Source organism: Orcinus orca, chromosome 1 (genome assembly GCF_937001465.1).
Source record: "Orcinus orca chromosome 1, mOrcOrc1.1, whole genome shotgun sequence".
Taxonomy (NCBI): Eukaryota; Metazoa; Chordata; class Mammalia; order Artiodactyla; family Delphinidae; genus Orcinus; species Orcinus orca.
Window position 1 is genome coordinate 120,219,991 of NC_064559.1, and position 144,179 is coordinate 120,364,169.

Sequence of the window (144,179 nt, forward strand, 5' to 3'; positions counted from 1 at the left end):
TCTTTTCAGAATGATCCCTTGGCTTTCTCCCTTTAACTGTGTTCTGGCTTGTCTCCTTAGAACTATCATTTCCCTTGCAACTTTCCCAGTATGTGACTATTTCTTTTCTCACTATCTAAAATGTGAGTAGATTGCTTGTAACAGCTACATTTTGCTTGCAGATGTTTCTTCTTCCTAAAAACAGGAAACTTTGAATCTCATATCAGTTTACCCACTGATGTACCTACTTATTGTCATCACAGAGTTTACTTCATTCCTTTAAATTTACTGGCTCTTGGCATACTATAATTCTTTCCAACTAAATTTACCTTACATTTGACATCAATAACAATAAATATATTTCCAAACCTCTGGGGTCTTAATTTCTTCATTGTTTCCCCTTCAAATATTGCTTCCCCCACCTTACCTAGTAACTTGACCCAGTGGTCCAAATTTAGACATATCATTGCCAGTAAACATAATGTCTCCAATAATTCAACATAAGCATATATCTTTGTGGCACTTCCTTTTAGTTTTCCTTTGCAATTCTCCTAGTAACCCAGCTCCAACCATCCATTGACCCCATTGAGTCATATTAATTAATACCATCAATTTCTCCTACTCTTTCATTCAATCATTTATTTATTTATTCAACAAATATTTAGTTTGCACTTACTATAGTAGAGGAATTTTCTAGTCAGTAGAAATAAAGCAGTGTTTAAAATGATAAAAATATATGCCTACTTGTAAGCAAATTAAAAGAATAAATTAGATGTTTTTAGTTAGCAATAAATATGAAGGTAATAATAAATAAAATTTTAAGAGGGGACTAGAAATGTCAAGAAGGTAAATGGAATTTTACACATGGTGGCATAAGAAGGCCTCAATAAGGCTAAATAACTTACAGCTTTACTAATGTGTAATTGCTGTACAATAAACTAAATGTATTTAATGTATACAATTTAGTGAGTTTTGATGTTTGCAAATACCCATGATGTCACTATCACAGTCAAAATAATCAAGACATCCAATACTCCTAAATAATTGTTCATACTTCTTTGTAGTCCTTCCTTCACTCCTTTCATCCCTCATCCTTGAGCAACTACTCCTTTCTGTCTATATTAATAAGCTTTGTAATTCTAGAATTTATATAAATTGATTCCTATAATATTGATTGATTATCTGGCTTCTTTAACACAGTGTCATTATTTTGAAGTTCATCCATGTTTTATCAGCAGTTCATGTATTTTTAAGAGTGAATAGTATTCTCTTATGTAGAATAGTATGTAGTTTGTTCATCCTTTACCCTCAAACACTTTTTCTCTTCATATTGTGGCTACTAAAAATAAAGCTACTATGAAATTTCATGTACAAGTTATGCACATATGGTTTCATTTCCTTTTGCTAATTGCCCAAGATTGTAATGGTTGGGTCATATGATGGATATATATTTAACTTTTTGAAAAACTTCCAAACAATTTTCCAAAATAGTTATATCATTATATATTCCTACCAGCAGTTACTTCACATCTATGGTAGTATTTGCTATAGCATCTTTTTAAAATTTAACAATTATATTGGATAAGTAGTGATATTTCATTGTGGTTTAATTTGTATTTCCTCAAGTATTAATGATGTTGAGTATATTTTTATATGCTAATATTCTATCTGTACAACTAATAGAATATTAGTTTTGCTAATTTTCCATTCAAAACTTTGGCAAGAGAGACCTTTAAGATGGCAGATGAGTAAGAGGTGCAGACCACCTTCCTCACCACAAATACAACAGAAATACATCTACACGTAGAACAACTCCTACAGAACACCTACTGAATACTGGCAGAAGACCTCAGACTTCCCAAAAGGCAAGAAACTCCCCATGTACCTGGGTAGGGCAATAAAAAAAAGAAAAAACAGAGACAAAAGAATAGGGAAAGGACCTGCACCTCTAGGAAAGAGCTGTGAAGGAGGAAAAGTTTCCACACACTAGAAAACCCCTTCACTGGTGGAGACCGGGGGTGGTGGGAGGGAAACTTTGGAGCCGCACATGAGAGCACAGCAATAGGGGTGCAGAGGGCAAAGCAGAGAGAATCCCACAGAAAGGATCAGTGCCAACCAGCACTCACCAGCCTGAGATGCTTGTCTGCTCACCCACTGGGGCAGGTGGGGGCTGGGAGCTGAGGCTCTGGCTTCAGAGGTCAGATCCCAGGGAGAGGACTGGGGTTGGCTGCATGAACATGAACACAGCCTGAAGGAAGCTAGTGCACCACAACTGGCCAGAAGGGAGTCGGGAAAATGTCTGGACCTGCCTAAGAGGCAAGAGACCATTGTTTCAGGATGTGCAAGGAGAGGGGATTCAGAGCTCCACCTAAATGAGCTCCAGAGACAGGCACAAGCTGCAGCTATCAGTGTGGACACCAGAGACAGGCATGAGATGCTAAGGTTGCTGCTGCCGCCACCAAGAAGCCTGTGAGCAAGCACAGGTCACTATCCACACCTCCCCTCCCAGGAGCCTGTGCAGCCCACCATTGCCAGGGTCCCATGATCCAGGCACAACTTCCCTGGGAGAACACACGGCTCGCCTCAGGCTGTTGCAACGTCACACCGACCTCTGCCACGGCAGGCTTGCCCCGCATTCCATACCCCTCCCTCCGCCTGGCCTGAGTGAGCCAGAGCCCCCTAATCAGCTGCTACTTTAACCCCATCCTATCTGAGTGAAGAATAGACACCAGAGGGCGACCTACATGCAGAGGTGGGTCCAAATCCAAAACTGAAACCCAGGAGCTGTGTGAACAAAGAAGAGAAATGGAAATCTGTCCCAGCAGCCTCAAGAGCAGTGGATTAAATATCCACAATCAACTTCATGTGTCCTGCATCTCTGGAATACCTGAATAGACAACGAATCATCCCAAAATTGAGGCGGTGGACTTTGTGAGCAACTGTAGATGTGGGGTTTGCTTTCTGTATCTAATTTGTTTTTGGTTTTATGTTTATCTTAGTTTAGTAATTAGAGTTTATTATCACTGGTAGATTTGTTTATTGATTTGGTTGCTCTCTTCTTTTTTTTATATATAGATATATATATTTATTTCCTTTTTCTCTTTTTGTGAGTGGGTATGTGTATGCCTCTTTGTGTGATTTTGTCTGTACAGATTTGTTTTACCATTTGTCCTAGGGTTCTGTCTGTCCGTTTTTTTTTTTTCTTCTCTTAGTATAGTTTTAGCACTCGTTATCATTGGTGGATTTGTTTTTTGGTTTGGTTGCTCTCTTCTTTCTTTCTTTTTTTTTCTTATTTTATTATTTTAAAATTTTTAGATTTTAAAAATTAAAAATAATTTTAATAACTTTATTTTATTTTATTTTACTTTTTTATTTTATTCTTTCTTCTTTTTCTCCCTTTTCTTCTGAGCCTGACAGGATCCAGCCAGGTGTCAGGTCTGTGCCTCTGAGGTCAGAGAGCCGAGTTCAGGACACTTGTCCACCAGAGACACCCCGCTCCACATAATATCAAATGGCGGAAGCTCTCTGAAAGATCTCCATCTCAATGCTAATACCCAGCTCCACTCAATGACCAGCAAGATACAGTGCTGGACACCCCATGCCAAACAACTAGCAAGACAGGAACACAACTCCACCAATTAACCGAGAGGCAGCCTAAAATCATAAAAAGGTCACAGACACCCCAAAACACATCACCGGATGCAGTCCTGTCCACCATAAAGACAAGATCCAGCCTCATCTACCAGAACACAGGCACCAGTCCCCTCAACCAGGAAGCCTACACAACCCACTGAACCAACCGTAGCCACTGGGGGCAGACAAAAAAAAACAAAGGGAACTATGAACGTGCAGCCTGTGAAAAGGAGACCCCAAAAACAGTAAGTTAAGGAAAATGAGAAGACAGAGAAACAACAGCAGATGATGAGCAAGGTAAAAACCCCCAGACTAAACAAATGAAGAGGAAATAGGCAGTCTATCTGAAAAAGAATTCAGAGTAATGATAGTAAAGATGATCCAAAATCTTGGAAATAAAATGGAGAAAATACAAGAAACGTTTAACAAGGACCTAGAAGAACTAAAGAGCAAACAAACAATGATGAACAACACAATAACTGAAATTAGCAAAATTTTAGAAGGACTCAATAGCAGAATAACTGAGGCAGAAGACGGATAAGTGACTTGGAAGATAAAAGTGTGGAAATAACCACTGTAGAGGAGAAAAAAGAAAAAAGAATCAAAAGAATTAAAGGACAGTCTCAGAGACCTCTGGGACAACATTAAATGTGCCAACATTTGAATTATAGGGGTCCCAGAAGAAGAAGAGAAAAAGAAAGGGACGGAGGAAATATTTGAAGAGATTATAATTGAAAACTTCCCTAATATGGGAAAGGAAATAGTCAATCAAGTCTAGGAAGCACAGAGAGTCCCACACAGGATAAATCCAAGAGAAACATGCCAAGACACATATTAATCAAACCATCAAAATTAAATACAAAAAAAAAAATATTAAAAGCAGCAAGGGAAAAACAACAAAGAATATGAAAGGGAATCCCCAAAAGGTTAAGAGCTGTTCTTTCAGCAGAAATGCTGCAAGCCAGAAGGGAGTGGCAGGAAATATTTAAAGTGATGAAAGGGAAAAACCTACAACCAAGATTACTCTACCCAGCAAGGATCTCATTCAGATTTGACAGAGAAATTAAAACCTTTACAGACAAGCAAAAGCTAAGAGAATTCGGCACCAGCAAACCAGCTCTAAAACAATGTTAAAGGAACTTCTCTAGGCAGGAAACACAAGAGAAGGAAAAGACCTACAATAAAAAACCCAAACCAATTAAGAAAATGGTAATGGGAACATACATCTCAATAATTACCTTAAATGTAAATGGATTAAATACTTCAACCAAAAGACATAGACTGGCTGAATGGATACAAGAATGAGACCCATACATATGCTGTCTACAAGACACCCACTTCAGACTTAGGGATACATACAGACTGAAAGTGAGAGGATGAAAAAAGATATTCCATGCAAATGCAAATCAAAAGAAAGCTGGAGTAGCAAATCTCATATCAGACAAAAGAGACTATAAAATAAAGACTATTACAAGAGACAAAGAAGGACACTACATAATGATCAAGGGATCAATCCAAGAAGATATAACAATAGTAAATATTTATGCACCCAACATAGGAGCACCTCAACACATAAGGTAAATGCTAAGAGCCACAAAAGAGGAAATCGACAGTAACAGAATTGTAGTAGGGAACTTTAACACCCCACTTTCACCAATGGACAGATCATCCAAAATGAAAATAAGTAAGGAAACACAAGGTTTACATGATACGTTAAACAAGATGGACTTAATTGATATTTATAGGACATTCCATCAAAAAACATCAGAATACACTTTCTTCTCAAGTGCTCATGGAACATTTTCCAGGATAGGGCATATCTTGGGTCACAAGTCAAGCCTTGGTAAATTTAAGAAAATTGAAATCATATCAAGTATCTTTTCCGACCACAATGTTAGGAGACTAGGTTTCAATACAGGACAAAATCTATAAAAATTGCAAACACAGGGAGCCTAAACAATACACTACTAAATAACCAAGGGATCACTGAAGAAGTCAAAGAGGAAGTCAAAAAATACCTAGAAACAAATGAAAACAAAATGACCCAAAACCTATGGGATGCAGCAAAAGCAGTTCTAAGAAGGAAGTTTATAGCAATACAATCCTACCTCAAGAAACAAGAAAAATCTCAAATAAACAACTTAACCTTACACTTATAGCAATCAGAGCAAGAAGAACACAAAAGCCCCAGTTAGCAGAAGGAAAGAAATCATAAAGATCAGATCAGAAATAAATGAAAAAGAAATGAAGGAAACAATAGAAGAGATCAAGAAAACTAAAAGCTGGTTCTTGAGAAGATAAATAAAATTTATAAACCATTAGCTAGACTCATCAAGAAAAAAAAGGGAGAAGACTCAAATCAATATAATTAGAAATTAAAAAGGAGAAGTAACAACTGACACTGCAGAAATACAAAGTATCATGAGAGATTACTACAAGCAACTATATACCAATAAAATGGACAACATGGAAAAAATGGACATATTCTTGGAAAAGCATAACCTACCAAAAATGAACCAGGAAGAAACTGAAAATATAAACAGACCAAAAACAAGCACTGAAATTGAAACTGTGATTAAAAATCTTCCAACAAAGAAAGCCCAGGACCAGATGGCTTCACAGGTGAATTCTATCAAACATTTAGAGAAGAGCTAACACCTATCCTTCTCAAACTCTTCCAAAATATAGCAGAGGGAGGGACACTCCCAAACTCATTCTACAAAGTCACCATCACCCTGATACCAAAACCAGACAAAGATGTCACAAAGAAAGAAAACTACAGACCAATATCACTGATGAACATAGATGCAAAAATTTTCAACAAAATACTAGCAAACAGAATGCAACAGCACATTAAAAGGATCATACACCATAATCAAGTGGGGTTTATCTCAAGAATGCAAGAACTATTCAATATATGCAAATCAATCAACATGATACACCATATTAACAACTGAAGGATAAAGACCATACGATCATCTCAATAGATGCCGAAAAAGCATTTGAAAAAATTCAACACCCATGTATGATAAAAACCCTGCAGAAAGTAGGCATAGAGGGAACTTACCTCAACATAAAAAGGACATATATGACAAACCAACAGCCAACGTTTCTCAATGGTGAAAAACTGAAAACATTTCCTCTAAGATCAGGAACAAGACAAGGTTGTCCACTCTCACCAATATTATTCAGCATAGCTTTGGAAGTTTTAGCCACAGCAATCAGAGAAGAAAAAGAAATTAAAGGAATCCAAATCGGAAAAGAAGAAGTAAAACTGTCATTTTTTTGCAGGGGACATGATACTATACATAGAGAATCCTAAAGATGCTACCAGAAAACTACTAGAGCTAATCAATGAATTTGGTAAAGTAGCACGATACAAAATTAATGCACAGAAATCTCTTGCATTCCTATACACTAAAAACAAAAAATTTGAAAGAGAAATTAAGGAAACACTCCCATTTACCATTACAACAAACAGAATAAAATACTTGGGAAAAAGCCTACCTAAGGAGAAAGAAGACCCGTATGCAGAAAACTATACGACACTGATGAAAGGAATTAAAGATGATGCAAACATATGGAGAGACACACCATGTTCTTGGATTGGAAGAATCAACATTGTGAAAATGACTCTACTACCCAAAGCAATCTACAGATTCAATGCAATCCCTATCAAATTACCAGTGGCGTTTTTCACAGAAATAGAACAAAAAATTGCACCATTTGTATGGAAACACAAAAGATCCCGAATAGCCAAAGCAATCTTGAGAAAGAAAAATGGAGCTGGAGGAATCAGGCTCCTGGACTTCAGACTACACTACAAAGCTACAGTAATCAAGTCAATATGGTACAGGCACAAAAACAGAAATATAGATAATGGAACAGGACAGAATGCCCAGAGATAAACCCACGCACATATGGCCAACTAATCTCTGACAAAGTGGGCAAGGAAATACAATGGAGAAAAGACAGTCTCTTCAATAAGTGCTGTCCGGAAAACTGGACAGCTGCATGTAAAAGAATGAAATTAGAACACTCCCTAACACCATATACAAAAAAAAAAAAACTCAAAATGGATTAAAGACCTAAATGTAAGGCCAGACACTATAAAACTCTTAGAGGAAAACATACACAGAACACTCTATGACATAAATCACAGCAATATGATTGAAAAGATTCAACACCCATGTATGATAAAAACATACAAAGTGAATCAGCAAAGTGAATCAGATATGGGGATATATGTATATGTATAGCTGATTCACTTTGTTATTTGACCCTTTTTGACCCTCCTCCTAGAGAAATGGAAATAAAAACAAAAATAAACAAATGAAACCTAATGAAACTTAAAAGCTTTTGCACAGCAAAGGAAACCATAAACAAAACGAAAAGAGAACTCTCAGAATGAGAGAAAATATTTGCATACAAAGCAACGGACAAAGGATTAATCTCCAATATATACAAGTAGCTCATGCAGCTCAATATCATCAAAACAAAAAACCCAATCCAAAAATGGGCAGAAGACCTAAATAGACATTTCTACAAATAAGATATACAGATTGCCAACAAACACATAAAAGAATGCTCAATATCACTAATCATTAGAGAAATGCAAATCAAAACTACAATGCGGTATCACCTCACACCAGTCAGAATGGTCATCATCAAAAAATCTACAAACAATAAATGCTGGAGAGTGTGTGGAGAAAAAGGAACCCTCTTGCACTTTGGTGGGAGCCACTATGGAGCACAGTATAGAGGTTCCTTAAAAAACTAAAAATAGAACTACCATATGACCCAGGAATCTCACTATTGGCATATAACCTGAGAAAACCATAATTCAAAAAGTGTCATGTACCACAATGTTCAATGAAGCTCTATTTACAATAGAGGACATGGAAGCAACCTAAGTGTCCATTGACAGATGAATGGATAAAGAGGATGTGGCACATATGCACAATGGAATATTACTCAGCATAACAAGAAACGAAATTGAGTTATTTGTAATGAGGTGGATGAACCTAGAGACTGTTCTACAGAGTGAAGTAAGTCAAAAAGAGAAAAACAAATACCATATTCTAACACATGTATATGGAATCTAAAAAAAAAATGGTTATGAAGAACCTAGGGGCAGGACAGGAATAAAGATAACAGATGTAGAGAATAGACTTGAGGACATGGTGAGGGGGAAGGGTAAGCTGGGACGAAGTGAGAGGTTGTCATGGACATATATATGCTACCAAATGTAAAATAGATAGCTAGTGAGAAGCAGCTGCATAGTACAGGGAGATCAGCTAGGTGCTTTGTGACCACTTAGAGGGGTGGGCTAGGGATGGTGGGAGGGAGATGCAAGAGGGAGGAGATATGGGGATATATGTATATGTATAGCTGATTCACTCTGTTATAAAGCAGAAACTAACACACCATTGTAAAGCAATTATATTCCAATAAAGATGTTAAAAAATAATTAAATGAAAGAAAATAAAAACTAAAAAAAAACACTTTGGTAAATTAAAAAAAATTGCCTTCTTTTTATTATGAAAGTTATTTACATACTTTACAAATTATTTTGAAATATATATGTACTACATATATTTTATCTTTTTCTTTCACAACTTTTTTCCAGTGATATTAGGAGCAAGCAATTTCATTATGTTTGTTAGTTTTCAAAAAATGTTCAAAAATATCATATGCAGATTCACCCACTCCTTGCTTCTTATAAGTAGCTGATTAGGAGTATGCAATGGAAATATTTTGCATATCTCTATTTCCAGATCAGGCCATGGACTATCAGTGCTCTCTCTTCTATTGGAAATAGAGTTTTTAATATCTTTAAATCTAATCAGATTAGAGAGTCTATTCCAGAACTCCAAAACCTATTCAGAAAACTTTCCTTAAAATTCTGTTCCTCTGGAATCACTTTGGTACCAAAATCTGTATTAGTTTGAATTCTCCAGAGAAACAGAACAAGTAGAATATAGATAGATATTGATATAGATGGAAACACACACACACACATACACACACACACACACACACACATACACACACACACCTATGCCTTAGTGTGTAAAGATAGCCTTTTTGTACTATTCAGGCCTTCAACGACTGGATGGCCACCCCGTCTTCCCCCATCAGACACTGGGTAGGGCAATCTGCTTTACTCAGTTTACAAACACAAATGTTAATCTTTTCCTGAGATACCCTCATAGACATACCAGAATAATATTTAACCAAACATCTGGACAGCTGGGGCCCAGTCAAGTGGACACATAAAATTAACTATTATGGCTACCAAGGAATTATATGTATTGAATGTATGTATTGATTTCACTATATCAATGGGATATGTGACAATGATATAAAAAATCTTAAAAATTTTCTCACTATATACTGTGATTTAAAGTACTAAATGTTGAAACAACATTATGAGCAATGAAACTTTGAAACTTATGAATTATGATTAGTTTGCTTTGGTCAAGTTTAACTCAAAGAATTCCTAATTTACTGAAATGTATTAGTAGGTAATAACAAAAGTTAGGAAAGTCACTTTAGCTTGTTGCAGATACACTTCAAAGGGAAAGGGGCTGCTTTATATACTTCTCTGCTTATATATGAGCACAAGTATAAGCACAAGTACTTAAATACAAATACTTTGTATTTGAGAAGCGTGAATGCATTTGAAACTGATATTATCAAAAAATTTATTGACTAACATTTAAAACAAAGAAAAATATTATTCATTATAAATACTATTTTCATGAACAAATTCTTCTTATCCTATCATATTAAGAGATCGTTTCTCATGCAGTTCATGATTTCAGATAATTAAATACATATTTTGAAAACAAAAACATTTCCTCAAATATGAATCATTTAATATAAAACTAGTTATAGAATTGTCATTGTATTAAAGTTTGAAATAAAATTTGAAATTATCATTTTTGAATTTTTTAAGACATTGTACTGTCAAGAAAAACAATTTTTTCAATGCTCATTTTTTTCAGGTAATACATGCAATACCCTGACTGACATTCCAATAATTGGCTTCAAGTATCCAGAATATAGAGGAATTTCTACCAGAGCAGGAATTAGAGTCTCGCATTCAAAATTCCTAAATCTCCAGACAGTGGTCATAAATAATGGTAATGAATAAAAACTGTAAAAACTCCAAGTCACCATCTAATTGATATAATTTTAGAGCTAATAAGAAGCTATATCTCATTTTCCATCATTCTTCATATTTTCCTGTTGGTTGATAACTGGGGAGCACTCTTCCCTTAAAACATTTTTACCTTCCTGGCTTTCTTAATTTTCTTCTCTCTTTGTTTCTTCAATCTTAGCCTCCTCCTCTGCTTTCTCAATCTCCATCTAGTCAGTGTTTCTCAGAAATCTTTATTCTGTTTTCTTTATGTGACTGTGTATGCTCCTTATATACTGACTAGGGAAATAGTGATCACAACAAAGTTTACATAGCAGCCCAAATCATATGTCTATTGTACTATGCAAACATTAAAATCCATGAAATAGACTAGTCATATGGATATGCCACAGGCATCTCAAACTCAATATGTTTAATCTTATCATTTTGCTGTCTTCAAAAATTGTCTTCATCATTCCCCATCCCAGTTGGCTAGGTGTTGAGATCCTAATTTATTAAAATCTTTAACATCCATCTCTTTCTTTTTCTGCCCACTGCTTAAGTTAGACCTCTATCATTTTTGCAAGACTTTTGATAAGCTTCTGAATTAGACTTACAACTCCAGCTTTGTACCAGTTGGTCAGTTTGGTGTTTCCCAGTTACACATTTTTTTCTGTAAATAATTGCCAAATATTACATTTTCTTTAATACTTAAAACAAATTTTTTCCATATGGGAATAATGTTCTAAATTATAGTTATAATAATTGAAATATTATCATGCCTTACAGTATGAAAGGCAATTTAAAATGTATCATCTCTGACAGTTGTTTCATAGTAAAGATTGTTTTTAATTTAAAATATCAAAAGAAAATTTCAAAGTCTGGAAACAAAAGTATATAAGTTATTGTTGCAGCTGTGCCACAATTTAGTCATGAATTCCTGTGAAATTAACTCTCATGAACTTTGATGACCTTACTTGAGAAATGAACAAGTGTCCTAGATGGGCTCAAATATTTCTTCCAGATTTAAACTTTCGTAATTCTGCTTATGAAGAGATTGGAGTCAAATTATTTACATTACAAACAAATCTATCAAATACCCAAAGGATCCTTAAAAAAGTCATGCTTAAACTCAATAATCAAATTACATTGATTTAAATGTTCTAAAATGTTTAGTTGATTTAATGTGGATGTAGACTGAGAAAGAAATTAACTTTTTTTTCCCTCATAATTGAACCACTGCAGCTTTCATTCTAGGTACTATTTGGGTAAATGAATCTCATTTTTTCTCTGCATCTATCCAGTAGAGCTTTGCCTCAGCATTAGCAAAGTAGATTAATTCAGTACTTCACTGTGTTTACTACCTAATATTTTAAATTCAGCATGTCTCCAATGGAGTAAAACTGTGTCACATATAAAACCAATCCTATTTGAACAATTTTACACTGTCATGGTTGAAAGTGCGGGAAATAACTGGAAAATGATTGTTATAATTCCTTTTTTCTCCTGAAAGATAATTTTAACACAATCACTTATGAATATCATTTTAAAACTTCCAGATAATCCTCAAGTAACTTCTGAGTGTTGACTTCTGCTCTCTATGTGCATATTACAAAGCATTATACCATAACAGTAGGAGCCATAAACTGATAATTTGAAAATTCATATACCAGGGATCCACAGATTCTGTAAGAACTAGAATGCAGCTTTTTCAAGAGCCACTAGCATTTTAAAACAACTTGTCAGAAAAAATTAAATGGTTAATTTGTTGTTTAAAAATGGAAAAGGATAAAATGTAAGAAGTGGGGAAAGAGAGAGAGAGAGAGAGGAAAACAGATGAAAAAGGAAAGGAACAGTTCAGGTTTGGGTGGAAAAAAACAAAAACAAAACACATCTCTTTGTGTCATGTTTCAATGAATCAGAATAACTCCAGAAGAGACTGATCACCTGAGGTACCAAAAAGCAAAAAAAGAAAAGAAAGAAAAGTAAACAAATGGAAAATCAATCTGAGACAGATCATACCTAGCAGTGGTTGTTGTAAAACTGCCATGCATGGAACGTAGTTAACCTCAGTTAAATATTTCTTTGGCCTGTTTTCCAAGAGCTTATGTGTGCTTCTATGGTTCTGGCATATCTTTATTCATGTGTGTGTGTGTTTGAGAAAATAAACAACTTTTTATGTGTTACTCTCACACATATGCCAGAGATTGTCTCATCAATTAATTAATTCATTCGACTTGTTCTAGATAGATATGAGAATCACATTACCTTAACATTATAATTTGGTTTCTTACTATCTTATGGCCATATATTTAAAAATAGGCAGGTTATTTTTACTTCCAGTCCTATCCATATTAATTTATCCACACTGTCAATGCATGTAAGTAAAATGGTGGTAAATAGGATAAAATCACAGAGTGATATTAACTGAGACACGTTACTCCTAAAACTTTCCTAATGATATCTATTTCTAGATTTATTAAGACAATTTTAATGAAAAAAATCAACAGAAATAACTTCACTCTAGTTTCTTTGAAAAGTAACACTCACAAAGATGTCATATTCAAAATTTCACTCCTACTAACCTTTAATAAAATTTTCCAAATAGTGAAATATCAACATGTATCATTTTTGGGGCTAAACTAAAAATAAAAAGTGACATATGGATTTTTACAGTATAAGAAATAGTGGCAATCTATTATACTGTATTTAGATTTTTTCCTTTTTTCTCCCAATTTTAAAGAAATTTTGTAAAAGTATTTAATTTTAAAAATATAATGTTCATTATCTGGAAGTTTAAGATACGTAATGTCTAGCATCAAATTTTTTGCAATAGATCACTGGTCAAAGAAAATGTTAGGGGCCTGCCCTTTTTTCCTGATTTTTTGCCAATAGAATTTTGACATGTTTAGGCAATACCAAGCTTACGCCTTGACAGTGGATCATGATTGATCTAAGCCAACTAGGATTCTGTTCTTCCTTTCACTTTTCCTTTCATTCCTTGCTGCTAGCAGTAACCATGTGACCCAGTTCTAGCTAATGACGCATAAAGGGAAGTCTTTTAGAAAGAAGGAGGTTATCTTGGAAAATTTTGCTTTCCTAGTAAAAGAAATAGACATGCTGGCATCACTTTCGCTAAGCACCTGTTATTCCTGCCTTAAATAGCTATATGAGCTACAGAAGTCCAGGTACTTTTAACATACATCTTGCAAACACAAATAATATAACCTGAAGTCATTTGCCAAGATACTGTTGAATTGCTGAATGAATATCACCTGGCCACAGATAGACAGACTTCTTTTTTTTTTTTTCGATATGTGGGCCTCTCCCGTTGTGGAGCACAGGCTCCGGATGCGCAGGCCCCGGACGCAAAGGCCCAGCGGCCATGGCTCACGGGCCCAGCCGCTCCGCAGCATGTGGGATCCTCCCAGACGGGGGCACGAACCCGTGTCCCCTGCATCGACAGGTAGACTCTCAACCACTGCGCCACCAGGGAAGCCCTAGACAGACTTCTTGATATTTGAAAATATTAATCTTTAATTAAGCCACTATCAATTGGATTTTTGTTTTTTGTCCTTTGCTTTCCAAAGAATTTTTCTCTAAGGCAATCACTAAAATTTGGCAGAAGTTAATATTACAACACTGGCATTTGGCTACACATGTATCTAATATGTACAACCAAATACCTGTCTCAAAATGGAGATTTAGCTTCTTTTTCATCTCCTGGTATAAATCTCTCAGGTAGGTCCCTGCCAATCTCAGGCTCCAATATTCTCAAGTGATGCCCTTATATTTCACCAACATCTCAACCGTTCATATTCAATTGGTTTTCTTAAATAGCTGATATGCAACCAAACTAAAAATTTCTATTGTTTTCTGTTTTAAGAAACGTCATATTTATTTTTAAATAATATAGACATGAATAAAGGATGCCAAGTGAACACAAATTAGAACTGCTGAATCCCTCTTATTATTCTGATTCCCATTTTATGTTGTTCATTTTATGTAGCTTGAAGATAAGGCTTGCTCTGAAGAAAGGGTGGTGACCACTGGATTTTATCAGTGGATCAAACTGACACGCCATTTTGCATTGTCTAAGAAGCTTAGAGGAAGTGCCCAATTTCTGATAAAAGTTCAGTAGATTAAACTGCTACCTGAAATATCAAAATTAAATTTTAGGCAAGAGATGCTGGCTCACAGCACTTAGGCTAAAAGGTAGGGAAAAGGCATATATATACACCAGAGTTCATATGATGTACATGTATGTGTGCATATATATAGGTATTTGTAGTTGTGTATCATCTGGTTAGTGAATATTTTGGTTATTGACTATTTGCTACTATTATTTCTGAAATATGACTGTACTCCTGTTTACTTGAAATGGTCTAATATCTTGTTTAAGTACTAAATATTTATTTTGGTTCAGATTCATTTTAAAAATTTCTGTTATTTGAAATTCCTAGTCAGTTATACCAATTTTAATCTAAATATGCTCAATTTTATAATTTCAACAACTCATTCTCTATAGATAAATATATAAAATATATGTATTTTATTATTGGATCAATTCAAATAATTTCAAAAGTGTACTTTATTATTGAAAAAGAAGTCATGGAAAAATATTAATCAATATTGATCAACATCAATATTACCACTTTTAAGCCATTATCCTTTTAAGTAAAATAATAAACATTAATTAAACATGAAGAATTTGAAATTTTTAGGGTTTAATTTGGAACTTTTCTCAATTACATAAAGTCTTTGGATAATTAGAGACAAATATATTTAAAAATTTTCCAACTTTATTAAATATATGCATTAATATAACATTTAACTCAGTAAGATTATATTTCTCAAGAGAAATGAAAATCACATTTATGAAACAAACCTTGATATCTGATGGGCAAATTAAGAAAAATAAGTTTAGAAACCTTTTGTCATTGTTCTTAATCAAGGTCTGATGACTTGTTTGCTGCACTAATCTTTTAGAGTAATTATAAGAGGATAAACATATGTTGGTAATCTATATCTATCAGGGACCCCTGTTGACTCTAACTGAACAACAATGACCAAAAAAGATTCTCATTTTGTTGAACTAACCATTTGTAATTAAATCACAGGATTGAAAAAAAGATTAAATACTAATTAGGTGTGAATTATGGATTATAGGGTCTCCCTTTTACTGAATTATCATCAAATCCTACCAGTATTCAGGAAAAATATTCATTTGTTAATGATATTTATTAATTGGTGGTCATAGACAGTGCAAGGTTATTGCTTATTGCTTTACTAAAATACTATTTCAGAAACATTTAAAGCCTCATCAGTATTTGGCTATCAGTTCTGAAATTCTTTGCAAAGAGCAATTAAAAATGAAGTCCGAGATCAGATGAGATCGGACGCATTCAGGGTGGTATGGCTGTAGAAGGGGGTGGAGGCCTACTACTGGGCATATGCCCTGAGAAAACCATAATTCAAAAAGAGTCATGTACCAAAATGTTCATTGCAGCTCTATTTACAATAGCCCAGAGATGGAAGCAACCTAAGTGTCCATCATCGGATGAATGGATAAAGAAGGTGTGGCACATATATACAATGGAATATTACTCAGCCATAAAAAGAAATGAAATTGAGTTATTTGTAGTGAGGTGGATGGACCTAGAGTCTGTCATACAGAGTGAAGTCAGAAAGAGAAAAACAAATACCGTGTGTTAACACATATATATGGAATCTAAGAAAAAAAACAAAAATGTCATGAAGAACCTAGGGGTAAGACAGGAATAAAGACACAGACCTACTAGAGAATGGACTTGAGGATATGGGGAGGGGGAAGGGTAAGCTGTGACAGAGTGGCATGGACATATATACACTACCAAACATAAAATAGATAGCTAGTGGGAAGCAGCCGCATAGCACAGGGAGATCAGCTCGGTGCTTTGTGACCACCTAGAGGGGTGGGATAGGGAGAGTGGCAGGGAGGGAGATGCAAGAGGGAAGAGATATGGGAACATATGTATATGTATAACTGATTCACTTTGTTATAAAGCAGAAACTAACACACCATTGTAAAGCAATTATACTCCAATAAAGATGTAAAAAAAAAAAAAATGAAGTCCCATGTTGTCATCCAATGTAAAAAATATTTTGTTGAGAGCTATCCTGTGATGGTCTTGTGGGTTTCCAAAGGGAAAAACTGAAATTATTTTAATCTTAAATCTTCTTACTAACATATATAATCATTGAGTCCATCCAGTCTATTTCCTAAACATTTATAGAACAGAACTGCTCACCTCCATCACCATGCTCTTAAACTCAACCAAGTTCTCATCATCTTCATGAATTTCAGCAAGAACCTCCCAAAAGTTTTCACTCTCAGACTTTTTTTCTTATAATTCATTTAATCTACTGTTGCCTAACTGCTCTTTCTAAATGACAAATATGATGTTATACTCATGCTTAAATTATGTCAGCAGCTCCTTACCTTAAATAAAAGCCTTGTGCACTTTTATAAAAGGTCTTGAGTGATTTGAACTCCATCCTTATCTCGTGTTGTGATATATCATGCTTTACAGTTGGTGAACTGCTTTGTGCTTCTTGAACATATGACATTTTTTAAGAAAATGTGTTTTGAGAAGTGACACATGAGCTAATTCTTAGAAGATAAACATCATCTGGTATAATATTCATCAACTTTGCTAAAATATGTGGTCTTTCCCTAAACAACTCAAACTTCCTTATATTTTGGAACATGTTATTCCCTTGGTCTGAAACATTTTTTGTCCATATCTTTCAGCATCTGACTAATTTTTACACGTTTTTCTAGCTTGCAAGCCAGTTTTTCAAAGAAATAGTTTGTAATGTTCCCACTGTGGGTTCACTGTCCCTAAATAATTAAAGTATATTATCTAAATTTCTGTTTTTCTCTCTCCCCCCTCTTTTTCTTTCGCTCTCCCCCGAACCCCCGGTCTGAGTGTGTGTGTGTGTGTGTGTGTGTGTGTGTGTGTGTCTCTCTAAACATTTTTCTCCATCATTCTCCCTTTTCTACATTATATAACTAGACCTGAAATGAGTTGAATTAAAGATCTAATTTAGATTATTAACAGCATTAAATCTATGCCCCAATACATCACAGGTATCACAGTTAATCAGTCTGTAGTTTTATTTTTTGAAATGTCATTGATAAATTGTGAATACAGCATTGTGGTGGTCTCAAAAACTTTGGAAAGCTACCTCCTTTTTCATTCTCCAGAACAGTTTGTTCAAGATTGTCATTTCTTTCTTGTGGAAATGATTTTAAAATATATTGGATTTGTTTAATGTACATTTTTCCATTCAGATTTTCTATTTCTTTGAACTTTGGTACCATGTACTTTTCTAGAGATTTCTCAATTCCATATACGTTGTTTTTACTATTTTCTTAGTAGCCTTTATAGATTATTAAATCTGTAGCAATTCCCATTTTCCATTTCTAGTGTAGGAAACTTGTCTTCCTTTCCTTTTTCTAAATCATTACTGTTAGCATGTTAACAATTTTATTAATCTCTTCAAAGAACCAAAAATTAACTGTGTTAATTATTTGCATTTTACAATTTTTTTCTTATTTCATTGACTTTTGCTGTCATATTTATGTCTTCTATTTTGCATTCCTTGGTTTTGTCTTATTGTTATTTTCCTAACTTATCAAGATCAAAGTTAAATAATTGATTTTCACCTTTCTTCTTCTTTCCTAATGTGAATTCAAGACTATGTATTTCTCTTTATGCACTGCGTTGGCCAAACTCCCCAAATTTTAAAGTGCTGTTTATCACTATTTTTCAGCTCTAAAAACTTCTAATATAATTTTGATTTCTTTGACAAATGAATTATATAGACATGTTCTAGCTGGTTTTAGAAATGTAGCTTTTTAAGTTACCTTTTTCTTTTTAATGTATTAATTTCATTTTTTCCATATGAATTTCATTGCTGTTAAAGAATATATTCTTGATAATTTCAATATTTTGAAATCTGTTGAGGTACCCTAATTTATTTCATTATATGTTCCATGTACACTTGAAAAAAATTAAAAGCTCTTTCATTGTTTGTTGCAATGTACAATCTTATATCAGTTAGACTATGTTTATTAATTTCATTGTTCATCTATTGTCAGTAGACATTTTTCCTGCATTTTTTTAATTGGAAAATTAAAATCTCCCATACTGACTGCAGGTTTCTCTATCTTTCTGCTTGGTGCTGTCAATTTTGTTTTCATATTTTGCAGTTATGATAGATACATTTAGGCTTGTATTATCTTCCTATTGCATGACCCATTTTTAATTATGAAGTATTACTATTGATATTTATCATTTGAAGTGCTTCTTGCAATTTGCCTGATAACAGTATAGTTTCCATATACAATTTGGATAGGATTTTAATAACATATTTTTTATCATTTTAGTCAATCTTTCTGTGTCCTGTATTTAAAATGTTTCTTTTAAGCAGTATTTTAGTTCTTTTCTATTAATTCTGGTAATCTTAGCCTTTTATTTGAAATATTACTGCATTGATATTTAAATTAGTTATTAATATATTTGTGTTTATATTTATTATTTCACTATTTATTTTATCATTGGCCCATCTATTTTATATATTCCCTATTTTTCCATTTTTACCTACTTTTCAATTAACAAGTTTAATTATTCAATTTTTTATTCTATGAACATGCTCATTATAAAAATTTTACAATTTTTAATGGCTACCATGTAGATAAAAAAGCATTTTCCATACTTATGATGATTTTATTTTTTTAAAAGACCATGAATTTAGAATATGTTGTATGTATGTCTTATGCTCTGATCTCCTTTCCCCCATCATTTGTTATTTTCAGTGCTTCTCTTTGAGTATCATCTATGTTTTGTTTACAGGTAATTAATCTCTTGAACAACTGTGTTCAAACTGCTGTAATAACCATTGTTCAAAATATGAATTTCAGATATTTGGTTTGCTTTCTGGAGTGCTCATCAAATTTTTCTTTTTTTATAAATTCTAATTTTCTGGTAAAACTCTCAATCTTCTCATTTTTTTTTAATCTCTACCTCTCTTTTTTTGGTCTTATAATCAAATTATTTGAAAATTCTTTGTGCTAAATCTAATTTTGAATCAACTACAGATCTGCTTTTATTTCTATATTTTTCTCTTGATTATAAGTCATATATTCTTACTTCCATACCTTATAATATTTTATCATACACCAAATATTGTACATAAAAATAATATACATTCCAAATGGTAATGTCTTCCACTAGAGAGGTTTTCCCATTTCTTTGTTTGGGAGATAAGGTCAGAAGCTGATCATCTCAATCTAATCAAAGATTGCACTTGGCCAGTGTCCAGGTGGCACTATTAATAGAATTCACTTTAAGTCTGGTTTAAGCCTGACTCTTGGGTATAGCCTCTAGGCTATAACAAAATTCCAACACTGAGTGACTTAAACAATGGAAATATATTTTCTCACTGTTCTGGTGGCAGGAGTCCCAGATAGAGGTGCCAGTAGCATTGGTTTCTGGTGAAACCTCTCTCTTGGCTTGCAGATGGAGTCTTCTCACTGTGTTCTTGCATGGCCTTTCCTCTGTGTGGGTGTCCAGAGAGAGAGAACTTTAGTGTCTCTTCCTTTGTTTATGTTCCTATATTCCTTTTAAGCATCCACTGAAGAAAAGTGCCTTTACTATAACTTAGAACACAGTTAGGAAAGAATTTCTAACACTCCAAAAGTCAGTGGTGAAAATCTATTTGGGAATTGAATACTTTTCAATGCTCTTCAAATTGCATTCATTCAATCAGTTACTTGGCATCTACGACATATTAGGCATTGCTGTGGTCTGAATGTTTGTGTCTCCCCAGAATTCATATGCTGAAATTCTAATACCTGATATGATAGCATTAGGAGGAAGAGACTTTGGGAAGTGCTTAGGACATGAGGGTAGAGCCCTCATGAATGGGATTAGTACCCTTATAAAATAAGGCTCAGGGAGCTTGCTAGCTTTATTCCACCATGTGAGGACACAGTGAGAAGCTGGAAGTCTGCAGTCCAAAAGGCGGCTTTCTATTGACTATACTGACACCCTGATCTCAGACTTCCAGGCTCTAGAACTGTGAGAAACAAATGTTTGTTGTCAATAGGCCACCTGCTCTATAGTATTTTGTTATAGCAGACTGAGTGGTAAGCTACAAGGATATATTGTACAACACAAGGAATATAGCCAATATTTTATAATAACTATAAAGGGAGTATAACCTTAAAAATCGTGAATCACTATATTGTACACCTGTAACATATGATGTGGTACATCAACTATACTTCGATTTAAAAAAAAGACAGGCACCTTCCTAGCTGCTGATGAGGATATGAACTTAGCAGACAGGTCTCTTCCTCATACATATAGCAGTCTAGTCTGAGATAAATACAATAAATAAAAATCAATATATTAGCTGGTAGTTGTGTTATAAAGAAAAATAAAGAAAAGTAAGGAGATGGTGAGAAATGGGAAAGATACTCATTTTAGGTAGAGCAACTCTCAAAAGGAGACATTTGAGTAGATACCTGAAGAAGCAAAACAATGAGCCATACAGACATCTGGAGGATAATATGTCCTGCAGAAGAAAGAATGTGTACAAAGCTCTGTTTGGGAGCATGTGTTACATGAGGAAAAGATGTCCTATAAAACTCCTCAAATGCTTCCTCTGCTCTCTTTAGTTAATGAAGGATTGACTCCTGGGATAGAGTTGCATTTTTCATCTTAGATAAAGATATTATTCTTTTTTAATTTATATCATAGTATCATAATTCATTATTATTCAATAATGGTATAACAATTATTATTATTATATAATGAAAGTTAAGTAAAATTATAGTAGCTAATATTTATTCAACTCTTATTATATGTCTCCAGAAGGAAAGAGGGGTTAATTTTATATACAAAGTTAAATTTCCCAAAATGTAATCTCCCTTGATCATTTTGTGGAGAAAAATATGTTTAACCTCATTTTTAGACAAAGAAAAAGCTAAAAAGAGGTAAAAATTTTCCCAATTTTGTGCAAATAGAAAATTGGGGAAGTGAAAACATTGTGTGTTCAGGACTGTGTTGAGGAGGGCAGTTATACGAATAAGACTTTTGTCCTGCTCTTGAGGGATTCATGATCCATTAAGACAGACAAGTAAAGAGACAGTTAAAGTGTGAGCTAAGCAGTGCAGAAGTTGTGCATAGAGCTGATGTAGCATCATTAGGCTTCCCCTACAAATTCATAGCTCTGCTGGGTGAGTGAGGCTGATAAGCTTGGGTCCCAATCAGAGAGCCTGAAAGAAAGAAGAGGCTGCCAGAACAGAACACAGGCATGAAAGGGCTGCAGACCTTGATATATAAGAGTGAAGATATTCCGATCACGACTGTAGCAGAGGATTGTAGAGTTAAAGCAGGAGAAAGAAGTTGAAACATTTATACTGTAGATTCAAGAGCTTTGATTACATTCCTCGCGATGATAAACTATCCAAAGTGCGTGAGCAGGGAAGTGATATTCTTTGGATTTTTGTTTTAGAAAGATGAGCCCATTGATTTTGTAGAAGATAGATTGGAAAATGAATAAACTGATCTAAGGATAGGTATTGAAGTATATTTTATACCAGTAGAGCCGGGGGACAAGTCACGCAAAGCACCCATCTTATGTATGAGCAATATTTATTGAGCGTCTTTCCTTTTATGTGTAGCTTTTTCCTCATTTTATTTTTAACAGACAAAGAAACACACTATACTTTTTTCACACTAAAATAACTTAAAATGCTGTGTGTTAGCTTGTGATTGAGTTTTTAATTAGAATTTAATTTATAATATTGATTATGTTTATGGAAATTAATTCCCTTAGCCAGCAGATGTTGGCCTGAAGGAGTTTAGTTTTGTTTTCAATTAAGCAGTGAATATAGTCATAAAAATATAATGAAGAGTTAATGAGTATATGTATGTATTAGACTTATCAACAATATTGATAAATGAATAAATTTTTAAGATGGTATTTTCCTATTTTATCAGGTAATTACTTGAAAATTTAGTTAACGCATAAAGGATGTCATGGTATATTGTAGTTAATTTAGAGATACAATACATACACTTTTCTATACCAGTCTGAAAATTTCTCAGATTCATATATTTAGTCAGGATTATGTTAAATATATCTTTTTTGCCCAAACAATGCAATTATTTAATTCGGCCTTTAGCTTAGACTAGTACTCAGAATAGAACGTCAGAATGCTTAATTGACTGAATAAACAATTTTAGGCACATTTATTCATTAGAGAATTTTTTAAATGGCCCTAATTAAATAGGTATTTCAGACTTTAAAAACCAGGTAACTGTTTAGAGATAATTTTTACTGTAAGAAAATACACTGATTTCATGGTATAAACTGTGATACTATAAGAATTTAACATTAAAAAAAATATTGTTCTACAGGCTTATCTTTAGCTATTCAGTTTCTGTCTTTTCCAGTGAGATAATCTAAGGATAAATGAGGTAACCTTTTGAAGAATATTAATGATGAATTTTATCTACACAACAACTTTTCCCCCTATCATGTTAGTAGAGATAAAGGACAGCAAAATCAGGCTTTTATGGAAATACGTTCTAATTAGCTCATTGTTCAGGAATTCCTAAAACACATATTACATAATCTGCAAATAAGAAATATGTACTCTATAAAATTGTTTGATGATTAGTTATTTTAATTATAATCAATTGGCTTAGTATATTTTGCTATCAACCACACAGTGGAGGTTCTCTTTTTATATGTTAAAAATTGAAAAACCTATACACATATAATCATTTATTTCAAAATTATTAATTGAGCATTTACTATGTGTTAGGTTGTAATCTAGGCACTGGAAGGATAGCAGTGGACAAGATCCAGTCTCCACCTTCGGTGAATCAAAGCAAGGGGATCTACAGTCAACATCATTCTCAATGGTGAAAAACTTAAAGCATTTCCTCCAAGATCAGGAAAAAGACAAGGTTGTCCACTCTCACCACTATTATTCAACATAGTTTTGGAAGCTTTAGCCACAGCAGTCAGAGAAGAAAAAGAAATAAAAGGAATCAAACTTTTAAAAGAAGAAGTAAAACTGTCACTGTTTTCAGATAACAGAAAATCCTAAAGATGACACTGAAAACTCCTAGAGCTAATCAATGAATTTAGTAAAGTAGCAGGATACAAAATTAATGCATAGAAATCTCTTGCATTCCTATACACTAACAATGAAAAATCAGAAACACAAATTAAGGAAACACTCTCATTTACCATTGCAACAAAAAGAATAAAATACCTAGGAATAAACCTACCTAAGGAGGCAAGAGACCTGTCTGCAGAAAACTATAAGACACTGATGAAAGAAATCAAAGACGATACAAAGAGTTGGAGAGATCTTATACCATGTTCTTGGATTGGAAGAATCAACATTGTGAAAATGACTATACTACCCAAAGCAATTTACAGATTCAATGCAATTCCTATCAAATTTACCAATGGCATTTATCACAGAACTAGAACAAAAAATTGCACAATTTGTATGGAAGCACAAACAATCCCAAATAGCCAAAGCAATCTTGAGAAAGTAAAACAGAGCTGAAGAAATCAGGCTCCCTGACTGCACACTATACCACAAAGCTACAGTAATTAAGACAGTATGGTACTGGCACAAAAATAGAAATATAGATAAATGGAACAGGATAGAAAGCCCAGAGATAAACCCATGCACAGATGGTCACCTTATCTTTGACAAAGGAGGTAAGAATATACAATGGAGAAAAGACAGCCTCATCAATAAGTGGTGATGGGAAAACTGGACAGCTGTATGTAAAAGAATGATATTAGAACACTCCCTAACACCATACACAAAAATGAACTCAAAATAGATTAAAGACCTAAATGTAAAACCAGACACTATAAAACTCTTAGAGGAAAACATAGGCAGAACACTCTTTGACATAAATTACAGCAAGATCCTTTTGGACCTGTCTCCTAGAGTAATAGAAATAAAAATAAATAAATAAACAAACGGAACCTAATGAAACTTAAAACTTTTGCACAGCAAAGGAAGCCATAAACAAGACAAAAAGACAACCCTCAGAATGGGAGAAAATATTTGCATACAAAGCAACTGACAAAGGATTAATCTCCAAAATATAAGTGCAGCTCATGCAGCTTAATATCAAAAAAACAAAAACAACCTAGTCCAAAAATGGGTGGAAGACCTAAGTAGACATTTTTCCAAAGAAGACATACAGATTGCCAAGAAACACATGAAAAGATGCTCAACATCACTAGTCATTAGAGAAATGCAAATCAAAACCACAATGAGAGGGCTTCCCTGGTGGTGCAGTGGTTGAGTGTCCGCCTGCCGATGCAGGGAACATGGGTTCGTGCCCTGGTCCAGGAAGATCCCACATGCAGCAGAGCGGCTAGGCCCGTGAGCCATGGCTGCTGAGCCATGGCCACTGAGCTTGCGCGTCCAGAGCCTGTGCTCTGCAACGGGAGAGGCCACAACAGTGAGAGACCCGCGTATGACAAAAAAAAAAAAAAACCACAATGAGGTATCACCTCACACTGGTCAGAATGGCCATCATCAAAAAATCTACAAACAGTAAATGCTGGAGAGGGTGTAGAGAAAAGGGAACACTCCTACACTGTCTGTGGGAAGGTAAATTGAAACAGCCACTATGGAGAACAGTATGAGGGCTCCTTTAGAAACTAAAAATAGAACTACCATATGATCCAGCAATCCCACGCCTGGGCATATATCTGAAGAAAACCATAATTCTAAAAGATACATGCACTCCAATGTTTCATTGCAGCACTTTACAATAGCCCAGACATGGAAACAACCTAAACGTCCATCAATAGAAAAATGGATAAAGAAGATGTTGTACATATATACAATGGAATATTACTCAGCCATAAAAAAGGAACAAAATTGTGCAATTTGCAGAGATATGGATGGACCTAGAGTCTGTCATACAGAGTGAAGAAAGTCAGAAAGAGAAAAACAAATACCGTATGCTAATGCATATACATGGAATCTGAAAAAAGGGTACTGATGAATCTAGTAGCAGTGCAGGAATAAAGACACAGATGTAAAGAATGGACTTGAGGACACGGTGGGGGTAGGGGAAGGGAATCTGGGATGAAGTGAGAGAGTGGCATTGACATATATACACTACCAAATGTAAAATGGATGGCTAGTGGGAAGATGTTGCATAACATAGGGAGATCAGCTTGATGCTTTGTGACAACCTATAAGGGTGGGATAGGGAGTGTGGGAAGGAGGCTCAAGAGGGAGGGGATATGGGGATATATGTATACATATAACTGAGTCACTTTGCTGTACAGCAGAAACTAACACAACATTGTAAAGCAATTATGCTACAATAAAGATTTTAAAAAAAGGAGAATGAAATAAGTAAGAAGACAATTTCAGTACAGGTAAAGATATTTAAGATATAGATATAAGAATATTGAATTGATAGATGAAAGATTAAAAACATGACTATTTATGTTTGTTTTGAAAACAAACTAGCCAAAATAAGGTCTGCATGCTATAGATACACATCACTTAATATCTGAATATGGACCATTGTACAAAGTTTAATCCCCTTAAATTCATAATAGCTAATACTTGCTAAACTCTGTTCTAAGAGATTACATGTTTCAGTTACTTATTTCTCACAATAATTGAATGAGGTTAGTATTATTATTATCCCCTTTTTGCAAGGGAGGACACTGAAATCTAGAGATATTAGATAACATCCTCCAATAAGGAAGCTAGTGATGGAAGTGGGTTGTGCTTTCTCAGTTTGGGTCAAGATCATATGTACTTAAGAAAAAAAAAAAAGATCATATGTGCTTAATCATTTACCTGTTGCAAAAACAGTAGATGTGTTACACAGGTAGACTGAATGTTTTTGTTAAAAGTGCATTGAAGGCATGATTTAATAAAGTGAATTGTTTGATAAATCCAATTCCATTTGATTAACCTATCCTAAAATATGACAAATACTGCCTTTTTATGAAGGAGACACTTCACAAATCACTTGGTCAGAAATTTGACAAAGCATTCTCAAATTGTATAATAAAGTTTGAAATACTATTTTTTCTAATTAGAAACATTTCTTTAGCTTTTAAAAAATAAGAGTGAGTTCTAAAATCTCCCTAAACATTCTCTGTGTGTGCATCAGTCTTGTAATTTATTCAACTCATAATTCAACACCTACTGGTAATTTGTACTTTGGAAAAATGATTAGAAAGTGTTGGGCATTATCCTGATCCCTATGGAACTGCAAGTCAAAAAAGCGTAACTTTTTCAGAAAGGTGTGAAAGAAAAGGCTCTAGGGAAATTTTGTAGGAGCTAATTAGTTCAGTCTGCCACAATAATGTTGCAACATTTACATTATAAGGCTTCTTTCTGAAAATTAGATGTTAGTTTTGAAGTGTTAATATATTAAAATTCATGCAAATTATCTCAAATAGTCACTATCTAATATGAATTTTCATTTCATTACAACAGTTATAGGTTTAGAGAAATAAATATGAAATGCTGGGTGATCTAAGAAAAAAATTCTTAGGCATGATTAATTGCCAAATTCTTTTATCTGAAAGAATCTCGATGAAACTAATTTCATTAAGATTATTTGTGCTCATTTAAATTGGTGAAATGATATACTGAAATTTAAGTGGGCTAAAGCATAGCAAAGTGTGATACTGAAGTGTTTGTTATAGTTATTCAGGATAAAACAATCACCTCTAAATGTATGCTATTAATTAAAGAATGGAGGAGTCTTCAGAGCATTCATCACAGTGTGCTGCTAAATTTATGTATAGTGTTTTGTCTAAAAATGGCAATTGATAAAACATTGGAAATATTGGATACTTAAAATATATTAATATTTTAAGGTTTGTTGATAATACGATGTGGGAGAGAAAACCCTGGTTTTAGAGTTAGACAAAATTGGCATCAAATCTTTATTCTTCTTCAATGTGTAACAGGAAAGGGAAAAGTAACAGTTATTGCCACTATCTAATTGATAACTTACTATGTTCCAGATGTTTTCCTAAGGGCTTTGCATATAATTTATATACAAAAGAAAGAGGATTTCCAATAATCCTCATGCAAAATTTGGGAAAATAAACCTCACTTTAAGGTGAAAAAACCGTAACAGGAACTCAACAAGAGAGTAATCATATATTAGTTTTCACTTGTTTGTTTCAATATAGTTCATTGTATCCTGAGTTAGACTCAAAGATGTATGTCTACTATTGCAGAAAATGTCCTTTTCTGAATTTCCATTGTTTCATTTCTCTTTTTATGTAGATGCAGCTGGGGATAGAAAGGAATGTGTTTCGAAGGCAGCAAATGCCAAACTTATGTAGGCATACTACATTCTCATTGTTTTAAAAACTCAGAGATTTTTCTAGTTTCTTGGCATTGCAGAAAGCAATTCCTTTGGGATAATTGGATATGATCTTCTAAAGCTTTGTCTTCAAAGATTACTTTTAATGGAAATATTGACTAATAATATTAGTCCCGAAAAATGATACATATAAATGACATTAAAATCTTTAGCTGAAATAGGGGAACACCTCAAAGTCACGATTGCATCTATATGTCAGAGGAATCTGCCTTGTGTGAAGTGCATACACAAAGGATTACTCCAGAACAATTGAGAGAACTGTCCTAGCTATGTATTTCTTAAATGGTAGAAATCATCTGTAATGTGACTTGCTTAGAAGTCAGAGATTGGTCTAAGCATGTGACCTAATTGTTAATGTTAGACACAAGAAATTTGACAAATGGTTCTAGGAATAGAGTTTGTGTATAAAGTTGTCATTTTGAATGAAAAGGTGGTAAATAAAAGAGGATAAAGAACCCTGAGTCACCAGCATAATCTGAGGTAGACAGCTGTTTGGAGTGTGTTCACCTCATTGAGCAATCTGACACAATGGAACCTAGAAGACACTTCCACACACTTAAGCATTTAGTATGGTGGAATATTAAGTTACGCAGAATATTAAGTTATATAATGTGAAAGCGAAGCCATTGGCTTTTTCATAACAGGCTTTAAGAGCTAACTATAAACCCTGGGTAGCAAGAAACTGTCTACGTGTAAAGAATAATAAAGATGTGAGGAGATCAATGGAATGAAAATATGCCTCCTTTTTCACATATCAACAACCAAACACATGAACAAAGCCTTAGCCAGGAGTGTAATTAAGCATATTACTTATATAATAAATTAACATACTGGTCAACATACTGGTATTGAAACAAAGAGTTAAAGGATCCAAATTTCACAAAAGCATTAGAAAAATAACCAATATAATTGTGGAGGCAAATGATCACATTCTTACTAGCCAGACTTGCAGTATAGAAATGACCAAAAAAGGAAACTTATTAGGAGATACAAAGACCATTTAGTTCCTTTGTGGATTATTGTATCAATCATTATAGCTGTACTTTATTATTTTTATATATGGAAAGTAATCCTGGCCAGAGCTCTAGGATTTGCACAAATATATCGTAAGCATAGTTCCTCAAGCAACAATAAGAAATTTAACATCCCACGGTTTGAGGATTTTTTGATCTGATGCTACGAAGTAAAAACACTTCTCATCAGTAAATGAAGGAGTTTGTTGTTGCTGACAACTACAATTTCTTTAAGATGCTTATTGTAATTCTCTTGTGATTACATAGTTAACATGGTAACAGATTTAGTATGTATACATGGCATGATTTTACTACGTGAAGATCTCTGTTGTTATTTAATATTTTTCCAGGTCGATATATCATTATGGAAATTATGTGTATCTATGTAAATGGTCCTTTTGAAACTATCAAGACATTCTTTCATAATTTTGATATTAATATAATGGTTATTTTCACATTCATTGTGAACTCTTCAGTGATCTATTTACCCATAGTACCTCAACAATTTACTTAATGGTTACGTGCTGGAGTTTTTAATTATAAGTAATTGCACTTCATCTAAAATCTTGATTTTATTTTAAGCATCAATTCAGACAGGTTACTGTCTTCCAACATTTCATTTATTTTTATGTAGGAGATATAACTGATAACCTTCCCAAGACTTTTTACCTGATTAGAATCTTCTAATTTGTACATGTATACTACTACTTGTTCATTGTTTATTACCCCTGCTATGACCTCACTATCTACCATATTCTTAGATATTTTAGATCACCATTATCTTCATTCCTTTATCGTTGACTTTCTTATGTATCTTATTTACTTACTCTAAAAAACTCCACATCTGGCTAAGTTCTTCTTTTTTTTTTAACATGAAGTCTGAACTCTGGTACCTGAACACAACTTGGAATAAAATCTATCCATATTCATTGGTTTTACTTTAAATATATGATCACACATTTCAAGGGATTCTCTGCTGAAGTCTAACATCAATTTACTTAATAAACTTAATTTTCCAGTCTCTGAAATGAATATTTTACACTTTGTTCACTATACTTAAACCTCCATATACCCTTCCTACCTCAATATTTTCATAATATCTTTGCTTATTTCCTGACTAAAATAGAAGCAATTGTACGATAACTATCTAGTCATACCATCGCCAAAATACAAACTTATTGGTATCATTATTTATATAATACTCATTTTCCTCCTATTGAGTAGATAATCTACCCTGTCTCCTTTCTAAGGCCAAATTTTACACATGTTCACCGAATCTCAATATCACGTATCACAGACTTCATTCTAAAAATTATTTCACTGTTTCGTATATCACACAATTTTCCTTCCTTTCTGTGTTTTTTGTCATCAGCAAAGAAATGTATTTTAATATGTTGCTGTTGCATCCAAAACTAAAACAAAGCCCATAAGATTATATCTCACTTCAGCTACTACTCTATTCTTCTGCTCTTTTTATAAGCAACTCAATACAAAGTACTGTCAATAATCACCACTCCATTTTTTTCCTACAAAATTCTCTTTTAATCCCTCCAAACAAGACTCATAGTAACACTCTGTCTACATCTGTAGTGGCTCTCCTCTTCTTAAATAAATTCATTTTTCTCTCAGCAGCATGTGATCCAAGTGACACTTCCTCCATCTTGGGAAACATTATTTCCATGGATGATAGGATACTACACCCTTCTATTTTTCTGTCAGTTTCACTGGCAGCTTTTATATAATCCATCATATTTTTATCTGGCTTATCATTTTTCACTCCAAAACTGGATTCTCAGAATTTTTTCTTGCCCCTATGTATCAGTTTTCCTCAAGATCACTCTCAGATGCAATGATTCACTAGAATAATTCACACAACTCAGAAAAGCTATTATACTCATGATTATGTTTTCTTACAGCAAAAGGATACAGATTCACATCTGCAAAGACCAAAGGCTCATAGGGTGAAATCCAAGCACAAGATTCCAGATGTCTATTCCAAGTATCGTCCTACAGATAGTGCTTAATTCTCCTAGCAACAATGTGTAATAATATGTATGAGTATGGCTATCCAGGGAGAAGCTCACCTGAGCCTTGGTGTCCAGGATTTTTATTGGGGGGTAGTCATGTAGGCATGGACTGCTGGTGTAACTGACTTTAGTTACTCAGTCTCCAGTTTCTCCAGGGGTCAGACGGATACAGCATGACCCAAGGCTACCATAAATGACAGAGTAAACTGGCTGACAAAACCCCACACATACAAAGACACTCTTGTCATACAAGATATTTCAAGTGCTTAGAGGTTAAAACCCAGGAGCTGGTCAAGGGCTACTTTTTTCTTTGTAATGTGCAGGGTTTAAACATTCTAAGTCTGCTGAATTAACTCTTAATTGTACAACTATTTTCTATCTACACTCACTTTCTTGCTTCCCCATACAATTCCATGGCTTAAAAACTGTGTATATGCTAAGTAAGAACAAGCTCTATTCCAGACATCTCCACTAAACTCCAAATAGACATATATAGACTATTAATTACTGAAGATTTAGTGATCAGCTCTAATTTTTCTCCAAGTTTTTAGCTCTGATATTCACACTCTTGCTATAGCCTTGTTATTAATATAATATAGCTCTCCACTTCTTGGCTTTGGGCTTGCTTAATGTGTCTTCCTTTGGTCAGTGCAATGGCATGAAAGTGATGGTGTACCCGTTCTGAGCTTAGGCCTTACTCCCCTTGCACCTTTGTTATTTACCACAAGAATGTGCTTTGGATTAAACTTCTGGTATCAGACACAATCAACTGGGCCTATTTAGCCCATAGGCCTACAGTGAAAATCAGTCACTTCACACTCTGAAGTCTAAAGCAGAACCTCTTAGCTTAGCCCAGCCTAGATCAGTTGAACCCAAGCATATCCACTAAACCACAAGATACATAAATACTGTATTAAGCCTCTGAGTTTTGAATGGTTTGTTTCTCAGAATTATTGTGAAAATAGTTGTCAAATACATTATTTATCATCTCTACTGGGAAGTAAATATGAAACTAATAACCAGTTTTACCGACATCTAAAAGGTCAATGCTATTTTGATGCCAAGAATAAGCAGTTTCTTAGCTCTCTAGTTACTCAGAATTCCTTATCTGTAAATTAAGACAACAGTAAAACCTATCTCAGATGTCTTGTGAGAATCACATATGAATTAATGTAAAGTTCATAGTATATTGTTCATCATTCATAATGATGAATATATCTTATTTCGAAATCATTTTTGTCAATGCTTTGTAATCTCAAGTTAAAGTTTAGTTTATCTCATTTATTTTTAATTTATTTTATTCTTTAATTGAATATAGTTGATTCACAATGTTTCAGGTGCACAGCAAAGTGAGTTAGTTTTATATATATATATATATATATATATATATATATATATAAATCTACGCACACACGTATATATATTCGAGAGCAGAATTCTAGCTTCCCTTCTCCAACCTCTTCATCTTCAATAAAATGTGAAAATCTACAAAAATTAACACTTCAGTAAATAAGGCCATGATATATTCAATTTATGAAGCCCAAAACTTAAAAGTCAGATTCCTTTCTTACCATCAATGCTAACATATCTTTAATCCAAGACAACTTCATCTATTATCAGGAATATTTCAATAGCTTCCAAACAGGTTTCCCTAATTTCTGCAGTCCTCTCCACCACTGCAGTGCCTCCACCTCAGAATTCAGTATCACATTCAAACATATCAGTCAAAAAATACCACAACTATACACAAAATCCTCTAGTGGTCACCCTTATCATTCAAAATAAAATCTAAGGTCTTTACATAGAATTCTAAGCTCTATGTTAGCTGGATTCCCTTTACACTCATTCTAAAGGGGAATAGGTGAGACAGATGTTAAACATGCAAATCATTACATAATATCTTAAAATAAAGGCAGGTAGTGATAAATGATACATAGATAAATATAGAAGGTAAGGAAATATGGCCCATGTGGTGGAGATGAAGAGCTATTTACTGATAGATAGGATGGGCAAGGAAGACTTTCCTCAAAACTTGCTGATTGACAAAATATTCAAATAATATGAAGAACAAGAAAGAAACTAGAAAATACTAATGCCTAAAGTCACAGTAACATTGACTGAGACCGCAGGATAACCTGTAACTGGAACAGGCAAAATAACCTGTAGTTACAACACAGTGAGGAATCAGAGCAGTGATAGGTGATTATGTGAAAGGTGATCAGGCTAAATTATACCCTGGTCAGTTAAATTCAACTTTCTACTCACTTCATGCCTGCAACCTTGCAACTTGCAGAATCTGGAAAAAATCTGCAGCAATGCTGACTGCCTCAATTTAAAGTAATTATCATTAACCTCAAATGTGTCCCAGATGCTACCTGCCAATCTCACAATATTGTCGTAGCACATTCACTCTTTCACCCTCCTGGTCATTAATTTCATAGCCTTTTATCTCTTGTCAAGTTCACAGTATCTCCTTCCTTATTCTAACTCTCAGCTCCTGAACTTGCTTTAGATTTCAGAAAATTGAAACTGTAAGAAGAAAACTTCCATAAGTCCTATTGTTGTATCTACCTAAATACTTGCATCTGTGCTCATACTCTTTGTAGGCACTCTTATTACTATAGGTGGACAATTCTTTTTTACAACAAAAGCCCACCTCTCCACTAGTATACTAGTTCCAGTAACTTCCCACCACCCCCAATCTAATCAAAGATAACTATATAACAATTTCTTGTCTTATTCTGAATCAGTCAATGTTTTCTTCTTGTTTGGATATTTTGCATCATCCTACAAACACATTTAACACCATCACTCGACCCCTCTTCCTTTCTAGGTATCACCAACATTTATTTCATTATCTTTTTAGAAAGTCTCAGATTTTCTCCAAAACCTCTGCCCACATTCTCTCTTCAACCTACTTCCTCCAGACTTTTAAGTCCTATACCACACTAAAACTGCCACTAATTAAATCACAAGTGATCCTGCTCTTGCTAAACCCAGCGGTTAAAACCTAGCCTTTATTTTATTTGACTGATTGGCAGTACATGGCCCAGATGCTTATTCTTTCTTTCCTGAAACATATTCTGACCTTATCTTCAAAAAAAAACACAGTACTAATTGCTCTCCTCCCTGCCTATTTCTTCCTAACCTCCTTTCTTGGTTCCTCGTCATCTTGCCCATCTCTAACCATGGAGTTCTCTAGGATTCATTCTTGGTTCTCTCCACTTATTTACTGAATTCATCCATTTTCATGTTTTTAAATGATGTAATTATACTAATCTCCCTCATATTTATATTCTGACCACTCCCTGAACTCCAGGTTCAAATGTTCGATAGCCTACATGGTATTTCCACCTGTAACTCTACTTAACATATCAAAACGTGAAATGTGGTTCTTTCCCCTATAGTCAGCTCTCCCAGTTCTTTTCTCTATCATAATAATGATAACCCCATTCCACAATGTTTTTAGGACAAAAACTTCACAGACTCAGTTGACTTATTTCTTTCACAGCTTATATTTGATCCATCAGCAAACATTATAAGCTTTACCTTCAAAATATTTTTAGAATATTCAATGAACCCATTTCCACTACAGCCATTGTTACTATCTGGAAAAAGGAACATAAAATCTTTCTTAAATTACTGCAATATTTTCCTAAATGATTCCCCTGCTTTGAACCTTGTGGGTTTTTTTCAGTCAATTCTCAACATAATACCTAGATTAATCCAAATAAAATGGTCTGATCAAGAATATGAAAAATAATATATATGTATAACTGAGTCACTTTGCTCTACAGCAGAAATTAAACACAGCATTGTAAATCAACTAAACTTCAATAAAATTACAAAAAAACCCAATCTGATCAAGACAGTCTTTGGCTCAGAACACACCAATGGCTTTCCTTCCCACTCATAGTAAAAAACAAAGTCTAAGCATTAATTTAGAAGGGCCTGAATGGTTCTCCTACCCTCTTAATTCTTGAAATGTATCTCCCTTTAATTTTTATTCTTGTTGTTTTGTTTTGCTTTTAATTTTATTGAAGTATAGTTGACTTACAATCTCGTGTTAGTTTCAGGTGTACAGCACAGTGATTGTTTCATATATATATATATATATATATATATTCTTTTTCAGAGTCTTTTCCCTTGTAGGTCATTACAAAATACTGAGAATAGTTCCCTGTGCTATTATACAGTAGGTCCTTGTTAGTTATCTATTTTATATATCGTAGTGTGTATGTGTTAATCCCAACCTCCTAATTTATCCCCACCCTTTCCTTTTGGTAACCGTAAATTTGTTTTCTATGTCTGTGGGTCTCTTTCTGTTTTGTATATAAGTTCATTTGTTTCTTTTCTTTTTAGATTCCACATATCAGTGATATCATATGATATTTGTGTTTCTCTGTCCGGCTTACTTCACTTAGTATGATATTCTCTAGGTCCATCCATGTTACTGCAAATGACATTACTTCATTCTTTTTTATGGCTGAGTAATATTATATTGTGTATATGTGTGTGTGTGTATATATATATATATATATATACACACACACACACACACCACATCTTCTAAAAACAGAGTTACCATATTATCCTGTAATCCCACTCCTGGGCATATATCTAGAGAAAGCTGTAATTCAGAAAGATACACGCACCCCAATGTTCAAAGCAGCACTATTTACAATAACCAAGACATAGAAGCAACCTGAATATCCAATGACAGATGAATAAAGAAGATATGATATATCTATATCTATACACAATGGAATATATACTCTCCCTTTACCTTCTTTTTTAATCACACTGCTCCAGCCACACCAGAGTCACCTTGACCTCGAGAATTTTGAATTTGCATTTCCCCTTGACTAGAAGCTCATCCACTGATTTTCACATGTATCTGTCCCTTGACTCTTTCAGGTCTATACTGACATATCACCTTCTCTATGTCACTTTTCCTGACTATATTCATTTTCTGGAGCTGTCATAACAAATTTCTACAAGCTGGGTGACGTAAGTTCTCTTACAGTTCTGGAGGCTAGAAGTCTGAAATCAAGGAACTAATCAAGGGTTCATTTTTCCTGAGAGTACAAAGGGAGAATCTCTTCATGTGCCTCTCTTAGTTTATGATGACAGCCAGTAATCCTTGGCATTCCTCAGCTTATAGATGTATCACTCCAATCAGAGCCTCCAGCTTCACACAACATCTTCCCAGTGTCTCTGTTCTTTCCATAGCTGTATTCCCTCTGTGTCTTTTCCCTCTTACAAGGACACAGTCATATTGGCTTAAGGGTCCACTCTAGTCCTGTATGACCTCATTTAAAATAATTACAGCTGCAACAAACCCATTTCCAAATAAGGTCACTTTCTGAGCTACTGAGGATTGGACTTTGACTTTTTATTTATTTACTTATTTGTTTGTTTGTTTGTTTTTGGTGGACACAATTCAACCCATGACACTGACCATCCACCTAGAATTGCACTTGGCTTTTTCTATTCCTTTTCCTCGTTTATTTTTCTCTGTGATATATGCCACCATCTTTCATTCTATATATTTCAGTAATATTTAAATGTTTATTATCTGTTTCCTCCCGCTAACTTTTAAGCTCATTCAGGGAAGAAGTTTTGATTTATTTTGTTCCATGTCCTGTCAGTGCTAAAAATGGAATGTAGTTGTAGATTCATCATAAATATTTGTTTAATGAATTGACTAATGAAATTTAAAACGATTAATGAAGGAATGAGTCCCTGGACTATACCATACTTTATTCTAAGCAGTGGAAATATAATAAAGAACAAATCATATGCAGTTTTATCTCTTTCTAACACTGGAATATATTAAATATAAGTACATAAATCTTCACCTTCTCAAGCACAGGTTGACACCATCAATGCTTTTTCACAAACAACGTGAACAATAGTCACATAAAATTAAAAATTTGTAGTATTTATTATTCACATTTAAGAAGACACTACCTTGCATAAAATTTGTGCTTACAGTATAGTATTTATTATGTATTAAACCACAGTTTATATTCATTTCTCTGATATGTGTCTGGTAACATGGATGCATCAACCCTAATAAAAAAAATCACTTGGTACTAATTCTTACTCCACAGTCTCCCAAGTTCCATGCGAGTAACGGAAGCACTAAAACTGAGAGTAGCATGTAATATAATTTTATTTTGACATCATTGTCCATTTTGTTTTGCAGGTTTGCTCTTTCACAGACATTCATGATGTTAATGCAATTTTTATTGCTCTGTCTTAGTCCTGTGGAATTCTAAAGAGGACCTGGACCTATATATCACGTGTTTGCTTAGAAGCAAAAAAAAAAAAAAAGTTTGATTTAATGATAAATTTCATTATTTATCAAAGTCATCTGAAAACTATTCAAAAATAGTCCATTTTCATTCCCTATCACTTTTATGGCTTCACGACAGTAAGAGATATTAAATTTGGACATTGGCTTTTTAAATTACACCATTGTGCAATGTAAAAATAGAAAATTAGAAAAGAAAAAAAGAGTCATAGATAACTTGAAATCATTAGACACACAGTTGCAGATCTGTACTTCCCCACTTTTAAAGTGATAACAATACAACAGATTTAGATGAAGATTTTCCCTTGGAATATTTTGACTTCATCTTACTCATCTTACTGGACACAAATATGTACAGTAGAATGTGTTCCTTAATATAAATAAGCCAGATAAAATGTAGTGTAATGAAGGTCACACTTTCAGAGACAGATATGATCTGAACTCTCTTTCCTCTTTTTACTCCTATGTACTTGGGCATATCACTTAACCTTTCTGGGATTTGGTTCCCTCATCAATTCCTAAAAGGTAAAGCTAATTGTGGATATGTGGATGTGGAGCTATGGATTTAGCTGTTAATGAGTGTCAGTATGTGCCACATTCTGAAATCAATATATACTTACATAATGACTCTGGTAAAAATAAAAATTTCATATATCTACACACAAATGTACATACATCTTTCTCTCTCCCTCTCTCTATATATTTATTTATTTAAAATTTTTATCATGAGTATAGTTAAAAAGCCAAAGAGTCCTAAAAATCTTTTAAAAGAAAATGACAGTTATTTTCCCACTCTTTACCATTCCTCAATCTCTGCTTCCCAGAAGCTGTCACTTTTATTTCTTTCACTGTTTCTTTTGGCATTTATCTCCATGTCTCTTAAGAATGTGCTTATATTGGGAATTCCCTGGAGGTCCAGTGGTTAGGACTCTGTGCCTTCACTGCCTGCTGCCCAGGTTCAAGCCCTGGTTGGGGAACTAAGATCCTGCAAGCCCTGTGGTGTGGCCGAAAAAAAAAAAAAAAAGAATGTGCTTATATCTTAATGCATTGAGTTTTTGGTGTTACATGTTATCTACTGTTTTCTTCCTGTGGAAAGCCATAGTTTATCTTCGTCACACTCTACCAGTCTCCACCTCTACCTGCAATATAAACATTCATGCTCACTTCTCCTTTCACAATCTGCACAATTACTTTGAGTTTCATATTTATTGTATTTATATGATTATGACTACGTAACATTTCTCACGGTTGGCTAATATAATGCTGAATAAATACAGGTATTGCTTTGTATAGTTTTTATTTGCCCAGGAGTTAGTAATTGCCTCGTTGGCCTTATTTAATTTTCTATATACCCATTCTGTATTCATTCATGAACTAACTTTCAGAATTTTAAATCTCTTCTGAATACATTCATAAAGATCAGGGATTTACCTTTTTTGGGGGTGTGGGGAGACACATCTCTTGGAACCTTCCATTCTACTCCTCAAATATACACTAGTCGCTTTTTGGCCCAATTGTACAGCAGCACTTCTCTATTGTGGTGTGTTTCATTTCTCTTATCTCCTGTCTTTTTCTTTCTTGGTTTATTCCTTAAATTATTTTAGAAAAAATTTTTTAGAGTTATCTTAGAAATAACTACCTTGCAGACTTTTGAATATTTGTGTTCCTTTGCTTCTAGGCTTCAGTGTTGTTTCTAAGAAATCATATGTCACTCTGATTCTCAACCTATTTTATATGACTTTTAATTCTCTTAATAGTTTCTCTCTCTCTTTTTAAAGTTTTTTCTATCACAATGTTTCTAAAATTTGATGATGATACGATTTTCTATAAATCACTTAAAATTGGAAACTCATGGCCTTCAGTTAAGTTAAATTTTATATATTACTTTTATATTCTAAAATTTTCTCATTTCTTTTTTGACTCTTTCTAGCCCATATTATTTGGATATTGGCACTTTGATCTAATCTGTTAATTTTATTTGGTTTATTTTTTACTTTCTGGAAAGTATTCTCAATTTTTAATTTCTAATTTCTTTTGAAATTTGAAACTTCTTCCAAACTTTTTGTTAATTTTTCTTTTCTACTATCATAGCTTTCAATACTTTTTCCTAATTTTAATATATATATAAATTATAAATTAATTAATATATTATTAGTTATATTAATAATTTATAATTAATATAAAATATATCAATTGCTTATTTATGTATTTTTGTTTTGTGAATAGATAAATGTTTGCAATAGAAATTACAATTCTGACAGGCAAATGCCTGATATTGATTAAATCCTAGAGCAATCTTCCAGCAGGCAGTGGGCTGCATGTTCTACGGAGGAACATTCTCCAGTGCTCATTCCTCATAGTTCAATAGAAAAAGAAGAACTTTCAGAAAGGAGAATGTAGGTGCCACAAAAGACATTTTCAAGTCACTTTCTGACAAATAATAGAAGCAGTCTCTAACCAAGTATCCTATTTTACTACCAGGATATAACCACTTGGAATCAGTGCCTAGCAAGATTTCATTTTGACAAAGAACAAGTCGCCACTGAATTCTTCCTTTTTTTTTTCTTTCTTTTATTTTCCTGAGTGGAAGTTTTTTGTGTGATTATCTTCTTTCTTTTTACTGTTCCTTATTGATTGTGAATGTGTGCTGGAGATTGCAGTAATAGTTATTTGTTAATAGATCGTTAGATTAGTGAGCCATGTCAGACCTTTTGGGAAACACTGTGCAGGGCTCAAAGATCCTGAATATTGAACTGGATGCATAAGTTTTTTGGGATCTTTGGCGTCTTTAGTAAGGAAGGAGTGAATTTCATGTATGGGAAGAAGGGTGTACACGAAAACTTGGGTGGCCAGAGGAAGGCCTCTGCCAATTTAGTGACTGGATTTCCTAGCCTTCCTTTAAGACTCACGTGTTCATGTGACTAAATTGGTGTTAATAAGATGCGAATGGAAAGAAGGGTGTAATTTCTGGATTGTTTCATTTAAAACAAGCCACTTGCACTATATTTTTGTTTTACTCTTCCTCTGAGTAAGAAAATGGATATAAAAATGAACATTTATCAAGAGTTGGCTGGATTTCATTTGAACAGCTTCTAAAAACAAGGAAAAACTTTATATAATTTTGGAATATATACAAATTATGATAAGATTTTTTTAAAGTTTGATATGTTTATCACAAATGTCAGACTACACTGGTGACTAGCACAATGGTAGAGAGAAATGTACAATGGGGGAGGGAACATGAAGAGGGATTCTAAGGAACCACATTCTATTACTTAGTCATGTTGAAGTAAAATGAGTGTTTTTAACTGCTTTTTAAAGTGAACACATATTTTACACTCTCTTTTGTGAATTATTTTGCTATAAGAAGAAAACATAGTTTGATTTTCATCATCATAAGATGTTTTATAGTGAACACATATTATACCTATTTATCTATTGTACATGTGTACAATGTTTGACATAAGATGATATAAGATGTGTATGAATATAACACACATATAATATACAGCACGAAATTTACTGTGCCAGTTAGAAAGGCTAATGGAGCAAACATTAATTGGAAAAGTTCTTAAAAGGCAGTTGCATTACTTTAAAAATTCAATCCTCTGAAGCTTCAATGAAGTTTGTATAAATTAGTTTGAATCTTGCAAAGAGAGCTCCTCCTGTGAGTCACAGTGGTCTCTCATGTAACACAGGTAGGGAAGTACCTGGGGAATAAAAAAGGCACTGTGATTAGAGATTTCTTTTAACCTGGGGAAAATACAATTATGAAAAGCCCTGTAGAAAATCTTTCCAAAACCCAGTGAAAGCCGTAACACTCTCTGAACACATGGAGAGGCATTTTGCTTCCCTTCACTTAAAGTGCATGACAGTCAGAATCTGATTCTGAGAGAGACTTGATTTTTGTTTGTCTCAGCAAGCAATTTAATTATAACACAATGTTTGGCTGAAAAGGGTCTGTTTTTATGCAGCTGTGGCCTTCTCTCATTTATGGATGTTTAACTGTAGTATTTACTTTTATTTCTTTGTTCACAACATATACCATTTTTATGAGTCATATTCCATTGTGTTTTATAATGTAAGGTTTCTTTATCTTAAAAGGGCAGCTAACTTCAGTTTACAAGACCACATTAAATAAGTTGCTTTTTTGTTCACAAAATCATCTCTTTGTAATGATTATATTATTAAATTTTTTTTATGATTATGTCACAAAACATTTCTATATGTGAGGTATCTAGGATAGTTTAAGACAGAACAGATTGGAGAGAAGGAAATTAATATTTATCTTAAATCACTTATATCTCATCCAAAATAATTAATTTAATTTAATTAATTTAATTAATTTATTATTAATTTAATTAATTAATTTAATTCTCCTCCAGTCTAGAGGGGAGTGATCACTGAGGATGCTTACCTTCAGGTTGCATCTCATGCTATAATCATTTTAACTTTGAGAGCCCTAACTAGGCTGATTATTTTCTGGAAAAAAAAAATACACAAATTAATTTTTTTTTTTTTTTTTTTTTGCGGTACGCGGGCCTCTCACTGTTGTGGCCTCTCCCGTTGCGGCACACAGGCTCAGCAGCCATGGCTCACGGGCCCAGCCGCTCCGCGGCACGTGGGATCTTCCCAGACCGGGGCACGAACCCGCGTCCCCTGCATCAGCAGGAGGACTCTCAACCACTGCGCCACCAGAGAAGCCCCACAAATTAATTTGTCTGGATAACATCTAGAGTCTAGATTAGAGTCATAAGAAAACTAACCTGAAATTTTGATTAAGTCAAAAATTGATATTGGATACATGTGGGGAAATTTAAATTAATTTCATTATTTCTACGTTTCCTAAATATTTTGAGTAGCACATAGAAACCTGAGTAAGCCAGTTATTGGATGATTTGTGGTTTTCTGAAGAAGCAAATTGATAAAGATTTTCTTTCTTATAGATATCCATGTAATATTTTAAAGTACAGAGGTTTAATTGACCTCAGCTCCCTCTTTACCTACTCATCCTCTCTTGCACTCTATATCCTAGAAAATGAATAAAGGGATTATAAACAAAATGACAGAACCTTCCAATACGACTAAAAACTAGGGAATGCAGATAGGATGAGTTTGATGGAAGACATGAGGACAGATTTGTAATTACCCCCTCTGAGAATCAGTAATGTTAATAGACAGGAAAAGAAGAAAATGCCATAAGTCAAGTAATACCCATAATATAGAAAACAAGGTCTGCTAATGAGGATATTTGGGACACTTGGAGGAAAATACCCCACTCGTATGCCATTTTACTACTAGAAATCAGCCACAATTGAAATGCTGGAAATAGGAAGCCTTGGGGATTAATTAAGGAGTCCACTACAGAGCTGACTCCATCCCAGTCTTCATCCCCCAATTTCCAGGCTACTGTATCATTGATATATTAATATAAATTTATAGCAATTGGCAGAGCATTATAAATTTTAGAGGAAGATTTCCAGAATTACTAAAGTGAAAAGTAATGAAAGCAAAGGAAATCCACTCATCCCATGGGCCAGCTAACATCAGGCCAACACTGATTATTTTTTTTCTGATTCAAGGTATAATAAACAAACAAACAAAAACAAAGCTAAGACTGATGAGAGGAAACTACAGCCAAAAAAATAGTGAGAATATAGAATATCCTTCAGAGTAATGTTTCCTTGGAGACTCAGAGTAACGTTAAAGGAGAGAAATATTTTGCCTAGAAGAATTATTATTACTACCTTGATCATCTAGAGCCTCCAAGCATTAGGTAACACTCCATTTCCAACCTCATCTGAAGGAAAATTCTTCCTTATGAATATATTAACTTTACTTACACCATTCCATTTGCTCACCTCACTCACTCATCATGAGGACTTACAAATGTGGTAGGAAGAGACTTTTACATCCTGATTTGTTCAGAGACTTTGCCTTAATCAATCATGACATAAATAGAACCATAGCATCATCAGTTTCCAGGAAAACAAAATAAAATTTAGTGTACACTGAGGGTAAAAACTCTTCACAAAACAGAACTCTGTATGTATACCTTTAACTTAAAATTTATCTACCTAAAACAAATATTAAACTCAATGTTGAAACACAAGAATCAGAGTGTCTGGGGGTTTCTCTGAGGGCCAACATCGTCATAGGGAGAGGGAGGTGAATAAACTAAATAAGGTGTGTTTTAGACCCATGTATAATAGTAGAGTTCTCTACCCTAATGTTCACCCCACATTCTAAATTCATATGAAGTAGCACAAAGTCAGGTTTAGGAATTCACCTCTCTCCTCAGACGTGAATGACTATGTAATGATGTAATACATACCAGACATGATACCCGCACAGGAAGAAAGCAGATTATCTGAAGAGTACAAGCACCATGAAGAAAGATAACAAACTAAACAACTGAATTTATTAACAGGGCAAACAATAACTTTTTATAAAAACGTAACAAATATGCCCAGAAAGGATGAGATTACAAACTTGCAACAGGAACAAGCACTTGGGACAGAACCAATTTAAATTAATGTGTATAAAATTTTAATTGCTGAAATAAAGATTTCAATAAATGTGTTAGATAGAAAGTGGATATGGTCATCAGATGGAATTAAAGAACTGGATGATGAGGTAAGGGAACAATCCCAAAATAAATGACTTAGAAATGTCAGCATAAATCTTATGAGTCACCAAATAAGAGAAAAAATAAAGGAGGATGGAAATATTTAATGATACAATAACTAGAATTTCCAAGAATTAAACATGGAAATGACAAGCAGGATATATAAGGGCAAAGCAAATGCACATACATGTACATACACACACAAACACACAATTAGAAATATTATTTTTAAATTTCAGAACCTCAAGGAAAACATCCCAGAAACAATCCCAGAACCACCAGAAGAGAAAAAATGTTTACTGAAAAGATATAGAAATCACACTGACTTCAAATTTCTCCCCAGATGATACTTCAAAGCACTTAAAAATATTGATAGTTTTTTAATCACTGAGCATCACATTTTACATACAAGTAAAGTATCATTTGAATATCTTAGCCAATTCAACAGGTTCTCAGAAATATAAGTCTCAGAAAGTTTATTACTCAGTGGTATTCTTTGGCAGCGTTCACAGTAGAAGTACATCTGCAAGAATAGAAATAACTCCAAGTAGAAGAACAATGATATTGAAAGTGAAGATGAGTAAATAACTCAAGAAATTTCATTGTCTAAATAAGTAGTGCCAAAAATGCTAGTATTAAGAGAATAGTTGTCAGGGGTCAATAGTGGATCCTCAGTAACTTCCCTTGTTTGGGATGAGGCTATGCGGTTGGTCCTTGAACAACATGGGGGATAGGGGTGCTAACCTCCTTGAAGTTGAAAATCTGTATATAATTTATAGTCAGCCCTCCATATATATATACGTGGTTCTTCTGTATCCGCAGCTCTGCATCTGTAGGACAATTGTATTTACTATTGAAAAATAATCCATGTATAAGTGGACCTGCTCAGTTCAAACCCGTGTTGTTCTAGGACCAACTGTAGTTAATTATAAGTATTAGAAATCTAAACTAACATGTAAATATAAATAATGGGTAGTAATAAACTAATGACTAATGAAGAATAAAAGTAAATGTATAAATAGCAGAGAAAATATAAGTGATCCAAGGACAGTTAAGGAGAAAACACAAAATCAAAAAGAATATAAAATAAATGTAAAACAAAAAAGTAAGTTAACAGAGAATACCTCTAAAATAACAGTAATTGCAATACACATACATGAATTAAACTTGTTATGAAAAGACAAATTCCAAATTATATTAAAAATAAACAAAGATCAAGCAATCTGTTGTCTTTATTTCTGTGAAAATACAAAATATTAATTATATTAGCATGGATGGAATCAATATATATATATTTCCTTTTATGTGGTATGTCAGTAAAAGTAAACCTGAAATAGCTTGTAAATTTTTTTAATATCAGGCTTAATATAATTTAAATATAATTTTAAAGCTAAAGACAGAATAAGTAATGAAGAGATGTGCTATATACTAATAAAAGATATTGTCAAGAACAGATAATAACTGCATTAGAGCCAATTACCAAAATGTCTCTCCAGTATCCTCTTTAAATATTTTTCTCTCATGCTGAATATTTTAGTCATATTATGTCTATTATCTATTAATAAGCCCACTGGAAAGTTTAAAAAACACAAAAGTGAAAAAAAAAAAGGAATCAACATCACTATTGGTAAAAGAGAAGGGCAACATCAATGGATCAGATCTTTGAGGATCTTCTTACTCTGGTGAAGATGGTAGCCAATAGAAGAAAATTAAAATTAGCTTTTTGATCATAACAAGGAGAGGTTCATGAGAAATGAAAATTTTCAATTAAGTCAAGAAATTATTTTAGGAATACTCACTAATGAAAATTGTTTCGCTAAATACCAGAAAAAATAAGAAATGTCAACTTGTTTACAAAGTATCTTCAACGAATATGATGTGTGACAGATTCAAACCATCAATCACCAAGATAAGGGAACAGCAGGAAGCCAATTCAGGGGCATTCTGAAAGCCAATCAGCAGATTACAGAATGTGCCCAAAGTAAGTACCAGAATCATGAAAACAATAGTCAGTGTGGCTTTTTTTGGAGTGATGTGATAAAGGGTTTTAGAAAAGCCACAGAAAAGACATGGGTTATCTCTTTATAAATCTAGTTTAAAACTACTGGTTGGGAAGTGGCTGAAAAAGAGAAGTCATATGAATAAGCCAGAGACAGTTATTGAAAGAAAAATTAGGTAATAATATATATTCTCAAGAATGCAAGCATGTGCTATCCCTGGGGTGGGCTGGGGGTGGGGAAGCTACTTATATTGAATTTCAGCCAATAATAGAGGCTTTTCAGTAAAACAACTGGTGGTGAATCCAATTTAATATAAAAATAAAAGTCATGGTTAAATATAAGAATATAAATATTAATCTTGAAAATATAAAAGTAACAAGTAATAAAACCTGGAGAAGTATGCTGGAGGAGTGGAGGTATAGAAATGTGTAAAATCCCTATGTTTGTTATCCTTATTATTGGACTATATAATTTGTAGTGACTTCAACTTTATAAGAGAAAACTTTAAAGGAATGATTTTAGAATAAGCATCTATAGGAAAGAAGCATTTATTGAAAGGCTAGCAACTTTCTCATTTTTACTTCAGATTGATTTTCTTCAGCAAAATTCAACTAAAGTAAAACTTGTTATACTTTATTAAAGTAAGCTATAGTATGATCCATTTTTAATGATTTATATGTATATACCTGTTAAAAGTAATTCAACAAATATTGGGTGGGGCAAAAACTGCCTTGGGTTTTTTAAGTAAAAAATAAAAGACACATTTTTCATTTTTACCAAGAACTTTATTGAACAACGTATTCACCCTTTTGTTCCACTACCTTCTGCCATTTTTCAGGCAACTTCATAATTACATCTTCCCAAAACTTTTTATCTTTTTGAGCAGAGAACTGTTCCAGGTGCCTTTTACAGTCTTCCAGGGATTTGAAATTTTTTCCGTTAAGAGATTTTGTAAAGACGAAATAAATGGAGATCCGAAGGTGCAATGTCTGGTGAATACGGTGGATGAATCAGAACTTCCGGCCAAGCTGTTGACAGCTTTTGCCTGGTCATCAAAGAAACATGTGGTCTTGCATTATCCTGATGGAAGATTATGCGTTTTCTGTTGACTAATTCTGGACGCTTTTCACCGAGTGCCGTTTTCAGTTAGTCTAATTGGGAGCAGTACTTGTTGGAATTAATCGTTTCGTTTTCCGGAAGGAGCTCATAATAGAGGACTCCCTTCGAATCCCACCATATACACAACATCACCTTCTTTGGATGAAGACTGGCCTTTGGTGTGATTGGTGGTTGTTCATTTCACTTGCACCATGATCTCTTCCATTCCACATTGTTGTAGAGTGTCCACTTTTCATCACCTATCACAATTTGTTTTAAAAACAGAACGTTTTCATTACATTTCAGTAGAGAATCACATGCAGAAATATGGTCAAGAAGGTTTTCTTTTTTGCTAAACTTACGTGGAACCCAAACATCAAAGCAATTCAACATAACCAAGCTGGTGCAAATGATTTTCAACGCTTGACTTGGGTATTTTGAGTATGTCAGCTATCTTCCACTTGGTATAACATTGATTGTTCTCAGTTATTGTTTCCATTTGATCACTATCAACTTCAACTGGTCTACCTGACTGTGGAGCACCATCCAGCGAGAAATCTCCAGCACGAAACTTTGCAAACCACTTTTGAAACGTTTGACCTGTCACAGCACCTTCTCCATATACTGCACAAATATTTTTATGCATTTCAGTTGCAGTTTTACCTTTCTTGAAATAATAAAGCATAATATGCTGAAAATGTTGTTTTTTCCTTCCATCTTCAATATTAAATGGCTACACAAAAATTCAACAGTTTTGATAAGTCTTTTTTTAAATGCACACTGATGTGACAGCTGTCACACACAATCTAACAAAATTGTTTTGAATGAAGTTAAAGACAACTAAGTGCTACTAGAGCCATCTTATGGAAAAAACTGAACTAACATTTTGACCCACCCAATATATACTGAATACTGTTAGGAGCCCACATCTTTTATAGGTACTGAAGGCATAACAGTGAATAAAATGAACAAAAGTCATTGCTTTTACAAAGTTATGCTTAGTTGAAGTAGCAAGAGGCAAAATATGCACAAAACAAGTTGTACATTTAACAGTATGTATAAAATAGAAGGTGATGAGTATTATATAGAAGAAGCAGAAAGGAAGGAGGCTCAGGCCAGGGAAAATGGAAAGTTTAGATACAATAAATAAGGTAGGCCAGACCAGTTGGTGCCTGTTCAGAGTCAAGAGAAGACAGCCACATTGAAGAGATTTCTGGGTGGTGGAAAAGGTGGATACTGGAAGAGGCAATTGGGACCGGAATGAAAATGAAAGACAGGGAGGGTTAAGAAATGACATCTATAGGGATAGAAGGTTGAAGATTATAGCTTGTTTAGGAACTTGAAGGCCATTCAAGGCATTTTAGTTTTATATTCTGAGTTTACATAGTTTTATATTCTTTGTAAAAGAGGGAACTACTGGAGAATATTGGATAGAAGACTGACATCTTACCTATGTTTATATCTAACTATCTATGTGTCTATGTATCTATGTATCTATGTATCTATCTATCTATGCATCTATACTGATTGACCTTACTTGAGTCACATCCCTACACTATCCTGCCTTTTGGCTGGGATTATTCTTTCATTTGGGTTAATATGCTTAAACCTGTGATGAGGGCAGAGTTTCACTCTAATCACTACTACTCATCAGACCCACCCAGTAAATGTAAAGGTGGTAAAAATTGCTATTACCTGAAAAAAAGTGGGAGGGAGGCTGTAAACTTGATTGAACAGTCCAAAACAGCAGCTATCTATAGAGAAAATAAAGCTGAAACAGGGATGGGAGACAGGTCAGAGTGCTAAAGGTTAGGTTCCCTTGAGCCTGCAGTCTCTAGCATGGACCTCTGACCAGTAGCACTAGCATCCCCTGGAAACTTGTTAGGAATATAAATTCTCAAGCCTCATCTCAGACCTACAAAATCAGTAACTCTGAATGTAGGGCCTAGTAATCTGTGTTTTAGCAAGCCTTCCAGATGATCCTGACACACATTAGAGTTTGAGAATTAGTGGCTTATATAAATAGAGTTCTTGTTGCTCATATGCAGCCTCAGTTTACCAAGACTGATGCTTTGTTTCTGTGATAAAAGTTCCAGTAATTATCAATAATGAAATATTATTTCAATGGTGTATAGTCAGTGCCTCTATACTCAGACAGTAGAGGAAATGGTTATGTTGAAAAGATGTGGCTTGCTAAGGATTTTTGATTCAGATTTCTTACCTTTTCTTCAAGGGGGACCCTTAAAAACCAAAAGCCAAACTGTACACATACATATACACTTGGGAACTATGTTGTGTGGTGGAATATCTAGAATTAATACAATTTTTAAATATAAAATATTAACTGGATAATGATGATAAAGTAGGCCACAGAGAGCCCAAATTATAGTAAAAACACAAATAATAACAGTAAAATAAATATTTAAAATGAGCAAATATTAAGGCATAATAGAGACAGGATGCCCAATGCCCAGACACAGCTTAAAAGTAAGTCAGTAACTGACTACAACTATTTCCGACACACTGTATGGAGGAAATAAAACCCAGTTGAGCCATTTTGACTCCCCAGGCTATCTCCATGAACACTGCTGGGAGCTTGTCTCCCCTTCATGTCACATGCCACGCACTGGCAGTCATCACTGCCTAATTACGGACCTCCACTGAGTGGGTAGGGAAAACTGTTAGTCACATGTGGGCTAATGGGTATCTGAATAAGGGCTGCCTGTATATGCCTAGATAAAATATCAGAGGGAAATAAATATTTAAATGGTGAAATATTTATCTTATTTTCTTCTGTTTTCTATATATTCTGAATTTTCCACAATATGAAAAAATTTTTAAATTTTAAGGAATACATTTTATTGAAGTAAAACATGCAGTTTTAGAAGTGTACAGACACATATATAGCTCAATATAGTTTAACAACGTGAACATTCTTGTGCTACCATGATATAGAATAAGATAAAAAATATTTCTCTACTAAAAAAAGCTCCACTTGTGTTCTATCCCAGTAACTAACCTTGCAAGGATAACTGTTGACTTCTATCATTGCAGATTAGTTTTGCTTATTTTTTACCTTTATTCAATAGATTCATGTGATATATGCTCTCTTTTATCTGGTTTGTTTTGCTCAACATATTATTGTATATACTTGTACTTTGTTCTTTTTTTTTGTAAGTTAAGGTGTTTTGTTTATTTTGTAGTTCGTTCTTATTCATCACTATATGAATAAGCTATGATTTATTTATGCATTCTCATATTGATACACCTTTGTACATTTGAGTGCTTTTCAGTTACTAATGATGCCATTATGAAAATGTATGTGCATATATTTTTGTACATATATGCTTGCATTCACGTTAGATATATAATAGGAATGGACCTGCAGTGTCAGAGTGTATACATAATTCAGCTTTAATAGACACAGTCAAAGCATTTTGGAAAATAGCAGTGCCCATTTATATTCACACCTGGAAACTGAGAATTTCAGAAGTTCTGCATCTTAATAAAGATGTAATTTAAATTTTCCTGACTAAAAAGATGTTGTACAGACTTCTATAATTTACTTGTATGTGGGACCCTTTTTGTCCTACCTCATAACCTGAGCTCATCTTTTTATTTCAGTCACTGTCATGGAAAACAGATGCTTGCTGGATTAATCTGGTAGCATACTGCTTCAGCTGTATCCTGTATTTTTTTTTTTTTTTTTTTTTGCGGTACGCGGGCCTTTCACTGTTGTGGCCTCTCCCGTTGCGGTGCACAGGCTCCGGACACGCAGGCTCAGCGGCCATGGCTTACGGGCCTAGCCGCTCCGTGGCATGTGGGGTCCTCCCGGACCGGGGCACGAACCCGTGTCCCCTGCATCGGCAGGCGGACTCTCAACCACTGCACCACCAGGGAAGCCCTGTGTCCTGTATTTTTTTTCCTGTCATGGACCTGGGGTAGTGGGGAGATGTCTACTAGAATCTTATCAGCCATTCTGACACATGTGCAAGGGATTTAATATCACATGGGCCAAGCATCGGCCATAGGGGAACATGAGTTAGTGGATAAATATTTCTTTCCTCTTACTTGGGCAGACAGTGCCATGGTGCCAATCTACCTGACTTCTCAGAAGGTCTCCTAACAATTGTTCCCAAATTGGCCATAGCAATAACAGACTCAATAACATGTCCCTTTCCTTTCCTCTTTTACACTTTCCAGGATCCTAATCATATTCTCTTGAATTCTGTCCTAAAGTAAACTACTTGCACAGCCATTGTTTCTTATGGGGAAACCCAAGCAAAGAGAATTGGTTATTTGGAGATATGTGTTCAAGATTTTGTAAGCTTTTGCTGTTTCTTTTTTTGTGTTAACTTGTAGATGTTTGTGGTAGGCCACATATAGCCACCTAAAAGGTATCCACATAATCTGTGGAATGTGTTAATGTTACCTCGTTTAGAATAAAAGGATCTGTGCAGATGTGATTAAGGGAAGGACTTTGGGATAAGGAGATAATTCTGGATTACCCAGGTGGGTCCTAAATCCAGTAACAAGTGTCCTTGTAAAAGAAAAGTAAAGGGAGATTTAAGACAGAAGAGAAGACAGAGAGATGACTATGTGAAGACAGAAGCAGCAATATGAGTCATGTGGCCAAAAGCCACCAGAAGCTGGAAAGGGAAAGGAATGATTCTCCCTTAGAGCCCTAAAGTGAGAGTGGGGCCCTAAAGAGATCTTGATTTTGGAGTTTTGCCCCCCAGAACTGTAAGTCAATGCATTTTTGTTCTTTTAAACCACCCAGTTTGTGGTAATTTGTTTCAGTAGCTCTAGGAAACGAATATAATGCTTTATACATATTGTGAATATGAGTTTTTTGTTGGATATATGTGTGCTAATGTCTTCTAAATAGTATCTTTTGATGAATGGTTGTTCATTTTTTAATTGGTTAAATTATCCATCTTTCCTTTATGGTTTTGTATTCTGTGTCTTAAGAATTATTTGTCTATCTAAAGGTCTTTGTAATTTCCTCCTTTGTTATCTTCTCGTTGCTTTATTGTTTCAACTTTAAAATTTAGATATACCAAATATCTCACATTGTTTTTTGTCTTTCATTTATTTGTGTGTGTGTGTGTGTGTGTGTGTGTGTGTGTGTGTGTGTGAGAATTCATCTATTAGTATTATAGATGACCTTTTGAAACCACTGTACATTTTTTCTTTGGCTGCTTTAAAAATTTTTCTATTTGTTTTTGTTTGTTCTGTTTTGTTTGCTATTTATATTTGTTTAGTCTTTTCTCAAGAATTTCACATGGTTTGCCTAAATGTTTTTTGTGTGTGTTTTGTTTGGTTCTCTTTTATTTTACCCTGCCTGGTATTCATATACTTTCTTGAATCTGTGGCATGTTATTTAAGTCAGTTTTGGAAAACTTGTGCCAAAAATCTAGTCAAGTATTACTTTTTCTTTCTCTCTGTCAAGACTTCAGGTATGTTAGACTTCTTTTTTAACCGTTTCTCATATTCTCTTAGGCAGTTTTCTGTACTTCCCATTTGGACTATTTTCATACGAGTCCTGTGAAGGTTAAAAATTGGCAAATGCCTTGAAGGGAAAATCAGCATAGAGCTCAAACTCTCTCTCTCAAGCTTTCTTATTAATTTGAGTTGGTGACATTTTAATTTCTGCCTGACACGCATGGAACCTCTCAAGTAAATTTCATTCTGTTCTTCTAGTTATATTTGTTGGGAGGATTAGTCTGATCCATCATAATCTAAAGCAAAATTACTACTTTTTAAATGTGTATTTTTCATTGAAGTATAGCATTGAAAATACATTGAAGTATGTACAGAAAGAGTACAAAATATGTAATTGTGCATAGTCTGTCCGGCAAATATAACCAGCTCATAGATAAAGAAACAGAGAATTTCCAGCAATTCAAAATACCCTCTTGTGCCCCCTCCCTCTTACTAGTCACCCAAGAGACATAAATATACTTCTAGCCTTATATATTACTTTTGTCTGTTTTTGAATTGTGGAGAAATAGAATCATATATTAGAATGGATTTATGAATTCAATATTATAGTTGTAATATTTATCCATATTATTGCATGTAATTCCAGATAGTTACTTCTCAGTGCTATAGTGTATTCCATTGTTTAAATACACCACAATTTATTATTCATCTCTCTTTTGGTGGACAGTTGGGTTGTTGCTAGGTTTTAGTTATTTTGTATAATGCTGCTATGAAAATCCATGTATGTCTCTTTTGATAAACAGTAGTATACATTTCCTTTGCTTATATCAATATTTGATTATAATTCACTTAGGGGTGGAGTTGTTGGGCCATAGAATATATTAACATTTAGATTTAATAGTTAATAGTACCACCAGACAGGTTTCCCGATTTATATTTCTTACCAGCCAAGTGTTACAATTACAAAAATTTACAAGCATGCTTTGCCAAAATTTGCTTTTCTTTGTCACTCTATTATGTGCTATTCTGGTATGTGTCTGGTGGTAACTGCTTGCGATTGACTTTGCACTTTCTTGAAGAGTAATGAAGGCAAATAAATATTCACAAGTTGACTTGAAATTCAGACTCATATTTTTGGACTGTCATTTGTTTATTTTTCTATTAAATTGCTTGTCTTTTTCTTACTGACTTCTACAAGCTCTTTATATATTCTAGTTAGGAGCACTCTTTTGAATACATGTGTTGCCAATATCTTCTGCTCATCTCTGGATTGATTGCCCTTATTTAATAGTGTCTTTAAATTAGTATAAAGTCTTACATTAATATTATTATTTCTTTACCTCTTTTCCTTCTCTCAAGTTCATTATCTCCAACAATTAACCCTCCTGGAATTAATGTTTGTATATTTGTGATGGGGCAAAGGAGATTAATTTTCTCCCATATTGATATACAGTGGACCCAGAATCATTTATTGAAAAAATTTTTTTCTTTATTGTGCTATAGTAATGCCTTTGTCATAAATTAGAGAATCATATGCATTGGTCATTCTAATAATATTTTGTTAGTGCATCATTTCATTTTATTAATTGCTATAACTTGATTTGTTTTGGAATAAAGATCTTGATTTCTGATAGAATAAGTCAACTAAATTTGTTCTTCTTATTATATATTGTCTTAAATATCTTAGCCCCTGTTTATTTTGGAATTAGTTTTTAAATCAGCTGTTCAATTTATACAAGAATGTTCATCTGGAGTTTTGATTGATGTCTCATTGATTCTGTGAATAAATTTGGAAAGGATTGATGTTAATAATATTGAGTCATCTCATCCTTGAACATGGTACCTGTAGGTCTCCTTTTATTTAGCCCTATTGAATTTTCTCAAAAATTTTTTGTGGTTTTCAATGTAGAAAAATAGCTCATATTTTGTTATACTATATTCACAGTTATTTGGTGTTTTTGTTGATATTGTAGATGATATAAATGTTCCTTTTTAGTTTGCTAATTTACTGAAGTGCAATCAATTTTTGGATATTGACCTTGTGTCTGGTGCCCTTTCTAAACACATAATAATATTAATATTTTGTCTATAAGTTCTTTGGGATTTTTCTGTACCAATCATGGTCCATTCAGGAAAACAGAGACTATATTTGTTATTTTATAAGAAAGAATATATTATAGGTGGTCTTTAAATGAATAGAGAGAGACTGAAAAGTTGAAGGGGGGGCAGTAGAATAAAACTTGTAAGAAGCAGTAAAAATACATAGGACAGTGGGAACAAAGAAAATAAATTGGATTATTTTAATATAAAGTATTATTTTAAAAAATTGTAGCTTTGTAGATTCTTATTACATGCCATTTTTAGTTAAATATTTTTTGCTTTTTTATTGCTTCCTTTTGCTGCATTAACTTTCAATTAGTTTCTAGTTTCATGAGATATTTACTTATATCATTAATTCATTATCTGTTTTTCTAATTTATAGTTTTCTAATATTCCTATTACCAAGTTTTCTCTCTAAGCACAATTTTAACTCTAATCCTTGATGTTTTGACATTTAATGTTTTCATTATTATTCAGTTAAAAAATTTTCTAAATTTGATTGTTTTTATTTCTTAATTTCTAAAGCCTTGCAATATTCTAAGTTATTTATTTTAATTTTTATAAGAGTCATTACATTTTGAACCAAATTTCATCATTTTGGCTACAGGAAGTTGTCTAGATTATTCTAATTCTTGGAAATTTGTTGAGGCAATTAAATTTGTGCAATTTATTTCAAAGAATGCATAGTCTGTGGCTTCTGTGTTCTATATATAAAAGGGGATAAGAATTGTTAACCATGTTTTTCAGAACTTCTATACCGTTGTTAATTTTTTTCTGCTTCTTTTTTCAGTTACTGAAAGAGGTGCATTTAAGTTTCCATTGCAATTGTTGATTTGACTATTATCGTTGGCTGGGTCTAATTTTGCTTTGGGTATTTTGAGGCAGTGCTAACAGCTATGTGCCCTTTTGGGATTGAGATTTCTTCCTGTTGGTTTGATTATTTTATCAATCTGTTAAGTTCCTCTTTATCTCTAGTATTACTTCATAAAATGTACTTTGGTGATGAATCTCTCCAATCTTATTTTCTCTTTTCTCTACCCCGTGTGTCTGTTGTTTAATATTTTAAACTTGATTTTGAATGATATTTTCCTATTTCTGGACATATTTAGTAATTTTTGTTTGAACTCTGAGTATCTAACAAATTGTAGAGGCTGGTCTTGATATCTTTCTCTAGAGAGGTTCACCATTTCTTCTGCTAGACAGCTAAAATGGGGGATAATAGCTATAATTCAATTAGAGACTGAACTGAATGAATTGAGAGTGGTTTGCAGTTTTACCAGATCTTTGTTTACCTAAATTATAGCTCTCCAGTGATTTAAAGGTGAAATCTTGGTTTGTTGACATTTACCATCCTCCTGGCAAGTAGGGATCTCATAATCTTTGTCTCTGTGGCAAGCTAAGACTGCCAACAACAAAGTTCCACTTTTCAGAACTGGTTTTTCTGTCTCTCGGAAGTAGCCCCTTGCCAGCCGGACTAAAGCCTAGATACCTACCCTCTTGCTCTGTGCCCGTAATTGTCAAATGTACTCAGGGAAAATGCAGCTGCAGTCTCCTCACATTGCTACAATTCTCCACTCTCTAGAATCTTAGGTTCTAATACCTGATGTTTTAACATCCCCTGTATGAATTTTCTTAAATTTTATGGCTTTTAAAATTGTTCTAAGATGGCCATTCCTTCATAGCTATAAGTAAAAGTCCTCTTTCCAGGATTTTTTATCATGTTACCAAAATTTAAATTTTTAAAAAATATTGTTTGATTCTGAATTTGATACTAAGATTATAAAAAAACAAAATATTGCTCCTCAACTATCAATCAGCAATAAAGTTCATTTGCAGTAATAGAAATTACTTTTCTCTGATCATTCTCCCACATTAAAACATATGAATATTATCATAGATAGACCTGGATTCAATAGCAATTGCAAGTGAGAATGATCAAACTTAAAATACTTTATACAAAATGGAAATATGTTACCTCATATGTATTGTGCTGGAGACGATCTGCTCCTTACTGAGCTACATGGAGTGGATCACTGTTGTTTGGGTTCTGTATTTCTCCAGCTGCCTCTTGTCTTTGCTTCACTGTATTTGTCTTTTAATACTAGAATCGTTTCTTCTTAGTTTAGCTGGCTCTGCTATGAAAAGCATTACTGAGTCTGCCCGGGGACTGACTGCCTAACCAATGAGAAATAAACATCAACATCAGCATTCAGCAGCTGATGGAGAAACAGTGGTGATAATCAACATCCCATCCTTCACAGTTTTCCCCAGGTTCTCTATCCATCACCTAAATTTGGGTGTGTGTGATTGTTACATTATCTCATGAAAGATTAAGAGTAGCTCTAAACATCACAAAAATGGAACAGCCAACTAGCAAGATGAGCAGAGGCTGCAGATTTAGTTACAGTTAGATCAATATGGGATTGCTATATATAGTTCTCTCTTGTCCTGTAGACTAAAACTTATGCATACTCAAGCAAGTCTTTATTGAGCTGATAATTTACATGAATCTTTTCTTTCTTGACTTGGCAGTCAGAGAGCAGCTCTTCCCTAGCTCTTTCTACAGTGCCTTTTAACAGAAATATCACCATCAGAATAGTTTGTAGCAAAATATTACTTCCAAAGTCTGATTAATTTATTTGAGACTGGCTGTTACCACCCTCCCACTACAGCCCCATTTCCATTTCTACACAATATTTTAGATATCCACAAACTTCAACTTTTGGTAACTTGTAAAAATCAAGATTCAAAATCAAATGCCGTATATATTTTTGTTTCACAAACTAGGGACTAAATAAATATTTGTTGATAAATTATACAAACATTATATATATATTTAATTTATTAACATTTTGATAATTATTGTTCTATTGTTTTGCTATTATCAGTTTTTTATAAAAAGGAGCCATCAACTTAATTATTCCAATAGAGTTAATACTGTAAGAGAGAGAATGAAGAGAGAATCCTTCATTTTATTACAGATTGCTCCTCTGTTTTTCACAACTTGAAATATTAAAGCTTAGGCAATGTTTAAACAAATAAGCTATTAAGTCTTTTGGCAAAATGTAGTATAATATACTCTGGTATCTAGTATACTGGTAAATCTCTCCTAAAATTCCAAACTGCTATCATTGAAATAATGACATGAATGTCTGGATAATATGGATGCACTTGTGAGTGTGTTTGTGTGTGTGTGTTTCCAGAAGCCCTCCACATTTTCTCAGTTCAATAGCAGGATTGTCCTTCTCCTGGTTATCAGATTGTACGCTGGCTGATGCTTTTATAATGCTGCTAATAGCTTAGCAAAATGTTCTTTTCTCAAAGCAGCACTTATGACTTCTACGAATGTCATAGATATGTTAAAATTTTGCTGTGTTTGACTGTAATCTATGCAATAGGCATTGTCTTAGGTTCTGGTAATGATTAAACAAACACAAATTTCTTACTTTAAGGTAATTATGTCAGTCAGAAGAGACTGATATTTTTTAAAAATTACAAAGTAATGTGAAAACATAGTAATAGAAATGTGAACAATAAACTATGTGAGAACCATCCATCATTGTATTAGAGATCACTGCTGTAAGGAGGTGAGGCAAAGACTGGTGTTAGGGAATGCTTAGGAGATTAACAGGAAAAAATAATAGTAGCATATGATGCATTTTTTGGTAGATTCAAAGAAAAAAGTAATATATAATCAATAAACATTTTCAAAGATCCTTGAATTTTATGTTTCAAGCAGGAAACAATGTATAATGGTATAGGCAGAAGCATATAAAAAGCTATTGATGGCTTATCTGGGTATAGAATTCCAGGATGGAAACTATTTACTCTCATTATTTGGACAACACTGCTTTTGTGCTTTTTTGTTGTTATTTATACACAGTGTTATTCTGATTCTTGATGTACGTGATCATATTTTTTACCCACTGGAATTTTTAACATTGGCACTTATTTCCAAGTTTTCTGTAATATCACAGTGACATGCCTTGGTCTTATTTCTTTGTTCATAAACTATGTTCAGCTTTCATTGAACACTTTCTTTCTATAAAAGTCAAATATTTTGTTTCTTAAAATTTTTTCTTGCACATTTCATCCCTATTTTTACTTTGTTCTCTATTTTTGGTACACATATAAGTCCCCTATGAAGTGTCCTGATATACTCTTTTAATTTTACTCACCATCCTCTATTGTTTTAAAACACTGCATCACTATCTACTTTCTCCTATATGTCCTAAATTTTATTGTGTAACATTTATTTTAAATTTTTGTTGGAGTAGTAATATTCTTAATATCCAAGAATCTCTTCGTTCCTTTTTTTAAACTATAATTGGGGATTTGTCTTTTATTTTTAATTTTTTTTAAACATCTTTATTGGACTATAATTGCTTTACAATGGTGTGTTACTTTCTGCTTTATAGCAAAGTGAATCAGTTATACATACACATATGTCCCCATATCTCTTCCCTCTTGCATCTCCCTCCCTCCCATTCTCCCGATCCCACCCCTCCAGGCAGTCACAAAGCACGGAGCTGACCTCCCTGTGCTATGCGGCTGCTTCCCACTGGCTATCTATTTTACATTTGGTAGTATATGTATGTCCATGCCACTCTCTCACTTTGTCCCAGCTTACTCTTCCCCCTCCCCATATCCTCAAGAGCATTCTCTAGTAGGTCTGTGTCTTTATTCCCATATTGCCCGTAGGTTCTTCATGACTTTTTTTTTTTTTTTAGATTCCATATATATGTGTTAGCATATGGTATTTGTTTTTCTCTTTATGACTTATTTCACTCTGTATGACAGACTCTAGGTTCATCAAACTCACTACAAATAACTCAGTTTCATTTCTTTTTATGGCTCAGTAATAGTCCATTGTATATATGTGCCCATCTTCTTTATACATTCATCTGTTGATGGACACTTAGGTTGCTTACATGTCCTGGATATTGTAAATAGAGCTGCAATGAACATTTTGGTACATGACTCTTTTTGAAGTATGGTTTTCTCAGGGTATATGCCCAGTAGTGGGATTGCTGTGTCATATGGTAGTTCTATTTTTAGATTTTTAAGGAACCTCCATACTGTTCTCTATAGTGGCTGTATCAATTTACATTCCCACCAATAGTGCAAGAGGGTTCCATTTTTTCCACACCCTATCCAGCATTTACTGTTTGTAGATTTTTTGATGATGGCCATTCTGACTGGTGTGAGATGTTATATCATTGCACTTTTGATTTGCATTTCTCTAATGATTAATGATGTTGTGCATTCTTTCATGTGTTTGTTGGCAATCTGTATATCTTTTTTGGAGATGTGTCTATTTAGGTCTTCTGCCCATTTTTGGATTGGGTTGTTTGGTTTTTTTTGATATTGAGCAGCATGAGCTGCTTGTAAATTTTGGAGATTAATCCTTTGTCAGTTGCTTCATTTGCAACTATTTTCTCCCATTCTGAGGGTTGTCTTTTCATCTTGTCTATGGTTTCCTTTGCTGTGCAAAAGCTTTTAAGTTTCATTAGGTCCCATTTGTGTATTTCTGTTTTTATTTCCATTTCTTTAGGAGGTGGGTCAAAAAGGATCTTGCTGTGATTTATATCATAGAGTGTTCTGCCTATGTTTTCCTCTAAGAGTTTTATAGTGTCTGGCCTTATATTTAGGTCTTTAATCAATTTTGAGTTTATTTTTGTGTATGGTGTTAGGGAGTGATCTAATCTCATACTTTTACATGTACCTCTCCAGTTATCCCAGCACCACTTATTGAAGAGGCTGTCTTTTCTCCACTGTATATTCTTGCCTCATTTATCAAAGATAAGGTGACCACAGGTGTGTGGGTTTATCTCTGGGCTTTCTATCCTGTTCCATTTAACTATATTTCTGTTTTTGTACCAGACCATACTGTCTTGATTAGTGTAGCTCTGTAGTATAGTCTGAAGTCAGGGAGCCTGATTCCTCCAGTTCTGTTCTTCTTTCTCAAGAGTGCTTTGGCTATTCAGGGTCTTTTGTGTTTCCATACAAATTGTGAAATTTTTTGTTCTAGTTCTGTGAAAAATGCCAGTGGTAGTTTGATAGGGATTGCATTGAATCTGTAGATTGCTTTAGGTAGTACAGTCATTTTCACAATGTTGATTCTTCCAATGCAAGAACATGGTATATCTCTCCATCTATTTGTATCATCTTTAATTTCTTTCATCAGTGTCTTATAATTTTCTGCATACATGTCTTTTGTCTCCTTATGTAGGTTTATTTCTATGTATTTTATTCTTTTTGTTGCAGTGGTAAATGGGAGTGTTTTCTTGATTTCACTTTCAGATTTTTTATCATTAGTGTATAGGAATGCAAGAGATTTCTGTGCATTAATTTTGTATCCTGTTACTTTACCAGATACATTGATTAGCTCTCGTAGTTTTCTGGTAGCATCTTTAGGATTCTCTATGCATAGTATCATGTCATCTGCAAACAGTGACAGCTTTACTTTCTTTTTTCTGTTTTGGATTCCTTTTATTTCTTTTTCTTCTCTGATTGCTGTGGCTAAAACTTCCAAAACCATGTTGAATAATAGTGGTGAGAGTGCACAACCTTGTCTTTTTCCTGATCCTAGTGAAAATGGTTTCAGTTTTTTACCATTGGGGACGATGTTGGCTGTGGGTTGGTCATATATTACCTTTATTATGTTGAGGAAAGTTCCCTCTTTGCCTACTTTCTGCAGGGTTTTATTCATAATGGGTGTTGAATTTTGTTGAAAGCTTTCTCTGCATCTACTGAGTCTTCTTTACTTTTGAATTTCACTTTTTTTTAAGGTACATTCTATCTTTGACTCACAAATATAATTTATTTTCATTATCTTTGTATATTAATTGTGGTGATTTTAGTTCTCTTTTTATATTCTCTTCCATTTCTTGCATGTTCTAGTTTTATATGCTCTATTTTCCATCTCTTTATATATCTTGTTCTTTCTCTTTCATCTTAGAACCTCCTTTCAAAGGTTATCTGATTATTGGTTATCTTCCCATATTTAATAGTGAATCAATTTAAAACTGAGAAGACGTTCTGTATAAACTGGTGGAGCTGGTGAACTGTTCGATCTTTTTATTGATGTTTGAATGGGAACCTGGCTGTGTCTCTTGGGAGCTTCCAAATATGCATAGGAATTTCTTTCTGAGTCAGGAAATTAGCCCAGTGAAAATGATCCAATATCTTGATGTTGGTGAAAGGAAAAAGTAGGGCTAATCTAGTAGCTTCTAGTTTCATTCTATAATATCCAAATATCCACTTTCATCTCTCAATGAGTGAGGGTCATATCTGCCCAGAGTTGATTTTAGAGATCATCTGTATCAACCTTTCCAAACAGCAAAACCTCTGTCTTCTGCCTAAGTATGAGAAAGTCATTTGCTGGCTGTGCAGGTAGAGGAATGGAATTAAGGAATCTCACTATGTATTTTTTTTAGATTTCAGTCAAATTCTTCTGTTTTCAGCTCCACCAAAACCTTGGCCTTCAGAGATAACTAATGTCTCTAATTTCTGAATCTTTCTGAGAAACTGTATTATAAATTACTTTGTTTTTTGTTGGTTCCTCCTTTGAGGGTATTTAACCAAATGAAGAAAGCTGAAACATAAATCATTTAGGATTTCTCATCTAATTTTCAACATCACAATTTATGTTGACATCACTTCAGTTTTATTTTCTTTATTGCTATTCTTATGGGGTTCAGGAAGGAATAAAAACAAATGCAAATATTATATCCACTATATTTAACGAAAATTCATTATCTGAAAATTCAATCTTTTGTGTATTACTTTAAGTGAGGCACAACAAATTTCAATTCTTTTTGAAAAAATTTTCCCAAACACCATTTATTATTGCTTTTGCCCTAAAAACTTTATCTCATTTCCAACAAAATTAATTTGGAGGAAGGTATATATTTTTTATATCTAAGTTGACAAACTGAAAAGAAGACATTGAAATGTAATTAATCAATAAAATGATTCTCAGTCTCAGTTCTATCAATTCATTAGAATAAACTGTAAATATAATTTTTTTAAAAAACTTCCAAAAGCTCAAACCAAAATAAATACATCAGCGTTTTATGATGGTGTTCATTCATCTATTTTTTTAAAGCTTTAAATATTAAATTGAGGGCCTGTGTTCTATAAATATATAATTAGACAAAAGCATTCCAAGGTAAAGTAAGCACCTGCACTCATTCCTGGTTTGCTGCTCATGGAGATTTAAAATAGTCCACAGGGAGGAAGATGACTAATTGTTATCTCATTTGCTTTCATTGTATTGATATAACTAATAAAGCTTATCTGTAGAAATCTTGGTATAGAAGTATTATACCACACTTTCACTTAAATATATTTCATATAATTGTAAATGATTACAATATTAACTGAGAATTTTAAATTTGCTGACTCTTCCTGTGAATATTTTTGAAGAAGATTAATAATTATTAATAGATAATTATATTATCTTGAATCATTGCCAAAAGTTTTAATTCAAGTGTTTTTATATACTTGAAATATTTTTGAGATCCTCAACCTCAGATGACAATTCAAGATTAGGAAGGCCTCTGTGGCACTCTTAGGCCATCATGGTTTGGGAGCCAGACATGTTTAAATGATGTTGGCCCATCATTTATTTAAATTTAAGGCTAAAAGATATTTCAAATTGGCTCTATGCTTTTAAAAATTTAGAGTGTTTTTTTTTTCTTTTCCTTTCTCTCTCTCTTTGAGTGGGGACCATCTGTTCATCATGGAAAGTCAGAAAATAATATTTGATATGAAATTTTCACTACAAATCTGATATCTAAGTTAAGTGGAGTTTTGAAAACTAACTATCTATAATGTATCTAATTCATTTATATTTTAATTTCAATCTATAAATGTCAAATGAAATAAATTATTTCAGTTTCAATTTCTGATGATCTTAACAAGCTTCTGGTTGCTGAACTGGAAACTATGTCATGCTGTGTAGTGATGGTCTTCTGGATTAGCACAGCTGCCAGTATTTCATTCCTATTTTTTCTCTTTAAATTACTACATTACACAAGCTCAATACCTTTAATTATGACATTGAAATATTGTCAGAAACAACTTAATAAAAATATATATTGTTTGGAAAAAGTCACATATAGCTGAATGAAAAATAAATTCCAAGGTAAAAGAACAGGTCAAGTAATCTTATATAAGTAGAAAACCATACTACTTAAATCAAATGTTTGCCACTCAGTAATCAAAAGCAGTGTTTGTATGGAGGGGAACTGATAGTGGAAGACACTGCATGTATGAAGCATTTGAAGCTCCTTCATGCCTATCATTAAATTTGATGTTTGAGGGATGCAAGCAGAGCAATTTCAGAAACACCAAGCTGTGAGACTCAAATACCAAGCAGTGAAATATGTGACCTGCTGTGGAATATCTGAGTTCTAAATACTGGAGAAATTTACAATAGCTTATCCAGTTCATGATATTAGTGCTACTGAGAGTGAAGTCAACATAGTGTTAAGGAAACATGACCATCTGGTGATAACTTTTATGATTCTTTCAATTTAAATAAATATAAATAGGAGCCAAATCCTCAAGCCCTTGAATCTTAACAGGAAACCAATGAGAATAAAACAAGAAATTGTAAAAACAAAATAAAAATGCAGGCTTATTATCTGATTTGGAATCTCTGGTTGGTTAGCTGTGTAGGAATAGCATCCAAATCTAAGATTTAGTATTGGATCCCCATATCCTTCCCAATCTCCAACAAACAGAGGCAGTTAGCTTCACTCTGTTCTATGACTGCAGAGTGCATCTGTTGCATGAAGAAAGGGCAATTTTTACCTTATTTATCATCATATCTCTAGCAGCTAGGTTGTGTGGATACATGGTGGCTGTCCAATATAATATGCATCAGTGAAAGATTGGATGGTTTAATTAAAATCCTCAGACAAGAGAGAACACAATGTGCAAACCCTATAACCACTAACAGCTACTTTGCATAAATAGGGGAGAACTTGCAGCATAGCAACATCTTTTTTATTCAAGGGACGAACTTGGTGCCACTTGATAAGACAAAAAAAATTTATAGTGAAAGGTAGTTCAAAGAAGACAAGAGTATATGTAAATTTCCCAATAAGGTTCATCGACATAAAAGAAAAACAGTGCATGGTTCACTTTAAAGAGAGTGTATAATAAATTTATTTGTACCAATATTCACCAGAGAGTAAAATATTGGTATTATAAAGGATAGTTGGGGTTCTTTCCAAAAACTTAACTATCAGTTAAAACCATAGGTTATTAACTTAGCAGCCTGGTAAAATACCCAGGACTCTGTAGTAGTGCCTTCTACGTTCCTAACTCTTGAGAAAATGAGCTCTTCAGATGTTTCATATATTTTTAATATGCTAAACACATAGGATATATTTACACAACTTGTTTTTGGTAAAATAAATTTGTCCCTCAGAGAAAAAGTTTCTTCATATACCGGACTAATTATACTATGTAACATTTAAATTATTATAATTATGGAAGCCAGTAAATCAATTATAACAAATTGAATGTTACCTAGCATGTTTAATTAAAATGCTATAATAAGTGTGGGAGGGGTCCAAGGCAGTGGACCGATCCTGAACTCCCCTCCCCACGTGGACACACTGAATCTGTACCTACATAGAGAGCAATCTCTCCTGAAAAAGAACTGAGGGCTAATTGAACAGCTTCTGCACAGCAAACAACAGAGGGATCACAGAAAGACAGGTAACAGATATGGAGATATGGTATTGGCTGGAACCCCACCCCCAACCTCTCAACCTGCAGTGGAAAGGGACATCACTGAGGGGCCCCTGCACAGACTCATTTGCACAGAAAACAACAACAACAACAACAGTGGTTTAAAGGGCACCTAGGCTATACATAAAGGAAATCCATTTACTAACCCTAGAGCATCTGCCAAATGGGTGGGAAATTGCTGGAAATCTCTCCAGGGTCAGAGGCACCTAAAAGTGCCATTTTTGCCTACATGATAGCATGGACGGTAACACAATACAGGTACTCTAGACGGCAGCCAAGCCTGTCCCAGTATGCTCCACACCCCTGACCCACACCAGCTATAACTGTCTCCCCAGAGAGGCCCCCATGCACGTACTCCAGCTCCAAACGTTCTGCCAAGGCATCTCCGGCATGGCACTCCCGGGAATCTCTGACGGCACCAGCTCCATCTGTCCCACCAAGGCGGCCAGTGTGGCATTTCCTGGGACTCCCCAACCTGCACCTGCTGCAGTTTCAGCCATCCAAAAAGCATGGCATGGAGCGTCCCAGGACGCCTTGGTCCATGCCTACCCCAGATCCAGCCATCCTGTCAAGGTAGTCCCAAAGCAGTGCATCTCAGGACCCCTAGGCAACACCTGCTCCAGCTCCTGCCAGTCTGCCAAAACCACCCGGCACATACAGTCTACACAGAGGATGCTCTTACACAAGGCCACACCTTCAAGACCAGGAAAAGTAATTGTTTTGCCTAATTCATAGAAGCACACACAGAAAGTCAAAATGAGGAGACAGAGGAATACATTTGAATTGAAAGAACAAGAAAAATGCCAGAAAAAAAAAAACTCAATGAATTGGAGATAAATAATTTATTATACAAAGATGTCAAAGTAATAGTAATAAAAATGTTCATCAAACTCAGGAGAAAAATGATCACAATGTTATGAAACTAGAATCAATTACAGGGAGAAAACTGGAAGATATAGGAATACATGGAGACTGAACAACATGCTACTAAACAATCAATAGGTCAATGAAGAAATCAAAGAAGAAATAAAGAATACTTAGAAACAAATGAAAATGGAAGTATAACTTTCCAAAATCTATAGGATACAGCAAAAGCAATTCTAAGAGGGAAGTTCATAGTGATATAGACCTACTTCAAGAAACAAGAAAAAATCCAACTAAACAATTTAACTTTACACCTAAAGGCACTAGTAAAAGAAGAAAAAACAAAGCTCAAAGATAGTAGAAGAATAAAAATAATAAAGATCATAGAGGAAATAAATTATAAATAAATGAAATAGAGATTTAAAAAATAGTAAAGATGAATGAAACTAAGAACTGGCTCTTTGAAAAGATAAACAAAATAGATAAACCTTTAGCCAGACTTATCAAGAAAAAAAGAGAAAAAGGCTAAATATAAATTCAGAAATGAAAAAGGAGATATTACAACCAATATCACAGAAATACAAAGAATCATAAAAGCCTATTATGAAAAATTATATGCCAACAAACTAGACACCCTAGAAGAAATGAATAAATTCCTAGAAACATACAATCTTCCAAGACTGAATTAGGAAGAAATAGAAGACTGAACAAATTGATAACTAGTAATGAAATTGAATCAGTAATCAAAAAACTCCCAACAAACAAAAGTCTAGGCCCAAAATTCTTCATTTGTGAATCCTACCAAGAAAAGTTCACACCTATCCTTCTTGAGTTATTTTAAAAAACTGAAGAGGAAATAACATCTCCAAACTCATTATACAAGGCCGGCATTACCTTGATATGAAAACCAGATAAAGACACTACAAAAAAAAGAAAATTACAAATCAATATCTCTGATGAATATAGATGCAAAAATCCTCAACAAAATGTTAGCAAATTAATTCAACAATATATTAAAAGTATCACACATCATGATCCAGTGGGATTTATTACAGGGATGCAAGGATGGTTCAATGTTCACAAATCAATGAACATGATAATACCACATTAACAAAATGGAGAATAAGAATCATATGATAATTTCAATAGATACAGAAAAAGCATTTGAAAAAAATTCAACATACTTTCATGATAAAAACTCTCAAGAGAGTAGAGGGAACATAATAGAGGTCATACATGAAAAACATCTTACTCAAAGGTGGAAGGCTGAAAGCATTTTCTTTCAGATCACAAACAAGACAAGAATGCCCACTCTTGCCACCTTTATTCAACAGTGTATAAGCCCTAGTCATAGAAATAAGACAGGAAAAAGAGATAAAAGGCATCCAAAATGGAAAGAAAGAAGTAAAAATGTCACTATTTGCAGATGACATGATACTATATAAATAAAGCCCTAAAGACTCTACCAAAAAACTTTTAGAACTAATAAGTTTATTCAGGAAAGTTGCAGGATACAAAACTAATATACAGAAATCTGTTGCATTTCTGTACACTACCAACAAACTACCAGAAAGAGAAATTAGGATAGCAATCCCATTTACAATTGCATCAAAAAGAATAAAACCCTGGAGATAAATTTAATTAAGGAGGTGAGAAAGACTTGTACTCTGAAAACTATAAGACGTTCATGAAGAAAAAATCAAAGTCTACAAAAAAAAAAAAAAAAAGGAAGGATATACTATGTTCATGGATTGGAATAATTAATATTGGTTAAAATGTGCATACTACCTAAAGAAATCTACTGATTTAGTTCAATCCCTGTCAAAATACCCATGACATTTTTAACAGAATTAGAGCAAATAATCCTAAAATTTGTATAGAACCACAAAAGGCCTTGAATAGCCAAAACAATCTTGGAAAAGAGCAGTGCTAGAGGTATCACACTTCCAGATTGCAAAAAATTACTGCAGAACTATAGTAATCAAAACAGCAGTGTACTAGCACAAAAACAGACACATATATCAATGGAACAGAAAGAGAGCTTAGAAAGAAATCTACACTTTTATGGTCAATTAATCCATGATAAAGGAGGCAAGAATATACAGTGTGGAAAAGAGTGTCTCTTTAATAAATGGCCTTGGGTAAACTGGATAGATACATGCCAAAGCATGAAACCAGACCACATTCTTACACTGTATAAAAAATAAACTTAAAATGGATTAAAGACTTGAAAAAGCTTTGTACAGTGAAAGAAACCATGAACAAAACCAAAAAACAACCTGCTGAATCGGAGAAGATTTTTGCAAATGATATGCCTGATAAGGGATTAATATCAAAAATATATAAAGAACTAATACAACTCAATATCAAAATAACAAACAATCTAATTAAAAAATAAGCAGAGGACCTGAATAGACATTTTTTTCCAAAGAAGATATACACATGACCAACAGGAACATGAAAAGATGCTCAACATCAATACTCATCATGGAAATGCAAATCAAAACCACAATGAGGTATCAACTAACACACTTCAGAATGGATATCATCAAAAAACAACAAATAACAAGTATTTACAAGGATGTAGAAAAAAAGGGAGCCCTTGTGCATTGTTGGGAATGTAAATTGGTGCAGCCACAATGGAAGACAATATAGAGTTTTCTCAAAAAATTAAAAATATAGCTGCCGTATGACCCAGCAATTTCATTTCTGGGTATTTACTGAAGAAAAGTAATATACTATTTTGAAAAGATATATGTACCAAAGTGTTCATCACAGCATTATTTACAATAGCTAAGATATGGAAGCAACCTAAGTGTCCATCAATAGATGAATGGATAATTGATGAAGATTAATGGTACATATACAATGGAATATTTTTCAGCCATAAAAAAGAATATCTTCCCATTTGTGACAATATGGATGGACCTAGAGGGTATTATGCTAAGTGAAATAAGTCAGACAGAAAAATAAAAACAACATATGATTTCACTTATATGTAGAATCCAAAAAACAAAACAAATGGACAAAAAATAACAAAACAGAAACAGACTCATAGATACAGAAAACAATCTGGTGGCTGTCAGAGGGGAGAGGGTAGGGGGATGAGTGAAATAGAGGAAGGGGATTAAGAGGTACAAACTTCCAGTTATGCAGTAAATGTCATAGGGATGTAATGTACAGCAAAGGGAATATAGTCAATAATATTGTAATAATTTTGTATGCTGACAGATGGTGACTTATCATGGTGATCATTTCATTAATGTACAGAAATATCAAATCACTATGTGGTAAAAACAAAGCAAAACAAAACAAAAAGCCACGGAAGAAACCCGACTTGATCACTGTGGGAAGTTCACACGGGGACAGTATCATGTCCCATGCATCGGTGGTGCCCACTGGCCTTGTAGATCTAAGCGCTGAGGATAGATGAAGCCAACCCTTCTTTTCACAGCTGTACTGTGTTTTCCAAAGCCACACAGGAATGTTTCACAGTTTCTGTAAATAAGCTGAGGCTTTTACTGCTGGACCAAGGAGCACATATGTGGACCACTGGCTTAGAAAATCCGGAAGCTGGAGGCTCAAAATCTCAGCTCCAAAAGGACATAGCTGTCCTCTCCCCAGATGGGTCTCCAGCACCAATCGCATCACCTGGATTCTGCTGAGGTTCAGAGAATATTTTTGAAATGCAAGAATAAACTGACTCCCAGTTTTGTCCACCCTCATCATGGGCCAGGCATTGCAGGTGCTAAGAATGAAGCACATCTGTGTGGAGCGATTAGAGAAATCCAGTTGTGTTCCCACTCCCACGTGTAGGGGATGAGGGAGATGAACATAAATTACATAAAATTATTAATTCACATTTTAAATAGTTAAATTCATAGATACAGAAAGTAGGGAGATGGTTGCCAGGGGATTTGGCCATGAAGGAATGGGGTGTTAGTGTTTAATGGGCACAGAGTTTCTGCTCCAGATAATGATAAAGTTCTGAAGATGGATGGTGGTAATATTTGCACAACAACATGAATGTACTTACTACCACTGAACTGTACATTAAAAATAATTAAGATGGTAAATTTTATGCTGTGTGTGTTTTGCCAAAAATTTTAAAATACCCAGTATCTAAATAAAACTACTGAAAAATAAAATGAAATATAGCATTAATTTTAAAAATATAATAATAATAAAGAGCTATAATTTAGTAAGTTTTACATAAATATGCAAAAACTAAAATGAAGAGAAAACAAGATATGAAGTAGTTCTAGTGAAAAAGGAATTCCTTAACACATCCTTTTTTCTTTGTTTCTAAAATTAAAAAAGAAAAGAAGATAACTAAATGACCACCATAAAGAATGAAATTGTGTTATAATTAATTTGCAAATAATAGTCAAATAAACTGTATCTAGGCACAGAAATTAAAGGATATAGTGGTAAGTTATATTAGTGCACACTAAAAATGATGTAAACATTCTGGTGATAACTGCTAGAAGTTAAAATTGTGACAAGAGCAGGATTATAGGATAAGAAATGGAATTTGGTTTTTTTTTCTAATTTTGAAATGGAAATTGATTTTTCTTCTAAGCTTCAATATATCAAATATTAACATTTTTCAAATTTTATTCCTCACATCCATCCCCTGACATTTTTAACAGAGGTCCAAAAAAAAAAAAAATACTCTTAAGTGCACAGAATTTTACTTTAAATCATCGTACTGTATAAAAATTTGACTTCTTTCTGCTTAAAGGAAATCTCGTGAATGGTGCTTAACGATATGAAAAATAAGAAACTAAATAACTTTTTCTTTCCTTATTCCATTTTAAAAATATATTGGCAGAAAAATAGTAGATTGAATACTCAAGTCATCATTACATCAGAAAAGCAAGATTAATGGTTTTTTTTATGTCAATGACATTATAATACTTTTTCATTAAATATTGTATATTATTAGACTTCTGCAATGTAAATAATGAAACTCAATTTAAAACCACATTTATATGTGTCCAATTTCCTTGGTTAGGATCTAAGCTTTAAATATATTTTGAAGAGTTCATGACAATCCAGAAGCTTATGAATCATAATTTTCTAATTTAAATATCAAATGGGTATGTTGACAAGATGGTATTTCACATCAATAATTTTAGTATCCTCTCTTACATGACTAGCAAAATACAGTACTTAACGTTTAATCATTGATGTTTCAAAAAAGTAAAGTTGCACTGTTAAAAAATTTAAATGGTAATTCATCTCCTTCATCTTCTATAAAAAACTAATGAGAATTACTTTTGGGGGAAATAATGTAATGGCTGCAGGTTTTACATTATTGTTATTTTTTAATTTGAAAAATCAGAATTAATTGTATTTAATTTGTAACACTCTTTAGCAATGCATGATTTTCCTATTTGGCTTTTTTCTCAAAATATCAACCAGTTTTTAATTAATTCTTTACAGTAATGGGAACTTAACTTGCTCTGAATCAACCTTATTTCTTTTTTGACAGTTCAGTTTGTAGATGGTTCTAGTTTATCGTATGATATGTTATTTTATTTCTGAGCCAAAATGCATACAATGTCACACAAAACACAGTGCCAGAAAATTCTACTTTCCTAACAAATATTCTCATATTATTGAGAAATTTTCTCATATTATTGAGATGGTCTTAGATCACATTCAACTTTCAAATAGTCTCATTAGTATTTAGTCATTCTAAATTTACAGTTCAACTTGAATTTCTCAATTGAAGAAATCTGCTAAAATGAAGTTCATTTCTTAAAAACAAAATTGTGCTTTGATTATTTTGACTTTTATTCAGCTTAAAGTTTTAAAGCCAACATAGACTGGAGATACTGATATTTATTCCAACTGAACATATTTATGTTATTTTATGTTTAGATTATTTTGTGATTTAACATCCTTTTTTTTTCCAGCTCTGCAGATCTGCTAGCAGAATTTGTTTGAACTTTTAAAACATTCAGTTCAATTTAAGTATTACTTCAAACTAAAATATCATAACTATTCATTTTTGGAGAGAATGTGTAGATATATTTGCCATGAATTGTAGTATATACAAGTAGAACTTGTTGCTAAGTAACAAATACCTATTATCAGGGAAATGACATTACACATTATTGAACACAGACAGAGACAGGAAATGATCTCTGAGGAAAAGGATCAGTCACAAGTTTATCACAAACCTCAGATGGTACAGGAAAAGTAATGGTCTAGATTTTCTGGCTTAATAGGTTTCAGTCCCTATCTTCTGGAAAACATGCATTTCAATTTTATCAACTCTGAATCACCATAGCACTTTAAAAGATTAAATATTATGGGGTCTACAGAATGGTAATTTAGAAATAAAATATTCCTTTTGCAGGTGCAGCTTGTCAAGTTACTAACATTTAGTTAAGCCCTTATAGTCCACAGAAAAGCTTTCTGGGAAAATGAAGCCTGCAATTGTGGTAGTCGCCTTAAGCCATGCTTTGTATAATCGTCAGAGGCATTGCCAGTTTTCCCCTGGATCAGATATGATAACTGGTACTTATATATATGTACCATTAAACATACAATGAGTAACAAAGAAATGTCTCTTTTTCATAAGAATTATGAAATGTTCTTTTTAATATTATCCCTGCCCATGTATAAGTATGAATCTTATATAAATAAGAAATGATACCCTAGTCTAATTCCTCATATCTTTTACTCCATTAATTCATCAATTCAACGGATACTTATCTAATGCCAAATGTTTACTCTTCCTGAGGCACAGTTTTGAACATGAGGGGTCACCACTGTATAGGCCAAAAACCCAATAATTATTATTCTTAATATTGAAATGGCAGAAATGTTTTCTTGAAAATCATATCAAGGCAAATATACAACTATTATCACTTCCAATGACATCGTAGTGGAATTTCTAGCCAGTAAAAAAAAATGCCTGAAAAATATATAAAATGATAGATATTAAGATGGAAAAGAAAAAACAAAACCTGCATTACTCCAATCACATTAATACTTCAGAAAACTTTCAACTTATCTCAGATATTTATTATAATTAATGGCAGAACCTACTGATAATGTTTGCTATAAGTTCAAAGCACTAAAAAATAAATGAAATTTAATATAGCACCAATAAAGAGTTCAGACCATAGGCTCTTTTGTCACCAAGGTCACACCAGCACAGTCCCATGCACCACCATAAAGTTTTGCAATCACAGACATCAAGCTAGAGCAGCCTGGAAAATGAACTCTTCAGGAAACAATGAAAATTTTGAGGGCAGTAACTCCAGACCTTTCTTTTATGTGCACCCTATGGCCCAGAAGCCTCTCCTGGGTCCCTGGTACCAGAATCCTGCCTATAATCCAATATGTGTTCCTGGGGCAGGTTTCACAAGTGGAAGTCTGTATTTTCCATATCCTGTGGTGCTCAATGAGTATCCTGTCTTCCTCGTCCCTCAGTCCCCATTGGCCACAATTCTCAACCAAAGACCCATGATTCCTATGTTTTATAACATGGCACAATTCTGACAACATGGTGGCTATTGGAAAGAAATGAAAATGAAAGACACAGAAACAGAAACTGAACCTCAACAGGCTGAAAACTTGAATGAAAAATGAGATGTGCACTCAGAAAACGACAGCCGTGACCTAGGAAGGATGACCAGTATACCTGCTAATACATTCTCCCCTGAGAATGTGGGTGAAAAGAAAGAGGTAGGTAGCATTAGCTACCTGAGGGAGGTATTCCCTTCCCTAGCTGGTTAGCTCAGATCAACAAAGTTGATGAGGCTGCCCAGGGTGACATGGGTCAGTGTTATGACACACAATCTGGGAAATCCCCTGAGCCCTCATTAGAAAGCAGTATAAAGGGACCACTTTCCCATGGTGGAAGTATAGGGACCTCTTTGAATTTGATGATGATGATTATGAAAACCTCTATGAGGGGTATGATACCTCCCTTGCAATGCTCCCTGCTTCCCCCCTGCCAAACAAAGTAACTGAGGGCATGCAACTGGAGGAATACCCCTAGCAAATGCCTTCTGGAGGTGACTCTTATAGCCTCCATGAGGGGCGTCATTATTCCTCCCTGCTCCCAACCCTATACAAAGTAGATGAGGGCATGCAGTGCGACATGAGAAATGGAGCAGAGCTGCTGGAGAGTAGGAACCAGGATGAAAATGAAGATGAATATGAAGGTGGGATAGAGAACAAATGGCTATGAGCAGCACGGTTCCTCCCCTACCTGGTTGACCCAGTTCAACAAAGTGGATGAGGGTATCCAATATGACATGAGAAATGGAGCAGAGTAGATGGGGAGTAGGAACCAGGATGAAGATGAAGATGAAGGTGAGATAGAGAATAACTGTGAGGGGCACCTGTCCACCCCTACCTGGTTGGCCCAGTTTACCAAAGTAGATGAGGGCATCCAGTGCGACATGTGTTGGTATGAAGCACAAGTAGAGAAATCCCCCCAGAAAATGCCCTCCAGAGGAGAATGGACCTCACCAGACTGCAAAACCAAGGGGGAAAAAGCCAGTCACATATAGGAAATTAAGTGCAGACAAAGATGAAGTGATCGTGAATGATGAGATTGGGAGGTGTATAATGAGAACTTGAAAAGGTGTGCAAAGATTAAAAAGACTATGAAAGGCAGGAAGCTGAAAGACCTGAGCAGCTTCTCAAATGTTAAGACAGTCTATTTGTTGAAGAAAAGTGCTGCCTTGACCATTGTACTTCCTGAGGATTCAGAAGACTCTAAGTTGGAAGAGGAAGTTGAAATGGATGAGGTAGAATGCCTCTTTGAAGAAGTGAGACCACAGGGCCATCTGATATCTTCCAAAGAAAGGTCTTATCAGAAGGCTGGCAGCATAATCAGGATGCCACTTGAGTGCTTTGTTCCTCCCCAACTTGTCTGGCCCACCAGAAATAAGTACAAGTTATTACAAGCTCGTGGTGAATATGAGCGTTTCCTTGTGGTTTGCCAGTTGAAACGACAGGATGACTGTGAAAGCACTCGTGGCCGGCTCCGAAGCAAGCAAGCCATGGCCAAGCTGGAAGGACTGCAGTGCAGGACAGCCTCTCACAAATCATTGGAAAGCCTCTGATCTCTTCCATCAAGGGCAGGAGCACTCCTATCCAGCCAGACGTCCACCGGTAGATGCTCAGCAGAGTGTGCATTGAGGGGCCTTGGAAAGATCTGACACACCCATCAACATCCTTCGAGGATGTCACCATTGATTGACTTTGGATCCTGGAGGTTTTACCATTGACAGTGTGGAATATTATCTGAAAATAGTGACGGTGGAGAAATCCTCAATCCTTTCATGTCCTGGAAAATAGCTTACAACACAAAAAACCACCCCTTCCCAGATGAAAAGGATACCCCTTTGTCTATCTATGACAAGGGTAGACACCAGCACTACAAATCCCCATTCCTTCCCTCATAAATGATTAGCTGAACTCTTTTATCCACACTGATCAATTGGACAAAATGCTTGTTAGCCAAACACTGGTTAAGCTTCTCTCCTTCCTCCAGGCCTCTGAATTTTGTTCCACTCTCAGCCTGAGCCAGCATACAGCCTTTCCTGAGAATTGGCTGCACTAAGGGTAAAATATTCTCTGATCTGCTATCCAATCATGCCGCCCTTTCATCCCACTTCCCCATATGCAGTTCTTTCTAGCCTTGTTTACCTCTCTCAATACAAGAAAACCACTTTCTGCCCAACTCTTTACACACTTGCATTCTCCCTATGGCAATAGTTTTTTCCACCCTTAAAATAATCCTTTCAAATAAAGTCTCTCCTTACTAAGAATAAATAAATAAATAAATATATAGAGTTCAAAACCATAAATTTAAAAATATAACTTCACATTCATATAAAAATTCAAGTACATTAAAATAAAGATACTATAATGTGTACAGGACATTTACAGAGAAAATATAGCGTTATTAAAGGCTACAATAATGTCTAAATGTAGTTTCTGATAAATTATGATCATGACTAGACAGAGTTAATATTGTAATGATAGCAACCATTCCCAAATTTATATGTAAAATTACTGAAATTTGAATTAGTACCTCAAACAGTTTTTACAAAGACATTAACATTAATACTTTTGTGAAAGAGGAAATGGGCATAATGAACCAAAGTATTCCTGAATAAGAAACACAACATGAGGACCTATCATGACAAGAATATTTGATATACCTATCAAATATCAAGACACTATAAAACTGTTAAGAAGAGAGTGTGTCAAGCACACACATGTCCTTATATACAAACAAAAGGACAGACAACCCAACAGAAAAAAATGGGCAAGAAACTAGAACAGAGACTTCACAAAAGAGGATATCCAAATGGGCAATAAATTTATTTGTAAAGCATTCAACTTCACTAGTCATCAGGGAAAAAAAAATTTTAAAACACAATATACTACTATACCCTCACCAGAATTGTTAAATTTAAAAGATATAGAATACCTCATATTGGTAAGGAAGTGAGGGAACTGGAACTCTCATACACTGCTGGTGAGATTGCAAATCAAGCCAACTATTTTGGAAAACTTTTTGGAACTATCAACAAAAGCTGGATGGGTTCATACCCCCATGACTCACCACTTTAATTCTTAAGAATATACAGAACAAAAATATGTGCTTCTGGACACCAAGACATGCAAAAGAATATTTTCATAGTCCAAAACTAAAAACAACCTAAATTTCTATTGACACAATGGATTGGTTACACACATTGAGTATATACAGTCATACAATGCCATACTAGCAATGAAAATGAGTGAATTACAAGGTATTCAAAATACCTTGGATGAATCTCACAAACATAATATGTACACAATAAGTCCAACACCAGGATAAACACAGTCTAATTCCAATTATATAAAATTCAGAAACAGTCAAAACAGACATCTGGTATTAGAAGTCAAGGATATTGGTTATCTTTGAGCAGAAGGGAAGAGTAGCGATTAGAAAAGGAAAAACCTAATAATGTTTCATTTCTTGAGCTGGGTTGTGGTTACACGGCTATGCTCTCTTTGTGATCGTTTAACAAGAACAAAATTTGTGCACTTTTCTAAGTGTTATATATCAATTAAAAAATATTAATGCAAAAAAAAAGTGTGGTATTAAGGTAGAGATAAAAGAAAATCAGCCATTGGAAGAGGCTGCAGATACTAGAAATAAACCTATGACACCCTAGACACATGGAAGGTGGCTTTGAAGATTTCTGAAAAAGAAAGGACTATCCTAAAAATGGTGGCAGTAAAATAGGTTATTCTTATGGAAGGGAAAGGAAAGGAGAATTAAATCACCCCTCATACTCTACACAGATATTAATTACTAATAGATTAAATATTTAAATGATATTTGTAAACTATATAAACTTTGACTAGGGTAGAAATTCCATTTGTCTTGGGTTATGATAGGATTTCTTAAGAAACAGAAAGTATACAAATCAGAATAATAATTAATGAATTTTACCACATAAAAGGGAAGATATTTTGCTTGTGAAAAGAAATAAACAGGAGTTAGTCGAGTTGAAGCTGGAAATGTTGCAATGTATCTAAGTTATAAAGCATTATTAGAATATATATATTGGTTTTGAATATAAGAAAATATTTTAGAAAATTAAACTTTAAAATGTGATGAATTTCAGAAAAGAGGACCACAAATGGTGACAAAAATAAAAATGTATTAAATCTAAGTAGTGAGCAGAAGTATGAGAATTAAGAGAAGAATGAAGTGCTACTTTAGAAACATTAGATTTGTTCAAAATTAACAAATTTTAAAATACAAGGTAACAGAAAGGATGTGAAAAATCTACATATGACTGATTGAAGTGTAAATTGGACATTTTATGAAACCACTAGAAATCATCTAAAATTGGAGATGAACCACAAATTTTATTTAAATGACTCTCCCTTGAAGAAACCCATGCATATATGATTTAGGAAATATAACCATTGGAGAATCTTTTTTTTTTTTTTACATCTTTATTGGAGTATAATTGCTTTACAGTGGTGTGCTAGTTTCTGCTTTATAACAAAGTGAATCAGTTATACATATACATATACAAATGTTCCCATATCTCTTGCATCTCCCTCCCTCCCACCCTCCCTATCCCACCCCTCTAGGTGGTCACAAACCACCGAGCTGATCTCCCTGTGCTATGCGGCTGCTTCCCACTAGCTATCTATTTTATGTTTGGTAGTGTGTATATGTCCATGCCACTCTCTCGCTTTGTTTACCCTTCCCCCTCCCCATATCCTCAAGTCCATTCTCAAGTAGGTCTGTGTCTTTATTCCTATCTTACCACTAGGTTCTTCATGACATTTTTTTTTCTTAAATTCCATAAATATGTGTTAGCATATGGTATTTGTCTTTCTCTTTCTGACTTACTTCACTCTGTATGACAGACTCTAGGCTTATCCACCTCATTACAAATAGCTCAATTTCGTTTCTTTATATGGCTGAGTAATATTCCATTGTATATATGTGCCACGTCTTCTTTATCCATTCATCCGATGATGGACACTTCAGTTGTTTCCATCTCCTGGCTATTGTAAATAAAGCTGCAATGAACATTTTGGTACATGACTCTTTTTGAAATATGGTTTTCTCAGGGTATATGCCCAGTAGTGGGATTGCTGAGTCATATGGTAGTTTTATTTGTAGTTTTTAAGGAACCTCCATACTGTTCTCCATAGTGGCTGTACCAATTCACATTCCCACCAGCAGTGCAAGAGTATTCCCTTTTCTCTACACCCTCTCCAGCATTTATTGTTTCTAGATTTTTTTGATGATGGCCATTCTGACCGGTGTGAGATGATATCTCATTGTAGTTTTGATTTCCATTTCTCTAATGATTAATGAAGTTGAGCATTCTTTCATGTGTTTGTTGGCAGTCTGTATATCTTCTTTGGAGAAATGTCTATTTAGGTCTTTGGCCCACTTTTCGATTGGGTTATTTGCTTTTTTGTTATTGAGCTGCAGGAGCTGCTTGTAAATTTTGGAGATTAATTCTTTGCCAGTTGCTTCATTTGAAAATATTTTCTCCCATTCTGAGGGTTGTCTTCTGGTCTTGTTTATGGTTTCCTTTGCTGTGCAAAAGCTTTGAAGTTTCATTAGGTCCCATTTGTTTATTTTTGTTTTTATTTCCATTTCTCTGGGAGGTGGGTCAAAAAGGATCTTGCTGTGATTTATGTCATAGAGTGTTCTGCCTATGTTTTGCTCTAAGAGTTTGATAATGTCTGGCCTTACATTTAGGTCTTTAATCCATTTTGAGCTTATTTTTGTGTATGGTGTTAGGGAGTGATCTAATCTCATACTTTTACATGTACCTCTCCAGTTATCCCAGCACCACTTATTTAAGAGGCTGTCCTTTCTCAACTGTACATTACTGCCTCCTTTATCAAAGATAAGGTGACCATTTGTGCATGGATTTATCTGTGGGCTTTCTATCCTTTTCCATTGATCTATATTTCTGTTTTTGTGCTAGTACCAGCACCAAACAGCGCTGATTCCTCCAGCACCATTTTTTGTTCTCAAGATTGCTTTGGCTATTCGAGGTCTTTTGTGTTTCCATACAAATTGTGAAATTTTTTGTTCCAGTTCTGTGAAAAATGCCAGTGGTAGTTTGATAGGGATTGCATTTTATCTGTAGATTGCTTTGGGTAGTAGAGTCATTTTCACAACGTTGATTCTTCCAATCTAAGAACATGGTATATCTCTCCATCTCTTTGTATCATCTTTAATTTCTCTCATCAGTGTCTTATAATTTTCTCCATACAGGTCTTTGTCTCCTTAGGTAGGTTTATTCCTAGATATTTTATTCTTTTTGTTGCAATGGTAAGTGGGAGTGTTTTCTTGATTTCACTTTCAGATTTTTCATCATTAGTGTATAGGTTGCCAGAGATTTCTGTGCATTAATTTTGTATCCTGCTACTTTACCAAATTCATTGATTAGCTCTCGTAGTTTTCTGGTAACACCTTTAGGATTCTCTATGTATAGTATCATGTCATCTGCAAACAGTGACAGCTTTACTTCTTCTTTTCTGATTTGGATTCCTTTTATTTCCTTTTCTTCTCTGATTGCTGTGGCTAAAACTTCCAAAACTCAAAAAATACCTAGAAACAAATGACAATGGAGACACGACCACCTGAAACCTATGGGATGCAGCAAAAGAAGTTCTAAGAGAGAAGTTTATAGCAATAAAATCCTACCTTAAGAAACAGGAAACATCTCGAATAAACAACCTAACCTTGCACCTAAAGCAATTAGAGAAAGAAGAACAAAAAACTCCCAAAATTTTAGTAGAAGGAAAGAAATCATAAAGAACAGATCAGAAATAAATGAAAAAGAAATGAAGGAAATGATAGCAAAGATCAATAAAACTAAAAGCTGGTTCTTTGAGAAAATAAACAAAATTGATAAATCATTAGTCAGACTCATCAAGAAAAAAAGGGAGGAGACTCAAATCAATAGAATTAGAATTGAAAAAGGAGAGGTAACAAATGGCACTGCAGAAATACAAAAGATCATGAGAGATTACTACAAGCAACTCTATGCCAATAAAATGGACAACCTGGAAGAAATGGACAAATTCTTAGAAATGCACAACCTGCCAAGACTGAATCAGGAAGAAATAGAAAATATGAACAGACCAATCACAAGCACTGAAATTGTAATTGTGATTAAAAATCTTCCAATTAAACAAAAGCCCAGGACCAGATGGCCTCACAGGTAAATTCTATCAAAAATTTAGAGAAGAACTAACACCTATCCTTCTCAAACCCTTCCAAAATATAGCAGAGGGAGGAACACTCCCAAACTCATTCTACGTGGCCACCATCACCTTGATACCAAAACCAGACAAGGATGTCACAAAGAAAGAAAACTACAGGCCAATATCACTGATGAACATAGATGCAAAAATCCTCAACAAAATACTAGCAAACAGAATCCAACAGCACATTAAAAGGATCATACACTATGGTCAAGTGGGGTTTATTCCAGGAATGCAAGGCTTCTTCAATATATGCAGATCAATCAATGTGATACACCATATTAACAAATTGAAAGAGAAAAAACATGTGATCATCTCAATAGATGCAGAGAAAGCTTTTGACAAAATTCAACACCCATTTATGATAAAAACCCTGCAGAAAGTAGGCATAGAGGGAACTTTCCTCAACATAATAAAGGCCATATATGACAAACCCACAGCCAACATCGTCCTCAATGGTGAAAAACTGAAAGCATTTCCACTAAGATCAGGAACAAGACAAGGTTGCCCACTCTCACCACGCTTTTTCAGCATAGTTTTGGAGAATCTTTTTTAAATGAAAATTCTTTCAAACAAGTCAAATATATATCAATACATTGTGCCCTATTAACAAAATGACATATAACACAGCAATGGAAGTGAATGAACTGCAGGGACACCAATGACATGGCTGAATCCCTGAAATATTGTGTTTAAAAACCATATTTTAAAACGTTATTAATGTGTTATATAATTTCATAGAGCTTAAAAACCAGCAAAACTAGTTATACACAATTTAAAGCATAATATTTTAAAATACATAAAAGTACTTTATGCAAAGGAATATATTTTGGAAAATATCTCCCATCTAAAAACAACTAGTAAAGATTTGAAGATGTGACCACTGCTTCAAATGTGAAAACAGTGAGTGCAAAACTCCAAGAAACATGAAGAAACAAGGCAACATTTCATCACCAACAGATAACAATAATCCACCAAACTCAAAGACACAAAGTTTTGTGATTTAGCTGAAAAATATTTCAAAATAGCTGGTTTTAAGAAACTACACAACACAAAAAGACAACACAAAAAGACAATTCAAAAAAAAATCAGGAAAACAATACATAAAATAAGAAATTTAACAAAGATATAGAAATCATTAAAAAGTATCAAGCAGAAACTCTGGAGCTGAAGAATTCAGTGAATGAAATGAAAAATCGCAGCAAAATAGAGCAAACAGAAGGTAGACAAAGTAATCTGGAGATAAGAAGTCAGAAACAACCCAATCAAAGGAAATAAATTTTAAAAGAATGAAAAAGAGTGAAGAGAACCTATGTGATCTATGGGACACCATCAAACGTACAAATATTAGAATAACTGGAGTTTCAGAAGGAGAAACATGGCAGGGGGCAGAAATTTTATTTAAAGAAATAATATCTGAGAACTTCCCAAACCTGGGGAGAGATTTGGACATCAAGTTTACAAAGCTAATACTTCACCCAATTAACTCAATGCAAAAACAACTTCTTCAAGACACAATATAAAAAAATGCTCAAAAATAAAAAAAAAAACAAAGAATCCTAAAAGCAAAAGAGAAAAAAAGATTGTAACCTGCAAAGAAACCCCCAATAAATTATCAGCAGATTTCTCAGCAAAAACTTTCAGACCAGGAGAGAGTGGGATGATATATTCAAAGTTTTAAAGAAAAAAAAAATTGCCAACCAAGAATAAAATATTCAGCAAAGTTATCCTTCAGATATTAAAGAAATAAAAACTATCCAGATAAGCATTTCAGCTTTCAAACAGAATGAAAAGATGCTATTTAGTAGCATGAAAACATAGGAAAATATACAGCATACTGGTAAAGGTAAATATACAGTCAGATTTAGAAAACTCTAATTCTGTAACATGGAGTGTTAGCCACTTAATTATAATATAAAAGTTAAAGAGTATAACTATAGCTACCATAATTTGTTAACAAATATACAATATAAAGAGAGATAAATTGTAACATCAAAATTATTTTTTAAAGTGGGAGGAAAATCTTCAAGCTTTTCTATGCAATTGAAATTAAGTTACTATCAGTGTAAAATGAACTATTTTATCAGTACAATGTATTATGTATGTAAGCCTTAAGATAACCACAAAGCAAATATCTACAGCAGATTCACAAAAGATAAAGAGAAGAAACATAGCATACCATCTGGAAAAACACCAATTTACAAAGGTAGGCAGAAACAGAGAGGAAAATAAAGAAGAGGACTACAAAACAGCCAGAAAATATTAATGATGGCAGTATTAAGTCCCTGCAGGTCAATAATATCTCTAAATATAATAGATTAAATTATCTAATCAAAAAGCACAGAGTGGATGGCTTTTTTTTTTTTAATTATATGCTGCCTAAAAGAGACTCATGCCAGCTTTAAGGACACACATAGACTATGTGAAGGTATATAACGATATTCTAAGCAAATGATAACGAAAAGAAAGTAGAAGTAGCTGTACTCCTATTAGAAAAAAGTAGACTTAAAAAAAGTAAACTCAAAATGGATTAAAGACTTTATTATAAGAAAAGAGAGGGAAGAAGACCCTTTTATACATTGGTCTTGGCAATGATTTTTTGGAGATGATATTCAAAGCAAAAGCAACAAAAGCAAAAATCAAGTGGGACTACGTCAAACTAAAAAGTTTCTGCATAGTAAAACAATTAACAAAATGAAAAGACAGCCTACAAAGTGAGAGAAAATATTCCCAAACCATATATCTGATAAGGGGTTAACATATAAAATATAAAAAGAACTCATATAACTCAATCACAAGGAAACCAAAACTGTGATTAAAAAATGGGGAGAGGAAGGCACAATATATATTTTTTCAAAGATGTACAAATGGCCAACAGGTACATGAAAAGATGTCCCAAATCACTAACTATCAGGGAAATGCAAACAAAAACCACAATGAAATATCACCTCATGTTTGTTAGAATGGCTATCATCAGGAAGAGAAAAGTGCTGGTGAGGATGTGGAGAAAAGGGAACACTTGTACCCTGTTGGTGGGAATGTAAGTTGGTTCAATCACTATAGAAAATGGTACAAATGTTTCTCAAAAATTAAAAATGTAAATACCATGTGATCCAGCCTAGTGACTAGTCAATATTATTGGATTATATACTTCAAATTTGTTAAGAAACTAGATCTTATATGTTCTCTCTACAAATTAGAAATAATAATTATGTGACATGACAGAGGTGTTACCTAAAACTTTGGTAGTAATCACATTACAATATATGAGTATCAAATCACTTTGTATACATTAAATGTATACAGTGTTATGTGTTGGTTATATCATATTATATATATATAATATTTATATTATTAAAAATGTAATAAGAAACAGATAAATTAAGTATGATACTATGTTTTATTTAACCCAATTTATCCAAAATATTATCATTGTAACATACAATCAATATTAAAAACATATTGATAAAAAAGAGAAGTCCTCCACCATAGGAATAGAACACAATAGAAATTTCATGAAAGTAAGAAAAGAGAGAGGGAGAATGTCTGAACCAGGTTTCAGGCACCAATCCACACCACCTCCAAAAAAAAAAAAAAAAACCCCAAACCCAAACACCACACAAATTATGAAGAATGTGAATCAAAATATGCAAAGGTAATTTACTGGGATCCCTTAAAATAATACGAATCTTTCCTCTTATGTGTATGGATGCCATCCTGAATTCCCTGAAAAATTCAAATCTTTAGCTTTGCTTATTTAGGTTTCATCATTGTGTAGAACCATTCAATAATTCAACACTATTATGTTACATTATCATAGATGTGAAAATAGAAAAATGGCATACAGTTCCCTTTCTACTTCTTTAAAAAATTTTCCCCACATGATATTCTTTTCCTCTAGTGAACTTTACTGTATGTGTACATTCTTGTCCACATTCAGGAATTTATATACAGTTTCTTTCAGTTAGCATTTTCCAAGGATCTCATCTATGCAGGACGATAGCATATAAAGTGAAATAAAATACAGTCCCTGCTTTGCCAAAGCTTACTGTTTACTCTTATTATACATGTACAGTAAATTGTATACATTTTCATGAGTACAGAAAGTATATCATGGTCTTTGAGACTAAAAGATAAATAGTTCTCCTTGTGGAAAAGATAAGATATCTCCAAGCAGGTTTAACTGAAAAGAAACTTTAAAGATGAATAGTCATTGCTAGGAGACAAGGAGATTAATTTGTCTCTATAACCAATGACTGCTATGAATCTGACTCACATGGCAAACCAGAGTGAGTTCTGTATATTTTTATCTCTTTACCAATAGAATTGTTTAATAACTGCTCTCACCTAGATAACTAATAAGCCATTGTGACCGCATTTTAGTAATTTTACCTTAAATGTCCTTAAATCCAAAATCTGAGTAACACACTTTACCTGCGTAATATTAGAAAAATATTGGAAGTTAATACAGTCATGTTATTTCAGATGCCTATCCCATTAATCATTTTAGCTATTAAGATCTGAATTTTTATTGAAAATGATCATTATACTGCTGTGCATATGTGCATATATCTCTTCTTCCCTGTCTAAAACTTTTCTTAACTCCTTAGAGAAGTATGAACACTTACACAATTATTCAAATTTGTTAATTTTTGCTTTAATAATGTACAATGAATTTTAAAGTTTATTAAAGTATGACATTTTTGAAGTAATTAAAACTTCAAAAATGTCATATTATATATTTAGTAGAAGTATATAACCTATAATAGTCTTTTAAAATTAATATATATGTATAGGTATATGTCACTAATATCTTCCTTATTATTCTGTTTCAAAGCATAATTAATCATGATAATGAAAGTCAAATATGGTCTTATCTTTACAAACTTTGACCTAATTTCTCAACTATATGTCATTTACATCTTTGAGAAATTGTATTATTGTTATTCGGCAAATATATACTTCCCTATAACTCTGTTGGGACAGGACCCACTAACTTTTAGCTAATGAAATGTTAGACAGTTGGTACAAGCAGACTGATTAAACGTACCTGTATGAACTAACAAGCCCCTTGTGCATTTTTGATCCTCCATGAGAAGAATATATTCTAGTTAAAGTCTGATTGTGATCTGAGGGGAATTTGGAGATAAGAATCTTAGATGCAGATGAGAAACCAACTCATAATTTGGATGTACAGCTTAAAGGAAAGCTGTTCCATCTGACCTGCATACTAGAGAATGAAGAAAAAAATGTGTGTGTGTGTGTGTGTGTGTGTATATATATATATATATATATAGTAAAAAAAAGTGTGTGTGTGTATATATATATATGTATATGTATCTCCTTGCTATTTTAACTTACTGGATTTTGTGGTAGTCTATTATACAGCATTATCACGGCAACAGATGATTAATACTAGGTCTTATATTTTTACCAAATTATATATTACCAATTTCCTCTCATCTTTAACTCTGGTAGACAGGAAACATAATTGATAGTTCTGATCTAGAGGAAAGTATATAGTAGACACGTCTAGAACTTGGAGTGTCTAGAGCCTGACAATGCTATCTCCTCTTCTCTCCTAACATCTTTTTTTTCCTCTTAATTTTCTTATATTGGGAGTTAATCCACCTAGTCCGTTGCTACTTCCCTATTGGTATCAATTTGTAGGGATGATGGCACTCCCTTTCTAAAGAAAAAAAAACAAAAACTACTTCTCTATTTTACATGTATCAAGACATTTTTTATTCTCTTATTGTGTTCTTCAGGGAAGTAGAAAATTCACATAGTATATCTGATAGGGGTTTATTTTACTATTGTGTGTGTGTGCGTGTGTTATGTGTGTGATATGCAATAAAATTGTAGTGTAAAGTTTAAACTAACTACACTTCTATTCAACATAATTGGCTAGAAATTGGGTATTGTCAATAATCTTTTTTTTTCTTTTATTGTCAATAATCTTCATATCTCACCATATTACATCCCTCTACCTCCTCCTAGAATTAAGCACTAATGCAGCTTTTGGGTATATCATATCTTAACCTTTAACCTTTTATAATATCATTGCATATGTATGTACCATGACAATTATTTTAATATTTTTAAACTTTATCTTAATGAAATCATACTTTATGTATTTTTTGGTGACCTCATTCTTTTTCTCTATGTTAGTTGTGTGAAATACATCCATGTTGATGTTTGTAGCTAAAGATTTTCTATTGCTATGAAATATTCTATGAAATAATTGATCAACTATTAACTTGTTTCAAGTTTTGAACTATTAAAAACAATGGTATTTTGGACATGCTTGCATATTTTTGTTGGTGTGGTGACCAACAATTTTTTTCTAAGGACTGATATGTCAAAGCCATGTAGATCTTAAAATTTACTATATGGCAATGAGCTGTTTGCCAAAGTGGATGTATCAATGATAAATTTACCTACGGTGTTTCAAATTCCTCTATATATTTGCCAATATTAATATTGTCAGACATTTTAATTTTTGTAAATCATTTAGATGTGTAATAGTATCTTCATGGTGGAAATTGGAATTTGACTGATTAACAAAGATTTTGAGTATATTTTCATGTTATACTATTTTGATTTCCACTTTTGTGAATGGCCTGTCAAGTAGATTACAGTCCCCTGTTTCTTTTTTCATATAAATTTATTAATATATACTTTACATTCAATAAGAAGCATTCATTTTAAGTGTGCTGTTGGATAAATATGATAAATGTACATATCAGCAAAACCATTAGTATGGTAAAGATACAGAATATTTCCATTGCCCCCCAAAAATTTGTCCTGCCTGTCTGCAGCCAATCACTCCCCTACCCCAGCCTCAGGCAATCACTGGTAATATTTCTATCAAAATCACATTACTTTGCCTATTCTCATTCGTATTCTTTCTTATCTGGGTTTTTTGTCTTAGTAAAATGCTTTGAGATCCATGTTGTTGTATGTATCAGTGGTTTGTTCCTTTTTCTGGCTGAATATTATTCCATTTTATGGATGTATCACAATTTGCTTATCCATTCAAATGTTAATATATATTTGAGTTGTTTCCAGATTTGGGTTATAATGAATAAAGCTGATTTGAACATTTTTATAAAAATCTTTAAGGACTTATGTTTTCAGTTATTTTACATAAATACCTAATAGTTGAAATGATGTTATAAGGTAATTTTTGTTTAATTTTTAAAGAGACTACAATATTTTCCAAAATGTGTGTAGTATTTTCTATTCCTACTAGTAATAAATGGGTACTAGTTCTCTTATGTCTTCACCACCACTCAGTATTACCAGTGTTTTCTAATTTTAGCCATTCTAGTGGGCATATAGTCCACTGTATAATCTCACTGTAGCATTAATATGAATTTTCTTGATGAATAGTTATAATAGGTAATTTTTAATGAGCTTATATATATATATCACATATATTTTAATTATATATAACATAAAAAGTATACATATATATGTACTATTATATATATATATATATATATATATTACACATATACAGCCAACTCTCAGTATTCAAAAATTGATATTTGTGAAATCTCTTACTAGGTAAAATTTATTTGTAAACCCAAAATCAATACTCACAGTCATGTGAAGAGCTGTGAAAAATTTTAATCTCGCAACATGCATGTTCCTTGGTGAAGGCAAACAAAACTATACTCTGCTTACTTGTTTCATTTCTTATACTGTAAACAGTGTGTGGTGTCCATTACACAATCAATTTAGTGCTATGATTTTTTTCATTTTTATGCTGTTTGATGATTTTGCTGTTTAAAATTCCACCAGCTGTAGTGCTGTTGTCCTGTGTTACAACACTTGTCCTTCTTGTTAACTGCAAGAAGGCTGTGATATACATTAAAGAGAAAATACTTGTTGGGTAAGCTTCATTCATGCATGAATTCAAGTGCTGTTGGCTGCAAATTTAATGTGAGTGTTATATATATTGAGTATATATATATATATATATATATATATATATATACTCAACCATATTGAGTAGGCATCTTTAAACAGAAACACACATAAAACAAGGTTATTTATTAATTCAGTTGATGAAATTGTTGTGATTAAAGGCTCACAGGAAACTAACTCTGTATTTCCAGTAAGAGCAATCATTCAATATTTTCTATTTCAACTTTTCTGGAGATTTTACAGACCATAACTATCACAGTAGTGAAAATAAACTCTGTATTACATGTGTGTGTGAACACACACACGTGTGTGGGTATTCTTAGTGAGATGTCTATTCAAATATTTTGTTCAAATTTAAACTAGATAGTATTTCTTCATATTTTAAAATTCTATATGTATTTTAAGTACTAAACCACTGTCAGATATAGGTATTGTGGATATTTTTACCTAGTCTATGACTTTTCTTTTATTTCCATAACAATGATTATTGAAAAGCAAAATATTCTAATTATGATGGTGCTCAGCTCATTTTTTTGGTCTCTTATAATTTGTGATTTTTGTGTTCTGATATAAAAATTTGTGCCTATCACTGGTTTGTTTTTTAATTTAACAAGTAAAAGTGATAATATGCATTAGAAAATGTTTTTAATTGACTTATGACAATATGTTTATTGTGATATAGCTGAATCAGTTCTTAGAGGAACTATCATAGACCTATATATTAGACAAAAAAAAAATCTGAAATATCAATGCTTTAATCTTTCATCTTAAGAGATTAAGGGAGAGAGAAGGGAATTACCTGAAGAAAAAAGAGGATAAAAATAATAAGCATAAGAACAGAGACCCATGAAATAGAAAATAAGCATACAAGAGAAAAAGTTTCAGGCATAAAATTATATCTTTCAAACGGTAAATTAAATGGATAATACTCTACCATGTTTGATCAAGGAAAAAAGAAAAGTATAAATCAACAGTATCAAGAAGGAAATAGGGACATAACTAGAGTTTATATAAATATTAAAAATAATAGAACAATATAAAAATTTTATGCCAATGAAATTAAAAATATAGATGAATTTGAAAAAAGTTTAAAACACAAAATTTTCTAAATTAGATAAAATAAATTAAATAAATTGAAAATAATGCAAGTTCTTTCTTTGCAAAATGTAATGTTCTAAGGATATTTATTGTATTTTTAAGATAGCCTATATCCTCAATGATATTTGCCTGTTTATGCTGTAAGCTATTGAGACAATCGTGTTAAACTTACTGGGTTTTTTTAAATCATATTAATTAGCCTTTCCAATGTACTAACTGGGTCCTTTGCTCTTTCTTTGCACTTCTGCTAAAAGTACTATTCTTCTTTTTTTTTTTCTAATTAGGCTATAGTTGCTTTACAATGTTGTGTTAGTTTCTACTGTACAGCAAAGTGAATCAGCTATATGTGTATATATATATATCCCCTCTTTTTTGGATTTCCTTCCCATTTAGGTCACCACAGAGCATTAAGTAGAATTCCCTGTGCTATACGTCTGGTTCTCATTAGTTGTCTATTTTATACTTAGTAGTGTATATATTTCAATCCCAATCTCCCAATTCACCCCACCCCCCCCTTTCCCTCCTTGGTGTCCATATGTTTGTTCTCTATGTCTGTGTCTCTATTTCTGCTCTGCAAATAGGTTCATCTGTACCATTTTTCTAGATTTCACATATATGCATTAATACACGATATTTGTTTTTCTCCTTCTGACATTTCACTCTGTATGACAGTCTCTAGGTCCATCCACATCTATACAAATGACTCAATTTTGTTCATTTTTATGGCCATTGTATATATGTACCACATCTTCTTTATCCATTTGTCTGTCAATGGACATTTAGGTTGCTTCCATGTCCTGGCTATTGTAAATAGTGCTGCAATGAACATTGGGGTGCATGTGTCTTTTTGAATTATGGTTTTCTCAGGGTATATGACAAGTAGTGAGATGGCTAGGCCATATGGTAGTTCTATTTTTAGTTTTTTAAGGAACCTCCATACTGTTCTCCTTGGTGTCTGTATCTAAAACTCTTTTTGATATCTCTCTTAGGGTAGATTTTGTAGCAACACATTCTCTGTTTTTGTCTGAAGTCATTATTTCATACTGTTTTTGAGTTTGTTTCCTCTGAGAACAGAACTCTAGTTTACTAGTTTTCTTTCAACATTTTAAAGACACTTCCATTTTTTTGTACTATCTATATTTTCTAATTAGGTATCAATTATCAACTTTGTTTCTTTAAAGGTAGCATGCCAACTTCCAGTTTCTAGGTCTGCATATAAGGAGCTTGGAGGTCATCATTCTACCTAACAACAAGTAAAAAGCTGAACAGAGTAAAAAAAAATCAAAAACTCTTCTAGAATCCTTAAGAGAGGTGAGGAAACATAGCAAATCTCTACCCTCAATACTGGAGAGACAGACAGGTTAATACAGGGAATCATGGCTTACCAGAACAGAAACTTACAAGCTGAAATTACCACAGGAAAAAGTGATGGGATAGGAGAATCTGAACTGTAATTGACAAATTTCCAGTGGCTCAGTGTGGACAAGTCTGAGCGTTAAAAACTCAGGAAGACTAGTCATGGGGGATGAGGCAGAGTTTTCTGAGTTTTACCAGGTTCTCACAGTATATGTTGGAGAAAAATCCCTTCATGTTTCTGGCAGAGAAAGGGGAAAAGGAACCATTTTAAAATATACCAGAACTCTCTGTTCTTCTGAACAATGTTTGTCCTCAGGGAAGTTAACTTAAAAAGAGCCTAAATTGCTGAGGTATTATCAGAGCCTAACTGACCTGGTGGAAGGGAAATATACAACTCCAGCCCACTGTAGCCACCCTTTCCCACCTATAGGGAAAGAAATAAACTGAGAAATTCTTGTGAAGTTTACAGTCCAGAGGCATAGGCACGCTAAAGACGCAGACTTAATCATAAGACTATTGAATACTTCCCCTGCTCCCAAACCTCACCACCACATTACTAAAGTCTTATTTACAGCAATTCCTTCTACTCCTTATATCACATCCAGCTATCAAGAAAAAATTACAAGGCATAACAAAATATAAAACACACACACACACACATTTTAAAAGCACAGAGTATGCAACAGAAGCAGACATTACAGGGATGTTGGAATTATCAGACCGAGAATTTCAAACAATTATGATTATATATGAAGGTTTCTAATAGGTAAAGTAGACAGCATTAAAGAACAGATGAGCTATATAAACAGAACAGTAGGAATATTGATATTGAGAAAGAACCAAAAACAAATGTTAGAGAATTTAAAAAAACAAAACACTGTGACAGAAATGAAGAATGCCTTTCATGTGCTTACTAGTAGACTGGACACAGCTGAGGAAAGACATTCTGTGCTACAGGATATAACAATAGACTCCTCAAAAACCAAAAAGCAAAAAGAACAAAGGAATGAAAAAGCAGAACAGAATATCCAAGGATTGTGAGACAACTACAAAAAGTGTAACAAACACATAATGAAAATACCAGAAGGAGAAAGAAACAAAAGAAATATTTGAAACAATAATGACAGAGAATTTCCCCAAATTAATGTCAGACACCAAACCATGGGTCCAAGAAGCTCAGAGAACACCAAGAAGGGTAAATATTTTTTAAAAACCCATACCTAGGCATATAATTTTCAAATGCTAATGAATTATTTTAAAAAATCCTGAAAGAAACTAGTGGGGAAAAAATCTTACCTATAGAAGAGCAAAGATAAAAATCTGACTTCTTTTTAGAAACCATGCAATGAAGAAAGATGTAGAGTGAATTATTTTGTGTTGAGAGAAGAAAACCACCAACCTAGAATTCTGTGCCCTGAGAAATTTTCTTTCAAAAGTGAAGGCAAAATAAAGACTTTCTCAGACAAATGAAAATTGAGAGAATTTGTTGCCAGTAGACTTGTCTTGCAAGAAATGTTAAAAGAAATTCTTTAGAGAGAAGGAAAATAATATAGGTCAGAAACTCAGATCTACATAGAAAAAAAGAACATCAAAGAAGGAATAAGTGCAGGAAAAATTAAAACTTTCATTTTTCTTATTATTAATTGATCTACAATATGTTTTTTCAAAATAATAATAGCTACAATGTATGCAATTTTGTATGCTTATATATATACCTATGTTTATGTACATTTATATACAAGTGAAATGAATGACAAGGACAATACAGGGGATGAGAGGGAGAAATTAGGCTTATTTTGTTATAAGGTATTCACACTACTCGTGAAATAGTATAGTGTTATTTAAAAATGGACTTGGATTAGTTATAAATGTATATTGCAAACTCCAGGGCAACCCCTAAAAAAAAGGTAAGAAAAGAAGTATAATTGATATGCTAAGAAAGTAGAGAAAATTGAATCATAAAAATATGATCAATTAAAGCCACGAAAGGCAGAAAAAGACTGGAGGACAAAAATAGGAATAGAGAACAAGGGCAATAAATAGAAAACATCAATGGATATGGTAGATATTAGCCCAAATATATCAATAATCACTTTGGTAATATCAGTGGTCTAAATGAACTAACTGAAAGAAAATTTCAGAGTAGATAAGAAATAAACCCCAAATATGTTGTCTACAAGAAACCCACTTTAAATATAAAGATATTATAAATATGTATATATATAAAGTAAATGGATAGAGAAAAATATACCATTCTCATTGAAAGAAAGGAATAACTATATTAATTTCACACAGAGCCACCTTCAAAGCAAGTGAAGTCATCAAAGTAAAAAAGTGTATTACACAGGGACAAAGTGGTCACTTCTAGAAGATATAATGATCCTAAATGTGTGTGCACTGACAATATCAAACAATGCAACAAAAGCTAATAGAACTGCAGGGAGAAATAAATGAAGCCACACTCACAGTTGGAGATTTCAACACCCTTTTCTCAGAAATGGACAGGTCCAACAGGTAGATAATCTGTAAGGATAAGGCTGAAGTCAACAATAGCATCAATCAACTGGATATAATTAACATCTATAGGCTATTTAACAGCAGAATGCACATTCTTCTCAAGCTCAAATAGAGTGTTCACCAAGATAGACCATATTCTGGGCCATAAACACTCAACAAATATAAAAGACTGAAAATCATACAGTGTCTGCTCTTATACCACAATGAAATAAACTAGAAATCAATAACAGAAAGAAAAGTGGAAAATCTCAAAATATGTGGCAATCAATTTCTTAACACATGGATCTAAGAAGAAATCTCAAGGGAAATTAAAAAGTATTTTGAACTAAATGAAAATGAAACCACAATTTATCAAAATTTGTGGGAATCAGTAAAAGCAGAGGTTAGAGGGAAATTTATAGCATTTAATACACATATTAGAAAAGAAGAAAGATCTAAAATAAGTAATCTATGTTTCCACATTAGGAAACTAGAAAAAAAGAGAGCAAATTAAATCCAAAATAAGCAGAAGAGAAGAAACAATAAGAATTTGAACAGAAATCAATGAAATTGAAAACAGGATATCAGTAGAGAAAATCAACAAAATTAAAGGTAATGTGCCTTTGTTCCTTTGGATTTTAAGATTTTCTTTTTGTCATTAGTTTTCAGTAGTTTAACTATAAGCTGCATAGGTATAATTTCCTTGTATTTATCTTCCATTTTGTTTAGAATATCTTGAATATGTTGTTGATATTTTTCATCAGTTTTCAGACACTTGTAAACTTTATCTCTTCAAATATTACTTCACCTCCATTCTTTTTCTCTTTTCTTCTGGAATACCAAGTACATTTATGGTAAAAATTTTCAGTATATAAATGTCTATTATTCTATTTTCTCTATTTTTCATTATTATTTGTTCACTCCTTTCTTTAGTCTGTATAACTCTCATGTGTCTTCCAATTTCTTTTTTTATTTCTTTAACATCTTTATTGGAGTATAATTGTTTTACAGTGTTGTGTTAGTTTCTGCTGTATAAAAAAGTAAATCAGCAATATGCATATATATATCCCCATATGCCCTCCCTCTTGTGTCTCCCTCCCATCCTCCTTAACCCACCCCTCTAGGTGGTTGCAAAACACCAAGCCGTTCTCCCTGTGCCATGCAGCTCTTTCCCACTAGCTATCTATTTTACACTTGGTAGTGTATGTCAGTGCTACTCTCTCACTTCATCCTAGCTTAACCTTCCCCCTCCCCATGTCCTCAAGTCCATTCTCTAAGTCTGTGTCTTTATTCCTGTCCTGTACCAGATTGATCAGAACCATTTTTTTGCTAGATCCCATATATATGTGTTAGCATATGGTATTTGCTTTTCTTTTTCTGACTTACTTCACTCTGTATGACAGACTCTAGGTCCATCCAACTCACTACAAATAACTCAATTTTGTTTCTTTTTATGGCTGAGTAATATTCCATTGTATATATGTGCCAAATCTTCTTTACACATTAATCTGACAATGGACACTTAGGTTGCTTCCATGTCCTGGCTATTGTAAATAGTGCTGCAGTGAACATGTGGAACATGACTCTTTTTGAATTATGGTTTTCTCAGGGTACATGCCCAGTGGTGGGATTGCTGGGTCATATGGTAGTTCTTTTTTTAGGAATTTCCAAACTGTTCTCCATAGTGGCTGTATCACTTAACATTCCCACCAACAGTGTAAGAGGGTTCCCATTTCACCACACCCTCTCCAGCACTTACTGTTTGTAGATTTTTTGATGATGGCCATTCTGACTGGTGCGAGGTGACACCTCATTGTAGTTTTGGTTTGCATTTCTCTAATGATTAGTGATGTTAAGCATCTTTTCATGTGTTTGTTGGCAATCTGTATATCTTCTTTGGAGAAATGTCTATTTAGGTCTTCTGCACATTTTTGGATTGGGTCGTTGTTCTTTTGATATTGAGTTGTATGAGCTGCTTGTAAATTTTGGAGATTAATCCTTTGTCAGTTGTTTCGTTTGCAACTATTTTCTCCCATTCTGAGGGTTGTCTTTTTGTCTTGTTTATGGTTTCCTTTGCTATGCAAAAACTTTTAAGTTTCATTAAGTCCCATTTGTCTATTTTTGTTTTTTATTTCCATTTCTCTAGGAGGTGGGTCAAAAGGGATCTTGCTGTGATTTACGTCATAGAGTGTGTGGCCTATGTTTTCCTCTAAGAGTTTTATACTGTCTGGCCTTACATTTAGATCTTAAATCCATTTTGAGTTTATTTTTGTGTATGGTGTTATGAAGTGTTCTCATTTCATTCTTTTACATGTAGCTGTCCAGTTTTCCCAGTACCACTTATTGAAGAGGCTGTCTTTTCTCCATTGTATACTCTTGCCTCCTTCATCAAAGATAAGGTGACCATTTGTGTGTGGTTTATCTCTTGGCTTTCTCTCCTGTTCCATTGATCTATATTTCTGTTTCTGTGCCAGTACCATACTGTCTTGATTACTGTCGCTTTGTAGTATAGTCTGAAGTCTGGGAGCCTGATTTTCCTCCAGCTCTGTTTTTCTTTCTCAAAATTGTTTTGGCTATTCGGGGTCTTTTATATTTCCATACCAATTGTGCAACTTTTTTGTTCTAGTTCTGTGAAAACTGCCATTGGTAGTTTGATTGGTACTGCATTGAATCTGTAGATTGCTTTGGGTAGTAGAGTCATTTTCACAATGCTGATTTTCCAGTCCAAGAACATAGTATATCTCTCCATCTGTTTGTATCATCTTTAATTTATTTCATCAGTGTCTTATAGTTTTCTGCATATAGGCCTTTTGTCTCCTCAAGTAGGTTTATTCCTAGGTATTTTATTCTTTTTGTTGCAATGGTAAATGGGAGTGTTTCCTTAATTTCTATTTCATATTTTTCATCATTAATGTATAGGAATGCAAGATATTTTGTGCATTAATTTTTCATCCTGTAACTCTACCAAATTCATTGATTAGCTCTAGTAGTTTTCTGGTAGCATCTTAGGATTCTCTATGTATAGTATAATGTCATCTGCAAACAATGACAGTTTTACTTCTTCTTTTATCATTTGGTTTCGTTTTATTTCTTTTTCTTCTCTGATTATTGTGGCTAAAACTTCCAAAACTATGTTGAATGATAGTGGTGAGAGTAGGCAACCTTGTCTTGTTCCTGATCTTAGTGGAAATGGTTTCAGTTTTTCACTGTTGAGAACAATGTTGGCTGTGCCTTTGTCATATATTGCCTTTATTATGTTGAGGTAGGTTCCCTCTATGCCTACTTTCTGGAGAGGTTTTATCATAAATGGGTGTTGAATTTTGTCATAAGCTTTTTCTGCATCTATTGAGATTATCATATGGTTTTTATCCTTCAATTTGTTAATATGGTGTTTCACACTGATTTATTTGCATATACTGATATCTTCCAATTTCTTTTTCTAATCCTCTTTGCTACTCCTCTAATCCATTATGTCCATTCTGTTCTTAAACCTATTTGTTTTTTGAAATTCCAATTTTTGATTTTATTGTTTCTAAAATTTCTATTTGATTGTATTTCTATATGTTTATTTCTATAGGAATATAGTACATCCTCAAAATTGTCTTCATTTACATTACTTATAAGCATATTTTCTGTACCACATTTGTATAATGAAGACAAAAATAAAATTGACAATATGCAATCACATGTACACACACACAAATTGTTTTCTTCTCCTCCTAAATAAACATATATATATAACATTACTTATATATATATACATACATGTGTAAATATGTATATTAAAGGAAATGTAAGGTACACCCATAACATAAGTAGCAAGAAGTTAACATTTTGTTACTTATGGGTGTAGCTACATTTCCATTCCAGTTACGTTTCTCAGAAATCAATCTATTGTAGTTTATAACATAAAATATCCTTTTTAGTAGTCCTCCCACCACTGATGATTTCAAATTATAGACAAATGAATTGATTAACAATAAGTGATTTATATGATAGTTTGTCCATAAGTAATTTAAAAATAGAAACATCAAAGTTATAGGTGAATCAATATTAGAGTATTTAATAAGCATTGATTTTCTAAATCCATGATTAGATATAAAACAACAAATGAAAGAATTAAAACAAGTTTTGGTTAATCAAATGAAACCTATAATGAAAACTTCTATATTAAGAAAATTATAATTTTATGATGGCAGTTTTAGCAATAGGATTTTAGGTAACCATTGCTAATATTTTATATTACCATATCACTTGCTATTTGGAAAAAACAGACATTAAAGAAACACACCTCTAATCAGGTAGTTTGAAATTATACTTATAAAATTCTGAAACTTCAATTAAACACAATTAAAATATCAACTTGACCTTATAAGTTATAATTGTAAAGGACTTTGAGAAGTCATTCATACCAATCAAAAGACCAAAATGTAGTATAAAAATATCTAAAGACTTGGAAGAAACATAATTGCTTATTACTTCCCTGTTTCCTGTTCCCAAAGCATCTCCAACTGTGCCTTAGAATCTCTATTTAAGACAAAATTATAGCTACTTAAAATGTACTTTTTACCTTGGCACTTGAAAGATCAATCTGCCAAAGTTTAGCTGGTGGTGTAGAATCACTCTTGCTTCTATCCTCTGGCTTTAGTGCTAGAGTAATAAGAAAAAATTGCTTTGATAATTTTACTACTAGAAGTTATTTCTCTGTATCAGTTGTACAGATTCTTTATTTTCAGAAGTGAAAGTTTCAAATTAGTGGCAAATATGTTAAAATACAGTATCCAATGTTATCAAATATCTTTGAGTTCTTATTATGTATTCACAGGTATTCTTGACACCATTACTACTTGTTATCATTTCTAAATGTATGAATTCCTTATAAACAAAAATATTTGCATTATCCCTAATTAAGCATCTTTTATTTGTCCAGTTCTAGAAACTAATTTTAATGAATGTTTAATTAAACTGCATCTTAAAATTTTTTTTAAACAAGTACTAACCATGAAAATTATACCCTGAATGCATGTGTTTGTTTGGATTGATAGAATTTTTATATTAATATAGATCTTTTATATAATCTAACATAGAAAATTATGCTTATTAAAAATTGTGTGATTTTTCAAATTTCATAGCCTATCAGGATTTTTCCCTTTCAATTGAATCAATCTTAATGTTTTCTGTTTCCATGTTAGTTAAAATTAAATTAATATTTCTATTTTTACAAAGAATTGGCATGTGGAACAATTTGATATTTTATCATTAGTATATTTGGAGTTAAAGCATGTGTTTAGTAAATCAATGGAATTACAAGTTCTGTGCATGTTGGTGAACCACTTGTGTAGTTTCCTTTTTTGGCACAATGGATATTTCGAGCTGTGATTTCAAATAGCTTCAAGAAGAAAGCACTTTTAGGGCTTCAATGACTATTTCCTTTACAAACATACAGCAACTAAAAGGAAACTATGTGGGAAAGTGCCATGTAAAGATAGCAGATAGATAGGTTAGATGTATAGATACATAGATGATAGATACACAGATAAGATGGATAAACAAATGTCATATATACTGTATATGAAATGCTACATGTATATATGAAGGTATTTAACCTATGTAATAAAATGTCATTCCAGTACTATATTTTTAATCATTAAAATAGTGTACGTGGAAAACAATGATGTAGAATGCAAGTGGCTTCCTAACCCATTTTAATTTGCTGTCCCATAGTCCCTTAAACTTAGTCAATAAGGCCTTGGGTGATTAAACAGAAATTTTAATTTTCTATGTATATATATTTATAGTTATTAAACACTACATGTGAAATAGTAATAAAAAATTACTACAGCAAAAATGAAAAGAGTTCCAGTGAAAAGAAAGTTAATTAAAACTTAATTTAATTAAATTTTAAGGTATTTATTTGTATTAGTGTCTAACTGGAGGGTTTTTTCTTTTTTTTACACCTTTATTGGAGTATAATTGCTTTACCAGGGTGTGTTAGTTTCTGCTTTATAACAAAGTGAATCAGTTTTACATATACAAATGTTCCCATATCTCTTCCCTCTTGCATCTCCCTCCCTCCCACTCTCCCTATCCCACCCCTCAAGGTGGTCACAAAGCACCGAGCTGATCTCCCTGTGCTATGTGGCTTCTTCCCACTACCTATTTACCTTACATTTGGTAGTGTATATATGTCCATGCCTCTCTCTTGCTTTGTCACAGCTTACCCCTCCCCCTCCCCGTATCCTCAAGTCCATTCTTTAGTAGGTCTCTGTCTTTATTCCTGTCTTACCCATAGGTTCTTCATGACATTTTTTTTTCTTAAATTCCATATATAAGTATTAGCATATGGTATTTCTCTTTCTCTTTCTGACTTACTTCATTCTGTATGACAGACTCTAGGTCTATTCACCTCATTACAAATAGCTCAATTTCGTTTCTTTTTATGGCTGAGTAATATTCCATTGTATATATGTGCCACGTCTTCTTTATCCATTCATGCAATGATGGACAGTTAGGTTGTTTCCATCTCCAGGCTATTGTCAATAGGGCTGCAATGAATACTTTGGTACATGACTCTTTTTGAAGTATGGTTTTCTCAGGGTATATGCCCAGTAGTGGGATTGCTGGGTCATATGGTAGTTCTATTTCTAGTATTTTAAGAAACCTCCATACTGTTCTCCACAGTGGCTGTATCAATTTACATTCCCACCAACAGTTCAAGAGGGTTCCCTCTTCTCCACACCCTCTCCAGAATTTATTGTTTCTAGATTTTTTTTTTGATGATGGCCATTCTGACTGGTGTGAGATGATATCTCATGGCAGTTTTGGTTTCCATTTCTCTAATGATTAATGAAGTTGAGCATTCTTTCATGTGTTTGTTGGCAGTCTGTATATCTTCTTTGGAGAAATGTCTATTTAGGTCTTTGGCCCATTTATGGATTGGGTTGTTTGTTTTTTCTGTTACTGAGCTGCATGAGCTGCTTATAAATTTTGGAGATTAATCCTTTGTTAGTTGCTTCAATCGCAAACATTTTCTCCCATTCTGAGGGTTGTCTTTTGGTCTTGTTTATAGTTTCCTTTGCCGTGCAAAAGCTTTGAAGTTTCATTAGGTCCCATTTGTTTATTTTTGTTTTTATTTCCATTTCTCTGGGAGGTGGGTCATAAAGGATCTTGCTGTAATTTATGTCATAGAGTGTTCTGCCTATGTTTTCCTCTAAGAGTTTGACAGTTTCTGGCCTTACATTTAGGTCTTTAATCCATTTTGAGCTTATTTTTGTGTATGGTGTTAGGGAGTGATCTAATCTCATACTTTTACATGTACCTGTCCAGTTTGCCCAGCACCACTTATTGAAGAGGCTGTCCTTTCTGCACTGTACATTCCTGCCTGATTTATCAAAGATAAGGTGACCATAGGTGCGTGGGTTTATCTCTGGGCTTTCTATCCTGTTCCATTGATCTATATTTCTGTTTTGGTGCCAGTACCATACTGTCTTGATTACTGTAGCTTTGTAGTATAGTCTGAAGTCAGGGAGCCTGATTCCTCCAGCTCCGTTTTCCGTTCTCAAGATTGCTTTGGCTCTTCGGGGTCTTTTGTGTTTCCATACAAATTGTGAAAATTTTTGTTCTAGTTCTGTGAAAAATGTCAGTGGTAGTTTGATAGGGATTGCATTGTATCTGTAGATTGCTTTGGGTAGTAGAGTCATTTTCACAATGTTGATTCTTCCAATGCAAGAACATGGTATATCTCTCCATCTATTTGTATCATCTTTAATTTCTTTCCTCAGTGTCTTATAATTTTCTGCATACAGGTCTTTTGTCTCCTTAGGTAGGTTTATTCCTAGATATTTTATTCTTTTTGTTGCAATGGTAAATGGGAGTATTTTCTTGATTTCATTTTCAGATTTTTCATCATTACTGTATAAGAATGCCAGAGATTTCTGTGCATTAATTTTGTATCCTGCTACTTTACCAAATTCATTGATTAGCTCTAGTAGGTTTCTGGTAGCATCTTTAGGATTCTCTATGTATGGTATAATGTCATCTGCAAACAGTGACAGTTTTACTTCTTCTTTTCTGATTTGCATTCCTTTTATTTCCTTTTCTTCTCTGATTGCTGTGGCTAAAACTTCCAAAATTATGTTGAATAAGAGTGGTGAGAGTGGGCAACCTTGTTTTGTTCCTGATCTTAGTGGAAATGCTTTCAGTTTTTCACCACTGAGGACAATATTGGCTGTGGGTTTGTCATATATTGCCTTTTTTATGTTGAGGAAAGTTCCCTCTATGCCTACTTTCTGCAGGTTTTTATCATAAATGGGTGTTGAATTTTGTTGAAAGCTTTCTCTGTATCTATTGAGAGGATCATTTGGTTTTTATCCTTCAATTTGTTAATATGGTTTATCACATTGATTGTTTTGCGTATATTGAAGAATCCTTGCATTTCTGGAATAAACCCCACTTGATCATAGTGTATGATCCTTTTAATGTGCTGTTGGATTCTGTTTGCTAGTATTTTGTTGAGGATTTTTCATCTATGTTCATTAGTGATATTGGCCTGTAGTTTTCTTTCTTTGTGACATCCTTGTCTGGTTTTGGTATCAAGGTGATGGTGGCCATGTAGAATGAGTTTGGGAGTGTTCCTCCCCCTGCTATATTTTGGAAGGGTTTGAGAAGGATAGGTGTTAGCTCTTCTCTAAATGTTTGATAGAATTCGCCTGTGAAGCCATCTGGTCCTGGGCTTTTGTTTGTTGGAAGATTCTTAATCACAGTTTCAATTTCAGTGCTTGTGATTTGTCTGTTCATATTTTCTATTTCTTCCTTATTCAGTCTTGGCAGGTTGTGCATTTCTTAGAATTTGTCCATTTCTTCCAGGTTGCCCATTTTATTGGCATAGATTTGCTTGTAGTAATCTCTCATGATCTTTTGTATTTCTGCAGTGTCAGTTGTTACTTCTCCTTTTTCATTTCTAATTCTATTGATTTGAGTCTTCTCCCTTTTTTTTCTTGATGAGTCTGGCTAATGGTTTATCAATTTTGTTTATCTCTCAAAAAAACAGCTTTTAGTTTTATTGATCTTTGCTATTGTTTCCTTCATTTCTTTTTCATTTATTTCTGATCTGATTTTTATGATTTCTTTCCTTCTGCTAACTTTGGGGGTTTTTGTTCTTCTTTCTCTAATTGCTTTAGGTGCAAGGTTAGGTTGTTTATTCGAGATGTTTTCTGTTTCTTAAGGTAGGATGGTATTGCTATAAACTTCCCTCTTAGAACTGCTTTTGCTGCATCCCATAGATTTTGGGTCATTGTGTCTCCATTGCCATTTGTTTCTAGGTATTTTTTATTTCCTCTTTGATTTCTTCAGTGATCAGTTCGTTATTAAATAGTGTATTGTTTAGCCTCCAGATCTTTTCCTGTAATTGATATCTAGTCTCATTGTGCTGTGGTCAGAAAAGATATTTGAAACAATTTCAATTTTCCTAAATTTACCAAGGCTTGACTTGTGACCCAAGATATAATCTGTCCTGGAGAATTTTCCATGAGCACTTGAGAAAAATTTGTATTCTGTTGTTTTTGGATAGAATGTCCTATAAATATCAATTAAGTCCATCTTGTTTAATGTATCATTTAAAGCTTGTGTTTCCTTATTTATTTTCATTTTGGATGATCTGTCCATTGGTGAAAGCGGGGTGTTAAAGTCCCCTACTATGAATGTGTTACTGTTGATTTCACTTTTTATGGCTGTTAGTATTTGCTTTATGTACTGAGGTGCTCCTATGTTGGGTGCATAAATATTTACAGTTGTTATACCTTCTTCTTGGATTGATCACTTGATCAATATGTAGTGTCCTTCTTTGTCTCTTCTAATAGTCTTTATTTTAAAGTCTATTTTGTCTGATATGAGAATTGCTACTCCAGCTTTCTTTTGGTTTCCATTTGCATGAAATATCTTTTTCCATCCCCTTACTTTCAGTCTGTATGTGTCTCTAGGTCTGAAGTGGGTCTCTTGCAGACAGCATATATATGGGTCTAGTTTTTGTATCCATTCAGCCAATCTGTGTCTTTTGGTGGGAGCATTTGGTCCATTTACATTTAAGGTAATTATCGATATGTATGTTCCTATTCCCATTTTCTTAATTGTTTTGGATTCGTTATTGTAGGTCTTTTCCTTCTCTTGTGTTTCTTGCCTAAAGAAGTTCCTTTAGCGTTGTTGTAAAGCTGGTTTGGTGGTGCTGAACTCTCAGCTTTTGTTTATCTGTAAAGGTTTTAATTTCTCCATCAAATCTGAATGAGATCTTTGCTGGGTAGAGTAATCTTGGTTGTAGGTTTTTCTCCTTCATCACTTTAAATATGTCCTGCCAGTCCCTTCTGGCTTGCAGAGTTTCTGCTGAAAGATCAGCTGTTAACCTTATGGGGATTCCCTTGTGTGTTATTTGTTGTTTTTCCCTTGCTGTTTTTAAAATGTTTTCTTTGTATTTAATTTTTGACAGTTTGATTAATATGTGTCTTGGCATATTTCTCCTTGGATTTATCCTGTATGGGACTCTCTGTGCTTCCTGGCCTTGATTAAGTATTTCCTTTCCCATATTAGGGAAGTTTTCAACTATAATCTCTTCAAATATGTTCTCAGTCCCTTTCTTTTTCTCTTCTTCTTCTTGAACCCAAATAATTAGAATGTTGGTGCATTTAATGTTGTCCCAGAGGTCTCTGAGACTGTCCTCAGTTCTTTTCATTCTTTTTTCTTTATTCTGCTCTGCAGTAGTTATTTCCATTATTTTATCTTCCAGGTCACTTATCCGTTCTTCTGCCTCACTTATTCTGCTATTGTTCCCATCTAGAGTATTTTTAATTTCATTTATTGTGTTGTTCATCGTTGTTTGTTTCATCTTTAGTTCTTCTAGGTCCTTGTTAAATCTTTCTTGTATTTTGTCCATTCTATTTCCAAGATTTTGGATCATCTTTACTATCATTATTCTGAATTCTTTTTCAGGTAGACTGCCTATTTCCTCTTCATTTGTTAGGTCTGGGGGTTTTTTATCTTGCTCCTTCATCTGCTGTGTGTTTTTTTGTCTTCTCATTTTGCTTATCTTACTGGTTTGGGGTCTCCTTTTTGCAGGCTGCAGGTTCGTAGTTCCCGTTGTGTTTGGTGTCTGTCCCTAGTGGCTAAGGTTGGTTCAGTGGGTTGTCTAGGCTTCCTGGTGGAGGGGACTTGTGACTGTGTTCTGGTGGATGAGGCTGGATCTTGTCTTTCTGGTGGGCAGGTCCACGTCTGGTGGTGTGTTTTGGGGTGTCTGTGGACTTATGATTTTAGGCATCCTCTCTGCTAATGCGTGGGGTTGTGTTCCTGTCTTGCTAGTTGTTTGGCATAGGATGTCCAGCACTGTAGCTTGCTGGCCATTGAGTGAAGCTGGGTGCTCGTGTTGAGATGGAGATCTCTGGGAGATTTTCACCGTTTGATATTATGTGGAGCTGGGAGACCTCTTGTGAACCAGTGTCGTAAAGTTGTCTCTCCCACCTCAGAGGCACAGCACTGATTCCTGGCTGCAGCACCAAGAGCCTTTCATCCACAGGGCTCAGAATAAAAGGGAGAAAAAGTAGAAAGAAAGAATTAGTAGAAGTAGAAAGAAAGAAAGGAGGGAGGGAGGGAGGGAGGAAGGATGGAAGGAAAGAGGGAAGGAAGGAAAGAAAGAAAGAAAGAAGATAAAGTAAAATAAAATAAAGTAAGATAAAATATAATAAAGTTATTAAATAAAAAAATAATTGTTAAGAAAAAAATTTAAAAAAGAAAACGGACAGATAGAACCCTAGGACAAATGGTGGAAGCAAAGCTATACAGACAAAATCTCACACAGAAGCATACACATACACACAAAAAGAGGAAAAGGGAAAAAAATCATAAATCTTGCTCTCAAAGTCCACCTCCTCAATTTGGGATGATTCATTGTCTATTCATGTATTCCACAGATGCAGGGTACATCAAGTTGATTGTGGAGCTTTAATCCACTGCTTCTGAGGCTGCTGGGAGAGATTTCCCTTTCTCTTCTTTGTTCTCACAGCTCCCAGGGGCTCAGCTTTGGATTTAGCCCTGCCTCTGCATGTAGGTCGCCAGAGGGCGTCTGTTCTTCGCTCAGAGAGGACGGGGTTAAAGGAGCCACTGATTCAGGGGCTCTGGCTCACTCATGCTGGGGGAAGGGAGGAGTACGGAGTGCAGGGCGAGCCTGCGGCGGCAGAGGCCAGCATGACGTTGCACCAGCCTGAGGTGCGACGTGCGTTCTCCCAGGGAAGTTGTCCCTGGATACCGGGACCCTGGCAGTGGTGTGCTGCACAGTCTCCCCAGAATGGGGGTGTGAATAGTGACCTGTGCTCGCACACAGGCTTCTTGGTGGCGGCAGCAGCAGCCTTAGCCTCTCATGCCTGTCTCTGGGGTCTGCGCTTTTAGCCGCGGCCCGTCTCGGGAGCTCCTTTAAGCAGCGCTCTTAATCCCCTCCCCCCGCACACCAGGAAACAAAGAGGGAGGAAAAAGTCTCTTGCCTCTTCGGCAGGTCCAGACTTTTCCCCGGACTGCCTCTCGGCTAGCCATGGTGCACTAACCCCCTGCAGGCTGTGTTCACGTCACCAACCCCAGTCCTCTCCCGGCGCTCCAACCAAAGCCTGAGCCTCAACTCCCAGCCCCGCCTGCCCCAGTGGGTGAGCAGACAAGCCTCTCGGGCTGGTGAGTGCTGGTCGGCCCTGATACTCTGTGCGGGAATCTCTCCGCTTTGCCCTCCGCACCCCTGTTGCTGTGCTCTCCTCCGCGGCTCCGAAGCTTCCCCCCTCCGCACCCGCAGTCTCCGCCTGCGAAGGGTCTTCCTAGTGTGTGGAAACCTTTCCTCCTTTACAGCTCCCTCCCCCTGGTGCAGGTCCCGTCCCTATCCTTTTGTCTCTGTTTATTCTTTTCTCTTTTGCCCTACCCAGGTACGTGGGGGGTTTCTTGCCTTTTGGGAGGTCTGAGGTCTTCTGCCAGCGTTCAGTAGGTGTTCTGTAGGAGTTGTTCCACGTGTAGATGTATTTCTGGTGTATCTGTGGGGAGGAAGGTGATCTCTGCGTCTTACTCTTCTGCCATCTTCCCGGAAGCCAGCTAACTGGAGTTTTATTTAAAAGAGTTTCTACTACCCCAGTTCTTTGCTTAGAATAATATTCAAAAGCATAAACGCTATTCTTTCTTGCTTGTGTTGAAATCCCCATTTGTCACTTAGTGATCAGGATAGAGTCTGCAACTGTCCACAAAAAATCTATTTCTCCTCATCTGACACAGCAAAATTCCATTTCCACGCCTCTGGTGTAGTTAAGTGTGGCCCTGTACCAATATCTCTATAATAAAATGTGAGTGAAAGTAATGTGTTTCTCTTCCATGGCAAGGTCTTTAAGAAAGTGCTTTCTTTGTCCTTTTTATTTTCCCACGGTAGACTGAAATTACAATGACCAGCCTAACTTTAGAAGCCAGATGTTAGAGATAATTCATCCATCAGCCTGGATTCTAGAAATATTACATGAAATAGAATTGCCTGTGACCCAAAAACCATAACTTGAACAATTATGTGACAAGAAACTAAACCTTGATGGGTTTTGCCACCAAATTTTGAGGGTCTATAACCATTTATCCCACCCTCCCTAATAAGCTAGCTTTGTAATGTCAGACAAATTATTTTACCTATGTGCCCCAGTTAACTCACCTAAAAATGCAGGTTGTTTTGACTGAAAGTGAAATATTGATTTCTGTAGATTCCAACTTTGTAACTTCCTTTGAATAACTTGCTTTTCCACCATTAGCAAATATAGTTTTATGTGTCCTCACCAATTTTTGTAACATTCTAAAATTTAATTACTAGGTATCTTTGCTTTTAGGTTATCCTTTGGTCATTACACTCAAGAATATTTTTTGCCCCCTGCATCTGCCTTTTTTCACTTAGCATAATGTTCTTCAGGTTCAGCCATGTTGCTGCAAATACTACATGATTCCACTTATATGAGAAATCTAAAATAGTGAACCTCATAGAGGCAGAGGGTAGAACGGTGGTTACCAGAGGCTGGAGAGAGGGGGAAATGAGGACGGATTAGTCAGAGGGTACAAGATTTAGTTATACAAAATGAATTTGTCCTAGGGATCTACTGTACAGCATAGAGTCTATAGCTAACAATCCTGTACAGTATACTTAAAAATTTGTCAGCAGGGTATATCTTATTTTAAGTGTTCCCATCACAATAATAATAATAAATAAATAGGGCAGGAATATACCCTGAAGGTGATGGGTATGTTTATAGCATAGACTGTGGTGATGGTTTCACAGGTGTATACTTATCTCCAAACTCACCAAGTTGTAAACATTAAATATGTACAGCTATTTATGTCAATCATATCTCTGTAAAGTGGATTAAGGGGGAAAAAAAGAATATCTTTTACCATACTTTAACAAGATAAACTTCCATAGAGAAGCATTATAGTGATGTCACTATTTTTTTAAATTGCAGTGGCATCCCTTTACTTAATAATAAAACTTTAAATCCTTAGCTTTGCACTAATTGTCCTTTTAAAATCCAAATAAAAACTCCCTTTTCAGTCTTATTTTGCCACCAACCTATAAATATATTACACTCCATCCAAAATGTACTACTGTCTTTTTGCTAACTATCCCATACAATTTTTTGAATCATTGTTTTCAACCACATTGTTTTCTATTTAAATATTCTTTTCCTTTACTGTATTTTTAAATTGTATTCATTTTACACTCATCTTGAAGACTTCCAATGATATTCCCAGATAGAAATTATCATTCTGTTTGAAGAATATACATGTTATTTTTTCTCTTGTTAATTTTATTAATTCTGCCTTAGCCATTTGTGAAAATCCAAGAGAGTACCTTACAGGGTATAAATACAAATGCAGAAAGTGCTCAATAATACCTTATATTTTGATACTCGCTCATGATTCTGCTGTGGACAGAGCAGGCATACAGTGAGCACATAATACTTCATAGGTAACATTGTTGATATTTTTATTGATCAATATGATGTTGGCTTACATTCATCTAGAGCTCCTGTCATTTCTTTTTTTCTTTTTTTTTCGGTACGCGGGCCTCTCACTGTTGTGGCCTCTCCCATTGTGGAGCACAGGCTCCGGACGTGCAGGCTCAGGGGCCATGGCTCACTAGCCCAGCGGCTCCGCGGCATGTGGGATCTTCCCAGACCAGGACACGAACTGATGTCCCCTGCATCGGCAGGCAGACTCTCAAGCACTGCCCCAACCAGGGAAGCCCTCCTGTCATTTCTTAATTATAGAATTGGTAATATTAAAATTTTTTTCAACTTCCAATAAATCTGCTTTTCTTTTAGATAAAAGCAGTAAAATATAAAATTATTTAGCTCAATCATATAGCTAATTATGTGACTTGCATGAATATGTGCTGGATACTCAAATGATAAAATGGAAATAAATATAAAAATACAAAGGCAGATATTCATGTTAGATGGTGCAGGTTTTAATTAAGATACAGTTGTTAATATTATTCAATATATTTTGAGCAGCCTTGATAAATACAATAAGTTCTTCTAAATTCTGTATTATTTATTATTATCAATTCCTTCCTGCTAATATAAACTATCTAAATAGCGTATAGATTCACTGAAACCAGGACATGCAATTTATAGTTCTCTTCTTATTTCTCTTTATAAAGTGTTAATTTACTTCCACATGTTTATCCCTTAGATTAAATGACAGGTAGCATTCTCTGATGAGTTAGAAAAATTATTCAATAATAAACCTGAAATTCTTAGAAAATCACCCACAGACACTGAGATTTTTGTCTTGATAATACACGTTTGTAGAATATAATAGCCAGGAAAATCTTCTGTGGCCTATGATAATTATTGGTCTTTCAAAGACAATCCCATGCACTTTTGTTAAATGAGAGATGGACATGAACATAGTAAAGTTTATCTTGACAAAAACCTCAATACAGTAAGATGTATTTTTAACTGAAAATGGGCAGTGGCATCTCAGGAGGAGTGAAAGGACAGCTGGCATGACAACACATGACATCCTGTGTGTAATTGGTTTTGAATGCTTGACAGATTTTTATAATGGTACAGAAGCACTTAGACTGGCAGGTAACTGTTGGGAATAAATTGAGTGGTGGTTAGGCCACTTTCATTTAACTCTCCCATGAGAATCCTTTAGATGAACTTCACATCAAAGATATATTCTAAGTTCAAGAGCTTCCCTACTAGTATACCCCATTTCATCAAATTCAAAAATCGAACAACTTAGCCTTCAATAATTATTTAATTGGTTCTTTTTTTCCTTTCCTTCCACATTCATGGTAGAGGTCAGGCATAGCCTGGAAGGGAAATTGTATTATTAAGAAACAGGGAATAAACACTTTTATGAGTCTAAATTCTATTTATTAACCAAATGTCAATAAATGGGTAGCATAATTTAAACCAGTGTCAGAAACATTTTATTCATCAAAATATTAAACCTTAAATAAGGAAGGTGAACTTATTGTTAGTGGAAATTTATAATCATCTTGAAAATACATAAGATGATACTTAAATTATAAACTGTGGTGTAGAAGAAAGAAACCTGTATATAGGGTCATAAAGCCAAGATTTAAGGTTGAAGTTCACTATTTTCAGCATGACAGATTCAAATGTCTATTCTTTCATCTATAAAGTGGTAATGATGATAATACTTCCCAAGGTTGTATGAAAATTACATCAAGTATATATATAATCACTATATAAATATTTTTATTATTAAGTAAGCTATTCTCATCTTAAATATTCATTAAATTTTTTCACCAATTCTTGCACAGCTTCCTACATTTTGCTACTATTTATTTTTGGTTTTTGAGGGAAAGTGAGATTTATAGTGATAAAATGATCAATATCTTAAAATTATCAACGGCTCACTAGTTTTTCCAGCCTGGAAACCTCAGTAATTTGTGGCCTCTCCTTCCACAATTAAAATGCCATTATGAACAGGTTAAATTTATTAACAGGTGGCTAAACTTCAAAAGAAAACAACACTAAGTTTAAAAAGTTACTAATGTCAGTAAGATATAATTCTAGCATTACAGGGCTCACAATAAACATTTGATAAAAATAATGACTATAGTATAAGGCAGACAATTTAGTGCTCTAAAAAGCATAAAAATAGTATTTTAGGCATTAAAAGGAATGAATATTAATTACTGACTATATAAAAATTGATAATTGTTCCATAGAAAATGAGATATTTTAGGTGAGACCTAAATGGACAGAATATAGTCAGAGATGAGAAAAGAATGCAGCAAAAGAAGCCTACTCTCAGGAAAGCAAGGATTGCTTAGGAAAAATAAAATATCACTAAGGCATACAAAGATGAGTGATTAGCCAGTATGTTCTATCCAAAGTGTTTTTAACATCCATTCCCACTTACTTTCTATTTGCTCTGACACCACTGTAGCCTGAGCCCTCATTATCTACTTTGATTGTTAGTGAAGGCTTCTAATTGGTTTCCATTGCTCTTAGACACTGTTCACTTAAATGTCTTCAAAAACAATTTTCAGATATATCTTCCAAAATGATAATATTAATATGTTTGTACCCATTTAAACATAACATTTGCTCCTTATTTAGTCAAAGTTTATCAAAGTTGAGTCAAATTTCTTCTCAGAGTTATTGGACAGTTATCTATTGTCCATTATTCCTCACCATTCCCAGAATATTCCATTATGTCATGTTCTACCAGTCCCCAATCCCCCCAGCCATCCCATACATATACCTAGATCACCTCCTGTATCCTGTCCTTAAAATCTAGATCAGTTTTCATCACCAGAATTAAACCATTCCTTATTACCTTAGTTGTCATTCATTTATTCATTCATTCATTTAATCAGATTTAACAATATTTATATTACATGAAAGGATTTGTGATATGCATAAAGGATTGAAATTTTTCCCAGCCCTCTTAATGCTTCTATTCACATTGGTAAGGACAAATTAAACAATGAACATATTTATGCCCTGTTCCTCTAAGCTTATAGTCTTTACTGTCTAGTCCATGCATTTGTACTTTTCTTACACATGAATTCTTTGGAATCTTGTATGCAACCAATATATAAACATTCTGTAATGCCTCCCAACTTTTAAAGAGAAAAATATCACTAAAATTCACATCACCCTGCCACTACTGTTCATCTTCATGTTACTTTTAGAACTCTGCCATCGTAATCAAGACTAGTCTGCTGAAGAATAGGAAATGAGATTTCAATTAACCTCATCATCCAAACTGACAGTCATTCTAATTATACAAGACATGAATGAGGCCATCTTAGTGTAGGAATTCCCCAGCTCAGCTACCAGCAGAGCACAGACGTATAACCAAGTCCAACAAGGATCAACAGAGGGGAACTAACATTGAGCAAGGCCAGCAGAATACCCACATGACCCATAGATATGTGAATGATAAAAAAAATAGTTGTTGTTTTAAGCAATTAATTTTGAATTTGGTTTGTTGCTCATCAAAAAAGGATATAAAAGAAGAATCACATTATCCTAAGTTTATGACATATCTTCCTGGAACAACTTACAATTATATTCTGTGTTTAATAATAAATTATTTGATCTATTAATATATGTATCACTCAGTGGTTATCTTAATGATAATAAAAAATTTAATTTGATTAAAATTTGATAGATAGCTAGCCAACCATTTAACTATGTGAAGATTAATTCTGCAATTACTAGACATTTTATGGCCTGTAAATTCCAGTTGACCATATGATAGATACACATAAAATAAACAAATAAAAAAATAGCATAAAAATTCAATATGAGCTGAATAAAATATTATTCACATGTGTCACTAGCAAGCTTAAAAACAGCATTAGAAACATTTCTATGTCCTCAGTCTGATAAAGGTCACCTTCAAAATTCCCACAGTTAACATCATCCTTAATGGTGGAAGACTGAAAGTATCCCCTCCAAAATAAGGAAAAAGACAAGAATATTCACTCTTACTACTTCTCAACAACATACTGAAGTTCTAGAGAAGGCAGTTAGGCAAGAAAAGACATCCATATTGGAACAGAAGATGTTAACTCTTTCCAGTTGAAAATGACATAATCTCATATGTTGAAACTACTAAAGAATGAAAAAAAAAACTAGATCTAACAAACATGCTCAGCAAGTTTACAGGATACAAGATTAATATATAAAAATCAACTATATTTCTATACACTAGCAATGACTAATCTAAAAATTAAATTAAAAAAATAATTTCATCTACAATAACATCAAAAACAATATAATAATTGGGAATAAATTTAGCAAAAGATGTATGAGATGTTTACACTGAAAACTACAAAGTAACAGTGAATAAATTGAAGATGTGGATAAATGGAAATGCATTGCATGTTCTTGAAAACAAAGATATAATATTGTCTTAGCACATTTGGGCTATTATAATGAAATACCAGAGGCTGCATGGCTTATAAATGACAAAATATTATTTCTTACAATTCTGGAACCTGAGAAGTTCAAACTCAGGGTGCTGGCAGATTTTACTTTTGATGAGACCCTGCTTCCTAGAAGGCTGGCAGTCATTTCATTGTAACATCATGTGGTAAATGGGGCAAGAGAACTTTCTCAGGACTCTTTTATAAGGGCACTAATGCCATTCATGAGGGCTCCGCCCTCATGATCTAATTAACTCTCCAAAGCCCCACCTCCTAATACTGGTCTTAACATATGAATTTTGGATGAACACAAACATTCAGACTCTAGCAACTGTTAACAAGAAATTGCTATGTTAATTTTATTAAGAAGGTAATAGTCTCCCAATTTATATAGAGATTCAATGCATTCTCCATCAAAATCTCATCTGCTTTTTTTTTTTTTTTGCAGAAGTTGACAAGCTGATCCTAAAATTCATATGGAAATACAAGGGTCCCATCATAACAAAAACAATCTTGAAAGAGAAGAGCAAATTTGGTGGACTCAAACTTTTCAATTTCAAATTTTAATACAAAGCTACAATAATCAAAACACTCTGGTACTGGCAAAAGGATAGGCATATAAATTAATAAAACATAACTGAGAATCCAGAAATAAACCCTTACATATATTGTCAATTGATTTTCAAGAAGCTATTCCAATAAGGAAAGAATAGTGTCTAATGTTGGTAATGGGATGACTGGACATTCTATCTCACACCATATACAAAATAAATGAAGTTAGACCTCTATCTCATATTATATACAAAAGGTAACTCAAAATGGATCAAAGACTTAAATGCAAGAGCTAAAACTATAAAGATCTTAGAAGACATAAGGTAAAAGTCTTTATGACCTTGTATTAGACACTGGATCCTTAAATATGATACCAAAACCATAAGTAGCAAATGAAATACATTTAACTTCATCAAAATTTAAAATCTTAGGCTTCAAAATTCACCAAAAAAAAAGTGAAAGAAAAAAACACAAATGGGAGAAAATCTTTGCAAATAACATAGATAAGGAACTAGTATCCAGAATATACAAAGACTTACATCTCAATAATAAAAAGACAGTAGCCCAAATAAAAAAGGGGCAAAGGATTTGGATAGACATTTCTCCAAAGAAGATAATCAAATGGCCAATAAGCACATGAAAAGCAGCTCAACTTCATTTTTTATTAGGAAAACACAAGCAATGATAAAAATAGCAATGAGATACTATTAAAAAAATGAAGAATTGATACAACCAAGGACGCTTTTTAAAACATTAAGCTAAGTGAAAGAAACCAGACACAAAATGCCATATATTACATGATTCCATTTATATGAAATTTTTAGACTAGGCAAAGCCATAGATATATAAAGTAGATTAGTGATTGCCAGGACCTGGAGGGAAGGGAGAATGGAGAGTGACTGCTAATGAGCGTCGAATTTCTTTTGGAGGTAATGGAACTATTCTGGAATTGAGGCAGGAGATAGATGGGCTACAGGCTGAACAGCTGGAGTTCCATCCTCTGTGGACAGATACTCCAAAATAGCAGGAAGGAGGAAAAGTTAAGTCCTGCCCAGATAAGAGTTAAAAGACCACATATTCCTCATTCACAAAGTCAAGGAGACATCCTGACAACACGTGCACAGAAAAGCTCCTTGAAGGTCAAAAAGGGATGGGGCACCACCCCACAGTATGTGATGTCAACCTACCCATAGGTCTTTTCACTAGAATCACTTGGCTAAGAGATGTGCGTGCACACATGGGAAGACCCTGAGTTATACCAAATATGGACTCAGAACCAAGCAAAGCAAGATGATTGGCCAAAGGAAACCCGGAAGAAATGCCCCATAAAAATGATTCAAACTATCACGAGGGCACGACTTCTCTCTCTGAGCCTGCCCCTGTGTCTATCCACTCGTACTCTTTTTCCTCCTAATAAACATTTTACTTTGTTTCACTATTTTATGTCTCTATGTCAAATTCATTTCTACACAGCTGATGGGCCAGGGCCTTGTCACTGGCCACTGGTCCCTGGTGGTCTAGTGGTATGCAAATTATATCTCAATAAAATATTTCTATGGTTGTATAAAATGATGCTAAATATCACAATTTGGTGGATAATTTAATCAAGTAACAATTCCATACTTAAAAAGTCTTTTATATGGAATAGACATTTGTTTGAATTAAATAGTCAAACAGTCAAATGACATGTTTTTGTGCAGATTGTAAGATTATCTTAGAACATTTTAAGCAAATTGTTGAACGTTGTTTGTAAATTATATAATCCACAGGAAAAGTAAGAATTTTGACAAGAAATCTAGATCAGATTTTACCAGCAATTGCCTTGAAGATTCATGTAATACATGAGAAGTTTGGCTGATGCAATTTTAATATCTATTCCATTTGCTAATAACTACGATATGCAATTGACTCTGGGGAAATACTGGCAGGTATTTTAAGCTCCATCCTGTAGATGGTTGTAATGCTGTAATTTCAAATACAAAGAATAGCTATATATGTTCATAGAAAAAATGTAGAGTGTTAATTCTGGTCTAACAATAAAGCTTAAAATTTATCCTGAATATGTATATAAATATATCCACTTCATATATGTATGAAGACAGAAAATAGGAACATAAACTTTAGCTAAAAATACAATTAAGGAAAATAAAAATAGTAAAAATAAAACCAGACTTTTTTTCAGTTTTTAAGAGAAATTAAATACTAGCCAGACATTGTAATAATAACTTTCCATTTTTCTGTTTTTAAAATGTAAACATTAAACAAACAAAAATAGAGATAATTAAACAGGTTACATGATAAGCTGAATACCATCGTTCAGATTTATCAAATGTTAAACTTTTAAAATATTTGCCTAAGACTTTTTCTTAAACAAACTATTACAACTACAGTTGAGACACAATACACTATAGAAAACCTCATGACTTCTATTCCTTTCTCTCCTGACCAGAGGCAATCACTATTTAGAAGTTGGTGTAAAGCCTTCTCAACTACTCTTTTAAATATTTGTATTACATATATTAATAATCCTAAAATATTAATATACTTTTGTTAAAAACATTAACTAAATGCATCATGTACAAATATATCTGTCTATTTTAACAGTATTTAAATTGTTTCTCCAATCCATGTATATAAGAGCTCATATCTTAAGAGTTTCTCTAGTCTAGATAGAGAATATACCTACAACTGAAATTGTTGAGTCATGGCTACACAGAGAGGCTACCGTGTTCTGCTAAGCAGATTGTCTAATACACAATTCTGTATCACTGTTGTCTATGTGAAGGATGCCACTTTGTGATGTGAACAAAGCTGACAAACCTGTTTAGTCTACTTAGCTGGCCTACTCAGTTCCTAGACATTGCAAATTTGCTTTTCAGAACTTTTGCAGGTAAATATACCTCCACTAGCTGTATGAGCTCCCATGCTCCACATCCTCTGCTATTCCTAACGTTAACAGATGTAGAAAATGTTTTGCCAATCTAAAGGTTATAAAACAATATATGATTTCTTCAGTTTCTGCTTAATTCATAACAAATTAACTAAATATATATTTCCTGTTTATTTGCATGCAGAGTTTCTCTGTTGAAGGTACCTAGTCCTATCCTTTTCATTATTTCAGTGGAATTATATGTTCTTTCAAAATGTATTTTGGGAATCTTTGAATGTGTTGGATCCAAATCCTCTGCCTGATATATAAATTGTAAATATTCATTAATGTAATTATTTAATAAAATAAATACAATGATGTTAGAGTGGCAAACTAATTAATATTTAGCATTTATGTAGTTTTTCAAACGTACAGAATTTATTGATAATTTGATGATTTTCTCACATTGCATTAATTAGATTTTGGTTTGGATAAACTTTACATGTTTCTGACAAATATTTTACATTTTTTTAATATTTTCATATATTTGAATACAAAAACATCCACTAGTTCATGTTTAAACATTATTGTTTGTCCTCTATAAAGGACTTCCAAATTCTTTATAGACCTGAGATTTTGAAAGAAGAAATAAACAATTCTGAAAGAAAGGCAGATGTGGTTGAGAACAAGTGACCTGCATCATTGCCGCTGGGTACTATAAACTGAAGCCCGATTATAAACAAAAGGTGTAATATTTTGTGGTATATTGTAAATGAGAGTTCAAAAGAAAATGGCTGAATAAGAAGACTGTGTATTGAGCAAAAAGTTGGTATAGTTCCTAGCTAGCAGATTTTACTCAAGAGACTGCAACCTTGCTTGAAAAACATTTCTTTCATGCTTTTAAATGGACACTTTAAAATTTGGCTTCCATTCAGAGAGCATTTAAAATGGTTCAGTTATTCAGAGTGAAAAAGAAATGAGCTATCAAGCCAAGAGAAGACATGAGGAACCTGAAATGTATATCTCTATGTGAAAGAAGCCAATCTAAAAAGGCTACAATAATATATGACATTCTGAAAAATGCAAAACTATGGAGACAGTAAAAAGATCAGTAGTTGCCAGGGTTTGGGGAGGGGAAGGGATTAATGATGGAGTACAGATGATATTTTAGGGAAGTGAAAATACTCTGTACTGTATAATACCATAATGATAGATAAATGTCATTGTACATTTGTCCAAATCCACCCTATATACCACACCAAGAGTGAACTGTAATATAAACTATGAACTTTGGTTGAGTATGATGTGTCAATGTAGATTCATCAATTGTAACAAATATAACACTCTGGTGGGGAATGTTGATAATGAGGGAAGCTGTGTATGTGTGAGGACAGAGAGTATATGGGAAATAACTGCTCTACAAAAATAGAGTCTTTATTTTAAAAAATGTTTCAAAGCTTACCAAAGGAGTTAAAATAATTATTTTTAATTGGATTACTCTATGCAAAAGTTAGATTTATTCATGACCAATATTATCCATAGATAACACTATTTTTTGATCCAAAATAAACAATAATTAATAATTAAGTCAATAAATAGCTCAGGTATATTTTGAGCCTGTGAATGCTTCATATATTAAGAACTAATACTAATAGCTAAGACTTTAATGCTTAAATACACACTAGGCAGTTTCTAAGTGCTTTATATTTTAACTAATTTGATGCTTGAAAGAACTCTTTGAGACAAGAATGATTATTCCACTAGTATTATGACTATACACATTTTCCAGATATGGTTTGTGAGAAACAAAGAGATAAGTAACTTGACAAAATAAATAGCAGTAGGTTGTAGAGCTGTGATTCAAACCCAGGTAGTTTTCCTCCAGAGTTAATTTCTCTTCTTTTTTTTTTTACCTCTACAGACATGCTACTCAGTGTATTCAGTGAACTTGTATGATCCAAGAACTGTTTGGATCCATTTTGATAGTAAATAAGTACAGAGATTAAGGTTAAGCATTTATAAACATAATAGCTATTGACATTGATGTGTCATTTAAATGCATGATTGGTTTCTAGTAATACATTTTTATTACATGTGAGAAATTATTGGTCTGCATGAGTTGGAAACTAAACAAACAACCACATCTTTCACTCAAAGTTAAGGATAGGCAAACTTTTCCTGTAAATGGTCACATAGTAAATATCTCAGAATTTTGGGGTCATATTGTCTCCTATGCAACTACACAACTCTGGTGGTATAGCATGAAAGCAGCCCTATACAATAGTAAATAAGTAAATGTGACTCTGTTCCAATAAAATTTAATTTACAAAAGTAGGTGCACTATTATATTTATTATATTATATTATATTAATTATTATATTATAATTGTGGCAAAGAGTGAAACTGTGTTCTAGTGGAAAGCACTTTAAGTTGGGAATAGATAATCCAGAGTTGTATCCCTTCCCTTGCCACTAAGTAGTTATACAACCTTGGCATGCCAACCCACGTTTTCAAATTGTATCCTCCACCTTGAAAAATCAGGAAAGGAAACAGAGTAATGGGATGTTTTTAAACTCTAAAATTACATGTAAATTTATTCTTTTGACTTTTATCAACTTATCAATGAACATGCATTTTCTGTTTTCCTGAAATGTATGATACAGTTGCATCATTCTTATATAAACTTAGATCCTCCCCATTCTCACCTAAGTAGTTTAACTTAAAAGATAATGTATACAATAAGATTGTGACTAACTAGCCTTGCTTACTGATTTTCTACAGTATCTCTTGTAAGCTTATTGTACAACGTCTGCTCTTAGACAGCTAACCTTTTATTGTGTTAAGGGGTTATCAAAAAATACTTAGCACTGTTGCCTCTTTTAGTGAGTTCGTGTACCAGCCAGTGGTTCCATGATCCATGCCATGAAGCAACAAAGTTGTCAGATGGTTGAAGAGACAGGAAAATTGTTCATTATATCTTAGTTGAAATATATGTGAGAAATAAAACTTAAGTACAATATATAGATGGCAGTCTGAATACTCTAATTATTGGGACAGTAGTTTATATTAAAGTATAAGTCTATAATTATTTCTATTGTGCCAAATTCACAATATAATTTTTATCTTTCCCATCCATCATGGCAGCTATATGATGTCTTGAACACATGAAACAAAGTCTGCTGAAGAAATATTAGCATCTATCTCAAAAGAAATAAGTACTTTCAGAATATCCCCCCAAAGTATTTAAAGCATGCAGCTAAAACAGATGATTTATAGATCAAAATAATATAAAATGGAATATAAAGAACTAAAAATCTTGATATAAACTCAAATTATATTTAAGACAAAGAAGAAATATAGAGAACTAAGATCTGAAGAATTGTCAGAAGAAATATTTTGAAAGAAAAATATAGATATACAAATATAGAAAAGAAGAGAAATGATATAAGGGAAATATTTTAACCTTTAATGTAAGTACAAGTGGCATCCAAGAATGAAAGAAGACAACAAAGATTAGAATGAGACTTTTCTGAAATGATGAGAAGCACCATTCTAGGGATTCAAGAAGCCCTATGTGCACTAAAAGGGAAGCATTACATAAACATACACACACAACACCACCCACACACAACACACGTACACACAATCTATAAAAACCTGCAGCTTTTACTCAATCCTCTATGTTATACTTCAGGCTTTATTTTTCTCCATAGCACTCATTACATCTTTCTATATATTTTCTTATTTATCTTGATTTCTGCCTTTTCCCATTCATAGAGTATAAGCTCCATGAACAGCAGTTATTTATGTAATTATTTTATTTATTATCATATCCACAATAAATATTCATTGAATAGATGAATGGATGAGTGTTCTAGACCTTGCATTTCTCAATAGCCTCCCTGGGAATGTCATACCCATAAGTTATGTGTAACATATGGCTCGCTACATTTTGAATTGTGAATTCTTGTAATTTATAGCAAAATTTTATTATAGAATGTCCTACTTAAAGCAGTTGTTAGTGCCACTAAGATCATTTAAATTTGTATTTTGAAATTTGTTCAGAATTGCTTAACTTTGGATCTTATCATCTGCAAATTCAGTAACTGCTTTATTCATACAAAAATTGTTGCATTTGACTAACCAAAATAAATTATTAAATTGTTATAAGATTGTAAATAGTTATATATTAAATCTCCATAGATCCAGAAGGACTCTGGAAATGATCTGAGTGAATAACATATTCTTAAATTATAGTTTCTGCTTATAGACAGTGCTACCTCTAAGTGATTGATGTTCTCTCCTACTACATACATTGACAAGAAAACAACAACTTCTAATAAGCAATTATCATTATTTTCTTAGGACTACAAGTTCATTTAGAAATGGTAGACATAAGAGACATGTGGCAAAGAATGAAAGGGAACTACCATTGAAATTTGTTGGTAGTTTGCAAATTATTTCTATTATTATAATAAATACTTCATATACTATAACTATTTTTTAAAAGTGTACTCATCACATCCTTTTGAATTGCTCTTCAATTTTTTTCCCATTAATTTTTACATATAGTCTGATTCGGAATAGTCTATATTTATACGTGTATTTTAGTGTAATAATTTAAAACTAGCTAGAATATCTAGTTGAAAGGATTGTTTGTTTTGCTGTTAGTGTAGTATAAGTCATCCAAGTCCTTAACGTTTGAACATAGTTTTTGGAGGAACACGTGACTGAAGACATATAGGGTTCACTGGAGGCCACAGGGGTGGGAGATACATATCAACTGTGTAGTCCTCAGATAAGATATCACTGGAGGAAGATTTTGTAATTGTATTAAACTTGTATAAACAAAGCAATTAAAAAACAATTAGTGAAGGGCTCTGGTCAGCCCAGGCTGGGACAAATTCCCTGACCTTAGACTGAGCACTGCAAACAATGACTGAAAATATTGAAATAGTCCACTCTTGGGTCAGGAAGATAGGTTCTCTTGGGTCAATAGAAGTGGGAGAATTTGTAGCCTCAAAACATTAGAAAGTGGCAGTCTAGGATATTTATATCTTCTCCCATTACAGATTATGAGGCCCAGGTGAATTATATATCTTTTCAAATGACTTTAATTATGAAATCACCACTTAATATCTGAAAACAAAAAGCTGAATGTATTGCTTCCTTAAATAAAAGATTGCTATGCTGGTCAGCCATGACACCCTTGAGCAAAGCTTACTGCTCTCTTATAAAGTATTTGGAAAGTCTTTGCTTTGCGGTTGTGTTGGTGTGAGTTGGCATCAGTCTTGAGAATGTGGCATGTAATAGCTCTTATTTTGGGTAGAGATACATGAGTTTGATAACACCACCTTTAGAATAATGTTCACTAAAGCAAATCCACTGAATAGGTGACTTTCAGAAAATGAGGTAGACAGTGATTGGCTAGCTTTCAGAGGTGGGTTCACTAAAGTGAGTGTCACTGTTTCATTGAATAGATGGATTTAAAAGCATGCTGTCATGGACAGAGAATTATAATGGCCATAGAGCTGATATAGATTGATTAAAAAGAATTATTTGGTTAATGACTTCATACCTACAAAACAATAGTCTTGTCCTAAATAAGTAGGGCCTTATTAAAAAATGTCTGAAAAATAATTCTGGATTTATAGAAAAGTTGCAAAGATATTACAGAGTTCACACATCCTTATCATTCAATTTTCTCTAATGTTAATATCTTAATAACCATGGTACATGTATCAAAACAAAATACATAAATTTTAAAAAATATTATTTGATCATTCTTGAACTGAAAAATAGTTTAACATTAGGAAAATTATTAATATTATATAATCTCAACAATAGAATAAATTTTGAAAATATAGTCATTTCAATAATAAGCAGTGACTTGGATTATAAGAATTAATACTGTTAAAATGGCTGTATTATCCAAAGCAATCTACAGATTTAATTCAACCCCTATCAAGTTATCCACATCATTTTTCACAGAACTAGAACAAATAATCTTAAAATTTATATGGAACCATAAAAGACCCAGAATTGCCAAAGCAATCCTGAGGAAAAAGAACAAAGCTGGGAGGCATAACCCTCCCAGAATTCAGACAATACTACAAAGCTACAGTAATCAAAACAAGGTGATATTGGCACAAAAACCAACACATGAATCAATGGAAAAGAATAGAGGGCCCAAAAATAAGCCCACACACCTTCAGTCAATTAATATTTGACAAAGGTGGCAAGAATATACAGTAGAGAAAAGAGAGTCTCTTGAACAAGGGGTGCTGGGAAAGAGGGACAGCAGCATGTAACTCAATGAAGTTAGAACACACCCTCACACCATATTCAAAAATAAACTCAAAATGACTTAAAGACTTAAATATAAGACATGACACCATAAAACTCCTAGAAGACAACACAGGCAAAACATTCTCTGACATAAGCTGTAGCAATGTTTTCTTAGGTCAGTCTCCCAAGGCAATAGAAATAAATGCAAAAATAAACAAATGAGACCTAACCAAACTTATAAACTTTTGCACAGCAAAGGAAACCAGAAACAAAATGAAAAGACAACCTACAGACTGGGAGAAAATATTTGCAAATGATGCAACCTACAAGAGCTTAATTTCCATAATATACAAACAGCTCATACAACTCAATAACAAACAAACAAACAATACAATCAAAATATGGGCAAAAGATCTAAATAGACATTTCTCCAAGGAAAACATACAGATGGCTAATAGACACATGAAATGATGCTCAACATCACTAGTCATTAGAGAAATGCAAATCAAAAGTATAATGAGGTGTCACCTCACTGGTCAGAATGGCCATCATTAAAACATCTACAAATAATAAATGCTGGAGAGGGTGTGGAGAAAAGGCAACCCTCTTACACTGTTGGTGGGAATGTAAATTGGTACAGCCACTATGGAAAACAGTATAGAGGTTCCTTAAAAAAACTAAAAACATTGATAGAATTGCCATATGATCTAGCAATCCCACTCTTGGACATATATTCAGAGAAAACTCTAATTTGAAAAGATATATGCACCGCAATGTTCATAGGAGCACTATTTACAATAGCCAGAGACATGGAAGCAACCTAAATGTCCACTGACAGGTGAATGGACAAAGAAAATGTGGTATATATATACAAAGGTATATTACTCAGCAGAAAAAAAAAAAGAATGAAATAATGCCATTTGCAGCAACATGGATGGACCTAGAGATTATCATACTAAGTGAAATAAGTCAGAGAAAGACAAATATCATATGATATCACTTATATGTGGAATCTTATAATGAGTGAACTTATTTATAAAAGTGAAGTTATTTACAAGTGAACTTATTTACAAAACAGAAACAGACATACAACATAAACTTGTGGTTACAAAGGTGAAAGGGAGTGGGGAAAAGATAAATTAGTAGTTTGGGATTAGCAGATACAAACAACTATATATAAAATAGATAAACAACAAGGTCCTAATGAATAGCTCAGGGAAATATGTTCAATATCCTATAATAAAGCATAATGGAAAAGGATACAAGAAAGGAGATATATATATATATATATATATATAAAACTGAATTATATATATGTATTATTCAGTTATGTTATATAAAACTGAATCACTTTGCTGTACACCAGAAACTAACACAACATTGTGAATCAACTATACTTTGATAAAATAATAATAAGAAGAAGAATTTAGTAATATTGCGCACCAATTCCTAGGTTATACACTAACAAATGTAAGGTAGATAGCTAGTGGGAAGCAGCCGCATGGCAGAGGGATATCGGCTGGGTGCTTTGTGACCGCCTGGAAGGGTGGGATGGGGAGGGTGGGAGGGAGGGAGACGCAAGAGGGAAGAGATATGGGAATATATGTATATGTATAACTGATTCACTTTGTTATAAAGCAGAAACTAACACACCATTGTAAAGCAATTATACCCCAATAAAGATGTTTAAAAAAAAAAATCTTCAAAATCACAGAATAGAAGTATCCTTTTGCTACAGGATAAAAATGCATATAGTAATACAACTTTAAACATCATTCTAAAGAGAGAGTTATCCCAAGATAACCAGTTAAAAAGCTGTAAATATATAGCTAACATAATACAATATATAATTAATAATAATTATATTAATGCTTCTGTATGAGTAGGGTAGCTATGTAAATCTTACATCCAATTTTTTGAGACTTTTAGTCAATGTCACTAATATTGTCCATGATATGAACATTTCATTAACTTCTATAATCACCGATTACAGCAACCAAAAAACTAGTCTACTTATACAAAGTTATTTTTGCCAGAAAGATGCAATGGTAGATATATATGATTACATAAAACTACTAGCATGATAGTAGATATAATAATCATTTCTGGGGAATATAATCATGGAGATTTAAATTGGAAATATAAGAAAAATGTCACACTTTTGATCAAAAATGTTGTGTTTCTATAAATGAAAAAAATTGGGCCACAGCCATCAATTTACAAATGGAATTTTAGTTATAAATAACACCTTTAGACATAAATCAGAAGATGGTGGTCTTTATGAAATCATGTGTGAAAGAATAACTATTGAAAACACATAGCTCGGACTACCCTGGTGGCGCAGTGATTAAGAATCCGCCTGCCATTGCAGGGGACATGTGTTTGATCCCTGGTCCGGGAAGATCCCACATGCTGAAGAGCAGCTAAGCCCCGTGCGCCACAACTACTGAGCCTGCACTCTAGAGCCTGTGAACCACAACTACTGAAGCCCGTGTGCCTAGAGCCCATGCTCTGCAACAAGAGAAGCCACCGCAATGAGAAGCCCACACGCTTCAACGAAGAGTAGCCCCCACTCTCTGCAACTAGAGAAAGCCCGTGTGCAGCAACAAAGATCCAACACAGCCAAAAATAAATAAATAAAATCAGTAAATTTATTTTTAAAAAAAGGAAACACACAGCTTTTCAACCACACCTATACACGTGGTCAGACACATGACCACAAAAACATTATTCCAACAAATTCAGAATCAACTTATATTTATTGATGTTCTCAGTTTCCTAAATTATAAAATTGAATAAAAATAGTACCTACCTCATTGTGTTGCTTTGAGGATTAAATTAATTTGTAAAGGGCTTAGAAACATGTCTAGCACATAGTATGGTCTTGGTAAATGTTAGATAGTATTACTCTATAACAAATATACCAAAGTTTTACATACTCAGTAAAATGCTGTGTAATTATTAAAAATATTATATTCACTGTATTATATCGTTAAAGTAGTATCCTGTGACTGATTTATGTAAACATACAAGGGACTAGAAAATTTTAAGTAGTACTAAAATAATACTTTGAGGACATTAATGATACTTCACATATTTGTTCTGGCTTATAAGAAAAGTGTTTTTGAGTTAATACTTAAATAAAAGCTAAGACAGAAGATACCTTGGCATTTAGATCAATTAATGTAATTACTTTTATGCATAAATACTAATTACATGATTTCGAATCTTCAATTTATTATTTGAGTTGCTGATATATCATTTTAACATCTGCAGATGCTAATTTACTTTTTGAAAGAATAAGCAACACATAGTATCAATTTATTTTAGGTATGTAATAGAGGGAAAAAAGGTAAAGTTTTTCAAAAATTAATTTACTTATTTGAATGCTGTATTTAAAATGCATACTATCAGGTAATGTATCCATTTTAAGCTGTGTTGACCAGATTACCTACAGAAAGCATATTGAAAAGAAATGCTAATGAGAACCTATTGTACAGAACAAGGAACTCTACTCGGTGCTCAGTAGTGACCTAAATGGGAAGGGAATCTAAAAAAGAGTGGATATATGTATATGTGTAACTGATTCACTTTGCTGTACAGCAGAAACTAACACAACATTGTAAAGCAACTATACTCCAATAAAAATTAATTAAAGGGACTTCCCTGGTGGTGCAGTGGTTAAGAATCCACCTGCGAATGCAGGGGACACAGGTTCAATCCCTGGTCCGGGAAGATCCCACATGCCATGGAGCAACTAAGCCCGTGCACAACAACTACTGAGCCTGCACTCTAGAGCCTGCAAGCCACAACTATTGAGCCCACATGCCACAACTACTAAAGTCTGCAAGCCTAAAGCCCATGCTCCACAGCAAGAGAAGCCACCTCATGAGAAGCCCACGCACCACAATGAAGAGCAGCTCCTGCTCGCCACAACTAGAGAAAGCCCACGCACAGCAACAAAGACCCAACGCAGTCAAAAATAATAAATAAATAAATTAATTAATTAATTAAAAAAAAATTTAATTTAAAAAAGAAAGGAAATGCAAAATTGATGGGCAATGTCATAGTGAAAGATGTCCATTTATATTGTAATTTTAATTTCAATCTTTATTATTTTTTAATATTATATGCTAGGGTATTGAAATTGTTGCATATTTTGCAGTGTTTCTGAATGAAGTTCTGAATGGAGACATCCATAACCATAAGTATGCTAGTAAGGATGTGTCAAATATGTGAATATCACCTAGTACATGTGTCACTGATTTAGTTTGGCTGTTGTACTATCAAATAGAATTATTAATTTTAATATCAGATAGGATTATAGGTTTAATGAGTAGCTATAAATATGTTAATTAAATTAGCATACCACAATATCAATTTATTCAGAAACCCTCCATGGTTCAAACTAAAGGTGTAAACAAATCAATGTTATTTTCTTAATGAATAATTATGATACATTTGATTATTATTAAACTGAAGATAGTTTATTCAACTATTTCACTGTGAACATATTTTTATAATGATAAATTTCTAATATAGAAACAAAGCGACATGTGCAAAATATCATATATCCTTCCTTTTAAATATCATGGTCAATTCTAGAGATTATCAAACAAGTCAGAAATTATTTTCATCTGTAAACTAAAGGCTTATTTAGTCAACAAAGGGTCTACTGATTTCATAACTGGGGTAAATTTAAATTCTTGCTGGTCCCCTTCCATTAGTTTCCCTTGCTGGCATCCCCTGAGTTGTAGATGATACTATCTGTTTCTTGGTTGTCATCACATTTTGCATTTGTTAAAATGTTTAGGCTATCATTTAATTTCTGGTCAAACAAGTCATGACATGATAGCAACTATACCTTCTCACCCCAGTCAAGAGTTCCTCCCAAGGTACTAATCAAGAGTAATGTATTAATGCCATATTTGACTCATGTAAACACATATGATTCCTCCCTCACCATTCTATGCTATGTAAAGATCTTGATAGTTGTTTCAGGAAAAAGTGCCTAAAATCCTATCATTGTAGACAGTAAAATCAGAGGTTAAAGGAATGAGGCATAAAATACTCCAGTACTGGGCTTCCCTGGTGGCGCAGTGGTTGAGAGTCCGCCTGCCGATGCAGGGGACATGGGTTTGTGCCCCGGTCAGGGAGGATCCCACATGCCGTGGAGCGGCTGGGTCCGTGGGCCATGGCCGCTGGGCCTGTGCGTCCGGAGCCTGTGCTTCACAGTGGGAGAGGCCACAACAGTGAGAGGCCTGCGTACAGCAAAAAACAAAAAAAAACAAAAAAAAACAAAAAAAAAAACACTCCAGTATTTTAGTTCAGGAAATTACAGAAGATTCAGAAAATATTATGGAGTGGATTGTCAAATAAGGTATCAAAATTACAATGTTAGTGTGATGTTCAGGAAGGCATTAATGAAATTCTAACAGACTCACAAATATAGAAAACAAACCATGGAACTTCCATGGCAGTATAGTGGTTACGACTCCACGCTTCCAGGGAAGTAAGACCGCACAAGCCACATGGCTCTGCCAAAAATAAATAAATAAATAGAAAACAAACTACTGGTTATCAAAGGGGAGAGGGAAGGTGGGGAGGGGAAAATTAGGAGTATGGAATTAACGGATACAAACTACTATGTATAAAATAGATAAGCAGCAAGGATATACTATATAGCAAAAGGAATTATTCCCATTACCTTGTAATAATCTATAATGGAATATAATCTGCAAAAATATTGAATCACTATGCTGCACACCTGAAACTAACACAATATTGTAAATCAACTATACTTCAATCAAAATAAGTCTTTCTATTATGAGGGACTGATCAACAGAATAAAATATTTGTGATCAATCAAGTATGATAGAGGGGATTCAAGATGGTGGAAGAGGGTTCCCCTGGTGGTGCAGTGGTTGAGAGTCCGCCTGCTGATGTAGGGGACACGGGTTCGTGCCCTGGTCTGGGAAGATCCCACATGCCATGGAGCGGCTGGGCCCGTGAGCCATGGCCGCTGAGCCTGCGCGTCCGGAGCCTGTGCTCCACAACGGGAGAGGCCACAACAGTGAGAGGCCCACATACAGCAAAAAAAAAAAAAAAAAAAAAAAAGACGGTGGAAGAATAAGACGTGGATATCACCTTCCTCCCCACAAATACATCAGAAATACATCTACATTTGGAACAACCTCTACAGAACACCTACTGAATGCTGGCAGAAGACCTCAGACCTCCCAAAAGGCAAGACACTCCCCACATTCCTGGGTAGGGCAAAAGAAGAAAAAAAAAAACAGAGACAAAAGAATAGGGACGGGACCTGCACCATTGGGAGGGAGCTGTGAAGGAGGAAAGCTTTCCACACACTCAGAAGCCCCTTCGTGGGTGGAGACTGTGGGTGGCAGAGGCGGGAAGCTTTGGAGCTGCGGAGGAGAGCACAGCAAAAGGGGTGCAGAGGGCAAAGCGGAGAGATTCCCGCACAGAGGGTCGGTGCCGACCAGTACTCATCAGCTGGAGAGGCTTGTCTGCTCACCCGCCGTGACAGGTTGGGGCTGGGAGTTGAGGCTCGGGCTTCGGAGGTCGGATCCCAGGGAGAGGACTGGGGTTGGCTGAGTGAACACAGCCTGAAGGGGACTAGTGCACCACAGTTGGCTGGGAGGGAGTCGGGAAAATGTCTGGACCTGCCTAAGAGGCAAGAGACCATTGTTTCAGGGTGCACGAGGAGAGGGGATTCAGAACACCACGTAAACGAGCTCCAGAGACAGGCACAAGCTGCAGCTATCAGTGTGGACACCAGAGACGGGCATGAGATGCTAAGGCTGCTATTGCAGCCACCAAGAATCCTGTGTGCAAGCACAGGGCACTATCCCCACCTCCCCTCCTGGGAGCCTGTGCAGCCTGCCACTGCCAGGGTCCCGTGATCCAGGGACAACTTCCCCGGGAGACCACACCGCACACCTCAGGCTGTTGTAATGTCATGCTGGCCTCTGCCGCGGCAGGTTCCCCCCGCATTCTGTACCCCTCCCTTCCCCTGGCCTGAGTGAGCCAGAGCCACCCAATCAGCCACTTCTTTAACCCTGTCCTGTCTGAGTGAAGAACAAATGCCCTCAGGCGACCTACACGCAGAGGTGGGGCCGAATGCAAAGCTGAACTCCAGGAGCTGTGCGAACAAAGAAGAGAAAGGGAAATCTCCCCCAGAAGCCTCAGGAGCAGCAGATTAAACCTCCACAATCAACATGATGTACCCTGCATCTGTGGAATACCTGAATAGACAACAAATCATCCCAAATTGAGGAGGTGGACGTTGGGAGCAACAATATATATATTTTTTCCCCCTTTTTCTCTTTTTCTGAGGGTCTATGTGTATGCTTCTGTGTGTGATTTTGTCTGTATAGGTTTGCTTTTACCATTTGTCCTAGGTTTCTATCTGTCCGTTTTTTTTTCTTTTCTTTTTTTAGTATAGTTTTTAGCACTTGTTATCATCAGTGGATTTATTCTTTGGTTTAGTTGCTCTTTTCTTTCTTTCTTTCTTTCTTTTATTACTTAAAAAAATTTTTAATACTTATTTTTTATTTTAATAATTTTATTTTATTTTATCTTTTTCTTTTTTTCTTTCTTTTTTGCTCCCTTTTATTCTGAGCCATGTGGATAACAGGCTCTTTGTGCTCTGGCAAGGCATCAGGGCTGTGCCTCTGAGGTGGGAGAGCCAAGTTCAGGACTTTTGTCCACCAGAGACCTCCCAGCTCCACGTAATATCAAATGGCAAAAATCTCCCACAGATCTCCAGCTCAACACCAACACCCAGCTCCATGCAATGACCAGCAAGGTACAGTGCTGGACATCCTATGCCACACAACCAGCAAGACAGGAACACAAACCCATCCATTAGCAGAGAGGCTGCCTAAAATCATAACAAGGTCACAGACACCCCAAAATACACCACCAGGCGTGGACCAGCTCACCAGAAAGACAAAATCCAGCCTCATCCACCAGAACACAGGCACTAGTCCCCTCCACCAGGAAGCTTACACAACCCACTGAACCAGCCTTACCCACTGTGGGCAGAGACCAAAAACAATGGGAACTAAGAACCTGCAGCCTGAGAAAAGGAGACCCCAAAAACAGTAAGTTAAACAAAATCAGAAGACAGGGAAAAACACAGCAGAAGAAGGAGCAAGGTAAAAACCCACCAGACATAACAAATGAAGAGGAAACAGACAGTCTACCTAAAAAAGAATTCAGAATAATGATTGTAAAGATGATCCAAAATCTTAAAAACAGAATGGAGAAAATACAAGAAATGTTTAATAAGGACCTAGAAGAACTAAAGAGTAAACAAGCAATGATGAAAAATACAATAAATAAAGTTAAAAATTCTCTTGAAGGGATTAATAGCAGAATAACTGAGGCAGAAGAATGGATAAGTGCCCTGGAAGATAAAATAGTAGAAATAACTACTGCAGAGCACCATAAAGAAGAAAAAATGAAAAGAATTGACGACGGTCTCAGAAACCTCTGGACAACATTAAGTACACCAACATTCTTATTGGGGTCCCAGAAAAAGAATAGAAAAAGAAAGGGACTGAGAAAATATTTGAAGAGATTATAGTTGAAAACTTCCCTAATATGGGAAAGGAAATACTTAATCAAGTCCAGGAAGCACAGAGAGTCCCATACAGGATAAATTGAAGGAGAAACAAACCAAGAAACATATTAATCAAACTATCAAAAATTAAATACAAAGAAATAATATTAAAAGCAGCAAGAGAAAAACAACAAATAACATACAAGGGAATCGCCATAAGTTTAACAGCTGATCTTTCAGCAGAAACTCTGCAAGCAAGAAGGGAGTGGAAGGACATATTTAAAGTGTTGAAAGGGAAAAACCTACAACAAAGATGACTCTACTCAGCAAGATTTTATCATTCAGATTTTATGGAGAAATTAAAACCTTTACAGGCAAGCAAAAGCTAAGAGAATACAGCACCACCAAACTATCTTTACAACAAATGCTAAAGGAACTTCTCTAGGCAGGAAACACAAGAGAAGGAAAACACCTACAATAATAAGCCCAAAACAATTAAGAAAATGTTAATAGGAACATACGTATAGATAATTACCTTAAATGTAAATGGATTAAATGCTGCAACCAAAAGACATAGACTGGCTGAATGCATACAAAAACAAGACCCGTATATAAGCTGTCTACAAGAGACCCACTTCAGACCTAGGGAAACATACAGACTGAAAGTAAGGGGATGGAAAAAGATATTCCATGCAAATGGAAATCAAAAGAAAGCAGGAGTAGCAATACTCGTATCAGACAAAATAGACTATAAAACAAAGACTATTAGAAGAGACAAAGAAGGACACTACATAATGATCAAGGGATCAATCCAAGAGTAAGATATAACAATTGTAAATATTTATGCACCCAAAATAGGAGGACTTCAATATATAAGGCAAATGCTAACAGCCATAAAAGGAGAATTGACATAGTAGGGGACTTTAACACCCCACTTTCACCAATGGACAGATCATCCAAAATGAAAATAAATAAGGTTACACAAGCTTTAAATGATACATTAAACAACATGGACTAAATTAATATCTATAGGACATTCCATCCAAAAACAACAGAATACACTTTCTTCTCAAGTGCTCATGGAACATTCTCCAGGATAGATCATATCTTGGGTCACATATCAAGCCTTGGTAAATTTAAGAAAATTGAAATCATATCAAGTATCTTTTCTGACCACAATGCTATGAGATGAGATATCAATTTCAGGAAAAAATCTGTAAAACATAGAAACACATGGAGGCTAAACAATACACTACTTAATAACCAAGAGATCACTGAAGAAATCAGCGGAAATCAAAAACTACTTAGAAACAAATGACAATGAAAACACAATGACCCAAAATCTATGGGATGGAGCAAAAACAGTTAGAAAAAGGAAGATTATAGCAATACAATCCCACCTTAAGAAACAAGAAACATATCAAATAAACAACCTAAGCTTACACCTAAAACAATTAGACAAAGAAGAACAAAAAAACCCCGAAGATTGCAGAAGGAAAGCAATCATAAACATCAGATCAGAAATAAATGAAAAAGAAATGAAAGGAAAAAAAGCAAAGATCAATAAAACTAAAAGCTGGTTCCTTGAGAAGATAAATAAAATTGATAAACCATTAGCCAGACTCATCAAAAAAAAAGGAGAAGTCTCAAATCAATAGAATTAGAAATGAGAAAGGAGAAGTAAAAATTGACACTGCAGAAACACAAAGGATCATGAGAGATTACTACAAGCAACTCTATGCCAATAAAATGGACAACCTGGAAGAAATGGACAAATTCTTAGAAACACACAACCTTCTGAGACTGAACCAGGAAGAAATAGAAAATATGAACAGACCAATCACGAGCACTGAAATTGAAACTGTGATTAAAAATCTTCCAACAAACAAAAGCCTAGGACCAGATGGCTTCACAGGCGAATTCTATCAAACTTTTAAAGAAGAGTTAACACCTACTCTTCTCAAACTCTTCCAAAGTATAAGAGGGAAGAATACTCCCCAAATCATTCTACGAAGCCACCATCACCCAGATAAACTAGACAAAGATGTCACAAAGATAGAAATCTATAGGCCAATATCACTGATGAACATAGATGCAAAAGTCCTCAACAAAATACTAGCAAACAGAATCCAACAGCACGTTAAAAGGAAAATACACCATGATCAAGTGGAGTTTATCCCAGGAATGCAAGGATTCTTCAGTATATGCAAATCAATCAATGTGATACACCATATTAACAAATTGAAGGAGAAAAACCATATGATCATTTCAATAGATGCAGAGGAAGCTTTTGACAAAATTCAACACCCATTTACGATAAAACCCTCCAGAAAATAGGCATAGAGGGAACTTACCTCAACATAATAAAGGCCATATAGGACAAACCCACAGCCAACATCATTCTCAATGGTGAAAAAGTGATACCATTTCCACTAAGATCAGGAATAAGACAAGGTGTCCACTCTCATCACTATTATTCAACATAGCTTTGGAAGTATTAGACACAGCAATCAGAGAAGAAAAAGAAATAAAAGGAATTTAAATCAGAAAAGAAGTAAAGTTGTCACTGTTTGCAGATGACATGACACTATACATAGAGAATCCTAAAGATGCTACCAGAAAGCTACTAGAACTAATCAATGAATTTGGTAGAGTAGCGGAATACAAAATTAATGCACAGAAATCTCTGGCATTCCTGTACATTAATGACAAAAAATCTGAAATAGGAATTAAGGAAACACTTCCATTTACCACTGCAACAAAATGAATAAAATACCTAGGAATAAACATACTTAAGGAAAAAAAAGACCTGTATGCAGAAAACTATAAGACACGGATGAAATAAATTAAAGATGATACAAATAGATGGAGAGATATACCATATTCTTGGCTTGGAAGAATCAACACTGTGAAAATGACTATACTACCCAAAGCAATCTATAGATTCAATGCAATCCCTATCAAACAACCACTGACATTTTTCACAGAACTAGAACAAAAAATTTCACAATTTGTATGGACACACAAAAGTTCCCGAATAGCCAAAGCAATCATGAGAAAGAAGAATGGAGCTGGAGGAATCAGGCTTCCTGACTTCAGACTATACTACAAACCTACAGTAATCAAGATAGTATGGTACTGGCACAAGAACAGAAAAATAGATCAATGGAACAGGATAGGAAGCCCAGAGATAAACCCATGCACATATGGTCACCTTATCTTTGACAAAGGAGGCAAGAATATACAATAGAGAAAAGACAGCCTCTTCAATAATTGGTGCTGAGTAAAAGCTACATGTAAAAGAATGAAATTAGAACACTCCCTAACAGCATACACAAAAATAAACTCAAAATGGATTAAAGACCTAAATGTAAGGTCAGACACTGTAAAACCCTTTGAGGAAAACATAGGCAGAACACTCTATGACATAAATCACAGCAAGATCCTTTGTGACCCACCTCCCAGAGAAATGGAAATAAAAACAAAAATAAACAAATGGGACCTAATGAAACTTAAAAGCTTTTGCACAACAAAGGAAACCATAACCAAGATGCGAAGACAACCCTCAGAATGGGAGAAAATATTTGCAAATGAAGCAACTGACAAAGGATTAATCTCCAAAATTTACAAGCAACTCATGCAGCTCAGTATCAAAAAAGCAAACAACCCAATCCAAAAATGGGCAGAAGACCTAAATAGACATTTCTCCAAAGAAGATATATAGATTGCCAACAAACACATGAAAGCATGCTCAAAATCATTAATCATTAGAGAAATGCACATCAATACTACAATGAGATATCATCTCACACTGGTCAGAATGGCCATCATCAATAAATCTACAAACAATAAATCCTGGAGAGGGTGTGGTGAAAAGGAAACCCTCTTGCATTGTTTGTGGGAATGTAAATTGATACAGCCACAGTGGAGAACAGTATGGAGGTTCCTCAAAAAACTAAAAATAAAACTACCATATGATCCAGCAATCCCACTATTGGGCATATACCCTGAGAAAATCATAATTAAAAAAGATTCATGTGGGCTTCCCTGGTGGCGCCGTTGTTGAGAGCCCTCTGCTGATGCAGGGGACATGGGTTTGTGCCCCGGTCTGGGAGGATCCCACATGCCGTGGAGCAGCTGGACCCGTGAGCCATGGTCACTGAACCTGCGTGTCCGGAGCCTGTGCTCTGCAATAGGAGAGGCCACAACAGTGAGAGGCCCGCGTACCACAAGAAAAAAAAAACAAACAAGAGTCATTTACCACGATGTTCATTTCAGCTCTATTTAAAATAGCCAGGACATGGAAGCAACCTAAGTGTCCATCGACAGATGAATGGGTAAAGAAGCTGTGACACATATATACAATGGAATATTATTCAGCCATAAAAAGAAATGAAATTGAGTTATTTGTAGTGAGGTTGATGGATCTCGAGTCTGTCATACAGAGTGAAGTAAGTCAGAAAGAGAAAAACAAATACCGTATGCTGACACATATATATGGAATTTAAAAAATAAAAGGTCATGAAGAACCTAGGGGCAAGATGGGAATAAAGATGCAGACCTACTAGAGAATGGACTTGAGGACCTGGGGAGGGGGAAATGTAAGCTGGGACAAAGTGACAGAGTGGCATGGACCTATATACACTACCAAATGTAAAATAGATAGCTAGTGGGAAGCAGCCTCATAGCACAGGGGGATCAGCTCCATGCTTTGGGACCACCTAGAGGGGTGGGATAGGGATGGTGGGAGGGAGGGAGACGTAAGAGGGAAGAGATATGGGAACATATGTATATGTATAGCTGATTCACTTTGTTATAAAGCAGAAAGTAACACACCATTTTAAGCCATTATGCTCCAATAAAGATGTTTTAAAAAATTCAAGTATGATAAAGGATGAAAAGTAATGATTAAACTTAGCAAATTAAACTCAATGCTGACATTCATTGACAAAAGGAAATTGGGTGAGGTATTGAAAGGGGAACTCTATTAGGGTTATTTCAAAAAGAATGAAATGATAGTATTTGGAGACAGGGAACGTAAGGACTTTTTATAGTTCTGCTGACAAGTGAAAGAGAAAATGAAACGTTAGGATCAAGGAAAACATGATAGACATAAAGAACATATTTCCATGGGAGAGACAGAGAAAAATAAACTGGAAGATACAGAAGAGAGAAAGAAAAAATATTGCAGCAGTGCCCTGTGTCTGGGCAATGGGATAAGAACTGGTGCAGGCAAAGAGGGAGTGGCATACGAAAGAACATTAAGATTCTTGGATAGCTGGAACATCTGGGTATGTTCTGGAGGTGGGAAGTTTTGTTGATGGAAATTATATAAAATTCATCTTTTAAAAAATTTTTTATTGGAATATAGTTGATTTACAATGTAGTATTAGTTTCAGGTGTACAGCAAAGTGAATCAGCTATACATGTACATATATCCACTCTTTTTTTCTTTAGATTATTTTCAAATATAAGGAATCGTATTACATTTCCCCAGTGTATTCAATCATTCCCTTTCCCAAAATCCCTCTTTTGACAAATTTTTTTTTTCAGTGAAATAGGAAGCAAACAATTGAAAATGAGGATAGAAGAGAGGTTACTGGGGGTTTGAGCAAGGGGAGAAATATGTCCTACATACCTAGAAGAATGGGAGAGGGAACAATTGAAAGCACTGGGGAAGTGTAATATGATCGGCAGGCAACATTAAAGGCCTACTGAAGACTTCCCTTTAATTATTTATGGTAAGTCAGCATAGTTGTGAGGTTCCCCACTGCACGGTTCCAGCGCAGAGGTAGAATGGAAATTATATTTAAATGAGGTTGAGATTTTGCAAGTAATTATGCCAGAGCAAGAGAGAGAAGAGTAATTAACTATATGGACAAAGAAAGCTTCTGGAATTCACATGAATGGCGTTCTTATGTTTATGGCAGAGCCCACTTTACTCAGTTCTCTAATGTCCAAATGTAAGAGAGACAAATATAATGGAGACTTTAATGTTTCTTTAATGGCCATATTAGTATGCCTTCAAATCATAGCTTCACAGAAAAATTGAGTAGGTCATGCTCATATCCATGAAATCCATGAAGTTATATTTTGCATTATTTATTTATTTATTGGCTGCATTGGGTCCTTGTTGCTGTGTGTGGGTTTTCTCTAGTTGTGGCGAGCGGGGGCTACCCTTCATTGTGGTGCACAGGATTCTTATTGCGGTGGCTTCTCTTGTTGCAGAGCACGGGCTCTAGGCATGCAGCCTACAGTAGTTGTGGCACATGGGCTCAGTAGTTGTGGCTCGCAGGGTCTAGAATGCAGGTTCAGTAGTTGTGGTGCATGGGCTTTGTTGCTCCACGGCACGTGGGATCTTCCTGGAGCAGGGCTCGAATCTGTGTTCCCTGCATTGGCAGAGCGGATTCTTAACCACTGCACCACCAGGGAAGTCCCTGCATTTTCAATTCTACAAAAGTACATGTGATTATTAGAACATCTAGATAGTAAGTGGATTGATGCAATATTTTCCATGAACTTTGATATATATAATTAGAAGCATATAAGTAAAACTAGAAATTCAAACAACCTTTTGTATACTATCTTCAGTGTTTTAGAAAATAACATTAAATAATAATCAAAATGTTTATTTTTAAATATAATTACATAAATACAAGCTTAAGATTAGTTTATTTATTCCTTCCTGCTTGGTATATTTAATTAACTAATTTGTAGTCCATTCCATTTCTCCAGTCAGCTCTCACGTTTTTTATATAGTCTTATTTAATCCTGTATGATGGAATTTATATTCCTATAGAGGTACTGAGTTTGACACTTTTGAGCTATATAATAATAAATAAAATGTATCTTGACAACTGATTTATTTACAACCATGGTGCTTATACAACTGCTTCTCTCGAACCATAACTAACTGGCTGCCACTTTCTATGTAAAGCCTTGTGACTCTTTCCATTTATGTTGAGTTTTTGTCTGCTGGACTTTCACTCTCCCACCTTAAGCAAACTGTGTCTTTTAAGTTTGTCTATAATTCCTCCAAATTAAACTAAATATTGTAAATTTTAAAATGTGTCTCTGAAAAGAAATTTGATCCACTTTGAAATAGCTTTGGATATTTGTATTTGTGAGAAAAGTATTAGAAATTATATCCATATATTATTCTTGTCCAAGAGGACAAGATTTATATTACATTGAGAAATTTACTAACTAAAAAAATTAAATTTGCTTCTTAGTTGAGAACAACGCATGACACCCTCACTACCCCAAACCCACCTTAAACATCTTAACCACCAAAAATCCCATAGAAAGAACAAGTAAATTTAAAATCAGAAATAGGGCAAAGAGACATAAATTATCAATAATTCCTGATGTTTTCAAATTTTGACATAGACCCCTATTTCCACTAGGGACTATGAAAATTTAGCACTACTACTGTGTTATTATGCCCTACATGGACTATGATGTAGTAACATTATAAAATCAAGGTTTCCTAAATACTGTCTATAGGTAATCTGATACAGAAATTTTAAAATAAGAAAATGTTTTTATTTATTTATAGTTTTCATATTTTAGGTGTCTTTTTTCTTTGTACATTACTTTTTTCTTTAAAATGAAAGATTTCAAAGTTAATCAGAATGTTTCATTTTCAGTAGATTCGAATAGAGTTATGGACATAAAAATGATGTAGATATAGAAGAGAATAATGGTTCAATGGCTTGGTATTTAAAGAAAACAGAATGTTAAATACCATTTCTTACCAAAACTTTGAAATGTATAAATCAAAAAAAAAGTCAATTTACAGTGAATAAAAACATATTCTAACAACTCTATCAAATACATCATCAATGTAACTCTCATAATTTAACCTTCTTCACCTTCATAGATCTTAATACATTACCTTTCATCATGGTACATATGTACTGATCATCTATGTATGATCTGCCATCCTGTCCCATTTCTCCACTAAATTGTAACCTCACAAAAGTAGGTACTTGGCCTAGTTCAGAGCTTTATCTTTGTGTTGAAAATAGTGTCTGATACATTGAATGTACTTAACATTATTTTCAATTTACAGAAGGATTGAGAAGGAATAAATCATGATGTAACAGCAAATTATTTATTAAGCATTCCCTATCAGCTGTTATATGAATAACTTTACATACATAATCTCATTCAATTTTCACAGTAACTGAGAGGTAAGTACTATTATATTAGTGTTATGTCTATTCTACAAATGTGGAAACTGAAGTTAGTGAACAAGTGCCAGAATTGTGGAATTTCAAAGATTTTAGTTGCATAATAGGTATTAATCCAACTTTTAACCACATCCTGAAATCAATAATTTATTGTTATTCAATTTGCCTGTCCAATTTATATAATATGCATACAAAAATTGATGTTATATTCTATATCTTTTTTAACTCCTAGAGAAATTTAAATAAGCATGCAGACTCTATAAAATCATAAAACATTTATTATTTTTGGTCATACACCTAAGACACCCAAGTTCAAAATACTAAGCAATATCAGAAAAATATTTAAAGTTTTCTCATACAAAAAAATTCCAGACTATTTTTGGAATAACTGGATTTTCCTTCAGTAATAATAATAATAATCTGTAGTGTATCAAAATTAAATATGCTTTTGATTTAACATAAAATATAATTTTATATGAAAAATAAATCCATGTAGATAGTGTATGTGTGTGTATGTTTATATATGTAAGTATCCAGTGTTTATACAATAAAATTTTGTTTTATATTTAATTCTTATATTTTTGCTATTTGAACTGATGCCTCTAAATACCAGTTTTGTGTAATGCATCATATATTTGAACTTAAAAGAACTAGGTGACAAAAGACAACTTCCATAGCAAAATTGGTAAATGTAAAATACCCATCACTTTGAAATCAAGTCAGATTTATCATCATTTAAGATTCATTAGGACTCCTTTCAAACACTGTTTCAAGCATGTCCTAGGTATTTATATTGGAGAGAGATAAAATGCATAGATGCACATTGCTGCCTAACTAATCTCTTTCATGCTTTTTCACTTGTAATAACAGAATAACCTGACCTTGGAGGAGAGCTGCCATTTAGTGTCTTTATAGAGATGTGGGAGCAGCTTCAAAAAGCAAAGGATAAAAACAAAGCTCTAGATGGTCTAGAGCTCTTACCATTGTTTCATCTTCCTAATATACTAAAGACAAATCCTTTTCTTCATTTTTATATTAATATATTTCAATTTTATCACATACTTTTTTAACTCTTAAAAGGAGCTGTGAAGGATACGCAAAAATGCTAGGCAAGCACACTATTAATGGAGAAGTCCCTAGCCTAAAAACGCCACGGGAAAGCTGATTTTAAATCAACACAAAATTACAAGAGGAAAAGATTAGGGAGACAAGAACAAACCCATAAAACTATAAAAGATGAGGTAATAAAAGTAAAGCAGTGAGATGAAAAGTAATGTTTATTAATTGCCTAGTGACTTTCCTTCCTATTGTGTCTCATCTCTTCTTTGAAAGGAGTCTAAATAAAAATAATAACATCTGCTTCTTTTTTCTTCTTCTTCTTTTGCAGATGCATCTGTGGTGTCATATATTTGTAGCTGCCTTCTTGAATCATAGGTAATTGTGTATGTAGGTTCTTATTTTCAACAAGCACAGTCTTTGAAGAAAAAGAGAAATTTATGCACGGGTGCTTCTTATATGCAGAGCCATGATTTTTTAAACTAGGAATTAGCAAATGACTTAAAGATGTTTAGCAGTTGTTCATTCCACCCAAAATATTCTCCAAGTATCATAGTCTCAGTGACAGATTATATTAATTACCTAAAATTCTGAATAGATTCCATGCTCATGCGAATATAACCAGAGGTTATATTAAAGAAATAACTCAATATATTTTAAAACTTTGTCCATTAAGACTTTTACATGGTGTTTTAAATTTTTACTCTGTTTAATAGTTCCAAGAGATATCTTAACGTTGCCTTATTGAATGACTGGTAGGGTAAAAAATCAGGGTACTTCCCCTGTCAAAGCCCTTTGTTGTTTTCTGTTTTATGTAATGGGATCCTATATAATAACACATTTTAGGAAGGACTTCCCTGCTAAGAAATTCAGAAAAATAGTACTCAAAAGCTTTACATTTCAAGATGTATACTCATACACAGGTTCTGTTTATAATGTCTTTCTGTAATTCGCTGTCAAATTCTTGGCACCTTATCTACTTCATGACTGCTCCATGATTGCTTCAATACTATCATACATACTTTATTAAATTACTTGCTACTAAATAAAGAATAACCCACATGGGTTATTCCTTTCCCAGTTGGAAGGAAGAAAATGGAAGGAGAATAAAATATTTAGATAATGATATTTCAGGTGGTATTATACAATTTAAATTGATCTGACCAGAAGGAGGATATTTTATTCCTCACTATAAAAATAATGAAGACAACTAGTACATTCCCTTCTTTTTGGCTTTATTTTATGGGAACAATCACTTAGGATTAATTTCACTTGAAGAAAATGCAGATCTAAAGTTAAACAGGCTGAAACAAGACAAAAATATTTATATTTCATGTAAAAATCTGGAAGAAGACAGTCCATGGTTGGTATGATAGTACAATTTCTCAAAGTTCAAAGAATCCAGCCATCCTCCAGTGCTCAATCTGCTATCCTCAGAGTGTGTTCTTGTCCACAAGTCCAAGATAGTACCTAGAGGTACAGCCATCATATCTATATCCTTGGTAGCAACATAAAGGAGGGAAGAAAGAAGAAATGGGAAAAGTTTGACATCTGGCTTGTAGGAGCTTCACTCAAGCTGTTGAATAAATTCCCATCTACTTAAATTCCTTTGGCCAGCATTTGTTCACATACTCACATCAAGCTAAAGGAAGATTTTATTCCAGGTAGCCATGTATCCAGCTAAAAATTTGTCTCCCTTTCCTGTTTCCTCTTCAGTTTGAAGTGCTCCATATTTGGACCTTGTTTCTTTTTTATATCAACATGTACAGCTTGGTTATCTCATGCTCTCTCAAGGCTCTACATATCAAATATATTTCAACAAATTCTAAATTTATACCTCTTGAGCACCAGACTGCTATATTCATCTCCTACACCATATCTTCACTGGATTGTCTAATAAATGTCTTGAACTCCACATGATCATGTTTTCAAATCTTGGTATCTTGATCATTTTTTCAAATCATGGTTTATCCATTCTATATTTCACTAGCTCAGTTGAAAAACTGTGGAAATTTTCTTGACTCCTTTTTAAACCATGAGAAATTCCTCTTGGCCTTTCCTTAAAAATATATCCCAAATCTAATTACTGGTCATCATCTCCAGTGCTATACCTATGTCCAAGCCACAGACACCTCTTAAATGAACTATTGTAATAGTCTTCTATCAGGTGTCTCTGCTTTTAACTGTGTCCCTCTACAGACTGTTCTTAACAGTAACTGGAGTGGCTTTCTAAATTGATACTCTGATAATTTTACTCTTCTACTCAAAATCCTGCTGTGTTGATTCTTCCAATCCAAGAACATGGTATGTCTCTCCATCTGTTTGTATCATCTTTAGTTTCCTTCATCAGTGTTATTTGTAATGAGGTGGATGGACCTAGAGTCTGTCATACAGAGTGAAGTAAGTCAAAAAGAGAAAAACAAATACCATATGCTAACACATATATATGGAATCTAAAAAAAAAATGGTTCTGATGAACCTAGGGGCAAGACAGGAATAAAGACACAGAAATAGAGAATGGACTTGAGAACACGGGGAGGGGGAAGGGGAAGCTGGGACAAAGTGAGAGAGTAACATTAACATATATACACTACCAAACGTAAATTAGCTAATGGGAAGCAGCTACACAGCACAGGGAGAATAGCTCGGTGCTTTGTGACCACCTAGAGGGGTGGGTTAGGGAGGGTGGGAGGGAGGCGCAAGAGGGAGGGGATATGGGGATATATGTATATGTATAACTGATTCACTTTGTTATACAGCAGAAACTAACACAACATTGTAAAGCAATTATACTCCAATAAAGATGTTAAAAAAAATATTCACCCTTCCAAAAACAAAACAACCTTGCTGTGGCTCTTCATTGCACTCAGAATTAAAATCAAAGTCCCTATATAAGGTGCCTCCTCCAATATCTCTTTGACACATCCTCCTTTCCTGCTCCTCTTGTGATTCCAAATGCAATAACCTGTTTGACGTTCTCTGAACAAGT